At 33.7% G+C, this 133,606-nt stretch overlaps 5 protein-coding genes across 25 annotated transcripts in view; 1 reads left to right on the forward strand and 4 right to left on the reverse strand.

The window, feature by feature from the left end:
- Positions 1 to 760: 760 nt before the first annotated feature.
- Positions 761 to 20,053, reverse strand: LOC129804655 (terpene synthase). The gene is made up of 4 exons (XM_055852184.1): positions 19,775 to 20,053; positions 19,364 to 19,518; positions 9,454 to 9,962; positions 761 to 1,900 (listed from the first exon to the last, which is right to left on the reverse strand). Exons 1-4 carry the CDS (start codon positions 19,865 to 19,867, stop codon positions 1,704 to 1,706), a joined length of 954 nt encoding a protein of 317 aa, XP_055708159.1. The 5' UTR covers positions 19,868 to 20,053; the 3' UTR covers positions 761 to 1,703.
- A 3,969-nt stretch (positions 20,054 to 24,022) lies between these two features.
- LOC129804660 (signal recognition particle 19 kDa protein) lies at positions 24,023 to 24,826 on the forward strand. Its single transcript, XM_055852189.1, has 3 exons — positions 24,023 to 24,209; positions 24,308 to 24,485; positions 24,542 to 24,826. The coding sequence occupies exons 1-3, from the start codon at positions 24,145 to 24,147 to the stop codon at positions 24,758 to 24,760; spliced, it is 462 nt and encodes a 153-aa protein (XP_055708164.1). The 5' UTR covers positions 24,023 to 24,144; the 3' UTR covers positions 24,761 to 24,826.
- LOC129804657 (uncharacterized) lies at positions 24,822 to 28,265 on the reverse strand. Its single transcript, XM_055852187.1, has 2 exons — positions 28,128 to 28,265; positions 24,822 to 25,680 (listed from the first exon to the last, which is right to left on the reverse strand). Exons 1-2 carry the CDS (start codon positions 28,183 to 28,185, stop codon positions 24,893 to 24,895), a joined length of 846 nt encoding a protein of 281 aa, XP_055708162.1. The 5' UTR covers positions 28,186 to 28,265; the 3' UTR covers positions 24,822 to 24,892.
- A 407-nt stretch (positions 28,266 to 28,672) lies between these two features.
- On the reverse strand, positions 28,673 to 110,402 carry LOC129804646 (uncharacterized). Its single transcript, XM_055852145.1, has 7 exons — positions 109,768 to 110,402; positions 39,498 to 39,579; positions 32,014 to 32,694; positions 31,080 to 31,955; positions 30,055 to 31,025; positions 29,791 to 29,992; positions 28,673 to 29,715 (listed from the first exon to the last, which is right to left on the reverse strand). The coding sequence occupies exons 1-7, from the start codon at positions 109,768 to 109,770 to the stop codon at positions 29,504 to 29,506; spliced, it is 3,027 nt and encodes a 1,008-aa protein (XP_055708120.1). The 5' UTR covers positions 109,771 to 110,402; the 3' UTR covers positions 28,673 to 29,503.
- Positions 110,403 to 123,022: 12,620 nt separating this feature from the next.
- The window catches only part of LOC129804647 (prominin-like protein), an 89,656-nt gene continuing 79,072 nt past the window's right edge, over positions 123,023 to 133,606 (reverse strand). For 4 of the 21 annotated variants that reach the window (XM_055852149.1, XM_055852146.1, XM_055852151.1 and 1 more), the window contains 4 exons: positions 129,948 to 130,069; positions 129,804 to 129,854; positions 129,563 to 129,697; positions 129,210 to 129,421 (listed from right to left, as the gene is read on the reverse strand). In XM_055852149.1, coding sequence (XP_055708124.1) covers positions 129,229 to 129,421; positions 129,563 to 129,697; positions 129,804 to 129,854; positions 129,948 to 130,069 — 501 coding nt within the window. In that variant the 3' untranslated portion in view covers positions 129,210 to 129,228. Of the gene's footprint in view, positions 124,797 to 129,160; positions 129,422 to 129,562; positions 129,698 to 129,803; positions 129,855 to 129,947; positions 130,070 to 133,606 lie in introns of those variants that run through there. The other 17 variants (XM_055852163.1, XM_055852161.1, XM_055852165.1 and 14 more) reach the window with 11 other exon arrangements.

The raw sequence follows: 133,606 nt of genomic DNA on the forward strand, positions 1-133,606 counted from the left end.
GAATTTTCCGTCCGCCATTTTGAGCAAAAATTTTGCATGATTTTCCGCGAAGCAAGAAAACAATAACAAAATGTATTTTAATCTCTGTCGGACCATTTTTCCCAAGAAATTGAAGAAACAAAGTTACTAAAAATCCATTCCCGACAGCAATTCGGATAAAAGTTGCCCAGAAATAAATTATCTAAAATCACTCAATTTGCGTATGATGTATAATACCATGGTAAGGAATGGGTTAATAAGGGCCCCGATACACTCAGATGAGTGATAGAAGATTAGGTAACCAACCTCAGTGGGAACTCACGAAATTGAAGCTAACGAACAAGGAATCTGGTCCTTTGAGAGAGGACTGGACGAGGCTCTAACAACCCCTCCCCGTAAAAGCAAGATTGTTACGAAAACTCGCATGGAGCCTTCGATAAGACGGACTTTTCGAAAGCTACCTTATGCTACGTTTCTCAAGCGAGCTGACGGAGAGTCGCCAAAACTGGAGGAGATAGTGCGAGAGGTCCGGTCCCGTAAAGGGACGTTGCAGCCACCTAAGTAACTAAGTAAGTTGGGGAATCAAAAGGGTTGTAGTCATTGTCATTCGGGTCAAGGGGACGGGGGAAGGCCAATTTTCAACTAAATATTCAAGACTTACCCGAGGAGTGTGTCAGATAAAGTCAACTTCCGCTCCATTAATGACAATCTCTGCTGAATTTTCCTGAAAGAAACCATTTCATAGACCAAGAAATCGAAACTAAGAAGAAAATGCAACAGGTTAAATTTTTAAAGAATTTATTGTCATGTGTTTTCCTTCCAAATCTTCCATAGCCATAAATAGAATTGAAATAAATCATACTACCACAATTGAGACATTCATTTTGAAAATAAACAAAATATTTTTGTTTTTCACAAAAAAAATGATAAGGTACAAATTTTATTGTTAAAGACATTTCAACAACATTCTCAGCGCAAATAAATATAGGCCTAAAATTAATCCATAAAACAACTTTCACTCTTCGTTGAACGAAATTTAATCTAAAAGAACAACACTTAGAACATGATCTTTGTGAGTAAACACAAGAACACATGTTAAAGCGAAGAAACCCCAATTGGATAAAACATGCAAGAACATCTCCAAAGCAGCAACTCTTAATACTTTATTTGACTCCATTTCATTGACTTTCTCTTAAAACTACAGGAATTTACTTGAAATGTTCATTTGATATTGTCGATCACAAGGTTTTTTTTGTTATTTAATTATTGTTTATGATAAATTGGGAACCTCTTAGAGGAATTTTTCTTTTCTAGAGCTAGAGCTATCAAGACAAAATGTAATAAATAAAATTCCTCAATTAAATGCAATTTTAGAAGCTTATCTTTTCTTAGCAATTTTTCTAAGTTAGCTCTAATTGATTCACAAACTTTCATGCATGATTATTTACTCTCAATTGACTAGTAAATATTAAGAGAAGCTCTTGTTGTCGTGCACACAATTAAAAAAACCAACATCCGCAATAAAATTAACCCCTTATTAAATATACATCTAATCTTTTTTTTTATAAAATTAACAGACAAATTCTTCAGCAAAGTCTATAAAACTCATTTCATTAAAAAAAAATACATCTAATATTCGAGCTCTAAAAAAAGAAGGTAAAGAACATTCTTCTGGTTATTTTTCCTTTAACTTTTATCTTAATTCTCTTTTTTCTCGAAGGAACTTAATGCTTCCACGTCTGCAGTTCATTCAGGAGATTCTCCATTGTAGGATTGCTTCCGTGCTTCATGGTTTCGATGCGAGCCTCACTGTCCAAAGACTCAAGCACCCGTCTTGTGTAATTGAAACTGCCCAACTTCTCCATAACACTCACGCAATACCTCTTAACTTCCTTATTCTTCGTTCTCTGCCTCAGAATTTCTAATCTCCCGCGCATCCAAAATATCCCAAGAAAAATAAACAACTAATTAGGACGCGATAATTCAGGTGAATGTTGATGAAATGAAGGTCAAAATAACATAACTTCCTGTGCTTGAAAATTTGTTTACAAACTTTGAAAATTCCACTCAACATTGAAAATTTAAATTTGTTTACAAGTAAATCGTGGACCAAGAGTGAAATTAGAACAAACACACACGGCGAAGCCTGGAAAGTTTCACAGAGATTTTATGTGAGAAAATTGTAAAATTTATTTCACAATCTGCTCAAATTAATTAGGCAATGGCAATTGCTAAATTACTTTCCCATAGATAAGATAAAGTTACGTTGGGTGACTCAAAAATCGCGTTTATTCAATAGAAACCCATTGAAAAGCCTATTTTTTTTGTATTAAATCTATTCTTTGTAGTTGTATAAGTTTTCATATCATTTTAAGTTCCCGTATTGGCCGCTAAAAGCGCCACAATTGAATCCGGATGAAGCATAAGCTTCGATGCTCTAGCTCTAGACACATTTACGACTTAAGGCCTCTACACATTGGGAGTAATTTTCGTCAAAAACTGCATTTTTGACAAAATTTTGACGTTCTCACCTACAGCATTGCAGACGATTTCCATCAAAAATTCATTTTTTGACAAAAGAGATGGCAAAGCGTCCCAGCTTTACGGAATGCTCGAACTCACGAGACAGAGCTCACTGTGAATTAGCTTTTTGCATAATCTTTTGGAATCACTGATCTACTAGAGATTAAATTGATTCATAAATCAATCACAAAAGCATTTGAAAATCAAAAAATCGGTACTTAACCGATTCATTACCGATGAAAACCGATGCAGACGGATTCCAATTTGCAATACTTTTCTAAAAAATCAAATTTTATGCAAAAAGAAAAATGAGCCTTCCAAAGTAGTTGACCTTTGACCTTCAATAATTCAAAATGGCGAATTTTCCGGTCATAGGTATGTTTGGGCGAAATGTTCATCTGGGCTAGCTCTAAAACATATCCGAAAATCATTGAAAAAGCTTGGGCCAATTTTGAGAAAAATCGAAAAACATTTTTCTTAGGGAATATTACTAAAAAGGGGATGTAAAATTATTTTAAAATCGGTTATTAACCGGTTCATTACCGATGAAGACCGATGAAGACGGGTTCGAAATTACAATATCTTTCCAAAAAAACCAAATTTAACCAAATCGGTTATATAATCGGTTAACCAATGGGCCCTCCAAAGTAGTTGACCTTTGACCTTCAATAATTCAAAATGGCGAATTTTCCGGTCATAAGCATGTTTGGGCGAAATATTCACCTGGACTAGCTCTAAAACATATCCGAAAATTATTGAAAAAGCTTGGGCCAATTTTTTGCAAAATTGGAAAAACCTCATTTTTGACCTATTTTTGAGGAATAGGGAAAGTATGAAAGGGGAGGGGGGGGGGGAAATAAAGAGGTTGGGCACGAGATAATGTCATTTGAGGAAAGGTCACCGAAGACCGGAAGTCGATATCTCTTACCGTTTAAGCTCCAGAACTGTGCAAAGTTGAAAAAAAAGTCGATTATATAACTGCTCTCTCTTTGAGTTCGAGCAGTAAAATTGCTTCCAATGTGTAGAAGCCTTTAAGCCGAGGGACGGCTTAACGTGATTATAATCAAAATAATGATTTGACTATAAAAAGGACAGGTGAGCTAACTCGGAATGCATGCAAATTCGATTTAGAGCTGAAGTTGGGGGACGCCATTCAGTTATCTTGAATTAAATTCGTGAAATTATACAAATTTTGTATTTAAACCAAAATATCAAAGATTGGATGGAGTGACAGAAAAGTGATATATGGGTGAAATGTAGACCAAAATAATCTCTATAATTTTGCCGTAGAACTTGATCTCATCGATTAATCAGAAGCCGAGATAAGCGAGGTTTTTTGTTTCTCAACTCGTTTTTTCGACCAGAACGCCCCAAGTGTTCATTTGATGAACTTCAACTATATGAAAGAATTGTTGTATTTTGTGAGACTTTCCATTTAAAACCCTATTTTAAGTGTCTAGGTTGAGTAGAAGCAGTCAAATTGGCATCTAAGTGGTTTCAAAGCGTTATTATGGGAAAAGTCAATTTTTTCACACTTAAACGGCAAAATCGGACAGATAGCGTAGTCTGAGCCGAAAATGGTGAATGGATGAAATGTAGACACAAATGTCCTCTACAATTATGTCAAAGTACAGTAGACTCTCACTCAATCGGCTCTTTTTCAATCGGGTGTCAAATTTTGTTGATGATTTTCACGCTTAATTATGAAGCTAATTCGCTCAAATTCGCTGTAGTTCTTCCTATTTTATCGTGATTCTTTATAATTGAGCACTTTTTGTGGAATTTACAAAGGCTTTGACGCTCAACTCTATCGCTAAACCGGATGACATTTCGCCCCATATTGCCGATTGAGAGAGAGTCTACTGTAATCATCAAAATCGGTTCAGCGACAATCGAGATAATTGAGGTTATGTGATATTGAAATTGGTTTTTCGACTGTGGCGCCCCTGGTGTTGGTCATACGAAGTTCAAATGTTCTAGAAAGTTGTAGAATTTTGTGTGATCTTTTGTTTAAGCCCTCAATCGTCAAAATCTGTCACATAGAACCGGAGATATGATTTTTTGAATTTTGTGAACTTTGGCCCCTTATATCTTCAGTTATATAACGACAGCGAACCCATGCCACTCTTTGTAAACTTTATAGACTAATCTACAACAATCTAATATTTGAGACGCTCAGAGCAGAAGTGGACTATTTTGATAGGGAAATGCATACAAAAGAGACCACTTCTGCTCTGAACGTCTCATTTGATTAACTTGCATAAAGAAGTTTTTGAGAAAAATGAGTTTGAAATTTGATGAATTTTGACACTATCCCAGCGCCACCTGTGGTGACTTTTTGAACTTCCATCTGAAAGTGCTCATCTTTTACTTTCACAAATTACTTTAATAATAAATTACTTTAATAATAAACAAATTACTGAAAATTACTTTCACAAAGTTGTAGAGCGGTAAATTTCCTATAAAACTGCGCTAATTAGAAATTTTTGAAGTGCTCGAGTAGCTTGTAAAAAAATAAAATATCCGTTTTGTGACTTTTTGCCCCAGTCTCTCCTACTGTTGGAAGAACTGCTGATGAGGTGATGAGGAAGTTACGACAATTGCTGATCCAACTGACGTTATGGCTATTTTAAGAAATTTTTTTTGGACTCTTATAGCTCGGGTCAGGAAAGAATCTCACCTAATCCCATCAGGACATTCAAAAAGTACAGCACAACGTTTTTTAAGTTTTCACGTTTAGGGAATCTGTAAGGGTAGAAACCTTTGAAACAACAGTGTGGATCATCACCTAGTCCTCCAGAGGTGTCTCCAGAACACTCAGCGTCCCTCCTAATGATCTATTCCCTACGATGATCCAACATCCAACATGAACTAACTTTCACTACCCAGCGAGTACAATTAGCTGAAAACGAAAGCGTTTACAGCATATTTGTGTTGAAAAATATTCTGACCGGTCAGCAGTTTCCGAACAAAAAGTGCTAACCAAGAAAATTAAATTATTTTGAAAAGTAATGAAATATTCTTGCTAAAGGGATGAAGAAACCTTAAACTATCTTGAACGTTTTCGTTTAGGTTCAAAGTAATTTTTGATCACTTTTTAAAAATATTTATTCTTAATTTTTTATCTATAAAATTCAGTTTCTCTGCAACATTCATCAATAAAAGATGGTTTTTTTTTTAAGAAAATTAGGAAAATAAATGCTATTGATCAGAGATTTTTCATAAGGGGTAAGGAACAACAGATACGAATAATTAAAAAAATATGAATATTAATAGTAAAAATTGACTCAATAACTGAAAAAAAATCATCAGCAAAAACAGGAAGATACGATCAGTAAATTAAACCCCTTTCGATCAATCAAAAGTAAAATTAAATCGGTAATTTGTTTTTCACATTCTTTCAATTTCGTCAAGTTTATCGATTGTGATCGTAATTGATTTTTCGGTCGGAAAATTACAGTGCTGTCTCTCTATATGCACACTCTCTATATGCACAGCTTTTGTGTCGGTTGCATTCAAAATCAATTTATTTACATTTTGACAAAGTAATAAAGAAAATTATTTTCTTGGTAACTAATTTTTCTTGTTTTTAATTATCTCAATTTTATATTTTCTGTCTCATATTATAGTTAAAATAACACAAGAAATTCTAGAACAATAAAAAATATAATAATTTATTAAAAGAAAGAAAAAAACCGTTGGGAATTTCAAAAAAAGTTGTGCATATTCAGAGAGAGAACTGTCAAAAAAAGTACCCAAACTGTGCATATAGCGAGACAGCACTGTAAATCTGAAAAATTCTGCAAGTATCACATATGGCAACCCTAATGGCCTCTACACATTGGGAGAATTTTTGTCAAAAATAGCTTTTTTGAAGGAAATTCCCTGCAGCGGTGTAGAGGGAAACGTCAAATTTCTGTCAAAAACGCAATTTTTGACGAAAATTGCTCCCAATGTGTAGAGGCCTTAATCCATGAATTGTGTTTTGATGAAACAAAAACAAACTCAAATAATTGTAGAAGAAACAGAAACATATAAAAGCGAATTTCTACTCTGTCAGCCTGCTTTTAAATGAATCTTAAAGTTCTGAATGGATAAAGTTTGACAGGTTGAAATTAAAATTACACTAAATGAAAAACTGTATGAAAAGCATCAATATGAAATTTACCCAAGGTTCTGTAAACTACCAAAAATAATTATTATGAATTACTTTTTGAGGCTTTTGAAATTTCATGAAAACGCGAAAGAATCATAAATTAAATATCTGTTATTTTTTTCAATTTTGCTTATTTTCCTTCTCAGTCAGTTCAGTGATGAAGAGCATCCGTTTGAGGAATGATTAACAATAACTTTCAATTTTCACGAAATTGAGAGCTCCCAAGAATTTCATTAACAATAACTTTACTGTCATTTATTATACAAAAACAATGCTAAAAGTTTTTTTTAGATACAATTTTATTATTTCGTCTGGAATTTTTACTTTACTTGAAGTAAAAGTAAAAATGATGTCTTTTTTATGGATTTTTTTTATCATAAACTGCACAATAATTATATTAATATGGATTTTAATATTCTCTGTTAGCTGAGTTTTTTCCTGCTAAGTTCAGTTTTCTCATAAAATTACAAAAACCCAGTCTAAATTAATTTTATGTTTCCGAGAGATTATTTCAATGGAGTTGGAGGAATTCTATTGGACGGGAGCAACGGTATCCATAAATTATATTACAAGTATTCTCGTTTGACTTTCTCCAAAACGTTTCCAATTCCTAAAATAAAACTATTTCAAGTGTGAAACCAAGAGGGAAAGCCAAAGTCACTTTAGAAAAGATAAGAGTATACGTGACGATAAAGCTGCATTGATAAGATTCTATTGTTGATGATATTTTGGGTGTTTGAAGGTAGACTTTGAGTCACATTTTCTTATTTGAATGTTATTTCTTTGAGAAAAATTATTAATACATTATTAATATCATTGTGCGACAAAAGTTGGGTTTTTGTGGGCGTCTTTGACGAGAGGGCCAAAACTTGTTAAAGAGTCATTTAAGGGTCTCAAATCTGAAATCCGTTCGTCCGGGTCACGTCTAGATTTTTTCTGAAATATGCATTTTTAGTTTTTTGCTGTTTTCTAAAATTCAAAAATTTATATCTCCGGTTCTAGTTATCCGGTGGTAGTCACATAAAGCTAAAATGACACGTAATTTCATCCTCTATAACTCTTGTGAATATATCAAGAACCTACGATGAAAATAAAGTACATTTTTTAATGATTTTTTGAAAAAGAGCACCCAAAATTGTGCATTTTTGTGTTTTTTCCATCTTCTAATAATTTTCCCACTTAAATAAAACATTTTATATGCCAACTAATTATGGCTAAAAGTGACTACGTTTTATATTCTTTCATATTTTTTTAGTTTGGATTTTCAATCTTAATTCGTTTATTCAGAAAAATTTATTGAAAATAAAATTCATTAAAATCCATATAGGGGAAGGTTTTGCACCTTCGTAATTTTGCAGCTTCGTAAAAGTTGATTTTTTTCCAAGTTACTAAATGAATTTCATCCATGGATATATAATCTAAAAGCTAGTCCTACATCTCACATTTCCTGACAAACTTGGAAGCCTAGGCCTTTTTTCCTGGGTCGAAAAGGCAAAATTAAAAAATGGGCCTAAAATCGTAATTCTGATGTGTAATATTTTATGCATTTTTGCACACTGCAAGAATACAGAAAAAAATGTCAGAATGCAGGTAAAAATGGTTTTCCAAATGTGTCAAAAAACATGTGTTAGAAAAATAGCTTAAAATAGATTTTTAATGCGTGATACCTCCTGCAAATGGTGAAAACAAGTAGATGAAAGTTCCATATAAGTAGTGATGCCCAAATTTTTGTGTCCGGTGTAATGTTTTCGGGAAAAATAAGGCCTACAGAGGTGGGAAAATGTGGTACGAAGCTGAGTTAACCAGGGCACATTCGTAAAAAATGCCGCTACATTTTCATTTTCATGTAGACGAAAATCCAAGGACTTCCAGGAATTTTGTGAAGCAGAATTATGAACCCAATAAGTAAGAGATTTTTTTGATATAGTGATATAATTGATTCGGTGTGTGTGGCATTCAGTAAAAAATCTTAAATCTTGAACTCCTTTTTTAATACGAACCTTCAAAACCTTCCCCTATTTGCAGAAAAATACTGGTATCTCTGTCTAACTTACTGAGAAGCATTCTCTTTTTCAATCTCGCTTACACATTTCATATAAGAAAAGGAGAAATGAAAGAAAAAGAGGCGTATAGAGAAGGAAAGAGAGTGGTGACACTTCAAAATTCCAATGGGGAGTATTTCAGCCACCATGCGGATAAAATGAGAATTAAAAATGTCTTTTTTGGTTTTCGAAACCGATCTTAGAATTTATGAAACTCCAGCTGTGAATGAATCAAGAGAAGCTATGAATTGCCAAACGTATTGTTTGACTAAATTTTCGATAAAATTGATCAAAATGGCCTTTTCACCTTTTATTTTAGGAAATACTAATTTATCCCCCATTGATACTTAAGCAATCATAATACCTATTTTACTGATTCGAGCTTTGTCACCATAAGGCGAGAACGAAAGATCTTCTAATGGCCAACAACTCTTTATAACTAGTCCAATTTGTGAAACCAAAAACAGAGGCGCTGTAGGCAAATCTATATTCGAAAACAGAAAAAATGGCCTTTTCATTAACTTTCAACTCAAAACTGTGAAACTTTCGCACGCAACTGTGTATGCATAAAAAAGTCGATAACAAAAAACCATTGATAAAAAAGTATTTTACCAATAATTGGCCACAAATCATTTGAAGAATGTCTCTTTACTTTATCAATGAAAACAAATAAATTCCTAGAATCGTAATCGATTTTATAAGTAGAAACGTCGTTCGAAAAGGGTAAAAGAAATAATTAAAAAAGGTACTTACGAAAGACCTGCCGATCAGACCCTTCATTCTGGATGGCATGGATGATGGGAAAGCTATATTTGCCCTCCGTGAGATCTTCACAGTAACTTTTGTTGTCCGCATAGTCCTTCTCCATGAGATTGCAGTAATCATCGCGAATCTGAAAGTATAGCCCCAGAAGAGCCGTCAGCTTCGTGAAGTCCGTCTTGTTAACGCTGAACAATTGCATCAATCGAATGGCCAGCATGAACAAGCCTCCTGTCTTCCTGATCGTCATCTGCTTGTAGTCGCTCTCCGAGGGACAGTGGAAATTATCCCTCCAGTAGATCTCCATGCCTTGACCTCGATGCAGCTCTAGCAACTGCTCAGTGTACACTCTGGTGGCATCCGGATGGCCCAGAGCCTGGACCTTTTCCAGAGCCAAGAACAGGGCGTAGTTGGCTGAGTTTATTGTTGAAGCTGCACCGTAGATCGAATGTGCCACAGGAACGCCTCTGCGGAGGATCGAGTTGTCCTCAATGTCATCCAATCTGCGAGGTTCAGCGACAATCACAAGTGCAGAAGCGTGAGTTTGGCGACAAAGAACAAGCCAGTTAGTTTGTTAAAAACAACTTCATTTTGCGTTGAAGTATATCTTCTGGATTGCTTAGTTCACGGAGTTCCGTTCTGGTTTAAGGGTGGAATCATATTGATAATAAAATGCTCGCCGTAGCGTCACCGTATTTCGTTAATTTACGCATCTTCATTGCAATTCTTACGCAAATTTTCTATTACCGTATTACCTTATCTCATACTTGGTGGCACTAGGTGAAAATAACATAAGAAAATTGAAGAAATAAAACGGAAATTTGATAAACGGTAAGCAAAGAAAACTGTAAGAGAATGGTACAGTTTTTTTCACGCACCGTTTATCGCATTTTCGTTTAATTTCTTGATTTTTTTATATTATTTTCACCTAGTGCCACCGAGTTTGAGATAAGGTAATACGGTAATCGAGAATTTGCGTAAGAATTGCAATGAAGATGCGTAAATAAACGAAATACCGTAAGCATTTTACTGTCAATGTGATTTCTGCCCTAAGTGAAAACGGACTGAATGCATTTCATATAACTTGCCTACAATTTGGAACTAATTTATAAAAATCATTTTTGAAATTCTCCTAAGTATGCAAATCAGGGGCCTCTCAACATTTCATTTTTCCATACGTTTTTGCATAGAGGCACTGAAGACTATTTGCAAGTTTTTTCCTAAAGAGAATTGACTTATAAGTCTGATATATTTCGAAATCGTGCACTAAAAGCTATCTAAAAATACATATTTCTTAATGCTCGCCGAAATAATACAAGAACTACGAGCAAATTTGTTTAAGTCGCGGTGCAATAGCTGCAAAATTTTTGGAAGGAAAAGTGAAAAATATCTTCACTTTTTATTAGGCTTGATGGGCCCCTGATGCAAATATTAATCACGCGGTAAAATTGTAATGCACTTCTAATGGCCTCTACACACTAGAGAAATTTATGCCCATATTGAAGAGTTTTTCCTGCACAAGCGTAGGGAATTTGCTTCAATATGGACATAAATTTCTGTAGTGTGTAGAGGCCATAATGGACCGTTGGCACTAAAAATAGGCTGAAATATTGGCGCCAAAAATGTTTTGCATACATCGCGGCGTTTCCGTTATGTATTCCAAAGATATCTCCTGCAGGTGTGCAATTTTTCTGTATCATAGGAGTGAATTCCTAGGCTTTTCTTCGATCCCCAGAATATCTTTCAAAACGGGACTTCCTGTATATTCAACAGAACCAATACACTATGTCCCGGCATTATGCACATTTTCGGTACCGAAAAAGTCATCGGGAGATACAAAGGGCTCGTCAAGCCTAGGTATCACTATCTCGATTTACCATAATCTAATCTACAGTAGACTCACACAAATTCGGGCATATGGGACCGAAATGTCAGCCGAATTAGACAGAAATTCGGGCGACAAACTTTTTGTAATGCAACGATTTTTTATTCATGTGCATATAGATATTGAGTTTACACGCTCATATATAACGTAAATTGCATGAAAATCCCTCAATAATGCAAAATCACATCAAAACTAAGGCAAACCATGCCAAATTTGAGCATATTGACTTCATTTGATAATCAAATTCAAACTTGAAAAATGACAACAAACTTTTTTCAAATGTAACCGCTGCCCGAATTAAAAAGTAGCCCGATCTTAAAAGAGCCGAATTTGCGAGAGTCTACTGTAGATAAAAGTCATAGTTCATAACTTTTTTTAAAAAAAGAAATACTGGAGACTGCCATTCATAGTAATGTCTCGAAATTTTAAGGTTAAGTTTACAATAAAAAAACTTAGTATTTAATTAAAGTTTTTGGCTAAATAAAATAATGGTGTACAAAATTGATAATTGTCTGTAATTGATTTACAGTAGAGTCTCTCAAATCTGAATCTCTCAAATTCGAACGCCGTTTGGATTCAAAATGTCAATTGTGAGGTTATGTTAGAAGGTCCGTGTTCTAGGTGAATGAAAATCATATTTATGTGCTTCTTCCTGAATGTTTACATACATTATAGTCGTGTAAAATGAAAAGGAAGTATGTTACCACAAAAACTTGCGAGAAAGTACGAGAATTTGATTCAAAGTACAATTTAATCTCACACAAATTTTGCTAGTTTTGAAAAAATCGTTCGAATTTGGGAGGTGAGAAATGTCAAAAATACCCCCCGAGCGTTCGAATTTAGAAGACTCTACTGTATATGAGCTTTTGAGATTTATTCCACTTAAAGTTAGAGGTTATTTTCAATATAACCTCAAATTCTAATTCAAATAAAAAAGTGAAAAGTTCAAGGGCGGCAGTTATCGTTTTTTAACTTAAATTTGTATTTCTTTCTGATAAAATCCAAAGCTGTATGAACCTTTTAAAATATACAGAGGTATTATTATGGATTTCTGGAATAAAACAGTCAAAACTATAGAAATTGTTCAAAAGTTATCCTCTTATTGCTGTATAATTGTCAAGCTAATTTTTTAACAACGGGATTCTAACGATTTTTGTTAATTAAAATAAATAAATATGTAAATAATACTTGATCAAAAGTAAGCTTAGATTTCCCAGTTAAATCTCTTCATTAAAAGAAAGCCACTTTAACATGAGAGGTTATGTTAGACCTAACCTAAAAACCAAGAACTCTAAGACGTATTTTTGATATGATAAAACCGATAAAATGTCAGAAATTTTCTGTTTGGATAAATATGTTAGCATAAGTATATTTGAAAAACATTATTTTAAAAATAAATTAAGCCAGAGGTGTGCAAGAAACCGTTGAAACCGAATTAACGTCAAATGAAACATGTACGTCAATGGTCAAAACGCTACTATAACAAACTTATTTTGACGTTAATTCGGTTTCAACATGAAAATATTTTATTTTCTACTTTTTGTGAAAAGAAGCACAAGAATGTTCGTTGAATAAAACATTACTGACAGTAAGTTTGCGAAGTGCTCGCACTCGTCACTCAATCACAATACCTCAATACCATTTACCGTTTACCGAATCTAAACTGATTTATCAAACAGATTGCATCACTCAAAAGATCGCCTAAAATAGTTTTTAATGGCTCGGGCACACCTTTTACATCAGGAAAATTTCATGAAGTCGAATTTCAGATCCCTTTCTTCCTCACATGTTTTGCATATGTCTGTCTCATTCTCTCGCACTCTTCTTCTTCTTTTAGACATCACTCCAAATTCAATTTAGCTCAATCGAATTTGTCATGAGAAAGAATGAGATAGGCATATGCAAAACATGTGAGAAATAAAGGGTTTCGAATTTCGACTTCATGAAATTTTCCTGATTTAAAAGGTGTGCCGGAGCCATAAGAGTATTAATTGATTTTCAGATAAAAATTACTTATCGATTATGAATCGATTTTTTACCAGTTCAGAACCGATTAGAATCGCTTCAGGCTTGTAAGGAATTTCAAGACCTTTCCAACGAGCGCAAACATGATACCAATCGGTTGAAAAATATGCTCTCTAGAGGCTTTTCAATCTTTGACATTGAAAAACCGTTATCAGAAATGACTCAACGGTATTTTCATACAAGGACGAGATGTCCGCCTGCGATGTCTCTAAAATATATCCAAAATGAAAAACAAATCGGCAGACGGAAACGTTTCTCAGAAATCGTCTGTAATGCTAAAGTTTGTTGAGAAAAGTGGTTGACGGAGAGTGAAAAGTATAAATTTTGTGGCGTGAAAAAATCTATGGATTATTAATTATTACTGCTCTCCCTGTGGAGTTCGAGCAATAAAATTCTCTGGAAATTTTATTTTAAAAATGCCTAGATTCTCATATGGATTTTTGCACTCACGTTGTTCGTTAATATTAAAAAAATATTTGAAGTTTTAAGATGGCTAATAATAAAAGAACCTAAAGAAAATAAAAAGCAAAGCTTTAAAATTAAAGTACCAGAAGAATTAAAAATTATTTTAATACAAAAATTTAGGAAATTTTTCGTAAACACGAAATGTTTCTTCAATGTTTCACATCGTCGTTTGAATCAACCGTTATTGTAGCTCCGTCTACCAAGGAAAATTCAATAATTCTAATAAGAATGGATAAATAAACTGCCTTGAAAGAAAGTTTGTAATAATCCAATAGCAATAATCTCTCCTCAAAGCAAAATGAAAATCCGAAATTACAATTTTCGTAGAAGAATTTATTGAATTACTAATTCTTGTTAGCTAAAATTTCTAAAATCTGTGTAATCTGTGTTCTCTTTGAAGAAATTAGAGAAATCTTCAAGAGCTTTTGATAGATAGTCTGGGAAAAAGTCATCCTTCTCCAATAGAAATAATTACCTCCTTGAAGAAACGAAAAACCAAAAAACATCCTTTAATTTCTACACCATTCTTGAGATTTTTCTTCTGTAAGTTTTGAATTCATCTTGAAATTCATTCTCATATAATATTCCAATCAGAAATTCATTATTTGGTCATCCCATCAGGCCATAAAATCAATACGATTATTGGAAACCTTACGGTACCCAAGATGCAATAAATCCGCAGAAAGTATGCAAAGCAGATCGCTTTGCACGTTTCCCTCCAATTTTTTGCACTTTTATTGTGAATATTGAATTGAACAGTCGCATTTGTTCTTTAGCGAATTTTTCCCACTTTTCTTTTAATTTAGATTGCAGAAAATGTTTCTTGACCATATGCTGGAGAATGCGCTTTCTGGATATTTTATGGAAAAACGGCAAACATGGACATTCACAACAATTGCAATTCTTTCTGCAGAAAATGCCAAACACAGGAATTTTCTGAAGGATTATAGTTTTGTAAAATAAATAACTTACTAAGTATTTTCACTACTTTTTTTGGGCTTTACAATATAGTATTAATAATAGTGTAAAAGGAACACCTATTGACACTTTAAGAACTTGTGTCAGGATTTATTGACACCGTTCTTTTTTATATGGAGCTTTTTAAAGCCAATTCATAAATTAATCAGAAACTCAGCTTATACTTCTCAGGACAAGACCGCATTTAGACAGATATATAGTATATTTATCCCCCTTTACAAGGCTCAGAGTCTTGTACACAAGGCTCACCTCAATTTTGCCATATATCGTGTAACGGTCACGAGTGCAGAAAAAATCCCATACGCATTTGTATGTGAAAGTAAGAAATGGGCTTCAACTTTGAAGGCCACTCGCCGGGGACTAGATTGACACCCCTACTCAGTACCATTTGGAATACGTAATTCGAACACTTAGCCTTATGGAAAGACGCAGATTAATAAAAAAAACTATATTACTTAGATTTTATTGGATGCATTAAATAAATTTCAATATTTTGATAAAAGTGTCAGTAAGGGTTCCCTGTCAAATAGGTGTTCCTTTGACGCTATGTAGAATTGCAAGCAATTTTCTGTAAATGATAAATCATTGGTCTCATGTCTAATGGTCTCTACACACTAGTAGAAAGTTCTTTAAAAAATGACTTTTAACACTTTAAAACCCAAAGTGGCATTTTAGTCCAATTTTAAGTTTGGAGCTTCATAGTAGAAATTCTATTCAATATTATGCTAAAGTGATAACACTAATGTAGAGAATTTGATTAGCTATATAATGATTTTCGGCCAATGAAATAGTTTTTAAGAAGTGAAAATACAGGATTTTAACCTTTGATCTTCTCCTCCCTTATTCCTTGCCAACGTTTCGGAGCTTGATGGCTCCTTCTTCAGGTATGAAAAAAGAATGGTGAGAAAGGTATGTCAGGGAAACGGTTCACTACTACTTTTTCACAAATGGACGAAGTGGACATCACGATGGTCAGATTGGGAATTCCCAATCCATTTGTGAAAGAGTAGTAGTGAACCATTTCCCTGACGTCCCTTTCCCACCATTTCTTTTCCATACCTGAAGAAAGAGCCATCAAGCTCCGAAACGTTGGCAAGGAATAAAGGAGGAGAAGATCAAAGGTCAAAATCACGTGTTTTCACTTCTTAAGAATTTAATTAGCTTTCATTTAGTAGAAAAAAATAGTTGATAGCCTTTTTATTATTTAAAAAAATGGGGAAAAAAACCAAAAAAATGGGCGTAGAATACCAAATTGGCGTAAAATACTACCTTTTTTTATATGGAGTTGGCATCCGAAATGGACATTTGAATGGCTTATACTACATAACCTTTTGAGTTTTGCCACGATTCGAAAATACCGTAAAAAATACGTGAAAATGTTCAAATAATTATTAAAAATTAAGTAAATATAAGATCTAGAATTGTTGTAGAATGGTAATGTAAAAAAAAATAAGGTGAAAATTCACTTTTCGCTTTGTTTTTCTTTTTCGATTCTCAGTTGGAATTTCACATAAAATTTTCTTAAACAAAAGCATAAACTATACATGAAAATTTGAAAATTTTACAGAAAAATATATAGATATGAGTTCTAAGATTCTTGCCAAATTGCTAAGAAAAAGGAAATTCAATAGAAATTGCCTTTTTGCTACGAAAATCTGTAAAAAGTCACTTTGGCATTTTTTGTCAATTTTCACAAAATTTATATAAAAATGACAAGAAAATGGGAAAATATTTATTGAAAAAATAATTTATGAGTCCTAGAACTTCTGTAAAAGTCTAACGGAACGAAAAACTATTGAAAAATTGCTTTTTGTTGAGAATACCTGCACTGGCATTTTATGCCAGTTTTGTATTTTACGTGATTTTTTGGTTAGGGTTTTAAAGTGTTAAAGAAAATTTCCCCTATCATTGTAAGCAGAAATGTCAGATTTTTTTTTAAAAAAGGCAATTTTTGACGAAAATTGCTTCTAGTGTGTAGACACCATAAGATCAAAATCAAAATTTCAAGCTGTAAAATATTTCCAAGAAGATTTCATATTCTGACATGATACATTTTAGTTTCCCTTCAGTTCGAGACAGTGAGATCTTAAAATTTTCTCCTCCTCCTTTTCTTTTTTTTCTTCTCCGTTTAAACGTCACAACAAATTCAATTTAGTTCAACAGAATTTTAATCGCTCCGACACACCTTATAAAGCAAAAAAAGATCGTCAAATTCAAATTCACACCCTGTCCTCTATTAAACATTTCCCATATCATTTGCTCACTCCAAATTGAGATTGAACTAAATTGAATTTAGGTTGATGTTCAAAAGAACAAGAAGAGTGCGAAAGAGTAGGATAGACTTATGCAATGAATGAAGAAAGTGAAGGCCCATCAATGAACGGCACAGCCGTCGCCCCTCGCTACTAATTAATCTCAAAGGTCACCGGGCCAGTAACCGGAAAGTTCGGCCACCATTGCTGTGGCCGCATCATGCAGGGAGTTCTGACTTAAGAAAAAAACGAACTGTAAGAATTTGAGCTAATTTATAAAATCATTTTTGAAGTGCTCCTAAATGTATGAATTTTTTCACGCCGCAAATTCGAAATTCACTTCTTATGAACCGCTCGCGCTAAAACTATCTTGCATACATCACGGCGTTTCCGCAAGTTATTCCAAAGATATCTCCTGCAGGTATGTAATATTACTGTGTCACTGGAGTTAATTCGCGCGGGCTTTTTTCGGTCCCGAGAAATTCTTTCAAATCGGAACTCCCTGTATACATCTTAGATAATTTTTTAAGCATTAAAAGAAGTATGAAAATAATTTACAACTCTCATGATCATTCAAAGTTTGCAAGATTACCACAAGAGGCGTTTTTACAATCGATTCATAAAACAGATTATACATTTTTAAATTGTTCCATTTTCAAGAGCAAAACTTGCCAGTTTATAGTTAGAATTTCGTAACCAATTATTAATTAAAGACTTGTAGGAAACGGATATACTACAAAATTTTAAGTAGATACTAAAACCTGTAAAATCTTCATTAAATCGGTTTAGAGCAACAAAATAACGTCATTGACTGAAAAGTCATCTCGATAGTCCTAAAAATGCCGTTTAATATCCATAAAACCTCAAATTCTATCGAAGAAAAAGCGTTACAATGGTTACAATACTTCTAAAAAAAAAATTTACGCATGAATCTTCCAACTTTATACAAGTTTTTATGGAAATTTTATGAATCCTAATTAATATAGAAAGCTTTTGATTAATTTAATTAACAGTTTCATTACTACGAATTCCAACACACTTGTTCTTTTATCTCGCAAAATCCTTGTGCATGAAACATGAAAAAAGTTCGACAAAAGATGTTCTAAATTGCGTTTTTTATTTAATCATATACTTCATGTCAACAACACAAAAGTACAAAAATAATGAACCCAGGTTGAGAGCAATTTTCAATTAAAGATATAATTACAAAGTAAAAGGTTCCAAATATATAGAAGTAATTACTTTTTTTATTAATTTAGTCTTTTTATTTAAACGTTATACTTCACGCGCACAACACAAAAAAATTAAGATAGGGTAAAGTGATATAATTTGGAATTAGTGTTACAAGTTGGACAATTCGCCGGTACAAGTTGGACATGGCTTTTTTCTTGATAAATACAGTACAAAATTTGTTTTTAAGCACAAGGAATCAAATTATAAAACTAAAGCATTAAAAATATACAAATAAAAATGAAGTACTAAATTTATCAAGAAAAAAAACCCTGTCCAAATTGTACCATTGTCCAACTTGTACCACTTTGCCCTAAACAATTTTGCATAAAAATTCCTTTTTTTCTTGGAATTTCTTGGATTTCCCAAGAAAAACTTATTGAGCTAAATCCACTGGAGAAAATTAAGAAATTTCTGGAAAATTTTATAAGAAATAATCTGAGGTATTTTTAAAATAAGGTCTGATGGAGATTTTCATTTAATTATAAACTTCATGCATGTAACACAATGGACTTAAATTTCTGTTCTTAAAACGAGAAATTTTCATTTAAGCATATAATTCAAGCGCGCAGGATATAAATTTCTACTTTATTAAAAAAGAAATTAGAACGATTTTAGATTGTCAAAAATATAATTTTAAAATTAAAATAAATTATTTTCGTTGCTTCAATCATGCAAATTTTATTTATCCAAGCACTTTTTTTTAATAACTTCAGCACGTGTTAATTTATCCGCAATTTAAGCAAATTTTAAAATTTATATAATTGCAAAAGGAACAGTTTAATTTAAATCCAATCAAAATCTAACTGTTCTAGCGGTTCTAGCTCAACAAAGGATTTATTTTTTTGGTTCTAGTGAGGTCTTTAAAATCCAAAATTCTCCCTGAATCAAATGGCTCAATAAAAAGTATTTTTCAGAGCAATTTTCTGACTCTCTCGGCCGCACTTTTTTCAATTGGCCCTGTAAGTCATGTGCTTCTCACCCAGGGAGGTCAAGTGCGGCCTTTTTTGTGCGGTTTCGCCCAGAGATTTCCGACAAGATGATCAAAAGGGAAAGGGCTAGTACTTACAGAAGGCTACTGTTATGTAGCATCTGGACAATCTTCCCGATCTCGTTGAGTTTCTCCTGAGGAATGTTGAGCCATTGGTTGAAGGCCAGTGCCAATTTGCTTCGTATTTGCTTTCCGGGGATTTGGGAGATGTAATGGTATGGTTGCAGGAGTATCTAAAAATAGATCACAAAACACAGTTTACTATTGAAATTGCCGGCAACTCTCGAAACAATCCACATTTTTTGCATCCAACTCTCCAAATCCAAAACAATGGACAATTGGGAAGCTATTTTTAGATCAAACGGCTTCCAAATGGACAAAAGGATCAAACTCCAAAAATATCCCTCAATTGCACACAAGGAGATGTGTTTAAAGGTACTAAAGTCCAATTGATCTGGAGATTAAGGATTACCCTCAAGGAGGACTCACCTGATCTTGCTGTTCCTGGCACGACTTGTCCTGGCACTTCTGCAGGATTTTGTTGAACTCCTTCTCGTCAAACAGCCGCTTGTCCTTCGACATGATGAGTTAATTCACTTAGGCAATTGACCTGGAAACACACTCGCTGAATCTTCCTTGTCGAAGTGAATCTCTGCACAGCACAAATTGGACTGTGCCACGAGATTACTGCCGAATAATCTCTGCTGCAGAGAATTTACTCCTCCCCTCCAATACTGAATGACTTTTGGAAAAGAGCGCGCGCGCCCTAGCGGAGTCGCATTGAAGGCTATAGCTGAGACACCCATCGAATCAACAAATCGATTACGAACCCAGTGGGCATAGCGACAGGGGAACCTAATGCACTTCGTTAACCCTTCTACAAAGGTAATTTTTTTTTTAAATTTTTATTGAATTTATTAGAAAGGTTTGGGCAATTTTTTTCCAAATGCCTGAATTTGAAAGTCTACTGTATTTTAAGGAGTGACAAGACCAAGAGAACTGAGCTGGGCTCAGTAATAATCTAGGTGACCGGAGGGAATAGGTCAACGACGGCGTCAGATCACTTCCTTAAATCCTAACTAAAAATCCTAACTGAGCCTGATCACAAGTAGATTTTGATTCTCCAATAGTGTCTTGGATGAAAGGTAAATGGAACTCTATTTGCACAAAAAGTCGTTGAAGTTCGAAGAATTCAAATTCAATTTCGAATTTTCATAATAAATTTTCGAACAAGTTGGGGAAAATTTATCAAATATCACACTAAAAAGCTCGCAAAAGAGTTACTCAGTGATTATGGTGTGATTAAATACTGGGGCGAGAAGAGTAAACGTCGTTGTTCAGTTTTTTTCCTCAAAATAATGTGAAGACCGACACATTTTGACACTTGAGCACTTCGAAATTCAAACAGGATGTAACTTCCGCCACCTTGTGAAAGTATTAAGAAGTAAGAAAGTCTCTTTTTTGGATCTTCAAATAGATTTTCGAATTTTTCAAGATCTACTTCTGTACGGAAAGACTAATTCTAAAAATTCTAATTCGATATTCAAAATCGGTCAAATAGAACCGAAGGTATGATTTTTTTGAATTTTGTGAACTTTGACCGCTCTTATCTCCGGTTCTATTTTAACCACAGCGAACACACGCAACTTTTTGGAAACTTCATAGCTTAGACTACAACACTCTAAAATTTGATTAGGGTCGGAGGAACGTCTGTTCGACAGGGAACCCCTATTGACACTTTTGTCAAAATGTTGAAAATTATTTAATGTATCTAGTAAAATATAAGTGATATAACGTTTTTTCTGTAATATATCTTTTACTATAAACAGAGATGTTCAAATTTCGTACCCCAAATGGTACAAAATAGGGTGTCAAAAGGGACTGACAGGAGTTCTTAAAGTGTCAATAGACGTTCCTTTCACCCTAATTTGCACAATTCCGTTTTTGAGAAAAATAAGTTTGAAATTTGATGAAATTTGACGCTATCGCAGCGACACCTGTGGTGACCTTTTGAACGTTCATCTGAAAGTGCTTATGAAGACGAAACCAAAAACCCAAAATGTAGCTCAAAATGTTAGTTAGAACCGAAGATAGAGGCCGGTCAATTTTCGAACTTTGACCCCTTATAGCTCGGGTCAGGGGTTATCGATCGACTTAAGTATTTGTTTTTGTTTAATAGGTGTGCGGCTACAACATACTAAAATTTCAGCCAAATGCACATAGGAATTTTTGAGTTATTTAACTTAGAAAATTTAAAATTTGTCTTTTTAATAATAGCGCAACTAGCGGTGGTTTTATGAACTTGTAATGTTAGAAAGGGAAGTGGCATTTCATGAGAGCTTTCCAAAACGCCCTCATTTTTTAAATTCTGACAATTACAACCGGAGTTATGGCCATTCTAAGATTTTTTTTTTGACCCTTATAGCTCGGGTCAGGGGACCTTAAGTTTGGTACTGATCGACAGCTCTAAGGCCCAGATATAACATACTAAAATTTGAGCCCGATCTATGCCATATCGACTTATAGTGCATGTTGTTAAGATATGAAATAAAATAATGAATTTTTGAGAGGAAATTCTGTGGTTCCTAAGTCATTCAAATACGTAATTTCTGGATAACAGTATATTTTACGACCCTATGATATTCAGAAGACTATGTTTGTAAAGGATTCAAGTCGTCCCATGCATCCTTTTCATGGATTTGGAGGATATTTAGGGGTTTATGAAACAAATCTAAAAAATGAAGGGATAGGGATATGCGATGTTCCAGGAAAATTGTCCTTGAATCCTCCTCTACACATCCTTGAGTTATCCTTCGATACTAATATTCTAGGATGTACCGTTATTGATTATAAACAACTTTTTTCAAATATTTCAAAAAATTTCTTAAAGATCTTTTTCTTAAGATATCTCAGAAACTTGAGGTGATGGACCAAAAATTTCTTCGGGAGAAACGTTCAGGACATACCAAGGAACAAGAAACTACTCATTATTTTCCATCCCATTTTTGTCTGTTGCACAGTGTAATCATTCATTAAAAACTGTTCTTAATTTGTGAAGAATCTGAATTAAATTTCGAGTAAATTCAAGTGTTTTAATGGCGTCTTCATTCAAAATCACTTTATTTGCGTTTTATAAACTTGTATAAAAAATATTTAAATTTCGTAAGTTTGAAAGTTAGGGAATGGGTTCCAGCAATTGGCGTTTATATATTTCAATATTTGACCGAATTTAAGTAAGAGTGAGTAATAGCAATACCTTAGAAATAAAAACGTACAAAATGTCTTCAAAACAAAAATTGTATTAAATGGACTAAATGTAAATATTTCAAGCTTGCTTCAGCAACATACGTCACTTATAAAAGTTTTGTTCTGTAACATTAATTATTAAAATATGAAAAACTGTATAATAAATTTGTTTGAGGGCTTCTGTCTCAAAGCACAGAGAAGATAATAGTTCCATTAAAAGACCAGAAGTGAGATATGAGCTTTTCTGTTAAAACCTTTACTCCTCCAATTGCAATAGTAATTTTGATTTGAATTATAATATAGGATGAAAGAAACGTCTATTGACACTTTAAGAACTCGTGTCAGCACCTATTGACACCTTACTCTGTACCATTTGGGATACGAAACTTGAACATCTTTGTTTATAGTAAAAGGTATATTACAGAAAAAACGTTATATTACTTATATTTTACTAGATACATTATGTAATTTTTAACATTTTGACAAAAGTGTCAATAGGGGTTCCTTGTCGAACAGACGTTCCTCCGACCCTACCACATTTACTTCATAGGTGCAAAAAGAAAGAAACGAACTCATTTTATAACCACAGATAATCTCTGTATCTATGCAGGAATTTATTTCGGATTTCATTTACTGGCTTATTCTGTACCAGTCTCTCCTATTTAATAATTTTGTATTTATTGTATAGAAATCGAACTTGAATTTTGTAAGCCTTAAACCTTAAATGCTTTGAATTGTAGAAATCTTTTCACACAGAAAAATGGAATATTCTTAAACAGAAACACCAAGGAATTTAATTTCAAATCCCAATGAATGCCAATGCCCTAATTCTAAATCTTTGATCATTTAGTTTTAGTTGCAATTTGCAAAACTGTAGACATTTTTCATTTTCCAGCTAATGCTGACCTTAAACTCCCAATCTATTAGCGTCAAAGTGATAGGGATTCTAACCCATTTCTTTGGATCAGAGCTTCTAAACTTAAACGCCTCGGGGATTCACGTCCAATTTAAGTTCCCAGGATCTTATATATTCTTAAATTTCGAGTCAAAATTTTTCTGTGTGTTGGTTTTATAATTATTTCTTTTTAAGAAATTTTTCTGTTTTGTATTGTATTGTATTTATTCTTCATCTTGATTGTGACATTTCCAACCTTCCCTGCGGCCATCGCCGTCTTAGCGTCGGTGACCAACCTCAAGAGCCAAAACGATGGAAAAGCTCTATCACGGGTTGTATAAGCCAAAGTAACATTGTTTACAGATCTTTCAATGTAAAAATGTTTCAATGTAATTTTAGCATGTTCTATTTTATTTCACTAATCAATAAAAATTATTTTGTCATATTTTTGTCCTATTCACAAAATCCGAAATAAATGAAATTTCAAATAGGAAAAGTGCTGCTGTTCCTCCTATTACTACACACTACTATCGAATATTGTATACTATAGCAGTACCACTTATTCGTATTGTATATTCTTTCTCTTCGAATAATATGTAATACTTGGTTTACCGGGTTGTTGACCTTTTGACGTGTTCTGTTTTGAAAGATCCTACGTGGTGCTAACAATCACGTTTTTTGGCAATATTTCTTTATTTATTCAGTGCAAAAAGGTACGATGGCAGCTGCTGTTCCTCCCTTAACACCCTGGAGTCCAGATAAGAAGCATAGCGACCGAGAAAGGTAAGTTTCCCTGAACTTGTTCTCGAACCTAACCTCTAAGAATGTTTTGATTTCTTGTTTTTCGTAAATAATTGATGAATATTAATTTTTTTTTCTAGGTGGATCTGTATTTATCCTGCTTATATCAACTCTAAGAAGACACGGCAGGAGGGCCGGAAGCTGGCCAAGGAGCACTGCGTTGAGAATCCGACTTACCTGGAGATCAGAGACGTTCTTGCAGTGGCGAATCTAAGGGTCGGAGTAGAGAACAAGCTGTATTCCCGGGAGAAGAGCAAGGTAGGTAGAGGGATATGGGAGTGTTTGAGGAAGTCCCTGAGGGTTGGTTTTTGCAGGAATTGGCATATCGTGGAAGGATTCGAGTGCAATTGAAGAATGACGATGGAACGCCCTTCAGTCCAGACTTTCCCAACAGAGACAGTGTCCTGTTGCATCTGGGCAGGATGATTCCACAGTTAAAGAGTCGTCAGGGTGGAAAGGGTGGAGGAGAAGCCACAGCCAGTTCATCAACGTCCTCAGCACCTCACAAAAAGGGAAAGGGCAAGAGACGCTGATAGAGGGAGGAAAATCTATTTTTTGTTAATGATCTTTGAAAATAAATGCTTGGATTTCCTGGAAAACTTTCTTTCAATTATTTTGTACAAAATTTCGCACTGCCGGAAGATTTTTCTGTAGATTAACTGCTCCTACAGACCTTTTATTAAATTGACTAGTCGATCACGCCCACCTAGTTTCAGTGCTCCAAGCTTCATCTTCAGGAGAGTCTCACCAACGGTATCATCTGCAGTATCAGTCACAGCGTCTGTTATGATGTCCAATTTCTCCTTCAGGATGCTTTCCCTCCTTGGAAACAGAGACTTCAGTTTGACATCTGTTATATCGTCCAATTTCCTGGGAATGGCCCTAACTTCATCCCTGAGTTTCTCATACCCATCCCTAAGGTCGCTTTTCACATCGCCCAGGATTGTGTTCCTGCCCGGAAGTCCCGGAAGAGGACTCAGCAATTTCTGTTTGAGTCCCAGAAGGGCAGTATCCGTCTTGATTCTGCTCACTAGAGATCCCAGGTCTCCTCCTCCAAACCCCGGGGCTCCCAACAGACTATCCTCAAAAGCCACTGGTTCCTCCTTTCCGCTCTTCCAGGGATTTGGCGAGTGAATATTGTAGACGCTTCGTCCTCTTCTCTCATTTCTGTGATAGAATTCTTCCTGCTTTGGCGTCAGATCCCGCACTTCCCGGACGAATCTGCGGCCAGCGCTGCCTTGAATGAGGAGGTCGTAGGGCAGATTGAGGGCGTCTGAGCGAACCTTGAGCTTGGACAGGCAGTTGATGTCCTTGTCGGAGTCTGAGATGCATTCGCAGATGCATTCTTCGCCACAGAAATAGCCCAGGCAGCCGCATTCACTGCACAGGGATACGCACTGGGTCCTGTTGGCGATGTCATTGAAGGTGTTCTGTGGCAGGGCATGACTGTGAGCTGGAAGGAACAATTCTTGTAAATTCCAACAAAATATTTAGGAATCCACGTGGAAGAGTTGTTAATTTAAATTTGCGAAACAACCATGAAACATGAAACATTTTTGTGAAATATTTACAGGCAGCGAATAAATGGTCAGCACTTTAGTAAATTAATTAAATCTTACTCCTATTATTAATTTTTTACTCTGTGGAAAAAAATCTGTAATAATGAAATAATTAAAAAAAAAATAAATTAATTAAACATTTGATGATTGAAAAAAAGAGAAAAAAGCAATTGAGCAAATTTTTAACTCTACAAATTGTGAAATATCAAATTAAAATTAATTTTAACAAGAAAATTCATTAACTACATATAACTAAATATTTAATACAAAGATTCAGCCCATTGGGAAATGGAATGTGATATGATAACATATTTTACGAAAATAATTTGGATAATTTCTAAAGAGGGACTTAAACTGAAAACCTTTATATTTTGAAAGATAAGTTTTTTGTTCCGTGGTTAAAAGTTTTGTCAAACTGTTAAAATGATATTGGAAAAACTTGAACAGATCAATTTGTTCGTATAATAAGACATTTTTTTCAGAGTAGGGTAAATGTCCTAATTCAAAATCATTTCCAGACGCTTTAACTTTGACAGAAGATTCAAAACATATTAAGTTCAATTTTTTTCTGAAGAGAATTACATAAATTTGTTCCTTGACTCTACTAGATTCTTACTGTTTAGTGATTTTTTTTTAGATATAATTTGAAAACTTCTTAAATACAAGAAAAATACGCGAGCGTAAAATGCTTCTATTGGAAACATATTAATCGAAATAGAGACAAGGAAAAGTTTCCAATTGGAGACAAACAGTGTAAGTGAAACCGCGACGAAAGGCTTCCAAAACCTTGTTGAGTTGCTCCTGAGTGCAAGATTTATTCTTATTCCTGGTCTTTTCTCCTTTCCTATCTAAAACAATAAAAAAATCTGTCTAAAAAATCATATTTCCGGGGTTTCCTATTGAACCATTTGCAGACACTTCAGAAAAACCCTTTTTGTTCACGAAATAAGTAATTATTTCATTTGAAAACTTCACGTACCGTTACCAATAAAGATTATCACTTAATTTAGCTAAAATTAGCCAGAAATGTGACATAATTGTTAAACAAAACGAATAAATAACAGTCACCTTATTGTGTTTTTCGTTGGAAAACATGGTCGATCGATGAAAAATTCGATGGTGAAAAAGTACACTTTTAACTTTTCTGAGAAATTAACAAATTAAAATTTTTGAATATGAATAGATTTTCGCTTTATTTGGAGTAAAATTAGTTAAATAATGAAACCGTGGTATAGAAAATATATAAATATTATAATTTAGTACTGTATTTATCATGAAAACAATGACGTTTCCATTTGGAGTAGCGAAAAATTTTCATTTGGAGCAGGTTTTGAATTAGCTTAATTTACCCTAATAGCAAAATTACCCTAAAAGCAGAAATCCTTGACATTTGCCCGAGAAACACTTCGTGAAATCACAGAACCCCAAAAATTGCATCGAGAAACCCGAGGAATTATACTTCCTTGTCAGTAAAAACTTGAATGAATTACCCCTTGCTATGTTTATCCATTTAAAATACAATTTATAATATAGTGCACCCATCTAAGAAAAGAATTTGTCATCCAAAATTGAAATCACGAAAGAGGAAAAAGAAAAATATTATCAAAATCAACGCTATGTCAAGATTTTCATATGTCACACTTCAGGGCTTCAGGCAAAAATATTTCCTCGAAGTGAAAAAAATGTATCAAAATGCATTTCTACCTACATTCTTTATCATTTGAAAAGACTTTGAGTACTTTTGACGTAAAATCGTAAAATATGACTAAAGAAGGGGATAGCACACTACCTTCGGGCGACTCAAAGCTTTGAACAACTCAGTTTTTTCAATATGTTTTTATGAATTTCACTAATTACAATATTATATTTTTATAGATAGTCCAATGGTTCAAACTTTCTAATAAGAACCATTGGTAAAATCCATGAAGAACACAGAAAATAAATTGAGGTTTCCATTGCTTGAGTCGTCTGAAGGTAGCGCACTTGCCTTATTCCTTCCGAACCTTTAGGAATACATTTTTTCTTTGTGGCAAACATTAAGCAAGGCTGGTATCACTTTTAATTAAACTCGTAGAATTTTTGCAAGAAAACCAACTGTAGTTTACTCCTAAAGATGTTTCTTCAAAGTAAGGATCACAAGTAATTTATTATGCGAAAAGGTTTTGTGCAAAGCCTGTAACTCTCCCAATTACGTTTCAGGATTTGTAAATTTTAGAATTTTCTGTCACGGTTCCATGATCTTAATAAATTGTCACTTTTTAGTAGATTATTCTCCAAATTGATACCGAATTAATCCAATGTATTACACTTTTTGGTGTTTTAATTAAATTAAACCAATTACCACTTTTTAGAAGAACTAGCACTAAAAAACACTGCCATATTGTGGAGATGTAATCCATAATTTGTTGATCTGTGAATAATCCTCTGCACTAGTAAATAAAATTTTTAACACTGAATTCTTGGAGAATTTAACTCTTTGACTAGTAAAAGAACTTTGGTGGAATTTTGTGAAATAGAATTTTTATAAAGGCATTAATGTTTATCCAATTGCCCAATGTTTTTGCTCCCAAGTTGTTTTCAAACAACATTCTGTGTACAAAAATTTCGCTTCCGCTGTGTTTTTACTTTTTTTTTGCTGCCTTTTCCCGCGAATATGTCAACTTTTTTAGGTGACACAGATTCTTTTTTGGCAACGAAGAAAATTTTCTTTTGCACCGTGACATTGTGCATTTTGCAAAAAAAGCAAGACTCAAGAGCAATGAATGGAAGCAAATTTAAGTGAAAGTGCTGAAGTTAGCAGAGAAAGCAAAACAGTGAATGAATCGTTGGAGAAGAATTTCGGGAAGGTTCTTGAGGGAAGGTCAAATGGCGACAAAAGATCCCTTATCTTATTATATTAACATTTTATTTGTCAGATATAATAATTTGTAACGTTTTTTTTTATACATTATGTCTTCTTACACAACCTCGTAAAATACTTCAAATATACATTATTGGATTCTTTTCAAAAATTTCAAAAATGTACTTCCAATCCCTGCTTGATTATCCTTTTTTTCGTTTTTGGAACAATAGGGTTTGCATTTGAAGGATGCTTGAACGGATCTTTTGTAGGGGCAAAATCAAAGAAAAGATTCTTGAAAAAAAACTTCAGGATAGATAGAAAGATTTGAAATTATCACAGATTTTACATTAATTGAGCTTTCATTAGTCAAAAAGAGTTTAGAAATTTGAAAAATGTGCATAGGGTTAAGAGGGGCAAATTCCTTAATCTCTTTTAAGGTTATGTAGAATTTTTTTTATTCGTTCAAGGAGGAAGTACATGAATTTTCTCGTTTAGTCACTCTTTCATCTTAATCTGATTGTCTCATCTACAAACTAAAAAGGCGAGAGTTAATAAAAATAACTTAGAAATAAACGATAGAAAGATATAAAAAATTAAGAAAGCACATTTAGGCAGGTTCTGTTTTGTATAAAATAATAAATTACATCCGGGCAGTTTTTTTTGCAGGGAGGCATCAGCTGGATGAATCTCAATTTGTGATGTTAGATTTTTCTTTCTTTTTTTTTCTTTTGAGAAAACATTACAATAAAAACCATTGGAAAAAAATCCTTGTGATGATTGGTCGAAGGTGGAGGAGTTCTTAAACATTAAAGTATTGTAACTTTATTAAGATTAAGCTCGTGGGTGAGATTGGAACTCATGGGATCCTCAGTTGACTACTTTGCTGGAGGAGCCTGTGTATGCTCTTGGCATCCTTCGACATTTTCCGGCCAATCGCATACATTTTCCGACGGGTTGAACACCAAATTGGCTGGACATGGCATATGATGCTTACGTTCACCCTCACACATGTAGTAATGTGTGCAGTCGTTCTTGTCACGGTGGTAGCTAATGTGGCCATCTTCCTCGGCACAAGTCACTTCGTTGGCTGCAAAGTTAGGTTAAGAAACAGTTAGATTAGACATCTGTCAAAAACATCCACGAAATTTAACGAAGAACTCACGATCTTTCGTTGTATACGCTCCACGTGGTCCGTAAGACTCAAACGGACCATCGTACTCAAGGGCAACCTTGTAGTCTTTCAGTTCGCTGTTCAGAGCAGCCAGAAGTGGATACCTTCCACCACCGCATTTGCCCGAAAAGTCATCCATATCCACTGACCAAACCATAATTCCTCCGAAGCCTTGCTCCTTCAGCCATTGCATCTGTTTGACAAGAGAAATCAGTTACACTTAAGCTTGCTCGACTACCAAACTCTTTCCCTTACCTTCGTCTTCAGTGATCTCTCATCATCAAATCCGACCCATTGGTCCTTGCGGTAGGCAAATGGCACTTGCTGTTCAGAATCCCATACAAGGGTTGTATTACTGCCAGCCAGGAAGGCACAGATCTCGTAGTAACTCAGGAAGCCAGCTTCACTTGTGAACTTTCCAGGATTTCCACCTCCACTGGCAGGGGCTCCAATATCAAACTGCGTTGTATTGACAAGAGTAAAGGTGCGTCCGTAGGTTGGCATTCCGATCAACAGTTTCTCCTTGGGTGCTCCCTGTTTGACCCATTCCCTAGCACTAAAGTCCACTGTGAGTTTCTTCTGGTACCCAGTTGCTGAATCCAAAGGATATAGCGGAGAGTTGTGACCAACTTGGCGTTCCCATTGTCCATGGAAGTCATACGTCATGACATTGATAAAGTCCAAATACTTTGAGATCTCAGGAACATCGTATCCAGCAGCAATGGCTTCGAACGATGCTGGTACAGCAGCAGTCAAGAGTAACCTTGGTTGTCCAGATGTCTTAGCTTCTCCTTCAAAGGCTACTCGAAGTTCCTTCAGCAAATTCACGTAGGCTATCCTGTCATCAGCTCCTCGAGGATACTCCCAGTCTACATCGAGTCCGTTGAACTGATACTCCCGCAGGAACTCTATGGCTTCGTAGACAAACTGGTTCATGCGGAAGACATTTGATGTAAGCTCTTTAAAGGGTGTCGATCCAAAGGCCCATCCTCCAATGGCCAACAAAATCTGCAAATCTGGATTCTTCTCCCTCAACGCAATAACTTGGTCGTACATATCCGGATCATCATCACCGGCTTCGCTGAGTTTGTGATCTTTAAGGGTGGCGAATGCGTAAACTAGATGGGTACAGAGCTTAGCGTCTACATCCTTAGGTTCGAACTTTCCAGCACCCGGCCGTTTGGCTGACCAACTAGTCAAGTAGCAGAAGACTTGAGCAGGACGAGCTGGAAAACGGAACATTTAATCTACATTCAATTTCAAACGTGGACTAAACTTACAATGCTTGTCAATGGTAGCAAGACCATGCTTGATCTTGTTGATCTTTGATGGCTTCCTGACCTTCTCCAGAAGTTCAGACACAGGAATCTTGATTGGTAGCGGTTTCGCCTGTTCTACTGGCTCATCATCGAATGTAGCAGCAACCTTGCTCCAGTCGATATCTTTCTCATCTTTGGCACGCTTAACTCCTCTAAGTTCCTCACGCATAGCTGAGATCAGGGGATACTTAACGTTTCCACCGCAAACTCCACCGGAGAAGTCATCCATATCAACTGTCCAAACCATAGCTCCTCCGTAACCACCAGTCTTGATCCATGTCATCTTGTTGCGGATGGACCTCTCATCATCGAAGCCTACCCATTGATCTCCGTGAACGAGGTAGGGCACCTTCATCTCATCATCCCAAACATAAATGGCACCATTGAGGAGCATTTCGCATATCTCATAGTAAGCTAGGAAACCGGATTCCTTGGTGTAGTCACCAGCCTTGCCACCTCCACTGGCAGGAGAATTGACTCCATGCTTAGCGGTATTGGCCAGGGTGAAGGTACGCCCGTAGGTTGCCATTCCGATAACGAGTTTTTCCTTAGGAGCTCCTAATTTTACCCAAAGTCCTGCTGCATGGTCTACGGATAGCTGCTTCCTCCATTCAGAGTCGCTAGATGGGGCATACAGTGGAGCATTGTGACCGGTTTCTCGTTCCCACTTTCCATGGAAATCGTAGGCCATCAAATTGATAAAGTCCAAGTAACTGGCAACAGCAGGAACATCATAGCCACCGCGAACGTTGTCTGGACCAACGGGTACTGCAGCTGTGAGGAGGAGTCTAGGCTTACGAATTTCCTGGGCTTCAGCATCGAAGGCTTCCTTCAGTTCTGCAATTTGAATTTGGTTCATTAGAATATCACTGAGTCACTAAGGGAGAGGTCTTACCTTTCAACAGCAGAACAAAGTTCTTCTTGTCATCAGTTCCTTTGGGGTACTCCCAATCAATGTCCAAACCGTCGAAAGCCCTCTGCCTCAGGAAGGGTATGGCTGAATAAATAAAGGTTTGCCTAGCGTACCGTGAAGATGACATATCCTTGAACTTCTGTGTTCCGAAGGACCATCCACCGATAGCCAAGAGTATCTTAAGCTTGGGATTGGCCTTTTTAAGGTTGGTGATGCGTGAATAGAGGCCCGGAGTGCCATCTTTGGTCTCATCGTTGCTTTCGAAGGAGCTCAATTTGCCCTTCTTGAGCCACCCGAATGCAAAAATAATGTGAGTACAGAGATCGGATGGGATATCCTCGGGCAGGAACTTTCCGACCTTTGTGCGGTACTGCGACCAATTTGTGTAGTAGCACACAATTTTGTACCCATCTTTGTCAATACCAGCATCTTTGCTCGTCAGAATGGACGTTGATGCTGCTCCAGCAACTGCTGCACTCGCTGCCCCAACAGCGATCCTGTTCTTATTGCGAACGCGGAATCTGTTTACAGATGGCGCTGGAATCTGATCTGACCGATCCTGTGCTTTATCTGCCACAGCATTAACGCGCTTCGAACTGGACGTAACTGTGCGGACGATGGCGGGGCTTCCGGTTGGTCGTCGCAATCTCCGGCGTGCAGTCGCTATATGGCGAGAAGAAAAAAAAAAGAGAAATTTTAATTGCATTGATTGGACGTGTAATTTGCCAAGAGTCAATATCTAGATCAAACAACATGTGGCAATTTATGATCGCTTTCGATTATTTTGATCTTCATTTCTGCCATATCTCTCATTCCTTATTCACTCTCTCCCAGCATCTTCACACATGGTGCCTTCAAGTGAATTAGCGCGTGTTCATAATTGGTCACAGATCCTATTGATTTTCTTCATGCGTAATTGGTAGTTTTGTGAATGCTGGAGAAGCATTTGAGTTCACGGGATCAGCATTTCATCAAACACTATATTTAGCGAATCATTGAGATCTGGAGATTAGTGTTGGCCTTATACATTACACAAAGGCAAGATATTGGCAATTAAACATAAGATTTCATTTTATAAAACTAAGAAAGTTTTGATTTTATTTAAATCAAAATACAAAAAAAAAACATAATGGATGATTCGAAAATCATTACTGTTTTAAGTCTGTAGAAAATCCTTAACGACTTTGCATTAAAACGACTTAAATAACTAAGATTCAGATTTTAAAATTAGCAGAGACACAAACCATTAAAGTATATTTAAGCTCATTCGTAGGAACAATATTTATTGTTTTTTTGCATAATATAATCTCTAGTCTAGAGTAAACATAATAAAAAATTCATGGAAATTGGAGAAACATAGAAGTGGCTGAAATTGCAAACTGTCCGAAATTTGATGCACTTACCTTAACGGTTTAAAAAAAATATGTTTAATTTTTTTAACAAAGGCCAGAGAGTTCTATCAATGCAAATAAATATAGAATTTTTTTCAAGACAATGTTCTGTTTGAGAAAGAGTGCCTTTTGATAAACAATTTATTTTTAAATGTTAACATTGACGTCTTTGAAATTAATTTTAATTTTGTGTTTTAATTTGGTTTATTTGTTATTACTGATTAATATTCATACTTTAACCTTTGAAAATCATTGGCTGGAAATTTAGATTGAGTGGGATTCAAGCTAATTACCAAAATTGGTAATAACGACCAATTCCAGCCAAAACAACCCAAGGTGCATTTTCTTAAATTTTTACTCTAGATATGAATAATTTTATTATTATTTATGTAAAAATAAAGTGAAGTGTTTTTTATGGTCTTGTCATTTATTTTAGTCGTAATGACCTTTTATAAAATAAATAACACATTCACAATATGTTCAACTGCTCATAGTAGCATGTAACTCCACTGAGAAAAATCCGAAAATGTTTAAGTAACATTCCTCAAATGTTAATTTTACTCTGCAGTATTGATCCGAAATTGGTGTAAATATTACACTTAAAAGGCGTATTATGGGTTAAAGTTACACTTTTCATGTTAATTTTACTCTTAAAAAGGTGTAAAATTAACATTAAAAATGTTGATATATTTTTACACCTAAAAAGTGTTAAAGTTCCGAGGAAAAAAAGTTAATCGCACCCTCTTTTTTTCTCAGTGTCCATAATACTCGTTAATAAACTTCTTTTTAATCGACTAGGAGGGGAATGGGGCACCTTTGAATTGGGGCAGCTTTAAAATAGAGCTTCTTCTTTTATTTTCAAATAAAATTGGGCATTTCCATGATAAAATTTAGCTCCCTAAACCATTTGTGAAACTAAAATACATCATGATGAGGCTTTTCTATTTTAAAATGGGAAAAAAGAGTCCTCAAAGGTGTCCCAATTCAAAGGTGCCCCATTTCCCCCTAAAGATGATATTAAGTAAATAACTAAAGAAAATTAAATAAATAAATTAGTCATTTCTCTGACTTGCATATAACACCCCCCCCCCCTCCTTCTGTGACCAAATCAGGTCATCATCGTTATTTGTAGTACTACAGTTTGTCTAGAACCTTGGCTTCATTTGCAATCTGTCTCCACTTCGACCTGTCCTTCAATTTTCTCTATTCTATGTAACCCTAGCCAACTCGTCCTGTGTCGACCTTTGGCACTTTTTCATGTCGGTTACTCTTCAAATGCTCATTTTGCTTATGTACCCTTCTTCATTTTCACAACGTGTCTAGTCTATTGCATTTGTATGGCCCTAAACAGTAAAAGTAAACTTGTATCCCTGTACAAATCGTCATCCCTAAGAATTCGACAGGTAACCATGACGTAATATTTGATCCGCGTGACATAGGACTTGGGCAAATATTGGTCTGATTTTTAGTAATTTTTTGGTAACACAGCTTTCTTCGATATCCGGCTGTTTGGGGGACACTGGCATTCATTTTTTTTTAATCTGGTCATTTGTTTCGTGGATTTATTTTCTGTCTAAAGCTAAACAAGAGAGGCTGGTACAGAAATGAGTTCGGCATAAAGAGATCCGTCGATACAAATACACATTCACTGTATCTGATCCAACCAAGGCTAGTCTGCCGCAATATAGAAACGGCACTGTATGTGTACCACAGGCATACAGAAGCCGAGATATGGAGCTGGGCTGGAGGACCGCCTTGGGGGTTAAGATAGAATGGAGTAATGAGGATTGCATAATGGGCCCAAATAAGAGGCCTGGATGCAGCGCAACCGATAAAGGTTTAAGCCGACCCATAGACAAATCTTAAATCGCCGGAATTGCTCCAATTTGAGAAACTAGGGGAAAGCGCGCTAACTTCGGACAATTTATGCTTCGCACAAATAATTTTTTTAATGTGTTATAAATGATTTTGGCCCATTAAAATATTATATTATATTTTAATAGCTAGTCCAATGCCTCAAATTTTCAGAAAAGAGCAATGGGTGAAATCCATAAGGAACATAGAGAAAAAATTGAATTGTCTGAAGCTTGAGTCGTCCGAAGGTAGCGCGCTTTCCCCTATACTGTTTCCTCAATTATCTTGTCTTCTGGTTATCAGCAAGGCCATGTTTTTCAACAAAATTGTAGCAGACATTCTTGCCTAGGGGTAAGTGGAGCATCTTTAAATTGGGATACCTATGAAATTCAACTTGTGTATATAATTTTGATTGATTAATTGATTGATTGATTTTTTGCCATTTCTCTGGTCTTTCGTACCACCCTGCATGCGGCCATCGCCGTCTTAGCGTCGATTTCAACCACCAGGAAAGAAACGATGGAAAGTTATAGGTTACATTACATGGGAAGATGGATATGCTCACAGTGAGAGTTTGAGGAAATCCTAGCCATAAAGATTTCTTGGCTTCTTGGGTTTCTTGCATACGCCAAAGCTATTTTTTAAGGAATTGAGGGTTATTTTAATGTAATTTGCTTCGCAATTAGTTTACACAGCTAAATTATATCATGATGAGGTCCAGTTTCATTAAAGGAGAAATGTACCCCATTCTAAAGGTGGCCCGTATTCCTCTAAATTTTCCTCTGAAATTGGTTTGGGATAGTCCATTTGAATATTAGATAATATAGATTTCAGTTATTATTAAGAATCTCCTCTACAATAGGCTTCCCTAGGTTTATCATCAGTTTGTTAATAGGCTATCGAGAAATTTTTTTCGTCCTTAGTGATTGTCAGTCAGCTAGAGTTCTAGAGGTTGTAAAATCGATGGAAAATTAAATAATTTACATAAATGTCCTTATAAATAAATTGTATAACAGTAATTACAGTTATGAAAATAAATAAAACAATTTAAATTGTAAATGTAAAGGTCGAATTAAAGTGTTTAGAACACAATTTAAATGGAGCTATAAATTGGTGTATTTGTTGGAAATATTCGTCATTTGTGAACTGTGCAAGATGGTTGACATTGTTGAGTACATCGAGTGCTATCCTGAATACCAGAAATTTGAAGAGTTTCTCAAATGCCTTATAAGATTTCTAAACTTATCCTGCATACCTTGGAAAATTGTACGGGGATATGGAAAATATATTTTTCCGATTTCTCAAATATACAGTTTAATATCTTCAGTTTTTGCTTTGGTGTACTTTGAGAAGGATCTGATGGGAATTCTAATAAGTGTTACATTATCTACAGGATTTTTTCAAGTTTTCATTAAAACTTTATCAATTATCACACAGTCAAATCGATTGGAAATTCTGTTTAGGTTTATCCAAGAAGTGCACCAAGTTCATGAAAATGATTTGATTCCCGATTCTGCAAGAATTCATCTGAAACATCTAAAGAAGAGCCTAAACATAAATAAAACAAGTCTGAGGTGAGATTTACAAATCAAGAACAATGATTTAAATTCCTTAAGTAGAATATTATTTGCAGTAAGTTTTATGACTGCTCCTGGGGTACTTCTTTACTTCTTACACACTGATTTGCTGATAGTTGCTGTTCCTGGAGTATTTCCAAGTTCAAAGGCCAGCTTAATTTATCAGCATATCCATCAAGGTATTTGCATGGGAATAGCCACCATAGAACTTTTGATTCCTGACGTCATAACTATAAGTATTGGATTATATCTTATAGCTGTGTTAAATATTTTTCAAGACATCATACAGCATATCCATAAATTTGATTTTAGTAAAAAGGAAGATGTCTTGATCGAAATCCATAAGTTTCATAGCAATATTCTCGAGATATTTCGTATATTTAGTGAAATATTTTACTATACTATTGAAGTTCAAACTGCAACTAGTTTTGTCTTTGTCTTTTGTGAATTCTTTATAATTTTAAGTACTGATTTTATGGCATTTATCCCAATGGTTTTATATATATTCGTACAATTTATAGCAGTTTGTATATTTGGCGAGATGATGTATTCAAAAACCGAAAAACTTACTACCGATTTTTACCTCACAAATTGGTACGAACTTGATATACATGAGCAAAAAATACTATTAATGATGATGTATATGTCACATAAGATAATTGGACTTAAAGCAGCTGGAATGTACGATATTAACCTACAAATGTTTATTGAAACTATTAAGGCTGGTATATCTTTTCTTACAATCCTTTACACATTAACCTAATTGTGCAGAGATAGGACTTGGGAGAACAACTAGGATGACGGAGCGTTATTTCAGACATCTTGAAATATCGGATATTTTGAGGCAAATATCGGACACCAACTAATTTGATTAAAATAAGAGAATTAGCTTCTAGTATATAAGTCAAAGCGTACTACATTCGAACGACTCAAGTTTTTAACAACTCAATTTGATCCATTACAAAATTAAATTTTAATTGCTATAGTCCAATGCCTTAAATTTCCTGAAAAAAGCCATTGATCATATCCATTATGAATATAGAAAAAAAATTGAGTTGTCCGAAGTTTGAGTCATTCGAAGGTAGCGCGTTTACCTATAAGGAAATAAGAGAATTGTGTGAAATTTCGGAGATCTTGCAATATCGAACACTTTTTGTTTCTAGAAGCTCTACAATTCCAAGAAACAAGAAAACATCGCCACTGCAAACGATATACTATGAAAAAACATTAAAATTCTTCTCGGAAAGACAAGAAACTTCAAGAAACTTTGTGTCCGATATTGCATAATTTTTTAATTTTCTCTATTACAAGGTGTCCGATATAATATACAAAGCAATGTTAATATATTTATTCATTTTAAAAGTGAAAGAGGAATTATTTTAGAGAAATAGAGATAATAAACTTCTTATCAATGTTCTACACAGCACTCCTGAAAAGGAAAGTAAGAAAAATCAATTTGTTTGGAGTTTCAATATTCAGGAAATCAGTGTGATATCTGTTGAAAATATCGCACAGTCACCCTGTAGCTCCCCATTTACATGTAAATTTCAATTTGAATAATAACTAATAAAGAATTAATATTATTTTAATATCATAGTTCGGGACATTTTGCCTTACATAAATTATAGTTTTTCAAGTGGTGAAATTCTTAAGCGTAATTGATTATTAAATATTCAATAAATTTCATTCAATTTAATTTCAAATGTTCAATAAATGTTCGTAAATGTTTGTGAATTCCTACGAGGGACTTCCGAAATGTTCGCAAAGCGTATAACCCACTAAGAAGTTGATAAGAGTATGTACTCTTTGACAAACTTTGTTCGTAGCATCAATACTCGACGAGCATTTTTTGTTAATTTCCAAATATATATTTTTTTTAATTTATCGATAAAAAGCAAAATTCTAGTAATTTATGGATATAAAATTATTTATTTACTTAATGTGATATTTAGGTAAATATCTATTTTGATGTCGAATTTATTGTGTTTATAGACTGGTCATATATTGGTCAATATTTGGTCAGATTCTTCGATGTTACCTTAACATTATTTTGTTCGCTTTTACACCTCATTTTTAATATCAAGTCAATATATATCTGTCAAGTATGTATATGTCTATCAGATTTCAAATATCTTTTCATTTCGATTTTTTTGAGCTTTTGGTCAAGTTTTGCTTAATGGGTATGTTTCGTGTTGTCTTTAAAACTTTTAAAAATTTAATTTACTGCAATTTTGCTTCTTGGATATTATTTATTAAACCTTGAAATAATTCTAAAATAAATTTAAAAATTAGTTGTTTCTTGCTATGAGACTTCTAATTATACTAAATATTACTGTTGCAAACAAATCGTCTCTTGGATCAGCAACTGTGCTAACTACATTTAATATGTGTCTACATTACGTAGCTTGGATCAGCAATTGTCGTAACTTCCTTATCACCTATATCAGTAATTTTTTTTAATAATATAGAATTGCATCTAGACTACACAGGAATTGTTGATATAGGTGATGAAAAAATTACGACAATTGCTTATACAAACAACGAGATACAGAGTAAGTGCTGATAAGTGCAGTTAGCCCAGCTGATCTACGCAACGAAGTGTCTATTTTCCATGGAAAATTTAATAAAAATTCATCAAAATTACCTTGTGCACTGTCTGTTTGTGAGAAGAAAATGGCTACGAGGAGACATAGAACGAACACCAGCTTTATCAATCGTGGCGGCAGCTGAAAGAAAAGAAAATTTCATAATTAGATCAAAAGAAAAAAAAAGATATCTTGTGGTACTATTAAAGTGAGATGGTGGGATGAAAATGGTGGAAAATTGCCCAATAATTGTCATGATCGAGCGATATGCTAAAGCGACAATCTCACTTCTTGTGATCGACCCAATTTTCCCTGGCACTTGCATCAGTTTTTTCTCTTTTATTATAAATCATTTAAATGCAATTAGGATTTTTTTGCCGATTGGAAATTTCAATATTGAAATAAAATTTATAATCATTTGTGTGACAAATGTTGGTGGTATTTTTTTTTACAAAATCAACAAGTCTTTTGTCACAATTCCTCCCCAGCAAATGTGCAAGAGCAGCAATCTCGGAATCATCTCACGACACTGATCGTTTTCTTATGGCAAAATATGATCTCGATCGTGTATCTTGGATTAAGTAATATCCTCAGTGTATGGCTGAGTTGGTAGCTTTAATGAAAATTGTACCAATTGATTTATTACTCTTTTCTGTCATACCCATGTGGAGTTCTTTTCGGATCTATTTTGCATAATTATGATCATATTGTGATCGAATCTCTTGAGAGACTGTCAAATTGTAGGTCTCGAAGGTACTAGGTTGTTATTGAGCAACTGGATTACCCATCTATGAAATTTCAACGGAATCTTGCTCAACACTCAACCCTTCAATTCATTATTAAAATATTATATACTACATTTTTTTCCATTCAAACTCATCCTATTCAATTTAATGATCGCGATTCTTCGTTCTCTTACTTCTCTTCAAATTTACTCCATCGAAAGTGAATGCTTCCAATTGGGAACTGAACATTTTCAGTCTCTCTCTAAGAAAATCGAAGGGGAAATGTATATTGAAAAAATCCTCTACAATTTTCCAGTAAAATTCTCATAAAAATAAACATTAATATGATTCCTCGGAAAACTCTTTAGAGCTCCATAGTATTGAAGTGAAATAGGGAAGGAAATTCTTTTGAAATTATATGGGCATTATATAATAAAAGTGCTGCAATATGTGCAGAGTTATTTGTGAATTAAATCGGTGTTTTAGATTTCACGGCATTTTAGATACCGAGTGAACAACATTGAAAGTATGATCAGTCCCATAAATCACTCAGACACTTTAGAGCAGTTTTAAGATATTTGCGGCACAATTTGAATATATGTTTGAAGTTAATTAGTAAAAGAAATATTCGGAAAACTTGTCACTAGGATTAGAGCTCTTCAGAAATGAACATCTGAAATGGTCTTGGCTACGAGAATATCATAAAGGCCTAAATAGACTCAAGCTGATCCTCTAGAATATTTAGCCTGTAAAATTCAGCAGTAAAGATGATCTATCCCAAACTGTCATACACTGTGGTTTAGAATCATCAATTAGAACTCTTTTACCGGATCCTTCACTGCCATATTTTGTATGCTAAATATTCTTGAGGATCAGCCTAAGTCTATTTGGGCCCTAAGAGCGGTCTTTAGGATAATCAGTTTTAGTGGCTTTTCAAAATCAAACAGATCATTTGCTTTTAATATCTAATCTAAAGTTGAAATTTTTCAAAAGATTTTGTTTAATAAGAACTTAGAGAAGTTAAGCCACAAATTACTTAATTATAGGGACCTTTTTAAAGTCATGTATTAAGTACCTTTTATTCAGGTTGATTGGAGTCTAAATGGGGAGGGGGGAGATAATGCTATACATAACCTCTTCCCTCAATTTCTGTGAATACCTCCAAAGGGGATAAATACCTGGTAGGCCCCGGTTACTCAGGTAAGTGATGGAAGAAGGGATAATCAACTCCAGTGGAAAGTCACGAACCTGAGGCTAACGAACAAGGGATCCTATCCTCCTAGAGAGGATTGGACAAGGGGCTAATAACCCGTCCCTGTGAAAGCAAAATTGTAACGAAACCTCTCAAGGAGCCTCCAATAGGATGGACTTTACTACAGCGACCTACCCTCCATTTTTGGAGCGGCCTGACGGAGAGTCGCCAAGACTAGAGGAGGTTAGTGCACGAGACCTGATTCCTTAAAGGGACGTTGCAGGCACCTCAGTAAGTAAGTATGTAAGCCATAAGGCTAAAACTAAGATCTCGCAAAGTGTACGACATATTTAACATATTCGGCCTATTCGACATATGTCAACCCAGTCGACGATCGAGTCCTACTAGTCTACTACAACTACTGTTATATGGTCTCATGTTTCTCGTGGAAATTAACACCTTTCACGAGTAACCGTCAGTCGCCACGGACAGTTAATTCGGAAGTAGTGAAAAAGAGCTGACTCCCGCAGTTCTCCAATCTTTAGATTATGTAATTTTGTTTAGGTGAGCCCTATTAGACTCACAATCTAAAACCCATATAGTCGGTTTTCAGACTGGAGGTTTATTCTGTTTCACGAGTATCACTAATTCCTCAATAATAAGCAAAAACACTAAATTTTGAAAGTCAAATTCGCTTGTATTCAATTATTTTTAGACCACTGAGAGAAATCCGAAAAAGTTAAAATAACATTCCAGAAATGTTAATTTTACCCTGCAGTATTGATCCAAATCGGTGTAAATATTATGTTTTTTGGATTAAAGTTACCCTTTTTCATGTTAATTTTACCCTTAAAAAATGTGTTAAATTAACATTAAAAAATGTTGATATATTTTTACACCAAAAAAGTGTTAAAGTTATGAGGAAAAAAATGTTAATCGCACCATCTTTTTTCCTCAGTGACAAAATTTCCCAAAAAATTTAATCATTCAACTAAACCTCAAGTCATAAATGTATTCACTTTTAAGTAAGAAATTATGATGCATATTAATATAATTTGTCTTATTTCCATCCTATTAAACAATTCCCAATTTAAGAAAGAAAAACACTTAAACCTAAACAAAAAATTCTCATGCCGGGACAAATGAAGAAAAACACTTTCTTGATTCTCGAAAAGATTTTTAAATCTTAATTTTATTAACTTCTTATTTCTTCCTTATTTGTTTTAGAAACTTCGAAAGGTCCACATTTCTAAAATAATTTAAATGAACTTAAAATTTAGTTTTTGTAACATTGCGAAATTGTTACAAATGTTCTAGTTAGGGTAACGTGTGGTATTTCTGGACAAGGTGCTTTTCGGATCATAATATGGGTATTTTGGACACACCAAAAATCCTATAAATATTTGTTTTCTAATTATTTTTAAGTTCTGTATGAAATATTAAGCTCTTTACGTAACAGATAAACATAAAACTTATGAAGTTTTATTTAATTTAAAGTGTGAAATACGCGTAAATTGTGAGTGTCACATTTCACTTTTTACAAGACCTTCAGTGTGGTCAATTTTGCAGATGTCAACACAAACAGTGCTGAGTTTTTTTTCGATTTAAGTCACTTTAAAATTGAAATTTAAACAAATTTTTTATGAAAGAGTGAATTTTAGAACTTCTACTTAAAGGTAAATAATCAGGCTCGGTGAAATTTATTTGCATAATAACGACTTTTGTCTGTCCCGAAATATACCACTCTGACTTTTTATATTTTTTGCTATTTTGTATAAAAAATTATGCATTTTTCGATAAGAATCTTATTCTGGATACTATAACGAACATATATATCTGTATCAACAAAGAAAAAAATTATTTGAGAAGTCGTTAAGCTGTTTGAAACTTAAAAGTGCTAAAAAGTGTCCCGAAATACCACACGTTACCGTAGTGTTTTAAAATGTTGAAGATCAAGAAAACAAGACACTCATGTCGCTACAATGAATCAAATGAGAATTCCGATATTTCAAAAGCTTTTAAAAAATCACTTTTTTCCAAATTAATTAATAAACGGGTTAAAAAGAAAGTCAAACTTCAAATTCAGGATAATTCAAAATAATATAATTTGTGATCACGACCTAATACCTGTTAATACGATTTAGAATCACATTTAACTTTTTTAATTGCTTTTCTCTTTTAGAAAGTCTCCTACCTTTCTGTCCTGATCTTCGCATATGGTCTCAGTTTCTGTTTAATTTTTGCAATGGCATTTATTGCGGAAAAAAGAACGTGGAAAAGTGATATCAAAACACCAACGGAAGTGACATTTCTATTGTCTTTAAGCTTGAAACACTTCGGTTAAATGATAATTGAGCCCATTTTCACATCAAGAAATGTTGTGCACAACATTTTCCACCCAAAGAGCAGAATGGTTGATCTTTGAAAGGGAAATAAAATGCCATACTGGAGAAAGATTGAGGAAGAAGCAATTGGAAGTGTTAATTGGGAGAGAAAATCCCTTTTTGAACATGGTTGCGTGCAACTCATTGCGTGAAACATGAAACATTGACGCGGTTTTCTTTGGAAAATTTTATAGTTATTTTGCTGAAGAGATGATGCAGCAAATTGAGCAACTGTGCAGCATAAATGTGAATTAATTCATCTCGGAAGATAAAGTGAGGTTTGTTTTGAGTTTTTGCATTAATTATGGTGACGGTTGGCCGTAAGCAGCATAAGTTCAGTGGCGTTCTTGACCGCATTTCACACGAAAATTTATTCAGTGATTTTTATAAAGCACATTGTCTACCCAGGAGTGTCATTAATTGTCCAGAATTTTGTGTGTGTCTTACACGAAAAAAAAACAGAAAAAAATACTCGCAGGCTAAACAATTCGAAAAGAGGCGAAAAATTACTATTATCCATAACCAAAATGACTGGTTGACTGTGCAATTTTATTCAAGCAACATTTCACTCAATTTGAATACAATGTTATTTCTTGCACATCATATAATAAAAGAGAAGAAATCATATTTTTTCCATATACACAGTATTACTTTCAAAAAAGTTATTAATATAAAAGTGCATTGATTCATGTGTTTTTCCTCACCTTACACAGTTTCTCTATATATATAAAAGTGCATTTTATAGAAGAAAAAGATTGTGTGTGCGCAGTACATAATTATTATTTATGTTATGAAAAGGAGAAAAAGAGAGGCCAATTGCATTAATAAATTATTAACTCTGTCTCTCATGGGTTGGGCGCATACAATCCACCAAAGAGACATGGCATCATACATATATTATACTAAAATAATAAAATCACAGTCATACGAAATAATAATAAATTATTTACTGATATAGCAATTAAAGTAAATTCATCTGCCATATCAATTTTCAATGGAATAGTCAAAAGAGTCACGCAAGTTCTTCTGCTCATTGATGCAACTTTTAAAAATGTCAACTAATAAATAACCTTTAAGTTTGCCGTTGGATTTTATGAAAGAGATTTTTGGCAAAGCAGGAAGTTTTCCCGCTCAAAAGTTGTCCCATTTAAAATCACCTAATATGCGATTGATTTCGAGAGTAAGACACTTTACAACAGGTTTGGATTTCTTTATAGGCCAAATGATTCCACTCTAACACTGCAAAAAATTGGATTCTCTTACGGTTAATGGAAAGTTACCATCTAGTCAATTTTGTTCCTAATTCAAGTTATTCTGAAATGTGAGGTTAGGTATTGAACCTAACCTCAATTATATAGTGCAAGGAATGTGAAACAACCAAGAGATTAAACATCATCATCTTCATTTTCAACCCCTTATCCTTATTGGGGTCGCGAGTCCATGATATCAAGGTTAACAGCCCACGACTGTCAATCCTCCTCCACTTCAGGAAAATGTTCGGGTTCAATCCCAAGGCGCTCCAAAGCAAGATCCTGAATTTTATTCAGTCACCTTGTCCTAAGTCTGCCCCGATGTCGAGGTCTCCTGACAATGGTTTACATGGCTTTCTTTTGCGAGAAGAATACTGTGAAACAGGGTGCAAACCTGAGGTCACAGGTCTCTTTACCTAGGAAGCACGGGTTAATTTAACCTCAATTTGAATTAGGATTTTGAAATCCTTCTTTCCAAAGATTATAAAACCGTGTTTATTTTCGTATTTGGTAATGTATCTAATTAAAGTTTTGTTGCATATAACAGTGAATTTTTAAAATTTCTTTTTATAACATAGTAAAGTATAAGGGCCCAAAAATAGACTGAGGATGATCACAGAGAAGATTGATAAGATTTTGCCAGGGGTCAGTTCTCCATTTCGGATTTCCGATGCATCCAGGCCACCATTTGGGCCCCTTATGCTTCTCCACTCCTATTCTATCTTATCCCCCGACACGGGTAGCCGCTCCATATCACAGCTCTGTGGGCAATCAGTGCCGCTACTATATCACAGCATCCTTTCTCGGTGTGAGTTTGGGATCAGTGACAGTGAATATTAGTATAGACTGAAGTACCACTTTCAAGCCGAAACTCGTTCTCGTACCAGCCTCTATTGTTTAGGCGGTTCACTTTTTTTTGCCAATATGCACCATTGGCAATACTATTCATTTATTCACTGGACGAATACAAAGCCGATATGGCGTGAGGAATCTTTTTCTGCTGGTGCTCAGCTTTGAACCCAAGACCTCGTAATCATAGAGCCACTGTTCTATCTGCTGACCCACTCGAGGCTCATCATAGAGAATATTTAACCCGTAAAATTTGGAAGTAAATATTTGTCTCAAAATGTGATACAATAGAAGCTTAGAATAATCAATTAAAGGTCCTTTACATAAATTTCATTTACCTTATCATTTACTGACAAATTTTACGGACTAAATATTTTTAAGGATCAGTAGTCTCATACCCTAGACAGACTTACGACTTAAACCAAGATGCATCTTAGTGGGAAACTGATGGAAATATAGTTAAATCAGTATTTTGATTAGAATTACCTCAACCCTTTAAGGACGATTGGGTCACCGGTGACCCAAAAATGAATTTTTTCCTACAGCCTTCTAAAGCTATGTTTCGGTCTAAAAAGTTAGAAAAAATGATTTTTTCAGACACCCAATTTTTGACTCTCTCGTCCTTAAAGGGTTAAGCCGTCTATTGGCTTAAGCCGTAGGTGTGTCCAACACATATGTTTATTTAGAATTTCAATTGCAGGACAGACTTCCAGCTTAAGTTGCCTCTACGCAATTATAATCAAAATAATGTATAGATTACATTCCCATCACATTTCCACTAAACCGTCAATCAGCTTAAGCTGTAAGTCTATCAAGGGCATACGCCTAGAAGTAAAGCTAAAAGATGGACTCACTTATAATTTTGAATATTATTATTCTTTTTTTTTTTTTAAATATTTTTAAAAGATATTTAAATATGCATTTAAGAATGCTTCTCGTATTTAAATAATCTTATTTGAATAATTTTGAGGTTTCAAACAACATAACCTCAAATTGACGTTCATTTAATGAAAAGTAATATTATTTAAATATCATTTATCAGGAAATAGACGGAGACACTGAACCTTTCTTGATTTTCACAATTTTATTCTCTACGACGTTTCGAGGATGGATGTCCTCTTCATCAGGTATCGAATATGGCAGGGAAAATCACGTACAGGTGGGAGTTGTTACACTGCACTTGAACTTTGATCACAAATTGATCTGTGATGTTCACCATTCGACTGACCGACACAGAATTGTGAAAATCAAGAAAGATTCAGTGTCTCCGTCTATTTCCTGCTACATTCTGTCGAACCGAAATTCTTCTGAAATATCATTTATCTTTAAACAAATCATAGCAAGTTGGCTTTATTGTCTAATTTGTGAAAATATTAATATGAAAGTTTTGTTTGTGTTTAGGTCTAACCTAAAAAAAATTAAAAATGAAACTTAAACTACAAGATCCTCAAAAAATTTTGAATTATTGTCTACAGTGTCATTTTATCTCAAATATCCATTTTTCTGTACAAAAAATATTTATGAGGATCAACCGGATCAACAGCAGTTAACGTATTAAGTTTTTTGGGTATAATTTTTTTTCGGTTAGAATTTTCAAATTTCTCAGTTTGCACTGGTTTGCAGTTCAAATCAAGATAGACACTTAACTGATTTATTGAATTGATAAGTTAACGTTTGAAGTTTACTTAAAAATCTCTGTTATCCAAATATATCGGAACTTTTTGAGATTTAATACAACATAACCTCAAAATCTCAACAACAAAAAAAATTGTATAAAACTAGGGGAATGAGATCCGTGGATTTTATTCTCTAATTTCACTCACAGATTAAATTATTTTAAAATTCAGTTCTTTTATCATTACGATTAAATTAGAAACACTTACAAAATAAATAAAATAACCTCAAATATGTCCCACGCACAATAACTTTTGTTTAGTAAACATGTTTTTGACATTTCAATGGGAGTGAGTGAGATCTAAATCTAGTCATTTCGCTCATTCTAATGGGAAATTTTGAAAACGTGTTTACAAACAAAAATTATTGTGCACTTGTCATAATGATAATTTTTTCAATTGTTTATCCAATATGCAAAATTTCGTAAAATAATGTAAAAGTTTTTCAAAATGTTTGAAGGGTGCTTCATTCAAGTTTTGAGTAGTTTTTAAGGTTATGTTCAGGATAACCTCACATTACTTTGAAAGAAAATAAGAAAATAATAATCTTATTTTATTTTATGGAATAATTCCAAGTTAAATAGAGAAATAATTTGGTGTTGAATAATAGAGCATTTTCAGATACATATGTTGTTTCAAAACAGTGCTAATTGTAATAAAAACCCAAAGCGCAATGTATTAGGTTAGATTAAGACTGATTTATTACAGTCGATGTTTTAATTTACAATTTTAAATTACCATAATGGCAAAAACTATCCAGTTCTCACCAATTATTTACAGTAGAAATTTCCATTATTGTAAAATCTCCTTGTATGTATTATGGAAATGTCACCAATAATACTAAACTATGACTTATAAATTTTGTCAATGAATATAAGAAGAAACCAATCACCAAAAATTCAATTCATTCAAGGTGGTTTTCCGTATAAAAAATTAATTTATTAAAAATTCCCGAGAGATAGTAAAATGTTGTAGAAATATTTAATGAATGAATGTAAGCGATTTTTTCGGTGTAGTCCTGATCATATTTAAGTGTGTTTTAGTTCTGCGGAAGAGTGAAATAAAATCACTGAAAGCATATGCAAAAACTTCAATTAGTTCAAAGTTTGAATACGAAATATCGATTGAATCACCGGTTGTTGGTGATTATGTCGATGCCTCTGGGCGCATTTCTTTAGTTCTTTCTCCTCACACCAAACTCTGGCAATTTAGTGGAACAGATCGCACTTTTGCCGCATATTTTCAAACACTTAGTCAATAATTGCATATTTGCTGGTATTTTATTTGGTATTCCCGTATAGGGTAAAATTTGGAATGTGAGACAGTTTGGAAAGTGGGACCAAGCAGTGTGGAATGTGGGACACCTCCCTAAAAACATGATAATAAATCAATTAAATATTTTAATTCTCAATCAAAAGATTATTCATCCTAATTTTGTGATTATTGGAGAAGTTAAAAATGTAGAAGGCGTTACTTTACAATTTAAGAGTGACTTGCAAAATGAATTTGAAAAATGTATTGCATTCGTGACATTCATAACCTTAAAACGGGAGTTGTCATTTCCACTATTTCTTATGGAAGTTGATAAGTAAATATGAAACTTTTTGACTTGAGTTTTCGGTAAAACTTGTGAATTATTAATAAGTGAGTATTGGAAAACGAAGGAAATACATCCATTCATAAGGTGAATAAGAAATATTTGTAAAATATTCAGGGAAGAAAGGGAAAAAAGTGGTTTAATTTGATGTCTCATTCAAAGCACCTTCTATGCAATGTTGGACAAAGTATTTAAAATGTCTTTTCATGATTTCAGTGAGTGAATTGTTATTTCTTGTGATGTTAAATCATGGCCACAAAGAACAAAAAGATCCTTAATTATCCGGTGGAACAATTGCAACACGCAATAGAAGCTGTTGGGGAAGGTATGCCCTTGAGAAAGGCTGCCAAAGCTTTCGAAGTCCCGAAGTCCACTTTGTTTAATAGAGTGACTGGCAAGATTTCTGGAGAAAACCAGATAGGAGCACCTGCAGTACTCTCTAAGCAATTGGAAAAGGACCTGGCGGATTGGTTAGTGGAATGTGCTGAAAAGTGGCATCCGATTACTAAGGTACAATTGCTGGACAGCGTCGAGCTCCTGTGTAAGAGAATGAAATTGCAGAACCTTTTCCCGGAGGGACGTCCAGGGAATTCGTGGTACTTGGGATTTCTCAAGCGTCATCCGGAAATAAAGGAGAGGATGGCAGAAAGCATGACAATTCAACGTGCAAGTGTCACACAGGAGAAGCTCAACTACTGGTTTTCCAATGTCCAAAAATATTTGGCGGAGAAGAATTTGTTGCATATTCATCCCTCCAGAATTTACAATTGCGATGAATCTGGGTTTAAGATTTAATCTTGGAGACATAAGAAAAACTAAAATCTATTTTGATTAATAAAATTAAAAATTAAAACGTATAAAACATTGGTGCTCTTCATTTTGTCCATCTTTTTAAATGTTTTTGTCCCACTTTCCAAAATATTGTCCATCTTTTCAAAACGTGTTATTTTCTAATTTCCGTGAATTTTCCGATTATTCTGCTGAAATATTTAATAAAAACTGTTAAGATTCTGGTAAAATATTTGTCAAAGAATCTCATGATACAAACAAATGGAAAAAATTATTATTTGTTTAGTTTAAAAATGCATTTGAAATAGAATTTTTTCTTAAGTGTCCCACATTCCAATTTTCACCCTACTTTGAATTCACAGAGACGGAGAGAAATTCTCTGGTGATTGTCTAAAAGTGTGACATAAAAAGTCAGTGTACTTCAGTGTTTGTCAATTGCATAATGTTTCATTCACACTACGCTAAAATATGGTAAAAATCTTCCCAGAAGAAAGTCACCTCCGTGGTTTTTATTGTGTGGGATCGAGAGTTAGTGCATCGACAAGCAATGCAGACAGGTGATTTCAGAGATAGGGAAAAACCAGAACCAATTTACCTGTTGACTTGCCTAGTCATCGGCTAGAGAAGGAATTTTGCAAAAGAAATGCATTAAAATTCACATTGATTAATCTAAACATCAATCTCAAAATCAATCTACTTGGGCACTTTTGCTGCAAGTATGCACCATGGGAATGATTGAGGAAATGATCAGCAATTAATTAACATTCACCGCAAGCTCTTGGACACATTTGTATAATGAGATCACCAACAATGTCTCTATGTGACTCTTGTTGAAAAGAAGACATTTATCTCTTGCTTTTTTTTATGTTTTTTTGAATTACAAATTTACCAATAAAATCTTGCAGAAACTTCCGCACAAGTTACTGCTGAGTGGTCTGTGATTCAACACTCGTTGAAAGAATTATAGGTACGTATAAGTAATTATGGTCCGTACTTTAAAACAGAGTAATCTTCGTCCAAAGAGGGATCATAGCTTCTCAATATTATGAATCGAAATAGTAGCTTTGTAGCTCGTAAAAAAATAAAATATTCCTTTTATGACTTTTTGCCCCAGTCTACCCTAAAGTTTGTCTAGTGTTTTTATGTTTTATAAGTAGCACTAGGATGTTGGCTTTATGAAATCATGTTTTTCATAGCTTTAAAATCCTTGAATTTATTTTTAAAGAGGATAATGATTAAAGTAAGACAACTTCTACCTATGAGATTCTGAAATACTAATATAAATGCATGCTGTTTAGGAAACTGGGCTTAATCTCAAGCCTGAAGACTGCTTTAGATTTACCCTTGGATTGATTTACTTTAACGCCAGATAATAAACTCTTCCCCATGGGCCCATTGAGTCTAATAAAAAGTGGGGTTATTTTTCACTTTTCCTTGTAAAAAATTTGCACATATTGCACCGCGACTTAAAAAAATTTGCTTTTAGTTTTTGTATTATTTCGGCGAACGATATGAAATAGGGGAGAGCGGGGTACATATAGCCAGGGGTAGAATTAGTCACTGGATTTTTCTCGTTTTTCTTAAAATGTACATCGAGCAAAGTATTTTTTAATGAAAGTAGAAACACATCCCCATATTGCCAGAAATATTTATAACTCTGATCCTGTTATCCTACAATTTAGAAGCATTTTTATAAAATGGGTATAAAATTGTAATTTTGATGTTACAGTTTTTGGACCGGGATTTGGTTTTCTGAGTTTCTAGTCAGGATTTCATAGTTTTAATTCGTTTCTGGTTTAATAAACCTAATTAAAAAATATTTTTCACTTGGATAATAAATATCCAATTTTTTTATATAAGATGATAAACACTGAAACAGCCCGCGGGGCAGTTGTAGCCACTCTTCCGTGGCGGGTTAAAACTATCAATGCTTTTTCACTAATACATGGATAATTGTTAGACGAAAAAGTACTATTGATATTTCAAGCAATATTGCCATTTGGATAAGCAACTTGAGAAATAGATTTTTTCAGGAGGTTTGCATCAATTTTGCTGCAATTACAAAAATTTCATAAAAAAGTCGGCTAAAGCCTTTTTCATTAAACTTAAGTGACATATTTAGCATCAGTGGGCTTCAGTGTATCAAGTTAAACAATATTTGGTATCTCCAGTTTGAAATTTCGTCTGAAAAACTGGTGGCAATTAGTACCCCAAAAGTGGTTATATCTACCCAGGCTGGGATACGTGTAGCCAATGTGTCATACTTTTTTCATTATCCTCTCTAGAAAAAGTCAAGGATTTTAGAGCTTTGAACTACACTGTTTTATATAGCCAATAACCTAATAACATTAAACAAACCTTGGCATTTTTCACAAATCACGCGCGAAAAAAAGCTTCATTTGCTGGCTAATTCTACCCCAGTGTCCCCTATGTATTTTTTGATAGCTTTTAGTGCACGATTTCGAAATATATCGGACTGATAAGCCAATTCTCTCTAGGATTAAACTTGCCATTAGTTTTCAGTGGCTTTATGCAAAAACGTATGGAAAAATTAAATGTCGAGAGGCCCCTGCTCTTCTCATTGCCTCTCCAGTTTTTCTAATTTTCTTCAGTGTTTCTAGAATTATTTCTCCCACTGTATCTACTCAAAGAAGCCACCGTCGAAGACATGTTATAGTGGTAATCAAAGATGAGGAAAAGAGGCAAATAAATACACGAAATGACATTTCACGACATTGAAAATCATAAATTTCTTCCTACCAAGAGAGCCTCTCACTTTTGGCGCGAAAACGGCGCCCCATTATCAGGTGGACGCTAAGTCTTTGGTCAAAAAGGTGATTTGTTTGCGATGTTCAAACTTAAGAAGAGATAACATTCCACAGACTTAGATGCTTTCCATGTTATCTTGGCTAAAATAGAAAATTGGTGGAAAATCAACTTTCTATTGCGCAAAACGTCAATTTTGCCATTTTATACAATCAACACAACTCTCCCACGAGATTTAGCAGTTCAGGTGAAAAAAAAGGTGGCTCGAAGATGGTGAAAAAAAAATGCAAGAGCCAAAAGAGAAGAAATCCATATATTGCAACAGATGATTTTTCACGATAAATTCGTATTATGAGCACATCACAAGAGGGAAAAGTGCAATAGTTTGCAATATCTTTAAAGGCAAATGAGATATCATGGGAATTTCTTTAAAGAGATATTGTTTAAAGCTGCTTTTTTAAGTGTTGATTGGCTTGTGGTTTAACTTTGACCTATTGAACAGGTGTATTTAGTGAGTCAGGGAGATAGTGCACCAAGTAAAGTTTTTCAAGTGATAAATTTATAATGTTACACCACTTCTACTCCAATGCAGAGAATCTAAGAGGATTTATTCCTCAGATTCTGGTATATTGGTATATTGCTCTGCAATGTGCTTTTTCATTCAAATGCAATTTGGGTTATTTAATTTTGAAATTTAGGTAACCTGCAATCCAACAGAGTTATTTACACGAAAATTCATAAATGATTTTATATTTGAGAAAAAAAATAACACAACAATTTCTCTTTTTCATTGACTGTGAATGTTGAACCACTTTTCTGGTCATTATTTACGTCAGACTTATGATTTACTTTTTTTTCCGCAGATCTTGTATGGCTATCTTGTAGAATTGAGGAATTTGCAGCCAGAGAAAAATATTTCCTTGATATTTTACATTGGAAATTCACGAGGCATATTTCAAGAGAATGGCTCAATTTATTTTAAAAGGATAAGGTCTTTAAAAGTGATAAGTTTCTCAAGAGAGCCAACACCATATTGGTAAAGTATCCATAAAAGTCTAAAGTGATTTAATAAAATACTTTCTCCTGACTTCAAAATGCATTTGCTGCAACGAAAAGAATTGGCATAAATTTTGAGGAAATATTAGACGAGACAAATCATAACTATTTCTATTTTTAGATTGATTTATAGAGATATTAATATTGCGGTTATTGGAAAATGTGCTAATTAGTACATGTCTGTGCTAAATTGCTAAATGCATTTCTTATGAAAAAAAATCAGTGTAAATTTTCCTCACAGTTTTTGAAACTGATTTAGAACTGTTTTTAGGTAATACCGGCTTCGGACTGGAGGTTTAGCTCAGTTCCCGAAGGTCTCAAAAATCTTAATAACAAGCAATTTTATTGATTTTTCAAAATATAATAAATCATTTGCTCTTAATATTCAATCCTAAACAACAATTTCTTAAAAAATCATGCTTGATGAGGAATTAGAGGAGTTAAGCCAGATAGCTAAGCCTTAGGTCTGAAGCCCGTTTAACCGGGGGACCCTAAAGTTTTAGGGACCGTAAGGTAGGATACTCAACAAGTCTTTCTTAGAAAAGAGGGAAAAAATAAAATTTAAACACAGAAAAATATATTATAGTCAAGTGTGCTCATCCGGGCGCTTCGCTATCTGGATCGTTTATGACTAATCCACTTAAAATAATATTTTTATTTTTATTTCCGTAATATAGTCACTACAGTAACATAATATAACTATTCAAGTTTGAGAAAAAGCAAAAATAATATTTTTATCCATTAAATAAGTGATTGTAATCGACTTATTTCAATATTGTGCCAGTTGGGTTCTTTACTAAAAATTTTCTTGGCAGCGATATTTGCGCTAATAACAGCTGGTTGATTGAAAACATTTATTGTTTTTTTTCCTTGTGAAAAAGTATTTTAAATCCAAAGGTTTAATCAAAAGTGAATTAGCGAAAAGGTGACCCAGTTAGTGCATGCTGACTTATTTCAGTATTGTCATTATTTTATGAATTTTCTTTAATATTTTTGATAATTTTATTTTATATTATGTTTCGAATGAAACAGTGAATAATTCTATGGATTTAGAAGAAGTAAAAAATAATTTCATCTGTCCAAAAACAAACGTTTAAGTAGCACTCTTCGGAAAACGATCCAGTTACCCCACCTTACTATACAAATACATGCATATTTTATGAAATACATAAACTTTGATAGTGACATTGTATTGTTTAAATATGTGTTGATTTTCAAAATACTTAAACCGGTCAATCTGACCAATTCTTGGTTGATTCAGTGTTTTAAAATATTTTATTTTTCATAAAAATTTTATTTTATATATAAAATCAAACATTTTTTTCCAAATGAAAGTGAGTTTAAAAATTTAATAAATTTTCAATAAAAAAATATAAATTAGTAAACTAAAATTAATGATTTTTTCCTTAAGCGTTCTAAATTTCTCCCTTAAAAAGTTAACAGCTGACAAGATATACCACTATACTAAACAAATTGTTAGTGTCATAAAATAATAATAGTCGAAAAAGTAAAATAAACATTTTTAAAATTAATTTGACAATTAATATTAATTTAAATTTTTTTAAATAAAAATTTTTAATTTAAAATAATAATATTTTTAATAATTGTTTTTTTAATTATAATACTAAAAATTTTCATTTTTTAAATAATAATTTTTATTCTCAATGCAAAATAAAATAAAACAAGCCCCACTATTTTTGTTGGACATTAAATTTTATTCTGAACTTTAAAAATATCTTCTTGAAAATAGTTTAATTAAGTTGATTTCATTCAAAATTCAAGAAAATCAGATTCCATCCTTAAAGTGAAACGGTTTGAGATATCTACTAGAAGTCTTGTGCGACCTCCCTTATATTTAAACACTTATAGGCAAGATTTCAACTTTGGACTTAAAACAAATTATCTAAAACCTCAAGTTTAATACACAAAAATAAAAAAAAATTAAATTTAAATTCATGGCAGCCGTATTGAAAAAAAAAACATTTTCTTATTATGTTCATTTTCTTTCCTAAAATTCATTGTATAGGGGACAGCGGGATACTTTCGGACGACTCATGCTTCAGACAACTCAGTTTTTTCTATGTTCTTAATGGATTTGATCGATAGTTTTTTCAGGAAATTTTATACATTGAACTAGCTCTCAAATTAAATAAAAACATCTTAAAGAAAATGAATTGTTCGAAGCTTCAGTCGTTCGAAAGTAACGCACGTTCCGTTATTCCTCCTTCAAAGAGAAATAAAAAATATTTAACATCTTCAAGATTGGTTTTTATTAAATTTTAATATAACATTAAAATTATTAACATTTCAGTAACTGAGGTCACGAAAAAGGTTGACAACCAACTCGTAAACAATACCTTCCAACTATACCAACCGACTTTTGTGCTCTATTGCGATAAATTGCCATGTTTTCGATATAAATATTCATTCAAAACTGAATGTCATGGGGCGAAACAGAAATTTTGCTCGTAATTGAAGAATTATCATCGAGAAGATTAGCATTTTTGCTTCCCAATCGAAGGTCAAATAGTCAATTTTTCCATGGGGACACCATATCTTTAGTTCTTACACTAAAAAGTGGCACATTTAGGTATAAAAAAGATGTTGCAATGAGAAGGTGCTTCATTATAATTTCTACAGAGGTGTAAATTCCCTGACAAAATCACCTTTTCTAAATATTCAGACGGTTGGAATAGGTTGATAGTTTGCGAAACTTCTATCATTTTTGCAATAACATTGTGAATATGCGATGTGGAAAATACCAAAGAAATTTAAAATTGCTCAAAAAAAAATTTCACTCTGCAATTCTTTGAACAAGCTGAGATGGTCTGATTTGTGTGCCACTGAAGTTGCTTCTTGAAGAGTTATAGTAAGATATCTCGTGGGAGTTGCACAATTGGGAGGCATATTTTATATAGTTTTGAGAAGAAAAAGCCCCTGGACAGAGGTAGACAATGGAGATATGAATAATGTTTCTGCAGCAACGATTTAGTTTGTAAACCGAGGGGTTAGTAACTTGAACAAAGCTTTGAGTATTAAGTCTTCAAACTATTATAAACTTTATTTATTTAGTTTTAGAATTGAATATTCTAGGAAGGTATTAAAAACTAAGCATTTTTAATCAGAAAAAGAGGGAAATAATCCAAAATGATCAGTAAAATATTTAAACCGGAGTTAGCAAAAATTGCGAAAGCCAAATTCCGAACCCCAAAATCCCTAAAGGAGCAAAATTCCGAAATACGAAATCCCGAGAGCCAAAATTCCGAATGATTATAATCCTGAAAGGGATGAAATTATATGGAGGATAATGTGTAGAATAATTTACCAAGACACAGAAAATTTCCCTTTGGTTTTCGGTATTTCGGATTTCGGTATTTTGACCGGGGCCCATTTAAACCTGTTCAATAAAAAAACTAAAGAGACTACAAATCATATTTAGCCAAGGCTCTTTGTCAAGCTTACTTCAATATCAGTATTAAGATAATACAAATAAAATAATCGGGCCCGTAGGTCGTGTTAAAATTTACAAAACAAATTTTGTACAAAAAAATAGTTATTGATTCATAACCGATTTATAGCGTATTGAAACCGAATAAGACTTAGTTGAAATTCCAAGACCTGGTAAATAAATTTCATTTGATCGAATCGGTTTAGAAATACGATTCAAAAATGTTTTCACTATGACTTTCTAAATTCAATAAAAGGAATAATTCAAAGTCATAATTGATTATTGATAAAGTATCTACCTGAAGCACATCCAAAAAACTAAAACATGTATTACAATATTTTTTTAAATAAAAAAAGGACGAAAATTATTATTTGGGGAGGGGATGTAAAAAATGAGAAAACGAAAGAGCATTTGTAAAAACAAGAAAATGAAAGAAAATGTTGCAAAATAGATTTTGATGCCCTTTCAGCCACTGAAGAAGGTCCATATTGGGACCGAAAGCTCTGGGCAAGACCAAAAAACTGTTTTCTTCTTAGAGTGACCACTTTTCTTACTGGCGAACACCGGATACACTCCCTATCAAGAAAATCGCGCCAGTTCCCATTATTAGATTACGAAAGAGCATACTGATATTGCAAAGATCGACTTATGAACTGGCTCTCGCAAACTCCAAGTCTCTATCTTCAACCCTTGTTCATTTGGCTTTGTTATCAGGCTCACGTAGAAATACGCAACTTTTACAATGAATAATTTGTTTAAAGGATGGTAAAAGGTCCCAAGCTTTGCAAAGTGCGCGAACTCGTGACTAGATGCCATAAATCGAGGTGAACTGCAATAGTTTCAGGGATGATGTGGCTGGGTAGGCTGATTGAGCACAATCGCGTGCAGACAGCTACCGAGGTACTGGGATTGAATTGGGAGTGGCAGTACTTTCACATCATTTACTGTTTACCGGGTCTCAACCGATCTAAACTAATTCATAAATCACTCAAAAAATCCCCTAAAATAGTTTTAAGAGTAAGGGTATTGACTTTTAGACAAAAATTACTTATCGGTTCATAAGCAGATCATTACCCGTTCACAACCGATTTGTACCACAAGAAAGTTTAGCTTTTTTTTTACTTCAGCTTAACCAAATTTGAAAAAATTAACAAACTTTTTTTTCCAAATTTAACTGCCGCCCGAATTAAAAAGTAGGGTAGTGGCATTATTTGTGGCCTGTCTTTACCTATGGCCATGTCATGATTTTTGTCAGAAAATGATTCTGAAAATCAAACAAAATGTGATATGTTATGCCCAACGTACAATTACTTTTGTTTAGTAAACATGTTTTTGACATTTCAATGAGAGTGAGTGAGATCTAGATCTAGTCATATCGCTCATACTCATGGAAAATTTTGAAAACACGTTTACAAGCAAAAGTTATTGTGCGCGGTCATTATCATAACGCACAAAATATTTTTGATTTTGAGGTTTTTCGAATTCATTTCCCAATATTGTAAAGTTTTTTTTTACGGGGTGGCCATAATTAAAGACAGAGGCCACAAGTAATGCCGCCACCCTAGCTCGATCTTGAAAGAACCGAATTAGCGAGAGTCTACTGTAAAATTTTATAGCTTTGAGTATTTTCGCATTAACTTTCCATTTTGAAATTTGAGTGAAGAACCCCTCGGTGATGAATAATTCGTGCTTTTAAGCATCGGATTAATATCTCAATTTAAATCTTGAGAGCAGACTCCGTGTCCTTGACTCAGCCCCAAATATCAGAGGCCCCAACAATGGCTACAATTGAATAGAATGAGCTTGGGATGGCGAAGGGGCACTTCTCTGTTAAATAAACTCCAGCTTCCGGAAGCAAGATGCTTGATCTTGGGCATGGAGCCACAGTGCTGTGCCTAGAGAAAACCGATGCTAATTTTGCCATCTATGGGGGTCCACTTAAGGGGGAGATCAGTCAGACAATCAGTCGTCAAAGTGACTCAATTTCGAGGTGAATTGGCCGACAAGCGATCATTTTATGAATCGATCAGGCACTGATGGAGTGCTCGAGCCTTTCACTTTTCAACTCCCCACAACAACCATCAACTCCAACCGTATTCCATTGCAATTTTCCTCCCATTTGGTTCTCCGGCAACACACCTTCATTCACCTGGATTTGCATACAAAAAAAAATCTATCGCAAAATTGCATTCATGTCACAATTGGTTGACAAACGCCCAGACCCGCATAGAAATTGTCTGCGAATTCTTGTAATATTGGAAAGAAAGTAATGTATATTGTTAAGACAGAAAAAAAGTCTCTCACAATCAACTTTTTTTTTGTATTAAATTTCTTGAACATGTCACAAGGGACGGCACCTAGGCAAAAATGTGCAAACAATTGTGAAACTCTCCCTGTCTATGTGAGCAATTTTTCATTACAATAAATTGTGAAAGTGCCCAGAGACATTTCTCTCTTTCATTACTGCACTTAGATCACTAAGTTGCAACAATTACAAATTTCATTTCTATGAGGATAGAATAACCAAAGAAGTACCCTGAAGATCCATTGGACAGTTAAGCATAAATATTGATCACCTTTAGCAGGTAATATATTTCTCGAAAATGTTCTTTGATATGCATACAGTCGCTTATTTATTTCATTGAGGAAATTTTTGCTTGCGGTTTTGCTGTATATGGACTCCACCTCCAATTCAATCAGTTAATTAATTACACTCTCCAGAACATTGCATAAGGCAACTTTCAAATAGAAAAAAATACCATATATTGTTAATTAAAGTTCATTCGCTGAAATAACAAATTATCTTGTGCAGAAGGGATTCACACGTGAAATTACTGCTTATAATATTAAACAATAAAGAGTGACTGAATTTTTAACCATGGAATGAGGATGTAAATTTTTCGATGGAATATGTTTCAAGATCACGATTGAGGAAGAATAAAATTATACATTAAATTTTGGGCGCAGAATTTTGCATAAAAAATATCACGAAAACCATGAAAATCGGTATCACATCTTGAATAGGTAAAATTTTCTGATCTAAAATTTTTGCTATTGATTGGTGTATATATATATTTTTTTAAATAAGGCGTAATAATATTATTGCTTTTGTTTTCCCGTTTACATATTTACAATTTTGATACTGAAGTGATCTTTAAATTAAATTCGAGATCAAAATCTAATAGTTTGTCTGTTTTCATTAATATTGACTCTGAATATCGACATTCAATAAATGGAATAAGAAATAAATTACACGCGCAATTGCGATTTTCACTATCAATGAAAAAAGATTCAGAACTTCTAAAAAAAAAATATACAGGTATAATATCATTTTGTTTTTATGTTTTTATAAAAAAAATATATGAAATCAAATTTAAGAATAAAACTTCAAAATGCAGAGAAAAATTAAGATCGCGTTAATAATTTTAATGTCGATTAGTGACCTATGCGCTATCCTAAACCCTATGGACTATAGTTCTTGCTCTCCGTATGAGTTCAAACAATAAAAAGTAAGCACGAATTAATAGTTCAGTAAATTACTGGTAGTCATCACATTTGGGAAATGTAGGGCAGCAGTTAACAGTAAATTGTAAACACTGATTTTTTTAAAATTAGATATTAGACTTCAGAAGCCTAGACTTATTTGAATTCATAGATACTTTAGAGATCCTTGTTCACTGAAGAAATGGTCGACTTTAGTCTAGTTGACATAAATATCAGTGTTTCGTACTATCGTATGTTTACTACTGCTCAAGTCTCCCCTACTATGAAATTAATTTGGCTAATTTTAAATAACTAACTTTCGAGTTGAAAAAGGCTCTTATGAATTTTCTATGTTTTTTAATCTCAAATCAAATATATAGTGAAAAAAGTAAGGTTAATTCATGTGGTTTTGTCATGCTCAGAAACTTATCACCAGGTTCTAGCGATATTTTTCTTTAGTACTGCAAGACAATGAATTAATGCACTTAACTCTCTGACATCTGGATTATATTGATCCGGATAGTAAAAGTCAAATGCTCGACAAATTCAAAAAAAAATTCCAGTATCATTATTAGATATGATTCTTTCTTAGTCAAATCTATATTGATATCGTATATATGGTGATTTATTTTATTTCAATTTTGAAAATGTTAAAATAATTCATAGTCAATTACGATGTTTTTGTTTTCATTGTAAAGTCATTGAACGACTCGGATCATGACGACTCTGATTATTTTTAGCTAATCCGACTTCCAAGTACAATAATAAAACTCTTTTTCAAAAGTAATATAATTTGATAGTGTTTGTATTACTAAAAAAAACATAGAAAAATATCGAATTTTATTCTAAGTTTATAAATGAAGAATTGTTAGACAAACTATGCATTTCTGTTAGCTATTTACTTAATTTCTAAAAAATTAAATATAAAAGTATAAAATCCTCTGTTAAGGTCTGTCATAGGGGAGAATGCCCAAGCTTCGTACGATCCCCAGCTTCGTAATGACTAAATTTTTCCTATATTTCATGACAAAACGTATACCTAAAGAAATTACGCAATTTTTAAAATATATTATGTATTATATTTAAATATAAATTTATTTAAATATATTATATAAATATATAATATATTATATTATATTATATTATATATATTATATATATATATATATATATATATATATATATATTTAAATTTTTAAAATATTTAGTCATCATGAAACTTGGGATCGTACAAAGCATAGGCACTTTCCTCTACTGTATTTTAAATTTAGTTTTACTTTTCTGTGTACAACCCAAAGCACAAGTTTGTGAAATGTAATAAACAGACTTACAGCATAAGCCGAAAGACAGCTTAGTGTGAAACTGATAGAAATGGAGTTTATCGGCTTAAGTCGTAGGTGTATCTAGCACATAATTAATATAATCTTAATATTGATTAGTCTACACTTCCATGAGTTCCTCACTAAGCCGTCTCTCGGTTTAAGCCATAAGTCTGTCAACGGCATTACGACTTGAGCCAGGAGATATCTTAGTGGAAAACTGATGGGAATGTAGACTAATCATTATATTGATTAAAATTACATTAAGACGTCTCTCACTCAGATTAAGCCGTAGGTCTGTCTAGCACATAATTCAAAATAATAATAATACAAGTGAACGTGTTCACTAGGGCAAACGTACGTTACTTTGAGCCGACTGAAGCTTCGGATAACTATTTTTCTGCATTTTTAGTGCATTTGCCACACATGGCTATTTTCAGGAAATAAAATGGGTAAAGCTAATTAAAACCATATTGAAAAACTAAGTTGTTCGAAGCTTGAGTCGTCCGAAGGCACCATGCTTTCCCCTACCTAAATTCTTCCGCGAGGAATTTCTACTTGGGAATAGTAGTATTTGTGTTCTAGCCTCTACACATTATGAGCAATCTACATCAAAAATCGCTTTTTTGAAGGAAATAGCCTTCGCTGCCTTATGGCGTCTACACACTATGAGAAATTTCTTTAAAAAATGCATTTTTAAAGAAATTTTCCCCTATCCTTGTAGGCAGAAACGTCAGAATTTTTTTTAGAAAAAAAGGCAATTTTTGACGAAAATTGCTTCTAGTATGTAGAAACCATTAGGGAAAACCTCAAAATTCTGTCAAAAGCGCAATTTTTGACGAAAATTGCTCCCAATTCCTAATGTGTAGAGGTGTTTTTATCTTATGGCTTCTACACATTGGGAGCAATTTTTGTCAAAAATTGCTTTTTTGAAGGAAATTCCCTGCAGCATTGTAGGGGGAAACGTCAAATTTCTGTCAAAAACGCTATTTTTGACGAAAATTGCTCCCAATGTGTAGACACCTTTATGGCCTCTACATTCTAGGAGCAATTTCTTTAAAAAATGCCTTTTTAAGGAAAAACGTCAGAACGGCAGAAACGTCAGAACTTTTAAAAAAGGCAATTTTTGATGAAATTTGCTTCTAGTGTGTAGACACCATTAGAGAGATGTTACGATCTTGAAAAGAGAAGAAGGCACATTTTATGCCGTAGGGGTTTACAAAAATTTGCAAATTTGCTTTCACTAGAATACACTGCAAAGAAATTAGCTATAACATTTATAGCTATTACTTTTATGCTATCACTATAAAATCTATGTTTTACTTCCAATAAATTAAAATCTCTGCCCCGTACTTCCCTATATTTATTCATTAATCATAATGAGATTCTAATCTGACTCTTTGAGATATTGTAAGCTTTAAAATCCCTTGGTGAATCCGGAAGCTTCTCAGCTGTTGATCTTCAAAATTTGTCGGTTGATGCTGGTTTGTTTCATCCGCATTTTTCCCTGAACCACTCTAATCACCTTCTGTGCAATGCTGAGCTTATGTCAAGGTTTCCATTGTCGTCTTCCGCCGTTTTATTTAAAAAGAAAAAAACCTTTTTATCCTACTAATTGAATCTCTGTGGAATGCATTAAAGTTAAGAGAGAAAATGCAATTTCCCAGCGTGAAGAATTGATTTTGTGTGATAGATTCTTTTTTGCACTAAAAAATCTCTAATGTCTGAAACTGGAGCATGAATTTATGATCTTGTGGAGGTACCGGTATGTTTGTCTAATGGACGTTTTCATCTGTTGGGCAGAAACATTGGTGCAAAATTGAAAAAAAAAGATGAAAAAAAATTCCACAGGAGCGCAAACGTTTCGAGCTTAATTGCAGGTTTTACCGTGACTATGATTAGTGATCTTGCACTGTGAGTGAAATTATAAGGTGTGCCCAATAAGACTCCATGCTCGATCACTTTTGCCGTGGCGGTTCATTAAATTCCACAAATGAGATGTGAGTGACTTTGGGAAGGGATCCATTCACCTTCCAACGCTCATTTGCCCAATTAATGTGCCCGAAAAAAATATAAACGGCTGGGCTAATTAACACATCAGCCAGGGAAGATCAGTATGAAATCGTGCAATCGTGCTGAGGAAGACCTACGCTCTGCTGGAGATCTTTTTTCTCATCACGATCACGCGCGGATTTTTGGCTTTTTGGGCAGGAGTGGCGCCAAAATCGTGGGCGGAAGTTCCAAAATGCCATCAGGAATTTAATCTGCAAGAGCTTAAGGTTCAAGGTCGTTTTAAAGCACCCACCCATGATCGTAACACATAATCTTGATGGTGAAGATCGCGCACACACCAAGAGTTACTCAACAACCCAAAAGCAATCTCCATGAAATCAACAATTTGTCAATATAATTTTCAAGAAATTCCTGATAAACTGGACAGTATACCTCTTGAAAATCTCTGTGATACTTAAAATTGCAGTACATTCCCAGAATTCTTTAATTTTATATTATTACTGCCGCAGTAAAAAGTGAAACAGTCAATTAAAATCAGATTAACATTTGTATGTTAAGTTGAATGTTGAATTGTTAAACATATCAAGAGTTTTTTTTTTAATTTTTTCTCCTTCTCCATTCAAATTGCAATTATTCTAATTTGCGATAATTTCTCTAATTAGAGAAATTTCACTCTTGCCAACTTCCACATTGAAACAATAAATTCATTTGTTAGTATTGTTGGCTCGACGTAAGTCTCTCCATCAGATCAAAAATGTCCCAATTAGCTTTTCTCCCTCTCTGATCCAAATTCTATATGAAAAAGCATTTCCCACGGCCACTATATTTTTCTATACATATAGAATTCTATATATTTACATATTTACCAATTGTAAGTAAACATTATGAATGTATATTAATGGCCTTTTGTTTTATAGCACGAGCTTTTTGGCATCCAAAAATTAATATTCGTTGATCATGGACATCAAAAAGTAAGCCCAATCTGTCCATTCTGAGGTTGAAGCCATTGCCTATTTTAGCTAAAAGCTTAACATTTCAATTACTAATTTACCTCAATTGAGTTGATGCTTTCGAGAGTATGTGCACACAAGCTATTTTTTGGAAGTTTATAATTCAATTATTCTATTTTCGCAAAACTGAGTTATTTTAATTTCGAAATATTTCACTCAGAATAGGAATTTTTTCACACTTTGTTCAAATAAACTACAATAAGGCATAAATTAGTCGAACAATTGCTTAGAAATTCCACTGAAATGCCACAGTTGTACGATATTTTGCACCCACTTTACTAGGATATGTAAGTTTAGCATTAAATCCAAAAACAATTATGAAAGTAATTAAATTAAAACATATCACCAACCTCAAAAGGCAATAACAGACATTGACCGATATATTTTTAAGGAATATTTACACGCAAATATTTACAAATTAATTATTTTACTAATTGCTTAAACAAAATTTAATTATTTGAATTTTTGGAATTTCTCCCACAAAGTAATAAAAATTTGCATATTTGCAATTATAAAAGGAAAATTGTTTAAGTGGCTTAAGTACTAATAAAACTGGTTTTAAATCCAAAATTTGAACTAAAAATATTTTAAGTAATTAATTTAAAAAATATATATATATTCAACTGAACCACATTACTAATGGCACAGTCCAGCTGAGTAGTAAAAAAGTCAGAATTGAGCAGTAGTAAAAAACAGGAGCGTGAACTAATTAAGAAATTTTGACAAAGTGAAACTAATTAACTTTTAATTTTACCTGAAACAATTTTTGAAAATTTTATTGCACGTTTGTTTTCTGTAGCAAAGCGCATTTTCGACCTTTTTTCGGAATGTGTTCTCTTAGGGGAATGTTGGCATGGTTCGCACAGAATGAACCTTCAAACAACGCAAATTTTCTCCTTGTTTTCAAAGAGCTACTTCGTTATTTCTTAGCCATAAGATAGATAATTATTAAGGTCTTGAAACGAGATGAGAAATGGTAAGTCAGCTCTTTACAAACAAAGAGACAATTCGCATCGTTTGAAGGTTCACTCAGTGCGAACCATGCCTACATTCCCCTATGTATTTTTTCTACTGGTAAAGCTTAATACTTTAAGACAAAGCTTGTCCTTTTGACAATTTGATTATATGCACTTGTAGTCTACACAAAACCAATTTTGAATATATTTGGTATTCATAGAATCATAGGTCTAATTCTATTGAAGAGATTTAATTTTTCCATAGAAAAGGAAAGTTTGTAAAACCGACACTAGAGACACTGTGACGTTGCAGATATATCGTCGATTGCATCAACAATTATCGTATCCGAATTTCTAAAATCGTTAAAGCGTTATGAATCATCTTGTCATTTTAGATCGCTTTAAACTAATATAATCACGTTTTAATCTTAAATCCCTCCGGAACACCTTTTAGATCAAGAAAATATCATAATTATTGTCATTTTCAACCAACCACTTCAGGAAGATATTCCGGTTCGATATCATGGCGCTCCAGATCAAGATTCTGAATGTGATTCAACCACCTTGTCATAGATCTACCCCGATGTAGAGGTCTCCTCATAATGGCTTGCATAGTTTTTCTGGTGAATCTTTCTTCATTAATGTGCTGAACATGATCATACCATTGAGATCGAAGTTGTAATCTATAAGAAAATATCACGAAACCAAAATTCACATCCCTCACTTTTTCAAATGTCTTGCATGGCTATTTCATAGAACCAAATTGAATTTGTTGTGACGTTTAATAGAAACAGCAGACTGAGACAGAGTGGGATAGACATATGCAAAACGTTTGAGGAATATAGGGATATAAATTTTATGTATCATGAAATTTTTCCATGAATGCCGGATAAGGTGCATTAAGGTACACCAAATTCATTACTGACTAAATATTGAATTCCTTATGCCTCCAGGGTACCTTTTATATTGGTAAAATTAAATGAAATCAAAATTCACATCCGTTTCTTTCTCATAAGATTTGCATTAGCCAATTCCACTTTTTCGGGCTAACAATTGGACTGAGTTATATTTAATTTGGTGTGATGTTCAAAAGAAGAAGAAAAGTGCAAAAGCGTAGGATAGACACGCAAAACTTTTAAGAAAAAGAAATGGATATTAATTTTGCCTTTTTGAAGTTTTCATGATCTAAATTACTTTTCAAAATTGATTCTTTTGCGGATTATTTAGACTTATTTACTGGCCACTTTAATTTTCCCTCAATTTATTCACTGTTTAAATGTTTATTTTTTAATAACAGTTTTTTTTTTTTATAAGTTTTGAGCTTTAATTTTATGAACATTGTCGCATTTTAGCTAAGGTAAGCTTTAACAGAAAAAGACACATAAAAGATAGGCGTTTTCAAAAAAATACTGTTTATGCATTTCTAAAGAAAATTGCCCCTATCATTGTAGGCAGAAACGTCGGTTTTTTTTAATATGACGAAAAGTAATTATCTTCTACAAGCAATTTTTGACGAAAATTGCTTGTAGACGCCATAAGAGGTAAATCATTAAGCGTTAAATTTTAAATCTACTTTTAAATGGTAATTGGGGATCTCAGTGGTGCAATAGGCAAGAGAGCTGGTCTTGGGCGGACGAGATCTCTGACTCGACTCTCAAAGTTAAGAGTTCGAGTCCCGCCCGGTGCAATCAACCAAATGTCGAGAAAAAGACATTTTTCACTGTGGTAAAACGTAATAAAATGCACCGTCGCTGCCCACAAACCTTCAGGAGCACGGAAGAAGCATTCACTACGGGGAAGGCGCTCCTGGACGATCTACGATCAGCAGATTCTTCCAACACGAGGCACCTTGTAATGATTACATTGTAATACCAAATAAAGTGTCTCGATACGATTAATAATAATGGTAATTCATTACACAGATAAAGATCTTTAATTTTAAATTGTCAAATTTTCTATATGTCTTTAAAGCGGTCTTCAGTCAGACTAGAGGTTTAACGCATTCCCCGACGAACTCAAAATCCTAAACAGTAACCAATTTTATTGGTCTTTCAGAATGTAATAGGTCATTTGTCCTTAGTAATCCAATACTGAGTCAAATTATTCCAAAAAATCTTGAGTGTTGAAAAATTAGACCAGTTAAGCCATATGGCTAAGTCCCAGATCTGAAGCCCGCTTAAATGTAGCAAACAAAATCGTAATTTCGAACTGCTTAAAATTTTCTTTAATTTTAAAGGTAGTCGATTTAAGAACCGTAGATGTGGGTGACTTTGCATCTTTATTTTTCGTGAACTTTTATTTAATTCTAGCACTTAAGGATGGTCTTTAGGCTGTCCTAAAGAGCTCTTATACGGGTTTCATAACTAAGGCTTAGCAATATCGCTTAATTGTTATAATTTCTTATCTGTCAAGATTTCCTGGAAAAATTGAACTTAGGACTGATTTATTAATGGCAAATGATCTATTAGATCCTTAAAAGTCATAAAATTGATTTTTGAAACCTTAAGGAACTGGGCTAAACCTCTAGTCTGAAAACCACTTTATGGTCTTTACACCATCCTTATCTCCAAAAAGTAAACCTCGGAATATAGTCACACATATTTTCGGTACAGAGAATTTTCAGGCAGACCACTTCTACTGACAGAAATTAAGTTTCATCTAGTATATAGCGCCATCAGCGTCATTATTCTTTTAACTTATACGAACTTCAGATTTAAAGTTTAGCCATATGGCTTTAACATCCTAATTTACTACTAGGCAAGCTTTTTGTAACAATTTTGACCTAATTTTCAATTTTAAGGAAAAACGATGCATAGGTTCGTTCAAAATCGATAAACCTGTTTGTTATTTAAAACTATGGGAAATTTAGGAACTGAGATGAAAATCGTAGAAAAGCGTAGGGAGTCTTTGAAATATAGCTTTTTCCCCTATTTCAAAACGGAACTGAGCTTTATAAATATGTAATTTAGCCTCGCAATAGGTTTATCAAGCTAAATTACATCATGAGATTCAGTTTAATTTATAATATTAAAAAAAACCTTTTTCAAAGGTGCTCCAATTCAAAAGTGTCCCACTGCCCCCTACAATTTTTTTTGTCACAGGAAATGCTAATTTCAAACAATTCAGTAAAGTACTAAGAAAAAATAAATTCTTCCTATTAAAAGATTTCTTTCAAGACTTGTTTAGGGCTTTACATGACCAGAAGAACAAAACTCATAATCGATAGTGAAACTTCCATTGTTGTACAGTAGACTCTCACTCAATCGGCTCTTTTTCAATCGGGTGAAAAATTTTGTTGACCATTTTCACCTTTAATTATGAAGCTAATTTACTCAAATTCGCTGTAGTTCTTCCTATTTCATCGTGATTCTTTATAATTAAGCGCTTTTTGTGGAATTTACAAAGGCTTTGACGCCCAAATCTATCAATAAACCGGATGACATTTTGCCCCAAATGCCCAATTGAGAGAGAGTCTACTGTAATTGGTTGCAAAAGACTAATCAGAATCCTTCCACATTAGAAATCGATTAAACCAAAATGTAGACAATTCAAAAATAAAATAAATGCAAGTCAGCACCAAGTTGATTTGCTGAAAATATACAAGAAGTATATGTATACAATAAAAATTCCTTTTCAAGATCGAAGACCAATCAACATATATATGCATAAGATCGTGCACTGTAAAAAATGGTAGTTGTCCTTGATTGTGGGTGCGGTTAATGTATATTTGCAAATCAATCGAGCAATGTATAAAAATTGTATGTGTACAGAAGTGATTGCTCTTGTCAAATGTGCAAATTAGGTTAATAATATTGCTAATGTACCACCAATGACAAGAGCATGAGATGTTGTTTGGAAGAAAATGAAGCATAAAGAGCTCTAAAAGAAAACTTATGGTGAATGAACTCTATTGACATTGCGCACTTGCCATTTCTCTCTTTGCTTAGAGTTTGTAGATTTATTTATTTTTGTTTCTTTCTTTTTTATTTTTAACAATCGAAGAGGAAAGTGATCAAAATACAGTGGAAAAGCACTGACAGAAGAAATTTGGTATTTTTGCTATATGACTTTAGAAGCATTTGATTTTGAGAAAAGAAAGTGCGGTGTTGGAGTTTTGACTAAGACATTTTGAAGGCAGTTGATCGTGACATCGAGACATGGATGAAATACGATCTGTTTTGGATAAAATATTGCTTCTTTGACATTTTCAAATCAACTTTGGTGATCAATCTCATTTGATCACAACAATAAAACCACAATGATATTGCACTATTCGAGGTTACTGTGTCACACTTTCTTGCTGGAGCTTCTAGTTTAAAATATTTTATATATACAAATTTATTTGTAGCTCTTTCTCATTTGCAAATTTTATTATTTTCTTATGAGTCTTTCATGTCACTTCAACAATTGTTCACAAAAAAAATTTTTTGGGCAGTGCGTGAGGTAAATTTTAAATGAAGTGCGTGATTTCACTTAATGACTCGTCTTTTAGACACTCTCTCTCCCTTTCCCTATACCAACAAAAAAAAAAACAACCTTTTAGAAAAAGTAGAGTTTCTTCTGAACAATTGTTCAATGCATTGCAGCAGTTGTATCTTTTTACTAACAACATGCCAATCAATGAAATCCACTCGTCTGCTCATGAATGAATTGACAATAAATCAAGGAAAAACACTTTTGCTTTCTATCGTCAATTTTTTTGCTGCGTCCAACATCTCCCACATATAGGATTTATGTTTAAATGTGAAAATCACCACAGAAAGCGCTAATTTATTCAACACAAAAGCTCCAATGTAAAATAAATAACTAAGAAAAAAACGGAGTAAAAAGGCGAAAAACAGCGTGGAAAAAAGGAAAACCAGTTTCACATATTGGCTGATTGTTGCACATTCAACAGTCAACCATAAATTTGAATTAGTTTCACATAAGAAATCAATAAATGTTGGAGAAAAAAATGATCACCCTGGCTTAATATCAAAAGTGTCAGATTTGCATATCGATGGAAATGAACATCGATGACCAAACACCGGATATCACTTGAAAATTTTTGATGTAGTGTGAGGAATGCCTCTTCAATTATTCATCATCCAAAGTTGATGTTTCACACAACATGACCAAGAGAATATTTTCGTGGACATCAAAACTCTCACCTTTGCTGTCCATCGAACTACCTTCATGACGTTAACCGTTTTTTATTGATTTTGTAGTAAGTTAAAATTAAATAATTTCTGCGATTTTTGAAATATTTCACTAGGCATTTAAAAACAAATTTCAAACGTCTTTTTTGTATTTGAAATATAACAATCAACTGTGAGTATAATGATGCTATCCCAATGAAAAATTAAGAAGTTGTTTCAGCACTTTACTGTTCTCAAGATCATCTGCATTATCGACTTATCTTTTTGTTGATTCCTGTCTCGATTGTGTGGTGGATTTAGAATATTGGTGGACTGGTGAAAAGAGTCGAGGCAGGAACCATTACAAAAAGAAGTCGATAATGCAGAAGCATTTGAGAACAGTAAAGAGTTATAAAATATGTTCATTTTTTAATGAAATAGCACCATATCCGAGGTGTAGAAATATAAACCTTTAAATTTAAATTCCTTAAGTTTTTAAGACTTAAGGCATATGAACTATGTGATATTCATATCAAAACTTTAGCGATATGGATAACCTACTCTAATTTCTTATAAGGCAAGGTCTTTGAAAAAATTTTAATTTAGGTTTGACTATTTTTGCTTCTGCTTTATCGACGTTTCTTTGTATCGGTTCCTGTCACGACTGTTTTGTAGTCTGCAATACGACGAAGACTAATGGAAACAGTTGAGGAGGAACACAAACAAAAATCGATAATGCAGAAGGCTTTCAGAACAGTAAATTGCTACAAGATGTTTAAGAGAAAGATTTTCCAGTTTCATTTTTCATTTGAATAGCACCATAAGAGAATTTGTGTTTAGATACCGAGAATTTTCTTTTGTTTTTTTCTAAGAGACTTACACATTTCTGTTAAATTTTAGTTAGTTAATAATAATAATAATAATAATAATATTTATTGTTTCATGCCCATAGTACACATAAGATACATCTAGGACTATACATAAAACAGTTTAGTTTAAATACATAAAACAGTTAGTTTATCATCAATTATTGATACTTACAAGATAATTATGTATAAATCACTTACATAGGATAAAATATTTTGTAAAAATGTTCGTAAATGTTTGTGAATTCCTATGGGGGAGTTACAAAATGTTCGTAAATCGTATAACCCACAAAAAGGTTCGTAAAAGTTTGTGCTTTTTTCACAAACATTGTTCGTAACATCATTATTAGACGAACATTTTTTGTACTTTTACAAACATTTGTTCGTAAATGTTTCGTAAACACACAAAAAATGTTCGTAAAATTTTGTCATTTGTTTGTAAATGTTCGTAAAATGTTCGAGAGGAAAAAAATATCTACGAACAAATGACAAAATTTTACGAACATTTTTTGTGTATTTACGAACATTTACGAACAATGTTTGTGAAAAAGTACAGACTTTTACGAATATGTTTGTGGGTTATACGATTCACGAGTATTTCGTAACTCCCCCATAGGAATTCACAAACATTTACGAACATTTTTACAAAATATTTTTTTCTGTGTAGGAAAATAAAAGAAAATTCACATTATTCGAAGGCATGAACGTTCGTAGGGAGAGTACTTTCCCCTAGTATCAAAAGGTTAGTTTCCGTAGGTTCTCCATCATATCTTTAAATTAATGAATACAAATTTGATTTAAGCTAATCAAAATAAAAGTATTAATTCTATATTTTCAATTTTCTTATCTGTTATATTATAGAAGATAAAAAATGAACACCATTTTTAAAATAATAGAAAATGAAATGTGTCTCGGATAAAAGCAAGACTTATGTTTCTCAAGATTTTAATAAAATTTCAAGCCTTAACTCTATGATAAATTGTGCTGACAGCTCATGAGCTCGAAAAATGAACTGAAAGGAGGACCTTGCATTCAAAAGTATCCCTCAGAGCGATTGCAATCAGAACGATCTTGCTCATTTTGTCGACGATCACTGACTCCCTCTCAAAACAATAGTCAACATATCATTTCGCGATGGCGCGAAAGCCACTTAACACGACACCACGATGGATTTCACAACCCATCGCTATTTGCCGTTGAAACGGGCATTTGCACAATTGAATTGTTTGTCCAGAGACTATTTAGTACTCACAAATATTCATCGCGTTTCTTTTTCTTTTCGACCAATTTTGGCCGGTTGAAATACAAATGCCTCGAAGGCGAGCATTTGGACACTCTGGAGGCCACTTTAGGTGCTCTCTCTAAATTGCTTTCTGACAGTGTAAATTCTGTTCTGTGTGACACCATGTGGCCAATTTGTGGTCAAGAGAGACACTCTCAAGACAACGAAATCGAAAGTGATCAACGGTGATCGCGACGGTTTTTATTTTTCGTCATCTCCCGCCTCTTTTACTTACTGAAACCATCTGGCCAATATGTTGAAAATTTTGCAAACTGCCAGAGCACTCTCAATATTTGTAATTATTTATTATTTTTCCCAACATTACAAATTGCCATTCTATATTTTACGCACTACATCTCATTATATAATCCTTTTGTAATTTCGCAGACTGGAGCACTAAATCGGAGCCGCCAGTCGTGTAAAAAAGAAATGTTGATAGTGGAGCAAAAAAATCAGTTCATTTCTTTATCGGTCATACCATTGCATCATTTAATGCGGCGGAGTTGAGTAATAATTTAATTTATGGGTTGACATATTGAATAACCATTCTTTACAATTTAAAGAGTAAAGAAAAAAAAACAAACTGAAAAACCGCGAAAATACGTGTGGATGTGATTTGAATTGGAGCCGCACTTTTTTACATCAATCTCAACTTTTAACCTTTAAACCAAATAAAATTCTTAGAAACGTATTTGAATCAGGTTTCGATCAAATTTATAGCCTCATTAATAGCTTCCAACCGGAATTTCCTCCTTTATTGACACAATGAACGCAAGAAGCTGCTCAGACGACGTATTTTGAAAATCTCTTTCTGGCTTTTCGGGAATATTCCATTTCTAAATCAAAACTTTTATTTGATGGAAAGCCTGTGAAATTCTAAGCACGAGCCGCTTTTAAATGACGTACTTTCGGACGTTACAAAATTTTATTGTCAAAATATGCAACTCAATCGGCAAGAGATCTTAATTTTTGGGTTTCTCAATTTTGAAATGATGGAAGAGTCTTCATGGACTTGCAGTTTATGATTAATTTATAAATTGAAAAAAAAAGAAACATAACATTGTAAGATGCTTTGTTCAAAGTCAAGATTGGAAAGACACACTCGTTCTCATATTGAATTTTTGAAGCCTAATAATGTACAATATGCAATAAATTAGTTAAGAGCTAACGTCTACCACATCGTCCAAAGTTAACAGCTTTTTGTGAATTTTTCGTAATTTTGTTAATAAATAAAAAGAATATAAAATTTTTAAAACATAATTTTCAAAATTGAAAGAAAAATATTTTTGTTTCCCTCCAGTCATTTGTAATAACTTCTGAAAATTTCGCATTAATCTATTCATTAGAAAAGTCAGAAAAAAATTATATAAACAATCGTTAATTTTTGGGTATTCTGGTAAATGATAAATCATAACTAACATATCGGTAGAAAAACTATTTGCATGATATTTATAAATTTTTGATAATTTTTATTCTTTAAAAAGTAAAAATGCAAATTTACGTTCCTAAAAAAAATCATTTATTTAAAACAAAGCTAAAGGATTCAAGTAAATAGGAGAGACTGGGGCAAAAAGTCACAAAACAGATATTTTATTTTTTTACAATCTACCCGAGTACCTCCGAAATTTCAAATTAGCACAGTTTTATAGGAAATTTACCGCTCTACAACTCTGTGAAAATCACTTTGTTCTATTTTGTAAGGAAATACGTTTATCGAGCCATTTTCTGAAAGGTAATTTTGTGACCATTCTCAAAAATTCTGGAGCAAATTAGTACCAGGCATGAGATACTATCACATTTTAATTTGCTTTATTACGGGATTCCGTAAATTTAAATAAAATACCTAGATTACATATTTTCACAGGAAATTTATTCCTCTACATATTTGTAAAATACCGTTTTCTCTATCTGAGCGAGAAAAGCGCTTTTCAAGCTATTTTACAAAAAAACACACAAAAGATTGCAAATAGTTTGACCAATGCAAACAACAAGCAGCGACACATGACATTGACGTTTCATTTCGCCGTGAGACCTCAGAAATAGCATAGGTTTTTCTTAGTTTTTGCTCCATAGCTTTTGTTACTTTTTACCCCAAGTGGTCGTTTTTAATAAAAGGATTTCTGGAGAACAGAATCTTTGTAAAATTCTAAAATAGATAGCGGATTCGTATTCAAAAAATGTCCAGATAATTTAGGAAATATTCACCAGCGCATCAAATTTAAAATAAGTAGATAATTTGATATCTTCTGCATGGAAAATGTTTCAAAAATAGGGCTAAAAATTTCGATATTTTTTATTTTCTAAATTCCTTGTTAGAATTATAAGAAACTTAGTACATTGAAAAAAGCCTATGAAGGCTATCTATGGAAAAAAATTTAAGACGCTATCTTATTTATCTCGGAAGATATTGAATTTTGAAATTTTCGATTTGTGACTTTTTGCCCCAGTCTCCCCTATGCTCTTCAAGGTTTAAAGGTTTTCTTGATACTTACATTTTCGATTTAAAGATTTAGAACTTTAATTTTTTTGGATATTAAGAATTTAGTAGACAATTAATTAATTAATTAATCTTAACTATACCAAAAGCTTATCTGGATTTATCACTGGTCATTTTCTATGTTAAATAGTTTGAGTACAGAAGGCAAGCAAAAGAAAGGAAAGTTCATTAAAATCGGTTAATGAACATTAGAGATAGAGTTCGGTTCATTTGGATATAGTAAGGATCTGAGTACAATGGGTTGGAGTAGGGACAGATGAGATCTACCGGATCCACCATTGGAAAGGTCTCGATCTCAGATAAATTATACTAAAAATTCATCAAACACCGAAAATGCAGTCGTGTCAAGACTTTTTTTTTATTATAGCCCAGGTCATGGATCATTGAGGGAGGAGAGCGACCCACCGTTGGAAAGACCTCGACCTTCGCTACAACATAATAAAATATAAAGAAAAAACATCGCCTAGTTTTCGTAATATTCGAAATCGAATTTTCGAAAATTGAATTTTCGGTTAAATCGGATGAAATTGGGGTGTCAAAAAAGTTGTAGTATTCCTAGCGGCCCATAGATATTTAACCTTTACCGAAAACCTGTTGTGAATATCTCTGTCCGTCTTCTCTCCAGAAGTGCTTATACGACAGACGAAACAAGACGTCCACAAAAATTGATTTTTGGCGCATATGATATTAGTGATCTATGAGTATTAACCCTTTAAGGACGATTGGAACACCGGTGTTCCATAAAGAAAATAATTTTTCCTGACTACCTAAAGTTATTTTTTTCTTATGTTTGTACAGAATTGTAAAGTAGAAGGTTGAAGGAATCTAGAATATTTTTTGCAAGTCTCTAGCTACTTGCTATGTAGTAAATATTTAAGCTCAAAAATAGCGAATTTTTAAATTTTCAAATTCATAATTGATTTTATTTATTTTTTATACATTCATTTTTTTAAGCAAAATCCTTTTGGCAATAAAAACTACAATACTCATCACGTAATATTTTTCATTAAAGCGAAAAATATTATTCCTTGGTATTGTCAGAAAAATTACTTAAATTTTTGGGCTGCTTTTACCCCTTTCGTTCATAGAAGCATAAAATACACCGAATCAGAATCTGTTGGGCTTTTCAAAGTTAGATGTAACACTTATCATTGATTATGTTTCTCAGTTTAATTTTTATTGTTGATTTTAAGTCCGTAAAAAGTATCTCGTCATTAAAGGGTTAAAACGTGTAAATCTAAAATTTGAGCCCTATCAGACGAGGTCGGATTTCACTTCGAACCAAAAATTTGGGATTGTAAAGAATCTTAGCTAATTTATTTGAGAGATTAAATTAACTATTATTTTTTTTATATTTAAAAAAAATTAAAGAAAATATGCTGTTTTTTAGTCTTCGTTCTTTTGTCTTGTTCTTTAGTCTTCCTTAAAATAATTTTTAACTAAATTTTGTCTTTTTTCCGACCAATATGATGACCGTAAAATTGCAGTTCGATATTAAGTGGCAACAAGTGGAGCTAAATTTCTACAAGATCCCTTTTTAGATTGTTGCATCGCGTAGTATCGCAACATCTAAAATTCCTATTAAATATTTGGAAGCGGCAATTTATTTCGTGATTTGTGAATAGTGTTAAAGATTCATTGACTCCTGCATACAAGTACATACTACTGTATAATACCTGTATAAATTGAGTGACTTAATTAAGCAGAAAAAAGCTGAATTGCGTTTTGTGAATGCATTGAAGAGGATCGTGCTTGCGCCCACCTTTTTGCAAAATAATACAATCTCTGGTTTGTTTCTCAATGCAATCACGAAGAGATCATCACATTTTGCATTCACTTGCTAGTATTTTTTTTTAATTTTGCGAAAAAAGACTCTTAAGTATTAATGCCAAAACGGTGCGTTTTGTGCGATTAATTTGCAAGACGTGAAATTTCTAAGAGTGATTGATTCCGTATTGTATTGAGTAACTTTTGATTCATTGGAGCTTGTGTGTAGGTCAATCAACTTGGTGTTTCTTTTTACTGCTGGTGAGGTACATTACGTTTATATATATTTTTACAATGGTGTTCACTTAGCAAAAAAAAAGCGATCAAAGTACTTGCGTTAAGTGCCCATTCTTAGAGAGTAACTTTAACTACTTTAAAGGTGTATGAGAAATGCAAGTGGTTGTGTATTTAGTGAAATTGATTAAATATCGAGGCTCTTTTCTCCTCGCCAGATTTTTATTTTTCACATTTTAAGCCACTTAACCAGTGAAGTTGAGCGAATGAGCGACTTCTTGCACACCCATTTCGCGCATTGCAATCGGCGACGCAACCTACTTCCTGCATTCTGTGATGCCTTGAAAATCTTTTTTTTTTTCTTAATAAAATAACATATCACAGTCATACGTAGAATAAATTACAATTATTCTCTCATTTGTGCCTCAATCACTTAGCTTTCTATGCGTCCAAAGTCATAATTGTTTCAATGGAAAAAAAAATCCGCAGTTTTACCTCACAAAATTCTGCACAAGTAACATCAAAGAGATTTTCTCCAATTCAGTTCACAAGAAAACAATTATCTCATTCATATTTACCCTAAAATAGTCAATTGAGTACACTGAGTACCATTTTGGTGAAATACAAATTTTCTAAAATGTCTCAAATCCACTGTTAAATTGATATTTGGGACTTGTAGCGCCAAGTTTTCACTCACGTCCAACACTTACAAGCACAATTATGAATAAAAAGAATGTATGGCAATATGAAAATATATTTGAAATTGACTTGGGAGGACGTTGAAACACGAGAGTTTCCCTTTCCATTTGCCTTATTGGAGTTTGTGATCGTGCACAATGCCAAAAGCATTTTGTGGAAATCCATACTTCATGTTTTTGCACGCAGACATTTTCCTCAATTGCTGTATCCATGGCTAAATGCAGGTATTTTTTTCCCACATGAACTACAAGCACTGCAAATAATTGCTAATGTTGCGAATTTTCTGCTCAGTTTTTGCAGAACGAGAAGTTTGTCCAAAACAGGGGTTAAACTTAACCTTGCCGTTGTTGAAATTACACTTTAGATTAAATTCCAGGACGATAAGTTCAGGAGTGAGTATAATTTTGAAATAGTTTCTATATTTCTGCTTGATATCGTTAATTGCATCAGCAATTGTGCTAACAGCATTTGCTTTGTTACTGCATTCATTTGAAAAGACTTAGTTACTGATCTAACTGCGATGAGCTAGAATCCAGAATGGGACAAAATTCCGAAAAGCCAAAATATTGGATCAAAATCTCGAATAGGTCAAAATCCCGTAAAGCATAAATTCCGAATTGTTGGAAGTGTCATAGTTACTTCCTGCATTCTACCCCCGCTTTCTGAAGACCAAGAAAAATTTAATATGTTTTGGAAAATTATTCTACATATTATCCTCTGTAAAATTTCGCCTCTTTGAGAAATTCGACCGTTAGGATTTTTTTTTGTCATTTTGACTCTTCGGGATTTTAACCTATTCTGGATTTTTACTTTTTGGTATTTCGACTTTTCAGAATTTTGGTTTTCGAAATTTGAATTTTCAGAATTTTGCCCCAGCACCAGGTTAAACTTAACCTTCTGGTTGTTAAAATAACACCTGAAAATTATTTTAAAATTGATAGATCCATAAGAAGTATAATTTTGAAATAGTTGCGATTTTTTTATCCGGTTTTTGGAGAAAAGAAAACCAGTTATATAAAAAGAGTTTACCTTAGCCTTAAGCCGACTTCAGACTAGAGGTTTAGCCCAGTTCCCGAATGTCTCAAAATCTTAAATTAAGAGCAATTTTATTGCTTTTTGAGAGCCTAATAGGTCATTTGTCCTTAATAATCCAATCCTCCTAAGTTAATTTTTTCCGAAAAATTGTAATTGATAAAAAATTGAGTAGTTAAGCCATATAGCTAAACCTTAGGTCTGAAGGCCGTAATACAGTCACTGATAAAATAAATTTCAATACCGTTATCTACGAAATAAAAGTAGTTTCGAAATTTTTCAGTGGAGGTTCGTTTGTACTAGGGTAAGACCGTTAAGGCTTGATGATGTAGGTGTTGAAATAAGACCCAAGCTTAAATATTTAAAGATTGCTATCTCAAGAACCAAAACAGTTTAAGAATACTTGAAGAAGAAATTTATACAGAAACATAAATTTATCTAAGAACATTTATTTGATTGCGCATTTATTAACATCACACAAAAAATTAAGATTGAAATTTTTAGCTCTTGCACAAGTATAATTTCTAAATCAGTCAGATTTTTTCAAGGATTTTTCTACTGTTTTGAGCGTTTTGGCAGAAAGAGAGGTTTACCAAAAATAGGTATTAAATTTAGCCTTACAGCTGATAAGGTAACACATAAGACGCAGTTCAAGGACATAAATTCAGGAGCAAATTCTGTTTCGGGTTTTCTGCTATTTTTCTATTATATTTTTGCATTGATACTAAACCAAAAAAGAAAGTAAAACTTAGCCCTTAGCTATTCGTAGCTGTTGAACTTAGTGTTGAAATAACACATAAAACATGCTCTGTGAACTACAGGAGTTATAACAGTTTTGAAATAATTATAGCGTAATTCGATCGCCTAAACATCTTTGGGCACTCAATGGGTCAAGTGGTAGAGTACTCGCTCTATGATGCAAGTGTCCCGGGTTCGAATCCCCTTTAGGTCACCAGGAATTTTTCTGGCGTTAAGTGTTCGGATTGCATCCAGTAAGCTTCACTGCACTTGATTCCATGGGTATGGGACTGACAACCTCATCCCGTACAAGAAAAAATAATAATGCATGTCTAGAAATCCCCTTGCGGGAAGGTCTAGTTCCTTCATGGAATGTTGTGGCAGCATTATTATTATTATTATCTTTTGATCATTTTAATTTAAATTTTATTGCTTATTTAGTACACTGAGAGAAATCCGAAAAAGTTAAAATAACATTCCGGAAATGTCAATCTTACCCTGCAGTATTGATCCAAAATCGATGTAAATATTACCCTTTTTTATGTGTATTGGGGGTTAAATTTATCCTTTTTCATGGTAATTCTACACTCAAAAAGGTGTAAAATTAACATTCAAAAATGTTGATATATTTTTCCACCTGAAAAGTGTTAGTCATGAGGAAAAAAGTTAATCGCACCCTTTTTTTTCTCAGTGTATGTAAGCCTAGATGGGGCTTACCTAAATAGAAATAAAAAATTGTCGAGGGAAATTGGAGAACAGAAGGTGCCTCCCATTTTTCACTTCATGAGAGTGACTCGGCCACGGCGGCTGATGCCACTTACTAAAGACTGAGAACAATTTCCTGACAGTAAAGACCCCAAAGTAACCTTTCAGCACCCATAAGGATGGTAGGTGTTGCGCGTGTTAAAGGAATAAAGGATTAGGATCGGGGGTTACAGCCGTCGACTGGGTTGACATGTGTCGAATAGGCCGTACTCTCTACAAGTATTGTAAGAGGCTTATATCAATGTTCACCAGTTTTAACATAATTATATTAGTGTCTTACTTTAGAAAATTTCATTATTAGAGCATTTCCACTGTTTGTCTCTGTATGTTGGTCAACAACGCTATAATACGGCAGTGGACGCAAGAATTGCTTTCTGACACATTTTTATATTGCTATATATATATTAAAATATTTGAAATGAAATTGAAATTTGTAAACAGACTCGTAAATCAATTAATTTTAAAGATAAGACGACAATGGACGTGTATAATATAATAATTAAAATATTGCAGATAACGTAAGCAGTGCCGAAGTCATATAGATCCCATGCACCATGCAAATATTACATGTCAATGTATTTCTAGAATCAAGTCATTAGCTGAGATTCTTTTTTATTATCTGAACATGTCATGTAGCAAAAGTAAAATGACAAATCTTAACCATTCTTTAGCGTGGGTCTCTCTCTGGTTTTGTCTTGGTGAGAAAGAAATATTATGAATACCCTCCGGGAGGCAAAGATTTACCTTGAATTCGTTCACGAATTGGCCGGAACTTGTGATTATTATTTTTCCTATAACGACAAAATGCCACCGCAATAATTGAAACCAGTTTCCATGAGTCGATGAGTAACCACCCTCTTTCTCTTAAGTCTCTTTTTTTTTTACGTATCCAATCCAAGGACTTCCTGGTTTCTCAACCACACGCCGGCCAAGCAATCTAATGGCATGTTTTTCTTCCACATCGGAGAACTAGAACACCGTCTCAATCACCAATTGAGTGGCTGGTTGGCGACTTTTTTTTTCTATAATGATCCAACAGTGACTTAATTAGTAGTGGCAAATTGTCTCTGGACGGATAATTTGTTGGATTGCAAGAAATTCTTACACAACCCGCTGTGCCTATGAAAAATAACCATCTAATTGATATCCAAAATTACTAAATCCTAGAAGGGGGATAAATACTTTTCCAGTGATAATTTTCTTGCATTTGCTTGGTAACACTTCAAAGCACATGCGTCAATTGCTCAATTGGATCATTATGGTTCGGTAAGTTAACTGCCGAACAAATTCAAATAATTTGAACTAAATCATCCGACAATTTGCATATTTGACTAAGTTTATATGCAATACATAATCCTAAAGTCTTTTCGGATTAAATATTAATATGATGAATTTATACTGGGTTAGAATTAACTTTATCTGTGCCATCTGATATCGTATTTAGTAGTAAAAAATATTATGAAATAGTTGGTGGTGGGGCTACATTGAAAACGCAATTTTTTCTCATATTTCTAGAACAAAATATTTCGTAAAATTTCTTGTAAATGTTTGTGAATTTCTACTGAGGACTTACAAAATGCTTATAAAATCGTATAACCCACTAAAAGTTCGCAAAAGTTTCTATTTTTTCACAAACGTTGTTTGTAATTTTACCGCTTGACGAACATTTTTTGTTCCTTTACAAACATTTGTTCGGACATTGTTATTTGCCTGACAAAACTTTACGAACAAATTACAAAATTTCACGAAGATCTTTTGTATGAACAAATGTTTTCGAACTAATGTTTGAAAAAGAAAAAAAAAAATTGTGCATCAAGTAATCATGATACGAAGAATGTTTCTGAAAGGGTACAAACTTTTACAAAGTTTTTTGTGGGTTATACGATTTACGAGCATTTCGTAAGTTTGCAAGAGTAATTCACAAACCTTCACAAACAATTATACAAAATAATCTTTTTGTATTGAATTTAGAATGTTAAAGCCCGAATCTCCATTCTGGCTTAAACGTTCTCAAATGATTTGATATTTTAAAATAAACTCGGGTTATTCGCAAACGTATACACTAGCCTTAGACAAAGTCTCCATATTCCATAAAAATTGGGCAGAAACGCTTATAAGAGTGACCTCCAAGTGGCTGACATAAAATATTTATCAGTTATTCATTTTGACTTCTCGCGGGCAATTGAATACAGATTTAACATGTGAAATATCTTTATAGTGTTGGCTCTGACAAAATGCCACCTGCTCGTTAATAAACCATCTGAGAGTCTTCCAAGTTGAGCCTCCATCGAAGGTCTCAACTGTGCAACTGAATGTAAATGGCACAATCTTGTGGATACAAAATATCTCAGAAAAAGAGCTTCAATAAAATGGCAAAACTATTCGTCACCCGAGGGGCTAAATCAGATAACTAATTATACCATGTCAGTGTACGGGAATGGATTAATTAATGCTTCAAAATGTGGTCCAAGAAATATCTATTCCTCCTGGAGGAATTTCAATTTATATGGAGAAGAAACAGATTTGTCCCCATTTTGTGGTACAACTGTAAATGTTAATGTTGCACTTTGATGTTGGATTGACTCAGTGGCACAGAGAAGTTTCTTGATGAGCCACAACGTAGAAACTATCCCAAGAAATCATCACAAAACTACTTAATTGCTCAATCAACACCCAAAATTAATTAACCGTTAAAGCCGTTAAAAGATGGTATTTGGATTGTTTCTATAATGTTGATTTTATTAATTGAAGAGTTTGTTTTTGTTTAACGCGTTTAACATTTATTAATTTAAGTATCACGAAGGGTACGTGTGTAATTTTGACACAGTTTAAGGCTTGAAGGAATCTAAAACGAGAGTGAGATAAACAATTCTTAGAATAAGGATCCAATGATCCATTCGACGATAATACGGCGGTGGCCGCAAGCGGGCTGCCATATTCGACTACTTCCTTTATTGGAATCAAGAAATTTGTGCCATTTCTCTTAAAAGATTCCACTCCATAAATTTGCACCTTAAAGTCACCTTCCGATTAAATTTTAATTAATATACTGATATAATTTTTATTGAAGTAATTTTCAGCATCGTCATCTTTGGAATTTCATTAATATGGAGCATTTACCATGGATGCCAAAGCATGTAGGGTGGTCAGTTCTTTTATCTTTAATTTTCTGTTTTTTTAAAACTTTATTTAAAATGTTTTATTAATCCGAAGACAATAAAAAAAACATAATTAAATAATTGAGGTAACACGTTTTCACACGCGATATAGTGTTGCCAGATGTAACTTTGTTTACTTACCTACACCGATTTAAACCCACTCTAGCGGAAAATCTCCAAGATATCAGAAAAATAAAGTTAAAAAGATTGTAATATTTAAAATAAAGTAATTGTCTACTCAAATTTTGCACTAAATTACATTAAATGTCAATATGTTTAACTGACAGCTGTCATTAAGTCAGGCTCCATATCTATTAGCATTTTAATTTAAAAAAGAAATGTATAAGCTGTTAGTTTAAATTTAATAAATTATCCTCTTTACAAAGCATTGCAGCATTGCTTCTGTTTTTAAAACAGAATTAATAATAATAATAATGCTGGCGGCACAACATTTTATAAAGGAATGAAACCTTCCCGCAATGAGATTTCTAGACATGCATTATTATTTTTTCTTGTACGGGATGAGATTGTCAGTCCCATGCCCGTGGAATCAAGTGCAGTGAAGCTCACTGTATGCAATCCAAACACATTTAACGCCAGAAAATTTCCTAGTGACCTAAAGGGGATTCGAACCCGGAACACTTGCATCATAGAGCGAGTACTCTACCACTTGACCCATTGAGTGCCCAAAATAGTTTTAAGAGTAATAAAATTCATTTTTGAACGAAAATTGCTTATCAGTTCAAAACTGGTTCATTACCGGTTCATAAACTGATTTGAACCGATTTATTATTTACTCAAAACATTGCCCAAAATACACCTCTGGAGCAATACGATTGAATTTCGGAAAAAATCAGTTACCTGTTATGAACCAGTTCATTACCGGTTCATAAGTGATTGGAATAGGTTCAGGCTTGTCAGAAATTCTAAGACCTTTCCAACGAGCCCAAACCTCATACCATTCGGTTAATAAATGCGCTTTCTAGAGCTTCTTTAACATTTGAACTTAAAAAAAACTTTATTAGGAATGATTCAATAGTATTTTTATATATGGACGAATGTCCGCTGCTCTACCATTTGACCCATTGAGAGCCCTTAAAACAGAATTGCCATCCATTAAAAATATTTGAAATTAACGGATGTCAAGTTGACAGCTGTCACTCAATTAGAGCATAAAGTGCCAAATATTGACAAAATTTTCGCAAAGTGTGTACGCACCATTAGGAAACAACCACTTAAAAAAATAATTGGAAAATCATAGAAATTATAAGAAGCATGGAACTTAAGTTAAACCGCTTAAAAGGTTTTAACTTAAACCCCAATATAACTTCTATTTCTCACAATTTCTGCACGTGCCTTTCTGAATGAATTACTTGTAACACATTTGTGTGTTCTTGTGTAAGAATTCCGGCTAAAAAATGCCCCTATCATTTTGTAAATTATACAATTTCTCACTTAATCACCAAGCATGATCAGAAAGTGTTAAAACTTTTGGCATGCGCAAGAAATGGCAAGAAATTCTTTTACAAGACTTTCGTGATCTCTTTTCCTCTGCATCTTAATGACTTTGACTCTCTGGGTGTTCCAACCAAGAAAAGAGCCACAACACTGGACCTCAGAAGTGGGAGATTGACATCAAGCAGAGCATTTCAGATTCCCGAAAATCTTTTTACCCAGAAATACCCAAAAGAAAACATTAAAGCGGAAGTTGTGTCATTTCTTGCACTTTGCATACCTTCTACTTCAATTTTAAACACAAGGGAGCTTGGAGTCTTTTTCGTTAATTGCATTTTGCAAAAGTCTTCGCGAGAAAAAAAGCGCGTATTGGAATAAATTTTCTAAAAATGGGCGAGTTCGCGAGTCGTTCACTATACTAACTGGTGTGATTTGAAAGTTTTTTACCTGCTTACGCCACCAAGCGAAACGCCAATAAATACTTCTTTATGCCCACCAAACCTCTCTTTGGCACTCATGCCAATGCATTTTATTGCTTGTGCTCCCAAAGAGCCAGAGATCAAAATATAATCCTTCGATTTTGAGATACATCATACCACATTTTGGCTTGCAATCTTTAGGCGAATTTGAAGTTTCCAAATAAATGATCTTAAAGCCCAAAAAGAGATTCAAGCCGCTCCTCAAAAGTATTAAGATCATAAAAATTTGTGGTAAAGGAATCAGGTAAAAGAAATTTATGTATAAGGAATTTTTGTTTGAACTGATCATTTATGGCTAAATTATACGAACTAAATACCCTCGAGGATGAGGCAGACTCTATTTGGGGCTTCATTGTATATCCGACCTAAAGATTAAACGGTTAGGGATATTGTTTGTTCAGTTATCCTTTGACCCCGTATCCCAACAAGATGTCCTTACCGGTCCGACACAACGTAACGTTCACTAAAACTTAAAGAAGTACCAATCCACACTTAAGTATCTTTCAAATGGAATAGTTTTAAAATTTGAAAGTATGTATACGAGGGTGTAATTGAACATATTTCGGTTTAAGTAAAGTTCAGTTAGATTAGACTAGATTACACGATCTTCAAGCTACAGGCTTATATGCCGGACAGACCTACGGATAGCACTGGTAAAAATGAAAGGATCAAATTAGATTATACTCCATCCTTTTCAAAAGGAAGGATCATATTTGAACCTTTGAAAGGATCACTAGTGTCTCTTGAAATTTTGTATGCAAATTTATCACGTGGATTATGTTTTATCACGAACATATTACTGATATCATATTTCTCTCATCTGAGCGAACATCAAAGATTACTTTATCACTGTTTTTGTTCGCTTATTCTGGAGGTAAATAAGTGTCAAAACAGGGACACTTTCAGGGGATCCTCGGTGATCCTTTCATTTTTACCAATCGAATCAATTTGACCCTTTTATTTTTACCAAGTGAAAGCCGAGAGACAGCTTAACGTAATTATAATCAAAATAATGATTGAACCACATCCCCATCAGTTTTCCATTAAGCCGTCTCCCGGATTAAACCGTAATGTCCTAGACACACTTACGACTGGTCGATATAACTTCTGGTTCATTCAGGAATATAGTTCATTGCTGGTTGAACTACTGCAGCTTAATGACACAGCAATTGTGAAGTATGCCAAATCCTCTTAAGTCCAAGTCCTAGACTTAAGTCAAGAAACGGCTTAACGAAGTTACAATCAAAATAATGATTTGACTAAATTCGCATCAGTTTTCCACTAACTAAACCGTTTCTAGACTTAAGTGTAGAAACGGATTAGTCAAAAACTGATAAAAATGTAATCCAATCACTATTCTGATTATAATTACATTAATCCGTCTCTCGGCTGAAGTCGTAAGTGTGTCTAGGGCCTAAGTCTGTCTAGGGCATTAACCCTATTTCTTAAGGTCAAGCTAAAGGTTTTAAATAAAACAATATAAAAGCTTGGTAAAATTATTTATTTATCAGAGAAAGGGTTCCATGATGCAATTGGTAAGAGCGTTCGTCTCTTGGGCGGTGTAGCCCCCACAATTGTGAGCTCAAGTCCCGCCCGGCGCAAATGAATCAAAAGTCTGAAGGGACGTTTTTTACGAAACATTGTCAACTAAACAATGTACAAAATGACAACAAGAGCCCGGTACATCGAAATCAATAATAAATAATAATAATATTTATTAGAGAAGTTAAGCCATATGGCTTAGCCTTGTCTGAAATCCGTATTACACTAGGTCAAACGTTCAACAGTTAACTTTTCGAATGTCGAAAAATTGAGTTGCTATTTCAAATGATTCAAAAGATTGATTTCAAAATATTCCCGATGAGTTGAGTTTAACAAATCACATTAGGTTTAATTGACTTAAAAATCGATATTTACCGGACTATCCATTTGGACACTATCCAATTATATTTCTTTCAATATTCTTTTTATTCTAATTCTGGTTCTAAATACGTTTTAATGAGTTTTTGATGCCATTAAGCAAGGTAATAAAAAGGCTTGTAAGGAATTCATTTATTTAATTGTGAATATTTTGCCAGATAAAGATGTTTATCTATTTGATCCTACTGATAACAGTTCACAATGCGTTTGTAATTTCTATAACGCATCTTAATCGTGAATTTGATTGCAATAGTATTACTTTTAATAAAGCTAAATATTCAGCAAAATGGTACCCAGTATTCTTCTCTAGACCGTTTGTTACTCCAGTCGGACGATACCTCTTAAATCCTGAAACAACTGAAACTTCAGCTTGCTGGACTGTGTCCAGTACTAAAGGTTCCACTGATGTAGATATCTTCGCAGATGAACGAGATACAATTTGTGGAACGAAATTAGAGAAATGTGAGACAAATGCTGGAACCTATCCCCACCAGTATTTTTCTCCGCATGTAGCTAACATGAAGACAACTATCCTGCTGGAAAACGAGGACTTTATTGCAATTGGATTTTGTGATACTTTTATTTTTAATTATTTAAATGAAACTAATATTGGTGTATTTGTAGGCAGTCGTCAAGATCCAACTGGAATTTTAACTAAAAATATTTCCGCTGCAAGATTTTTGCAAAATTTACAGACATTTATGGAACCTGTGAATACGTACGCAAAATCAACAGGCCTTCAAGATGATTTTTATGTTTTCAACATTTCAGCAAGTAATTGCAAAAATAAGTGTTATTCGTACATTTGCAAATTATCACAAGACCAACAACAACTGAAAGAAAGTCCAGAATTTTTCCCGGAAATATCGATTGGTTCAGTCATTTTTATTGTTTCGGTCGTTTTGGTTTTGAGATGTCTTTACAGAAATAAAAATAAAAACAAAGTTCAAGTTACCCAGGATAATACATAATAAAATTCTTTCTAGATTAATCTTCTTTTTTCATCTTTCATGTACAGCATATGCATTTAATATGATTCTGATTAATGCGTTCCTGGTTTCTTCTTTTGAATAACAAAAGAAACCAAGAATATTCTAGAAACCATTGTTACACTCTGTAGGTATATTTTTAATATGTACTTTTTGGTCTTGAAATGTTTATATTATTTTTATATTTTTAGAAAAAAAAACAATAAGAGAAAAAAATAATTAAAATTATTGTGTATTATTTAAAAGAGTTAGTAATATAAGCAAAATAAAAAGAAAAAAGCAGTATTTGCACCCAAAAATCTTGTTTTTTTTAAATTTTTTTCCACAAATATAATATGTTTTAGGAGCTTAATGTTTATTATTTAATATTTAATGTTCAACACGTTTAAAAGAGTTGTGTCCTTTTACTTCAAAGCTCAGGAAGCTAGGTCATAAAATCTAAGGTAAAGTTCGATGAATTTCCCTGAAAACTGATCACAATTCTGTCCACTATGCCAAGAAAAACGCATAGTAGGGCCAAAAGTTTGAGCAAAGAATTTGGGTTTTCCCATTAAATTTTTAGTTGCTCTGTGACCGATAATGTCCAGAAGTTCATATCCAAAGTTTACTGTAGTTCACTAAGAAGTTACTCATTGCGAAAACACGAAACTGTCTGTCCGAAGATACACGATAAATGCTTGGGAACTCGTTTGTAACATAAGAAAAATGCATAAGAAACGTTTGATACTCCGGAGAATCAAAATATCCCTCTGGTATGGTGCACATATTTCTAGTCCGAATGTACATATACATTCACTACAATTTTTTTCTCATGGATAGGGAATCGTGCCAAAGACAATATGGTTGAGCCTATAGTTCCCGAAAGTCGCAAAAATCTATATAACGGACAATTTTTTTAATCCAAACTTAAACGACAATTTCCTAAAAAATCTTGCCTAGCAAGAATATGGAGGAGTTTCAGTAGTTAGTCATATGGCTAAGTCTTAGGTCTGAAGACTGTATAAGTGTGATTTTAAGAGGTCCCGGTCAAAATCCCGAAAGCCAAAATCCCGAACGCCAAAGTCCCGAACGCCAAAATCCCGAAAGGGCCAAAATCCCGAAAGCCAAAATCCCGAATTCTTAAAAGTGTTATAGCTACTCCTACGATTGTACCCGCGCTTGCTAGAGGCAAAGGGAAATCTTCTGTGTCTTGGGAAATTATTCTAAACATTTTCCTCCATATAATTTCATTCCTATCAAGATTTTGAACATTCGGGATTTTGGCTTTCGGGATTTTGGCCTTTTCGGGATTTTGGCCTTTTCGGGATTTTGGCGTTCGGGATTTTGGTTTTCGGGATTTTGGCTGCCACCGATTTTAAGGTCTTCAACTTTAGATCTTAATTTTCAGGTCCAACTTTTAACCTTAATTTTGTGGGGTTCAACTTCAAAGTTTGATTTATAAGCTCTAACTCCAATGTTTGATTTTGAAGATCCCAGTTTGAATTACTATTTTGAAGGCCTCATAGATTTTGATGGCCTAACTGCAGAGTCTGAATTTCAAGTTCCCATTCTTAAGCTTCATCTTAAAAGGGTTCAACTTCAAAACTGGATTTTGAAAGTTCTACTACTAAATTTGATTCCGAGAAGCTCACTTATGTGATGAAATCGTTGAGTCAAATGAATTATTTGAAGTTATTCGGATTATCGTTTTTCGATCCTATTTTAATTGAAAGTAGTCTCATCTCCCTGGTCTGATTCTATGAATATCTTAATGAGTTTCTGATGTCTCTAAGCGAGGTAATATAAAAGCTTGTAATTCATGTAATCATTTATTTAATTGTGAGTATTTCATTAGCCAAAGATGTCTATCTATTTGATCCTTCTGGTATCAGTTCATAGTGCGTTGGGAATTTCCATGACGAAATTCCGTACGTTTGATTGTAAAAATATGGCTTTTCAAAATGCCAAATATTGAGCAAAATGGTACCCAGTATTCTTCTCTACACCAGGCTTTACTGCATTCCCAAGAGATCTTTTAAGATATGCCTCGACTGAAACTGCGGCTTGCTGGACTGTGTCCAGTCAGGAAGGTTCACATGATATAAATATCAACGCAGAAGAACGAGCTAAAATTTGTGGACGAGAATTAAAAGAATGTGAAATAACTCCTGACATCAATTCCATTATGTCCTATCCCCCATACAAACAAAGCTTACATCAAGACAAATATCCTGCAGGAAAATGAGAATTTTATCGCCATTGGATTTTGCGACACTTTTATTTATAACAAGAAGATCGAAACTGTTATTGGTATATTTGTGGGAAGTCGTCAAGATCCAACTAGAATTTTAACTTTTTTTAGAATTTTAACATTTCATCAGAAAAATTTTCGGACAACTTAGCGAAATTTATGGTACCTGTGGATATGTACTCAAGATCAATAGGCCTTCAAGATAATTTTTATATTTTCATCATTTCAGCAAATAATTGCAAAAATAAGTGTTATTCCTACATTTGTAAATTTCCACAGGACCCCAAAAGAAATTTAAAATTTTTAATTGGAATATTGATTATTTTAATAATTTTCATTGCCTCGGTCATCATATGTTTATATGGAAATAAAAATAGAGTACAAGTTACTCCAGGTAATTAGTAGTTACGCCTTTGATAAGTTTTGGGAAGAAGAAAACAACAACCTGGAATTCATTTTACAAATAGGATAACTTGCTTGAAAGATGTTTAGAGGACACTTAGTTTTGAAGTGCACAAAAATGATGCCCACAGGGAATGAATAAGTGTGGTTAGCAAGCGAACCATGAATGACAGTTATCGTCAGTTGGATCAGAATTTGTCGTAACTTCCTTATCATCTCATCAACACTTCGTCTAACAACATGGAAATACACACACTATACAAGAACTGCTGATGAGGTGATGAGGAACTTACGACAATTGCAGATTCAACAGACGATATGCTGATCGGTGCGTTACAGGCCTGTTTACCCCCTAAACACGAATTTCATAAATATTTGAACTTTGGATGTACTAAATAGAATTCTGCTACACTTGGATCAGTCATTGCACTATCTGCATTTCGTCCGCTCGGAATAAGAAACGAATAACTCGCAGTAGGGGAATTTTACAGGAGAACGTTTTGAAGCTGAAATTTCACATACACAGTATAGGATTTCTGAAATTTAAAATCTCTTTAACTTAGAAAGTAATTATCTTTCAAATATAATATTCACAGGGAAGGTAGGGAGTATAAAGAATTATCTAAAAAGCGAATAAAACGATTTTTGTAAAAATCGAGTTGTTCGACTTATATTTTGAGTGGTCGATTTGCTTTGCATCTATATGCAAACGACGCATGGATGTGAATTCGTTTACAACAAATGGAGATACCGGAGATACTAATGGAAGTAACCTAATTGCTGATCCAACCAACGATGTCCTAAACAATGAAAGGGGACTTGAAACAAAGAAAAATGTTGCTAGATTTATCTTCTTTCGACATCCTTTTCCTTTTACTTTAAAAGCATGTTACCTAACTATAATGACGTCTTAATGTGTTCCTGATATCCTGATCCCTCCTAGCAAAGTTATAAAAGAGTCATGTAAGGAAAATATTCCTCTAATCGTGAGAGATTCTTCAACACAAAATGTTTGTCACTTTAGTCTTTGTGATAACAATTCATAGTGCTCCAGGAAGTGTGATAGAATCTCGCAAATTTTATTGCAGTGATATAACGCATCAAAATGCTAAATATTCAGCAGAATGGTATCCTGTATATTTCTCTAAACCAGCTTATACTCCAGCAATCCCAAGAGACCTTTTGAGTTACGCCTCAATTGACACTGCGGCTTGCTGGACGTTGTCCAGTGCTGAGGGTACCAGAGATGTGAAAATCAACCCAGATGAACGTGATAAAATTTGTGGAAGTAAATTAAAAGATTGTACTACAAGTTCCGAGATCAGTCGTGCGATCTACTATCCTCCACACGCAGGGCCGGATTTAGAAATGTGGAGGCCCAATGCCCATTTGTGGGGGCCCCAAAACTTTTACGTTTTTCAACAGAGCCATTGCTTTTAAAATTTTATACAATATAATGCTTTCCATTCTACAGGTAAATTTAACCCTCTAATGTCCAATTTTTAAAAATGCAAAAAAAAACAGTAGTATCATAATTTTTTCCAGGCTCATTAGGGTCCAATAAACTCAAAAAATACCATCCGTTTTTTATTATATCTTTTAGTTTAGGCGCTAGCTGCGAAAATATTTAAAAAGAAAAATCGAAACCCTTTTTGCTTTTCAAACTTACATTTAATTTTTTTATTGTTTTTTAAATTAAAATTTATAAAGTAGAACGACATATCTTTGAGTAAAAAATAAATTTATTTTAGTCCGATTACTTTAAAGCGGTATTTTTCTTCAAATTATAAATGGAATTTTTTACACAAAAAAATTTCCTACTTTTTCTTTGACCTGTCACACAAAACTAGGGATAACAACTAAACAAAGAGTCAAAATAAATTTGAACTTTCAGTAAGACTATTACCAAGGATAGGGGAGACGGGGCAAAAAGTCACAAATCGAAAAAAAATCAAAATTCAATATCTTCCAAGATAAAAAAGATAGCGGATTAAAATGTTTTCTATAAATAGCCCCCGTAGACCTTCTGCAATGTCATAAGTTTCTTATGAATTCGAACAAGGAATTTAGAAAATAAAAAAAAAAATATTGAAATTTTTAGGCCTGTTTTTGAAATATTTTCCTCATAAGAGATATCAATTATTACCTACTTATTTACCAAAATTGATGCACTTGGGATTTTTTCCTAAATGATTTGGATTCCCTCAGTACGAATCCACTATCCGTTTTAGCATTTTCCAAATATTCTTCTCTCCAGAAATCCTTTTATTAAAAATGGCCAATTGGGGTAAAAAGTAACAAAAGGTATAGAGCTAAAAGTAACAAGAAGTGAAGCAATTTCAGATGTCTCACGGCGAAAAGAAATGTCATTACCATGTCTCGCTGTTTGTTGTTTGCATTGGTCAAACGATTTGTAATCTTTTGTGTATTTTTTCTAAAATAGCTTGAAAAACGGTTTTCTCGTTCAGAAAGAGAAAACGGTGTTTTACAGAGGTGTAGATGAATAATTTTTTTATGAAAATATGTTCTTTAGGTATTTTTTCAAATTTACGGAAACCCATAATGAAGCGAATCAAAATATGATAATACCCAATGTCTGATACTATTTGCCCCTAACATTTTTGAGAATGGTCACAAAATTACCTTTTAGAAATCGGCACAATAAACGTATTTTCTTACAAAATAGAGCAAAAATTACTTTCACAAAGTTGTAGAGCGGTAAATTTCTTATAAAACTGCGCTAATTAGAAATTTCTAAGGCGATCGAGTAGCTTGCAAAAAAATAAAATATAAGTTTTGTGACTTTTTGCCCCAGTCTCCCCTACTATAACACTTTTAAATAAATAAAACCTTTATTGTCGCTGTATATATTATTTTTGTGATGCTACCCTGGAGTGACTCTTAGGGCCCATTTTATAGCTATGTAAAACACCGGTGTAATACCGAGAAAACAGTATAATTAATCATTTTTTTGCCTATCAATTAGACAAGTTCAGTGAAATTATATCATTGAAATTTTGAGTGATTCGAACTCTGGTTCAATTCATTTAAATAAATTTAACAGGTGGATACAAAAAAACGCAAAACAAGAAATTTTACTAAATTCTCAGATTCGAAAGCACAATACTTTTTCCATAAGTTAGACCAATAAAGAACTTTCAAAATTTGGGTAAATTATGCGAAGCTACTTTTTGGACTGAGCACATTGTTTTATTTTATTTTTTCTTGTTGTTAGTCAATTTTTTACGATTCTTAATAAAATTGAACTTGTCCATAATACCTACGCAGCTCAACTCTCTCAAAATATCTGTTTCTGAACTAAAAATTATCCGCTAATTCTTGGGAGGGAATTTATTGTGGCTGAAATGAGTTTTTTTCTTGTTGATTGTTGATTGATTATTCATTCTTAAACTCGTCTAAATTATTTCGCGCCTAATATTTGAATGTTAACGAATTCATCATGTGCCCAGATACATTTGTGGAGGCCTCAATAGGAAAAAGGAAACAAAATGTTGCAAAAGGAATATTTTAAATAAATAAATGACTCTGTGAGGACTCAGTAGGAGGACAGAAAACGCAAAGTAGTAGAAAAATGCTTAATAAATAAAATAAATAATTTTGAGTGGAGGCCTCAGCACAAAAAAAAAGGAAACATTTTCCAAAGTGCAAGCCACTTCAACCTTTTTCATATTGTTGGACATTAAATGCTCTTATAAGCTAATAGCAATTTAATTTGCAATTTTTTTCGTAGTAATTTTCATTTTGAGACCATTGTGACCATAGTAAGCTTTTTAAATGTGGAGGCCCCTAAAATGTGGAGGCCCGGTTCCTTGGCCTCAGGGAACCCACCTAAATCCGGCACTGTCCACACGAAGCTGCCATGAAAGCGAGTATTCTGAAAGAAACTGACAAGTTCATTGCTTTTGGATTGTGTGACACTCACTTCTACGGAAGTAGAAATGAAACTAGTTTTGGTACAGTTATAGGAAGTCGTCAGAACCCACTTGAAATTTTCAATGAAAGTATTTTAGAAGAAAAATTTTCAGAAGATCTAGAGAAATTTATGTCTCCTTTAGACATTTACGTAAAACCTTCACGCTCACAATTCATCTTTTACGTTTACAATATTTCAGGAACTAAATGCAAAAACAGGTGTTATTCTTACTTGTGTAAAAATAGGTCATCACCATCAGTAACCATAGAAGCGACAGTTATGCTTACGATACTGTTAGTCCTCATTCTTTTGGTCTTTTCACGTTTATATTGCACATTTTTTAGAAAGAAGAAAAAAGAGGTCACACAAAATAATTAAAATTATAATTGTTTAGATGCTTTTGTAATCTTAGTAAAGTTAAAGAAAAAAACATTATTTGCACTCTTAATATTATTACATGTCTTTCTTCACAAAAGAATGTCAAATAAATTGTGGAAACAGCCTAATATCCCTGAGTTTTTTGATCATCGGATCTTGTTTACGTTCTCCTACGTGAACTAGCCTTCGCTCGCGATATCAATAGGAAAATTTAGACAACTTTTTAGAAATTTGTTCAGAATTCTGACCACTGCATAAGACACATCACAGCGTAAAAAAAATTGTAAAGAATTCTGTGTTGTTTTGTTCCTGTTCTGAGAGAGTTATGGTAAGTTCTCTGATGCGTCGGAGTGTATCTTCCTTAATTTTCTTGATTTACTGCTGTTGGTATATACCATCTTCTAGTAATCCTCAAATAAGCATATGAAAAAAAAAACAACACCTGTGGTACATTGTCCATGAGGGAATCCCAAACTGTGCACTGAAATTGCTAATTGAAGTAATTTATTGGAGGAAACCGTACCAATCTCTCCGGAAGCTACACGTACAATGCTTGGGATCCAGAAAAAATTAACAAGGAACGTTCGATAGTTCGGAGAACTGTAATGTATGATGATAATAAATCCGAAGATACAAAGAATTTGATAGAGCCAAAATCAGTAGCGAGGTCCATTAGGACTGAAGCAATGTGATCAATATGCGGTCCATTACGACTGAAATTAAATAAAATTAAATAAAATAGCTAACTACTAATATTGTTATTACTCGGATACCAAAAAAAACAAAATATTCCTTAAGGAACAGGAGAATCGAAGAAATTTGATAACATATCGATGGCTCAGAATATAAAACAAATAAGTCGCGAATGGCCAACTTTACAAGAGAGCGATTTCAAGCTGAGATTTCAAGCATGATGAGTATAGGATACTGGTACTTGACTGACGGACTGGTAAAATTCCGTTCGCTGTGTAAAAAAGAAAAAAAGAAAATTAGCTCCTAACCAAAATTCAAAACTGATACATAAGAAAGTAGAGGAATTAGTGACAGGAATCCTAAAGAAAAGACCAACCAAGAACCACTGAGGAAGACATGATAAGTGTCAAAAGCTCTGGTGAAATTGTGTGTTTAATTCATAGGATTGGATCAACAAATTCCGACGCTCACCGAAAGGACAGATTGTCCTGAAAAACCTAGCTCAGTTACACCACCGTCGGCTATCCCTTTATACAACGTAGCCGTTAGGGGTCTCCTGACCTTAATATACACATGATCCACTAGAGTTAATAGAGTCAAACTGCCTTATAGGCTTGATTCTAAGCATATCATATTGAACAGCCCAGACTTCCGAGCAATCTTGGGATTACAAAACATATAACTAGAGAGGAGCCTTTTCGTCGTTTCCGTCCCGGAGTAGGTTTAAAGCAGCGTTAAGACAGCAATGCTCGCAAGGGAAGAGAAAAGCAGAAAGCATTAATCTGATGAATAAATAAACCTTGAATGGAATTGAATTGGTTTATTTTCAAAGATTAGGATACATTAACCAAACATTTGGTCCTTCGAGGCGGATGAGTTCTTGAACTTTTCTACTAAAACCACTGCTATGAACTAGTAGCGCTGTAGTCAATATTGATTAAAGTAGTAAGTGGATGTTGGGAAATCCAACGAAATGAAGGTGAGTTATCAGGCCAATGCCTCTGATTAAAAAATCAATATTTCCCAGATAATTAATGTTAGTATGAAAAAGGAAAATTCCTTCTAGACCAATTTTTTCCAACACCTTTCTTATCCTACCTGGAAGGCGCTTTACCTAATTATAATGGTACTTTAATATGTTCCTAATGTTCTCAAGCGATACAATAAAAAAAGCTCGTCAGGAATTTATTGCTTCAATTGCGAAGTATTCTCTGAGGAAAAATGTTTATCTGGTTGATCCTTGTGATAACAAGTGATAGTGCTTTGGGAAATTCTATAACGGAATCCCCTCGGTTAGATTGCAGTAATATGACGCATCAATATGCTAAATATACAGCAGAATGGTATCCAATTTTCATCTCCAGACCACTTATAGTTCCTAATGTCCAAAGATATATCTTAAGTCGTCCCTTAATTGAAACTGCAGCTTGTTGGAAGTTGTCCAGTCAAGAAGGTTTCATGGAAGTGCAAATCAACGCAGAAGAACGAAATGAAATTTGTGGTGAGAATTCACAAAATTGTGAAATAAGTACCGATGTCAAACCAATCAACATCCATCATCCATTCGATTTTAAAATTAAGACAAGTATTCTTCAGGAAAATGAAAATTTTATTGCAATTGGATTTTGTGATACTCTTTTTAAAAGTTATGTTAAAAGAATTAGTTATGGTTTAATTGTGGGTAGCCGTCAAAATCCGTTAGAATTTTTCAATAAAAATATTTCGGCGGAAGCATTTTTAGAAAATTTTGAAAATTTTACAGCATCTATTGATGGTTACGGAAAAGGTGTACAGTCTTTGCATTACGTCTACAATGCATCATTAGATGAATGCAAAAATAAGTGCTATTCGTACCATTGTAAATTGGCACAATTTACAATGGTAAATGGTACAAAGGCAAATGAAGAGTTTCCAAGTCTAAAGTTTCTTTTGCTTAAAATACCGCTTATTGTAATCCTTTTTACGTTTTTGTTTCTTAGATATTTATATAGGAACAGAAGAAGAGGACAGATAACTCCAAATTTTTAAAAATTATACTGTAGACTAGGGAAAAGCTTTCAGGCTTCATACCGTAGATGCGCTTGACTTTGTCTTACTTCGCGGGTAACTTTGTCCCCCTAGTGATCGCAAACTTTTCTTTAATTTTAATATTAAAGAAGGGTTCTCACTAATCAGACATGGTAGATCGGATCGGTAAAGACCATCCTTGAGTTCTAGAAGTAAAGAAAAGTTTACGAACAGGAGGGGGCAAGGTCACCCGTTGAGGATCAGTCACCTGCATCCACACGGTACACACTCATACTTCGAACATTTCATATTTTTCCCTTATTCTATTAATGAATCTGACTTATTTTTTAAGGAAATGTGTGACTTCAGACTGACTTAAGCCTGAAAGCTTTCCCTATTTGATTTTAACGAATGGTAGGCATAGTTCACTGAGGAAAAAAAGGGGGTGCAATTAACTTTTTTTTCCTCATAACCTTAACACTTTTTAGGTGTAAAAATATATCAACATTTTTTAATGGTAATTTTACACCTTTTTAAGAGTAAAATTAACATGAAAAGGGTAACTTTAACCCCTAATACACCTGAAAAGCATAATATTTACACGGATTTCGGATCAATAGTGCAGGGTAAAATAAACATTTCCAGAATGTTATTTTAACTTTTTCGGATTTCTCTCACTCAGTGTTCACACACAGTGAACCGATGTGAATTTTCCTTCTGTTTGCAAAGAGCTGATTTACTATTTCTCATACCGTCCCATAAGGTTCTATTTTAGGGCTGAGAAATAATAAACTGACTCCTTGCAACGTTTGAAGGTTTAGTGCAGAGGTGTGCAAGAAACCGTTGAAACCGAATTAACGTCAAAATAAGTTTGTTATAGTAGCGTTTTGACCATATTGACGTACATGTTTCATTTGACGTTAATTTGGTTTCAACGGTTTCTTGCACACCTCTGTTTAGTGTATGCAAACGCAAACCATGCGAACCATGCCTACATTTCCTTATACCGTTGTATTACACTTTAGAACAATTTATTAGCCGTATTTTGCAGCACTTTCAGGAGCACTCTTCCACGATTGATAGAGATTATTTAGTCATTAGAAAAGATGCATTGAAATCTAAGAAGATCACTTAAAGGAATAAAATGTTTTCTGGAATTATGCTTCGTTTTATTCAAGTTCAATCAGCATACTTCCCATTTCAGCCGGTATTTCCCAATCCATTAGTATTCGAAATAAAGAAAATTCTTTCTAGATTAGTCTTCTTTCAACATCCTTCATTTCCTACTTGAAAATGCCTGTTACCCAATTTTAATTACGTCTTAATGTGTTCTTAATGTCTTCTAGAGTACTAATAAAAACAGCGTAGTAAAATAAAACTTATTCACTCAATTGCTAAGATTTCGAGAAAAATATTTTTAATCAGTAAATTAGCCGATTGGTTATTTAAAAACAATCAGAAAGAAAAATGTTTATCTATTTAGTCCTCGTTATAACAGTTCATAGTGCTTTGGGAGAACTTCCCATGATAAAAAGTCTGCAACTTGATTGCAGTAAAGTGACTCATCAAAATTCTAGCTACTCAACAAAATGGTACCCTATATTCTTCTCTGTACCTCTTATTAAAACTCCACTCCCAAGGTACCTTTTTAGTTTTGCCTCAACTGAGACTGTAGCCTGCTGGACGTTGCGCACTTACGAAGGTTCTGTAGAAGTGAACATTGATACAGAAGAACGAGCTAAAATATGTGGAGCAGAATTACATAGATGTGAAATAAGTCCTGAGTCAAACCCCTCCTCCGTCTATCCACCAATCAAAGGTACAATTAAAACAAATATCCTGCAGGAAAATGAAAATTTTATCGCCATTTCCTTTTGTGACACGTTGATTTACAGTAGAAAAAATGATACTAGGTTTGGTGTAATTGTAGGAAGTCGTCAAGATCCTATAGGATTCCTAACCAAAAATTTTTCAACAGACGAATTTACAGATAATTTAGAGAAATTTATGGAACCGATCATAGTTCTCATGTTATCGCAAACCTTTCAGTTCAACTATTTTCTACACAACTCCACTAAAACTATATGTAAAAATAAGTGTTCATCATACCTTTGTAAACTACCACAAGAAAAACCAAGACAAAATAATGAATATTTACTTTTAATTCCAATTATTATTTTTATAATATTTATTTGTTTTCTCATTCATTTTTTATACAAAAAGAAAAATTCGGTACAAATTATGTTAAATCAATAATATTACACTTATTTTAAAGATTTTAAAATAAAAAAAAAACAATTTTACTGAACGCAATTTTTTTTTCTTTATTTACCAAATTATCTTTGATATAACAAACGTAACTAGGAGATATATTTCAGGCTTTGCATTATGTCAATAGATTTTATTAGATATAATGAAAAATATATTATGTAAAATTATTCGTAAATATTTGTGAATTTTTATTGGGGACATATGAAATACTTGTAAATCGAATAACCCTAATTCGTAAAAGTTTGTACTTTTCACAAACATTGGCCTCAATTCTGAGAACAAGATCAAGATCAAGAAAATTTCAAAATTTTGGTGTTCTGAAATCAAAAAATTAAAATCAAGATGTCAAATCTGTCAAATGTCTTAAAATCTTGAAATCCAAGACACAAACCAACACAAACCGTGTGGATAACAAGATTTGCAATTCTGGAAACAATATTTTCCAGATTTCAAGATGTCAAATTTCTTGTTTTCTTGAAATAATTTGAAGAATCTCTCGGCGGAGGTGCTTCGAATTTTCAAGATACTAACAATTTGAAGAGTTTCATGCGAAAATCTTTTTTGATGAAGAATGCTTCTACAAGAGATGATACAAAAAGAGAATGACTATGAAAAATACTATGTTTGATATTGTAATTTAATCGTAATGGCTCAAAGCGTTCTTGATGTACATTTTAAAGTACAACACCCTGAGAATACCTGTAAAAGAATGACATCTTTCATAAACATTTTAGAGTTTATCACACGTCACAAGTTTTGTGTGCACTTCTTTTATTCCCGATTCCTGTCATATATTATTTAATACAACCTATAATTATTTTTTTCTAATTTATATGGCGAAATTTCAATAAATTCGGCAAAGAAATGAATATATTTGTCAGAAATTACGTTTCGTTAAGTGTGGAAAATCTTGAAATCTTGGTTATTAGCTAAGACATTTTAAGTTCCGTAAATGCTTCGCGTCAGAATATGAAATCTTGATCTTGGAAATATTTGACAGCTTGAAATTTTGATCTTGATCTCAGAATTGAGGCTATTGTTCGTAAACTGATCACTTGACAAGCATTTTTTTGTTCTTTTTTGCACATTTGTTCATTTCTGCTCGATTGGAGAAATTTACGAACAAATTACAAAATTGTACGAACCTTTTTTATGTGTTTACGAACATTTACGAATAAGTGTTTGTAAAAGTACAAAAAATGCACGTCAAATGATTATATTACAAACAATACTTGTGGAAAAAGTACAAACTTTTACAAACTTGTTTGTGGATTTTGCATTTTGAAAGTCCAAAATAGGAATTTACAAACATTTACAAACAATTTTACGAAAAACATATTTTTTCTCTGTGTAAAATTAACCTTTAGGTGTGTGATAGGTGTGTAAGATTTGTTTAATTCAGGGGGAGAACAAGCATGATCAGCCAGTGAACCATTAGTGACAGATTGGCATATCAGCGCCGATCAGTCTCCATAATCGGCTAATCAACAGCCTTATTGAACCGGGAGTGGCAGACCCGTTTACCGCCCTGGATTAATTTTTATTTGTATTGGAAGAAATCTTAATAAATGGTGTGTCATATCAACGTTGTTAGTGTGTGATTTTCTTAAGATGCATATAAAAATTATTGCCTTGATGAAAAATAAGAAAATTTTTACAATATTTCAATTATTTGAAATGTAATAAAAATTCCCTAAAAGTTAAGATAATAAGATTTTGCAAATAAATTGGTTGCAATTGCATTAATTCATAAATGGTCTTTATCGTATTTAAACTTAATTCCAGGGGGGTGACATTAGGTCTGAAAAATGCGACCAGTTTTAGTGTAAATTTTTTCCCGTTTTTTGTGCACACTTCACTAGATATTTCCAAAACCACGTAGGTTGCGAATTTAGGGTTTTTGGTTCCCTTTTCTTTTTTAAATTGGATTTTATTTTGTATTAGTATTTTTTGGTAATTCATTCTACAATTGCAGAAAACAGCTAATAAAGTTAAAAGCTTTTTCGGCGCGCTTGAAACATATGGGAAACATAGGAAATGTCATGCCCTAGCTTAATTCAATTGACTAAAAAGGAAATTGGATTTAGAAGATCTCCAATTTTACATGGAGAAGGGATCAATGGCACAAATCTTGGAAACCCCATTTGTTGAACGAAAAGCTGTTGAAAGAACACTGTTCTTACAAAATCCTTTTAGTCCAAGTTGGAAGGTGTATTACGTCTTACGTAACTCTAATGAAGTCTTAATGTGGTCCTAATGTCTCCAAGAGAACTGATATAACAGGTTCGTAAGTAACTTTTTCATTTAATTGGAAAAAGTTCTCTGATATAAAATGTTTATCTATTTGGTTCTTGTGATAACAATTCATTGTGCGTTTGGGTTGGAAAAAATTCCTTTTACATTTAAATCAACTGAACCTGATTGCAGTAAAGTGACTCATCAAAATGCCAAATACACAGCAGAATGGTACCCAATATACTTCTCTAGGCCTGACTTTGATCCAGCACATCCGAGATATCTCTTAAGTTTTGCCTTGATTGACACAGTAGCCTGCTGGACGTTGTCCAGTACAGAAGGTACTATGGAAGTCAAAATTAACACAGAAGAACGTTTTGACACTTGCGGAAAGGAATCAAAAGAATGTCCAACAAGATCCGAGATTAATACCATAGCCTGCCACTATCCTCCAATCAAATCTACCATCAAAACGACGATTTTCCAGGAAAATGAGAATTTTATCGCCATTGCATTTTGTGATACATATATATACAGAGATAGAAATGAAACTTCTATTGGTATAATTGTAGGAAGTCGACAAGATCCAACTGGAATTTTGACAAAAAATATTTCAGCTGAAGAATTTTCTGATAATTTAGAGAATTTTATGATGCCCGTCGATAATTACGTAAAACAAAACAAAATACAAATGAGCTTTTTCGTTCACAACATTTCAGCAACTCAATGCAAAAATATATGCCAGTCGTACATTTGTAAATTTCCACGAAAGACTTCTACAAAATTAGGAGCCTTTGTTGGACTTTCACTAACGATTCTAACCATTATTGTATTGCTCATCGGGTTTTCGTATTACAAGAAAAAGTGTAATACAGCTAACTTCAAGTAAGATCGAAAGAACATCTGTTGGATTCGATTAAAAAGCTTCTGATATTATATTAGCTTATTTGCATCGGACAGTACTACTTCTAAGGCCCTTGACAGACCTAAGGATTAGCCGAGAAACGGCTTAGCGTAATTATATTAAAAATAATGGTTAAACTACATTCCCATAATTTTCCACTAAGTAGTCTCTCGGCTTAAGTCGTAAGGTCGTAAGTGTGTCTAGGGTATAGTAACTTCATCATGTTGCGCTAGCAAAATAGATTTCAAATAACAGAGTATGTCATTTAATGTAAAACGTAAAGAATAAATATTGCTTTTATGTCATTGAAAGTAACTGTGTTTTATGCCACAAAATACCTTTAACCGGACACTATTTATGCTCTTCTGTTATAACTAACAATAGAAAACTGAACCTTATCGTTTATTTAAAGAAATCTATGGCAAATTGGCTTAATCCTTTAAGGACCAGTGGGACACCGGTATCTTAAAACCAAAAACCATATTCTCTGGCGATTTAGAGGACAAAAAAAACTATCTATAGTTAAAAAATTTCCTTTAATTTTCAGACACCGGTCCTTAAAAGGTTGAACTGTGTTGAACCAATAAGAAATGATTGATTTCGAGTCAGAGGACAGAAAGACTAATACAATTGAATAGAAACGCCGATCTGAAAAGCTTCGGAAAATAATGTGCTCAATATTTAAGAATGCTATCAATGATAGTTCACCATAAGACAAAGCCTTTTCGTTTCTATCCACTATACTCTATATGATTTTTCTTCACTATAATTCGCTTTGTCAGGCTTGGGAATGAACACAACTTTGGCCTCTTGCCATAGACTAGGGATGTAGCCTAAAGCAAGACAAGCTGTACATAAATATCTCTTAACAGCTCCAAGAAAAGCATTTTACTATGCGTAATTCTTTGAAATAAAGCAGGAAATATGCCATCTATTCCCGCTGATTTAAACGGTTTGAAACTTTTAAAAGCCCAAACTATTCTATCTTCAGGAACGATATCTTTCGCAATTTGTTAATTATGATCAGCAGCACTATATTCCTTCACCACATGCTCAGATTTAATTGAAAATATGCTATCAATTAGCAAATTAATTGATTCTGAGTTATTTTTGTAAAAGTTCCCATCAGGTTTTCTAAAGGCCTCGACAGACTTGAGGATTAGCCGAGAGATGGCTTAGCGTAATTATATTCGAAATAATGATAAAAATACATTTCCATAATTTTCCACTAAGTCGTCTCTCGGCTTAAGTCGTAAGTGTGCCTAGGCCATAAGAGTACGATCTATCTCAACCATGGGATTTAGCTGCAAAGATCTTTTTGATCCTGGCCGTCTCCGTGGTAGATTCAATACTCTCAGAAAAAGTCGCTTTGCAGTACGTTTTGATTTTCTTATTTGCTTTTTATAAATCTGTCTTGCAGAATGCACTATATGAAATCCTTCTTCTGTGTTAATTTTCTTAATAGTATTATATTAATAATTTTTTTTAATAAAAATGTTTTCGGAATTACAGAAGTAGTGATTAATATCTAAACTTTATCGTTCTTTTAATGTCTTTGTCCTTGTTCTTCATTTTCTTCTTATTCTAAGTGAAATCGTTTTGAATAAACCTTATTGCAGTATTCTTTTTTTCACTTAAGAATTCCCTTACCTAATCCTAATGAAGTCTTAATGGTTTCTTGATGACTTCTAGCCTACTAAAGGAAAACAGCTTTAAAAAAATCAGGCATTCAAGTAAAGATTTTCTCTAGAGCAAAATGTTTATCTATTTGATTCTTGTGATAACAGTTCACTGTGTGAGAAGTGTGGTCTTGGTTGGTCCTCAGATGGAACAACTTCCTTTTGTTTGTATTAATAGAACGTTTAAAAATGCACAAAAATCAGAAAAATGGTACCCAATGGACTTCTATAGAAGTAATAATCCAGCATTCTCAAGATTCTTCTTAAATAACGCTGCAGTTGAAACTCTAGCGTGCTGGACGTTTTCCAGTACCAAAGGTTCCCCGGATATTCATATCGATACAGAAGAACGTGATAGAATTTGTGGCAAAAACTTAGAAGAATGTGAAGTAACTCCTGAGATCGACCCCATCAACCCCTACTATCCTCCATTAGAAGCTACCATAGAGACATTTATTCTGGAGGAAGATAATAATTTTATTGCCATTGCAATGTGTGACTCTTATTTTTACGGAAACAAGAATCTAATAAATTTGGGTATAATTGTAGGAAGTCGCCAAGATCCAAGTGAATTTCCGACGAACGATATTTTAGTAAATGAGGTATCAGAAAATCATACAACATTTATGAAACCAGTAAAAGTCTATGAAAGGGCAACAGGTATTCAAATACGTGCTTCTCTTAATAATTTAGCAACTGAATGCATAAACACGTGCTATTCCTTAAGATGTAAAGAAATATTACATGTCAAAATACGAAAAAATCAAAATTTTGGATTTTTTATCGTAATTCCGATTATTTTCGTAATTCCTCTGATATTATTGCTCATTAAACGCTTTTATTTCAACAAAAATATAGTACATACTATGCCAAATAATTAATAATTACCCTTATTACAAATATTTATTATAATATCTTTGTTCACAAATTATGATTAACAGGGGGTGAGTCAGTATTCTCAGAGAATGTGCCGTGAGTGACAAATCGGCAGATCAGGGCCGATCAATATCCATAAATCTAAGAACATCTGAAATAAGAATAATTTTTGTAAAACTCATGTGTTAAATAAAGTTCTATTGAGTGTTAAAAATTGTTTGTTTTCTTAACTCTTCTTACTATGTTCTTTGATTTTGTTTGTAGGGGAATTGTTAACATTTTATAAATCATTTAGTAGAAAAAGAATCAACACTGTGAGAAATCCGAAAAAGTTAAAATAATATTCCGGAAATGTTTATATTACCCTGCAGTATTGATTCGAAATTGGTGTAAATATTATGCTATTTAGGTGTATAAGGGGTTAAAGTTACACTTTTTCATGTTAATTTTACTTTAAAAAGGTGTAAAAATAACATAAAAATGTTGATATATTTTTACACTTTAACAGTGTTAAAGTTATAAGGAAAAAAAGTTAATCGCACCCCCGTTTTTTTCTCAGTAAATGTATGACTTAAAAGGGGTGACAAATGCCTTGCAATGTGCTCGAACTAGAAAGAGTTCTGTTTAAATATTCATTTCTGAAATTTTTTGAGTTTCATCTAATATCATCATAAAACCATCTCAAAATTGAAAATTATTCAAGATGAGAGAATTTTCGGAAACATTAACAGTTAATAGGAAATACTATTAATACATGTATGTCTTAAAATAATTTTAGAGAATTGTACCTACACTTTATACCGAATTGGTCAAGCTTCTGCAGTTATGAGGGAGCTTGGCAGAAGCGTGCTAAGGAAGGTCGAGCTTAGTCGATCGGCTACATTATCGGTTTTCAAAGCTATGTTCATTCCTATTCTCACCTATAGTCATGATATTTGGGTAATGACCGAAAGGGTAAGATCGCGAGTGCAAGCTTCCGAGATGAGATACCTCCGGGCGGTTAAGGGAATCACTAGGAAGAGAAGGACTAACTTAGATCTCAGGCACTTATAATATTTAACTCACAAACATCTAAGGCAATAATAGCACTAACACTTTTAAAGGGTTTTATATACATTTTTATCGTTTACCACTAAACCTACCAAGACTGATCAAACTGACCGGTTTAAAAACCACCAAAGACAATCGGTAGATTTAGTTATTTTTTTGTTTCCCCCCTTACATAACCCCCCATACCAAGGTCTTAGGCCTTTAGGCCTATTTTGACCAGTATCCTATGTTGAAAATCCTTTAAAAAACTAAAAACATCCATAGAAATAGATACCAAAATCATCAATCTATAAAATTACTATCTGACAAATATAGGGGAGACTGGGGCAAAACTTGTGAAAACGCATATTTAATTCTTTCACGAGCTCTGAGAAAACTTAAACGTTTTATAATGAGCATAGGGGAATCAGTGGCGCAATAGGCAAGACCGTTGGCTCTTGGGCGGATCGATTTCCCGGCTCGACTTACTGTTGTGAGTTCGAGTCCCGCCCGGTGCAAAGATCTGAATGTCTAATTTAGGCAATTTTCATATGTTAATGACGTAATATAATGCACCGCCTATGCCCAACAACTCCGGGAGCATGGAAGAAGCATCCACAATGCGGGGAAGGCGCTCCTGGGCGAGTCTACAAACGGACTAGTAGATTCTTCTAACACGGGATATGGATATTGTAAAAATAATTACCTTTGTAATGAATATATCTCGATACGATTAATAATAATAATGAGCATATTCTTATAGAAAATTGACTGCTCTACATTTCAGAAGACTATTTTCCTCTATCTCGAAAGAAATGTGATTTTCCAATCATTTTCTAGAAATCGATTTTGTGGAGATTCTCAAAATTGCTGGGGCAAATTTTGTCAGTCTTCGGATAATTTGTGACGTTTTACTTTCGCAAACGTTAAAAATATCATAGACATATTTTTATAGGAAATTTATTCCTCTACAACTTTGTCGAAAATAATTTTTCTCTATAATAACGAGAAATGTGCTCAAATTGAGCTAATCAGTATTGATATTTTTTGTAAGCCAAATATTCCAAAAATAGGGATCAAAATTTCATTATTTTTTGTTTTACATAATCCTTCCTCGAATCCCTTGAAACATTGTAAGTTTGAGAAGGTTCATGAAGACTATCTATAATAAAAATTTCAAGCCTCAGTTTTTTTTATTTTAGAAAATAGTGAATATTAAAATTTTCGTTTTGACAAATTTTGCCCCAGTCTCCCCTACTGAGGAAAAACAATAAATTACAAAGACACATTAATAGCCGTACTGGGTAGATTTAGTGTAAATCAACATTTTTTCAATAATTCATCCTGTTATGAAAAAATCACGTTGGTCAGCAGAAAACTTCAAAAGGATTTACAAAATTCAAATTTAAACCACACTCTTGAGATGATGAACTATATTTAGATTTTATTTTTTAATATTTGCAATTTCAGAAGAATTTCACTGCTTTTAAAATTCAAAATTTATGCATTGATTTTAATTTTCACTGGATAAAAATTTACGAATGTACTTACTGAACATAATTTCGCAGCCCTGAAGGACACATTGGGAGCAGTTTTCGTGAAAAATTGCATTTTTGACAGAACTTTGACATTTCCTTCAAGAAAAACAATTTTTTGACGAAAATTGTTTCTAATTGTTTCCAATGTGTACAGACCTCAACTAAAATATCTTCTCAAACTATAAAATATTTAAAACAATTTTTGAACCCTAACCCCTTCAGCTGCAATTAATGCAATTTTTCTACAGTTGTTAGCCCCTTGAGATATTTTTTTCACTTAACTCTGTGCTCTATTGAGCATTAGATTGTCCCTCTGGGGCGGCTAAATTTTCTCAATGTGTCTTTCTCATTCGTAGAATTTCTGTTTTAGCAATTGTTTGGTGACTGTTTCACCTCCCAGAGGCACAAATACCTATCCCCCTTCGACCCCTCTGGGTTGGTGATTGAGAAAAAAATTTCCACTATTCATGTTGGATAGTTTCTTTCAATGAGAAACGCGCGCACGTTCGCACCTTTTGCCGTCATTATTTTTCTCGTTGGCTTTTCCATTTGAAAAGTGGAGCGAGGACACTTTCGAGCACCCAAGAAAGGCACCTTTTGCAAACATAGTGTACAGAAAAAAGAATTCTAGGGGAAAGGACTCACCATTTTTGTCTGCGGAGAAATTCCTTTTGATGGGCTTTATATAGTTATCCACCTGATGCAACAAACTCTCACTGCAGTAAAATTCCACTCGAATATTTTATTAAAAAAATTTCTATGATGTTGATTTTATGAAGAAATACAAGAGAAGACACTCTTGCAGAGGCAGAAAATTGGCGACCTTAATGCTGCGTCGCGTTTGCGAGTTGAGTTTCACTTGTTCAAACCACTTAAATTTCACTAAATCGCCTGTTCACAACTACTTTTTTTTCTTCCATCAATGCCCAACAATGCTCGGGTAAAAATTCATTGGACAAAAGTTGACGGTTTAATTCACAAAACGAAAGATCAACCGAAAAATCTCTCTTTTTTCCACTAAAATTATTTTTCTCAACTGTTTAATAGCCTTCTGATTTAATCCTGATTTCTCTGGTTCCTCTCAGAACTCCTATCCCATTCCGATGAAGGGATATAAATTCACACGCTTTGTAGGAGCAACTCCTCCTTGGGTGGTATGAGCTTAGAGCCAAGGAAAAGGTACAAATGATCAGCAATATTTGCAATGCCACTGAAAGTATGCTGAGCGATAGAAATTCCGCGCGATCTGAACAAGAGTCACTGAGAGTCTAACGGCCGCTGCTGGAAAGCTCCAAGAAGCAGGGGAGCCCAGAGCAGTTCCAACTGTGGCCCCACTAACAACTCTTAGCTGCAGCCGCGGCGGCGACTCTTGTGGTGGGGCAAGGCAGGTCTTGGAGAGACCAGCAGCTGCATTGTCTTTCGCTGACGCCTTAAGACGTCATCGATCCACTCCCTCTCTTGTGCCTTCTTTTGGGCATCGTGGCCACAAAAAAAACTTCCATTGTCCTCGTGAAAGAATCCAACAGGAAGTCAGTTGAAATCCGCAGAGAAATTGCTATTTTTGGACCTAACATGAATAGGACGTTCCATTTGAGGACAAAAAACCTACCTTTTCATAGTAAATTACCATGAAGATGGGCTTTCTAATTAGGTTTACTTAAATATCAATTGAGCTGGAGAGTGTTATATACACAGAGACATCCAATTGAAGTGCAATAATGGGATTTTATTTAAAGATTAAACTCCATGAAACGTAATATCTGAAGAGGAAATAATACACCCTGCATACCTGAAGTTTAACTCTTTAAGGCCAAGGTGGTCATCCGTGATCCAAGTAAAGAAAATATTTTTTCTAGTTATTTTTATGGCAGGTATAGGGTAAGTGTGCCAAATTTCGGCATAGTTGCATGCAAGCGCCAAAGTCTCAAGTTTGAAATGTAATATCTTTAATAGAAATTGATTTTTTTATTACTTATTTTTAAGGAGTGTTGCTTAGAACCTTGTAGACAATTTATCGTCTTTATTTACTCTAAAATTATTCTTAATACATTTTTAAATGAATAAAAATGTAAACATAGCTTTGGTGCCCTATTTCGGCCACCTTCATTCTCATAGTTCCTCGCCCTTCAGGAATTCTTTCAATGCCTTTTTCACGTCATCTCGTTTGTCGATGCGACAGTTTTTGTTATTCTTTTGCATTGTATAATCTCTAGAGTATGTAAAAACTAAAAATTCATGGAAATTCAGGAACAAAAATGTGGCCGGAATTGCAAGCTGACCGGAATTTGGCACACTTACCCTACTACGTGGCTTAATTATTCACTGGTTAAAATAAAAGGGTCAAATTGACCCTTTTCAACAAAAATGGATCATATTTGACCCTTTGAAAGGTTCACTTGAATCTTTTGAAATGTTGTATGCACATTTATCACGATAGATTACATTTTATCGTAAATTTATAACTCCTATCATATTTCTCTCATCTGAGCGAACACCAAAGATGACTTTTTCATTGTTTTTGCTCGTTTATTCCAGAGTTAAATAGGTGTCAAAACAGTGACCCTTTCAAAGGATCATCGGTGACCCTTTTCATTTCATTTCATTCTATTAAGGGGTTTTCGCCATTATTGGCGATTCCCCTAGAAAAATTTGCGGCCGTCGCCGTCTTAGCGTTGGTGACCAGTCTCAGGGGGTGAAAACGACGGAAAACCCCCGTCATAAACTGTATAGTGAGTGTTTTTCTCACATTTTTTGTGATTATAATTACGTTAAACCGTATCTCAGCCTGAGCCGTAAGTGTGTTTCTAGGGCTGTAGAAATTAAAATAAAAAAGGCTTAATTATAAAGCCTAACTTTACTTTTGTAAATGTATATATTTAACTAATGCCCTATACAGACTTACGGCTTAAGCTGAGATACTTTTTAAAGTAATTATAATCAAAATAATGATTTGACTAAATTCCCATCAGTTTCCCATTGACTAAGCCGTTTCTTCCCTCATGTCAAGAGACTGCTTGGTCAGAAACTAGTGGAAATGTAATCTGATCATTATTTCGAATATAATCACGTTAAGTCGTCTCTCGACTTAAGTCTTAAGTGTGTCTAGGGCATAAACCTGAAAGAAAAGAGATGGCAAAGCGTCCCAGCTTTGCGGAATGCTCCAAATCACGAGATAGAGCTCACCGTGAGTTAGCTTTTTTGCATAAACTTTTGGAATCACTGATCTACTAGAGATCAAATTGATTCATATATCACAAAAGCATTTGAAAATCAAAAAATCGGTACTTAACCGATTCATTACCGATGAAGACCGATGTAGCCGGGTTCTAATTTGCAATACTTTTCTAAAAAATCCATATTTAACCAAAAAGAAAAATGAGCCTTTCAAAGTATTTGACCTTTGACCTTCAATAATTCAAAATGGCGAATTTTCCGGTCATAGGTACGTTTGGGCGAAATGTTCACCAGAACCAGCTTTAAAACATATCCAAAAATTATTGAAAAAGCTTGGGCCAATTTTTTGTAAAATTGAAAAAAAAAACATTATCTTTAGGGAATATTAATTATTGGGGATGTAAAATTATTCAAAAATCGGTACTTAACCGGTTCATTACGGATGAACACCGATGCAGCCGGGTTTGAAATTGCAATACTTTTCCAAAAATCCAAATTTAACCAAATCGGTTGAAAAATGAACCTTCCGCAGTGGTTGACTTTCGACCTTCAATAATTCAAAATGGCGAATTTTCCGGTCATAGATATGTTTGGGCGAAATGTTCACCAGGACTAGCTCTAAAACATATCCAAAAATCATTGAAAAAGCTTGGGCCATTTTTTTGTAAAATTGGCAAAACCTCATTTTTGACCTATTTTTGAAGGATAGGGAACGTACGAAAGGGAAGGGGGCGAAAGTAAAGAGGTTGGGTACGAGATAATGTCATTTGTGGAGGGGTCATCGAAGACCGGAAGTCGATATTTCGACTTTTTTTCAACTTCTCACTGTTCTGGAACTTAAACGGTAAAATTTAAGTTCCAGAACAGTGAGAAGTTGAAAAAAAGTCGATTATATAAACTGCTCTCTCTTTGAGTTCGAGCAGTAAAAATCACTGGGGTAAATTCTCATAAACTGCAGGTGATTCGGCAGTATTTTGGTAATATTGATTAGTACATAAAATAAATCAGAATTATTTATTATATTGGAATCATCTTGTTGTAACTTATAATCACTTTTTAGTTTTTTTCTAAGGACAAAAATGGAATTTTTAGTGGAAAATGTTTATCCTAATAACAAAATTCAAAAAAAAGAACAGTACAATAGCCTCTCTCTGTATATTTCCAGAGCAATTCAACAGCTCTATTAGCATCTAGTTGACTAATAAGTTGATCAGAGAAGATCTCAAAAAGTGTCATTTTCCTCTCCACTTGGCAGTTCGCTGGGAAAGCTCCACAAGAAGCCTACCTAATTGCCAAACGACATGGAAAACTCTCTATGTGCATTTTGTTACTTTTGCAAGCAAATTGAGGAAGTTCCCACGTCGCAGTATCTAGGTGCAGGTTCATGTTTTCTTGCTGGCGGAAGTCTCTTGGCAAACTCTTGATGATCCATGAGTTGATGGTATTTTCTCATTTTGTACCAAACCTCTTGGATTCTTCTTCAAAACACTTGGTGCGCTTTTTTTCTCGCACTCACGCAAGTTTCCAGCCATTTTCACTGCATCTATTGTGCAATACCTCAATCATTTCTATATTTGTATACGAAAAGAGTGTTATGCAAAAGAATTTCAGCAAGATGTTACGAACACCTTGCCTTAAGATAGTACAGATTGCAATACTTTGGTATACTTTATGTTCCTGAAGAGCCTGAAAATGATTTCCTTTTGGCGGAATTTTGAACTTTGCATGTTCTGCAGAAGAATACGTTTATTTTCGTAAGCTCCAAAATTAAAAAAAAGTAATGATTGTCTCTATAATTTATTTTTTAAGCACGTAAAAACCCAAAAGCCAAAGATCTTATCTAATTTTAAAAGGTAATCCATTGCGTTTGCAAAATTAATATTTTATCCATATGACCAAATGCTTCATTAACAAACTAATTACAGATCAATTTTATTGCAAATTGGCGTGTTTTGTCGATAAATCCCATCGTTACATTTGTTGCTTTCGATGCAACAATTGCATCTAATTTACCGGTCAATCTCCGTACATTGTGATATTAGTTATAGCTTCCAACTTTCAATCCCACCTCAAAATACCAACCCCCATCAATTTCCCAATGAATACTGTTTTCTCACTTCTTTTCCAATCGATTGTTATTGTTTTTTTTTTGCTCCCTCTTCTTTGTTAATTCATTCTAATAAAAGTGAAATTAAATAATTTAAAAAATTCCACGTCAGGCCAGTTGAAGAAAAGTTTCACTAACACCTGAGAAATAAAATGTGTACAATTTCTTGACTTGAAGCATGCACTTTAAGAGTTGAGATTGGAGTTAAATCAATTAGGAATTATTCAATGACCGAGTACAGTGACTCTGGGTGAGATGCAAATGCACTTTGCTGCAATCTCTGTGTCACGAAGTGCCTTCAGCTTGAACTTTTCCCCTTCGCAAAAAAAGAAATGCAACATCTGCAATCAAAGCCAAATTGAGTGGGAGACTTTCTCAGATGATTTTTACTTGGACACTTAAATAGAAATGTGCGCAAAGAGATAGTTTACAATGTGAAAATTAGTTCATTGTATTGAAATTGCTCAGACTTTTTAACTGTATCACTCTTTAAATCAAACACTAAAACTTACTTTTCTATTTGTGTTGATGAATTAGTGAAAATTAAAATTTAGTTCCTCCAGTTCACACATTTACTTGACTCAGATAAATTCTGAATGGAATATCGTTCACAAAGTGATCATAGATGAGACTATCTAGAAGAGTTTTGCCCCAGAATCTCCTTTAAAAACGAATATATAATCAAGCAAGGATTTCGATCTGCTTAAAAATGAAGCATCAAGATCGGGACTTTAAATTGTAATATTTTTAAAACTAAATTGAAACTTTGTTTTGCTTCTTTATTTTGTCGAGTGGTCTTTGTACCTTCCGAATAATCATTTTCTAAAGGGTGTCCACGATAAGATCGTTCCCAAGAACAATGCTTTAAAAATGAAGTCTATAATAATAATTAATAAAAGAAAAATATTTTTTGAAACTTTAATTTAAAGTTAGATATATTAAGTTTTTCCATTCAAGTATTTGATTGGCGAAATCTCGAATCTTCTTCTTGAGTCCTCCCATCAAGGTCTCTGCACAAGATCATCACCGCGGTTCTTGGTTGTTTCATTCCCTTTTTGCTTGAAGTCCTCGATGTTCTCGACGCGTATAATCCGTTTAGCCTTCTTCTTCAAATCGTATTTGATAATAGCCCAATATTTTTCAACTGGACGGAGATTTGGAGTGTTTGGCGGATTCATCTTCTTGGGTACATAACGAACGTCGTTCTCCTCGTACCATTTTTTGGTTGCTTTTGAGTAATGGCACGACGCCAAATCTGACCAGAAGATCGGGGGTATGTCATGGCATCTGTACAAATGCAACAGGCGTTTTTGGAGGCACTCCGTGATGTAAATTGACGACTTCATGTTGCCCTGCATGAAGAACGCCTTGCTTTGACGTCCGCATGAGCAGATCGCCATGTATTTTCTTGGAAACTTTTTATAACTTTATTACCTGTACTTTTTCTTACATCCTGTGCGAGACTTTGCGGTGTAATATTGTTGTCCTGGTAATTGTTTGAAGTCTCCTTTTACGTATAATTATGATTTCCGAGCGGGGAAATCAGAATGTTGAGAAATAAAGAAGACTTCTTGCTTCTCTCGATGTCCACTTTATTCTATCCAAAATTGTGTTTTTACATCTTATATAACTTTTGAGCCACTGCTCAAGATCTTTGTGATTCAATAGTAAAAATAATGAGATCACCATTTCCTTGTGATTCATTAATGGGTTCTCTGAATTTCTCCCTTTTAACTTGTCCAAGTGCAGAAGGCAATAAAAGTGTCAACTTCTTTTAATTTATTCTCAACTCTAAATGAGTCTTCAAGATTTTAAATACGAAATGGAATTATTAGGGTGTACAAAAAATAAGAATTCAGTGGTGATCATACAAACATGATTGAACATGATATGACTTGACTTAACTGTATGTTTCATCATCCATCAAGATTCACCCACTAAAGCCACACAGCATCTTATCGTGCAGCCTTCGAGTTTGTGTTTTAGCTAAGTGACTTTGTACATCCGTGCGATGAGGAGCTGTTTGGTCCTTAAAAGTCTTCAGCCCATTCCTCTGTTTGATTTTGTGCACAAGACTGGGAGAACATTTAAATTTTTTAGCCATATCCCTAACAGATGTCGAAGGATTGTTTTTGTAGCACATGATCACCTTTTTCTCTAAATCTCGATCTCCAATTACCCCGATTTTTTCCACATCCAGGTTTCTGGGTAGTGGTTTTACTGTCGAGAAATCGAAGAATCACCCTCCGGACGGTCTAGCGTATTTGTGAGTCTTCCAAGGTCCGCGTAATTGATTCCAGGATTTTTTAGATACGTGTACACGAACAGTTCCCTTCTCTTTTCCATAATTATTTCATATCTCAGTGAAAAATTAACAGAATTTGATGAAAGTTTCAGCAAAAGAAAGGTAAAAATAAGTGTTACAATGTTTACATACAACAAAAATGCGGAGCTAGTGGCATTTGTCGTAAAAATATCAAATAATTTGGAACAATTTTATCGTGGACAAGCTTTAGAAGTTTGTACACTGAGAGAAATCCGAAAAAGTTAAAATAACATTCCGGAAATGTTTATTTTACCCAGCAGTATTGATCCGTAATCGGTGTAAATATTATGCTTTTTAGGTGTATTAGGGGTTAAAGTTACCCTTTTTCATGTCAATTTTACCCTTGAAAAGGTGTACAATTAACATTAAAAAATGTTGATATATTTTTACACCTAAAAAGGAGGAAAAAAAGTTAATCGTCCCCCGTTTTTTTCTCAGTGTAGGAATCTAGGATATTTTTTGTAAATCTATATCTATTTAGTATTAGTATTTAATCTCAAAAGGCTTGAAATGTTGTTGCAGATCATCCGATAGGGGGAAGTGGGACACCTTTGAATGTAAAGCAGCTTTGAAATTGAGATCTTTTTACTATTTTTAAATAAAATTGAGCCTTATCGTGATATAATTTTGCTCCACAAATGGTGTAGTGTAGACCTTCTTCAATTTGTCAATTAAAGTTTCCAATTTAAAATTTCGTATTTCATCTGTCAGTGTTATGTGTGAAATGGATGTTGCATTCCCGTCAAATAATTTCGTCAGATCTTTAAGATTTCCGCAGAAAATATCTGCACCTCTGCCGAAAATCTGCCGAGAAATCTGTAGATATTCCTACGAATTTTGTTTGGGCTTGGGATAAAATTCTTCAGAATTTTTTCCAGATTTTCTGACGAATCTTGTTGAATATTCTGACGAATTTCTGTAGATATTTTGCCGATTTTCTGTAGAGTTTTTTCTACATTCCAGACTTTCCAGACAGCCGTGTCTAAAAAGATGGAATATTTTTCACTGAAGTTTGGAAAATTCAATAGAGTTATTCTTAGTGATATCAGTGTTTATATAAAATAAAGAATTGTGCGACGCCGTGTTGTAAGTAGAGAATAGTGAAGTGAAAACTTTAATCAGAGTGTCGACCTAAATTTCGTGTTTTTGTATCATTCAATGGGCGATTTTTAAGAAATTAGTATTTTTGCTCGCATTTTTTATACATATCTAAAATGTTCACTCGGTAATGCTTGTTAAGCAGAACATCCCATTTTCTTTATAACTACTACAGTTTCTTCATAAATCAAAAATATTTTTGTGAAGTAATGGAGACTGCAGATTTTCTATGGAGAAATTCTGCCGAAAATCTGCAGATTTTCTCTGCATCTACTGGAATATACCGTTGCAATTCAAAAAACGTCCGAGTAAAATTGGCAGGTAGAGCAATGATTTGACGGGTTCGTTTTTGTCGGTTTCACTTTAATTGTTAAATCTAGGTCAGTAACAACATTGTCGTCCTTAAAGAGTTAAATTGGAAAGGTGCAAATCTAAATAAATTTAACCATCACTCAATTTCTTTATTTGCTCTATAATAATGTGGTTTCTTCCTATATCTAAAGAAGAAGCTGTTGTAGTTCTTTGAATCTTCTTATTGTTTAAATTGTCTTAATTTTTAAGTGATCAATTTATTATTTTTATTATAAAATAATAAAAATCAACGGGTTGTATTTTCTCTCCTACTTCTCATAATTCCAATGGGATTAACCCAAATTCACCAATTTCCCATCCAAGAGACTTAATCCAAAGTAATTCGTTGATAATCTTGTTGACTGAACAAACACCACCGGATTGTGCAATCCGGAAGAGCGGCTCGCAACAATTGAGCAGTAAGCAAATCTTTGTCTAAGTCTAAATACTCAGGAGGTGCGGTAGAAAATAAATCAAATAATTTCACAGTCAAATTCATTGCGCACAAGAGGACTTTTTGTCGGAAAGATGATCTGCAGGGGCCCGCAGGGCGAAGTGCCTAATGCCCAAAACGTGATTTCGCGACGGTTTTTTTTCCTTTTTTGCGCTCTCTCAAAAAGGGAACTTTCCACGTGAATCTCTTGTTCTCACGTCCATCGCAACACTTTCACATTTTTCACACATCAGCACCAACAGATTAATCTCGCGCGCGTCTTCGCGAGCGCTCAGCGAGTGCTTTGGGCTGGGAATGGGCACACTTTGGGCCATAAGACTCTCTTGGAGTTTATCGGTGCTGGCGGAGTGTTGATCTCGCCAGTGCAATCGTTTGTTTTAACCATTAATGTTCAACTCCAATGGCTCTCTTTCAGCCCATCAACCATCTCTCCATCAGCACGCCAAAATCCACTTCGCCAGCAGCATTTACTCAACCACAAGCGTTAAACATTGTAATAATTTTAACGAAGATACCGCGGGCTTTTTTTAATGATTCTCCAGTGAACCAAAGGAGATTGCAACATTTTCCGAAAATTTCTTTTCATTTTGATTTAGAGCTGTTAAAAACATTTTTAATATTAGCTATTTTTGGAGTTTTGCTTCGCACTCTTGTAAATTCCCTCTATTATTAAGAAATTTTTATTATCAAGCAGAGCAGAGACAACTCATGAGACTGATTCGACTTTTAATACCAAATAATAACCTAATTTAATTTAAAATATAACTTAAAATGCTTCTTCAGAAAGTTTAAACAGCTTTATATATCTCTAAAAAGATTTTTATATTAATGAAAAATGCAATCCTTAAAAGAAAAGCTTTAAAATCAGCAGATATTTTTTTATAATAATTTTTCAAAATATTGTAGTGTAGTGTATCAAATTTCGGCCAGCTTGCAATTCCGGCGAATTTTTTTTTGTTCCTCGAATTTACATGATTTTTTAGTTTTTGCATCTAGAGCTTATAGAATGCAACAAAAATAACAAAAAAAATGTTGCTTCGACGTATGAGATGATGTGAAAAAGACTTTGGAAGACTTCTGGAAGGGCAAAGAACTATGAGAATTAAAATGGCCGAAATATGCCACCAAAGCTGTTTACATTTTTATTCATTTTAAAATGTATTAGGAATGATTTTAGAGAAAATAAAGATGATTAACTGTCTACAAAGTTCCAATCAACACTCCTTAAGAAGAAGTAATAAAAAAAAATTCAATTTGTATTAAAAAAAATTACGTTTCAAACTTAAGGGTTTGGCGTGTACATGCTACTATGCCGAAATTTAGCACACTTATCCTATGTCTGAAACTTTGGAATTTTCTTCAAATTTTTGAGAATTCTGAATTTTAAATTGTAATATAATGTTCCCTTCTTCTAGTTGTTGGCTAGTACATTTTATATGAAAGAATGTACGACTTTTTTTGGGACAGAGGGAGTATTAAATATAATAGGTACAATGCCTCTTAATATCTTATACATTGTTATAGGGGAGACCAGGGAGGTTTGGGACACTTTTTCATGTTTTGACTTTGAAACAGTATTCCAAAAAATCACGATAGTGTATTACAATTTAATGCGGTCTATAGGATACTACGCATGGGTATTGACTTTATAAAAAGTATCTCGATAGAACTTGGAAAACTGCTGAGTTTTCTTGGAGAAGATAAAACATTTTACTTGACGCTTTGTCCCAAACCTCCCCGATGTGGGGCAGTATGGGATGCAAAAGGAGATGTTTGAGACGCATTTTTTCTCGAATAATTTGCATTATTAGAGCATGTTAATTAATTTAAAGTACTAGATTAAAAATATTTCTAATGGAAATAAAAATAGAAAATTGTACACGGTGATGACCTTTGTTCTTTCTTCTCCTTTATTCTCTCATACGACGATTCGGAGGCAGATTTTCGGAGGCAGGAGGAAATCTGCCTCCGAAACGTCGTATGAGAGAATAAAGGAGAAGAAAGAACAAAGGTCATCACCGTGTACAATTTTCTTGAAACAATTTCCTTGACCGAAAACACACTTAAAAGAAATAAAAATATTATTTCTTTTTTTTTCATACTTAGAAATTAATATCAATTTTATTTGTACAGTAGAGTCATTTATTGTCAATCAATTATTTAAAGTATTTTCTTTCTATTTTCCATCTACCTTTCTTTGTAGATAAAAAAGTAATGAGATAAAAAAGTTTTGATTATATAAAGCTGATATAAAATATAAAGAGCAAAACTGAGAAATCAAAAAATACAATTTTTTAACAATTTTTAAGAAAGTGCTCATAGAATTAAAACAATAAAACAGAGGATATCTATTCTTTTAGTCAAGTCAAGATACATCTTAATGTTGCCCACGAGGAAGTAGTGGATAAATCCCATTTATTTCATAAATTATTGAAAAAATCGCCTTGTTCCACACTATCCCTGTCCCAAACCTCCCCAGTCTCCCCTACTATTCTCTCCGTGGAGTTTGAGCAGTAAAAAATTAAGAAAATTATGTTGTTCATGCTGGTTTTCCTCAAAGAATTTAAAGTAATATTAAAATGGAACACACATTCAAAGATTCAGTTAATGTATCAAATGATGATAAGGATGATAATGATGATTTTTAAATCTTCTGCTTAACTTTTTTTTCTTAAAGAGCGTGACCAAAATTTAGGCTTGCAAAAGACCTTACTCAATAAAGCGAAAAGGGAAAATATATAATTTGTTTCTATTTTTTTTGATGAAAATTTGAACTTTAATATAAAAAAATATAGAGAATATAAAAAAAAACATTAAAAGTAATATTTGATAAAAGAAAATCAATGTTGAATATACACATCGTTCATTCTCACGAGTGTAGTCGGGGATCATCTTGGGGATCATGAGGTTGGCGGACAAAGCGGGAACTTCTGTGGAAAAACTCAAGGTTTAACTAAAACCTTGTATTAAGATGAATGATTATGAATATGATTCTTATGATCGTTATGATCATATTCTAGAGTGACTTTTCTAATGAGAGTCACTTTAAGTTTTGATACGAAAGCGTTCGTCGGCCTTACATTTAAGGCTATAGGTGACAAAAATGTAGTTATTCAATGTTGAAGGTCTATGAGAGTTAGTTTAACGTATGGCTTACAGGATGGTCCTTTTTAAGGCATACCTAGAGCATTTTTTGCCTTCTGGGATGCTTTCCATGAATGTATTTCTTATGGTTTACATGTATTTATTACTACAGTTTTACAGAATTTGCTTACAAATACTATACATGTGTATTTATGTAAGGCATCCTTAAGAGCTATAAATATGCATCGATAGCTTTCCTATACCTAACAAGTAAGGCTTAAGAAAATATGGCTTAGAAAAGTTTCAAAAAAGTAATATTAAAACGTTTTATTTCTTGTAAAAACGGTTTAATCAAGTAGATTAAAGTTCCTTTTAAACGATGATGTGTAACTTTTGGTGTCCGGTGCAAAATTTACGGTAAAAATGGGGTGTTCTTCTTAAACTTGATTTATACATCGCCCAAAACGCCAATAAATTTTCATTTTCCTCTAGAAGAAAATCTAAGGATTTCCTGGGATTTTGTGAGGTGGGATTATGAACCTTGTAAGTAAGAGATATTTTTGGCATAGCTGGAGAATCGATACGGTTTGCATGGTAGTCAGAAAAAATCACTGAAAATGAACATTATTTTTGTGTGCGAAACATCAAAGCTTTCCCCTACTGATTTTTTAAGAACTTCTTTTCTTTAAACTTCAGTTTACTTATCTGAAGATTCCACCTTTGGCTTACGATAAGCAATTTTTTTCCCTGTATTGCTTCTAAAGAGTTAGTAGCACAAAGACGGCGGCAGACGCAAAAATGCTATTTAAAAGTATTGAACATTTTTGCATCAATTATTTAATTTATATATTGCCATTTATTTTTTAAGAGCACAGTCTCTCTAAAAATTTTAATGGATGTTTCCGATCTTGATCTTTGTGGAATTGAAGTCAATCAGGGGCCCATCCAGCCTAATAAAAAGTGAAGATATTTTTCACTTTTCCTTGTAAAAATTTTGCAGCTATTGCACCGCGACTTAACAAATGTGCTCGTAATTCTTGTATTATTTCGGCGAACATTATGAAATATGTATTTTTAGATAGCTTTTAATGCACGATTTCGAAATATGTCAGACTTATAAGTCAATTCTCTTTAGGAAAAAACTTGCCAAGAATCTTCAGTGCCTTTATGCAAACACGTATGGAAAAATGAAATGTCGAGAGGCCACTGAGTCAATGTCCGAGAACCCCCAAAAAGCAGCTAAAGGTTTGTGTCCAATCTAACCAAAAGAGTGTCTTGACTATTTTTACCCAAAAAAAAACCACAATTTCTCCATCTCTTTCAACTTTTATTACATTTAATGTCTCTCCTGAATAATCATGAAATAGATTATTTTTCTTGCAATTATATGTAATGTATTTGATATTATTCTAGAGAATGACTACACTTTTTTTTCTTTAATGTTTTCTTCTCAGAAACTTAAAAATAAAAAAAAAATCTTAGTGATGCGAAGTAAATAAAAAAATGAATATAATTTTTAATTAACGAGAAAATCACATTTAAATATTTTACATTTAGTATAAAAATGCTTCATTAGAATTCTTTTCTTTTTTTTTATATCTTCACCATTGCTAAATCATGGTAAAATTGTGACTCTTGTTCACATCATTTGCACATTTTCTTCTTCTTTTTTCTGTTTTTAGCTTTAATGCTTGTAGACAAAAATACCCTCTCAATTTTTTTTTTTGAAATTTTCTTTTTAAGATCTAAAATGCAGAAAGTTTTCTTTGTTTTTATTTACTGAATCTCGAAGGTATTAATAGAATTGTTCTTGGTTGTTTTTCTTCTTGAGAAATATTACTAAGTTGATTTTTTTTTGTCAATAAGATATACGATTATGAGATGCACTTCAATAGAGTGACATATTGGCTAAAATGGTTGTTCATTAAATTTAATTATTCATTAAATATAATTACTACATGATTTTTCTTTTGCTTCATCTTTTTAAATATAAACCTTTTATTTTCATAAAGGAGTAAATCAGCCTTTTTCATCTTCTAAAATCCTTGATTCATGAATTTTTTCACTTGAATTAATCCTTTCACAAAACCAACACTTCAAAAATTTAAAAGAATCTTACCTTCCTGTTTTTTTTATTTAAATTTTTTTCTGTGACATTTAAGAAATTGTTTTTTTTATTTATTACACCAATCCGAAGGAAAAAATATCATCTGAAATATTGAATATTTACATAAGAAAAATATTTATTATTCCATTTATCAAATTCCAATAAATTGAGTGATGCTTTGGGAAATTCTTTTGTTTCTATTTTCTTTAATAATTATTATAAATAGTTTTTTTTAATCTCATTGGTGTTGCAATGTCTTGCACATTTTCATCTCTTTCTACCGCATTTTTTTTATCTATTACTTACCCAGTAAATTTGATAAAATAGAAACCTAATGAATGAGGAAGAAAGATAACAGAAAAAAGTCGTTGGAATTCAAATTCACTTACAAAAAAAAATTGGTCTCTCAAGTGTGAGAAATATTTTTTCTTATCATTTAATAAATGGCAGTTTTAATGGGTATATCTCCGTTTTTTTTATACCTCTCAATTTCCTCTACTTTCACTCCAATTTTTTTCTTCTTTTCTTTTTGTTTTACCTAAGCACAGGAATAGAAAATGTCTCATTTAATTCCTAAATTCAATTTTTTGCTAATTAAAATAAAATGACCAAAATGGAAAAAGAAAAAAGTAAACAATTTCTTAATTAAATTCTTCTTACTTAAAAAAAAAATCAAGAATCCTAATCTTTTCATTTTAGTCTGAAAGAAAAAAAAACACAAAAACGATAAATCACGAGCAAGATCATTTCCATCTCAATCTTTCCTCTTTTCTCCTTAATCTCTCTGTCTCTTTCTTAGCCAAAATTGAATGTTGCCCATTTGCAGAAAGAACTTCCTGGGGATGGAATGGGGAAAAGTTAATCGTGTTCACTTGGAGCACCTGGGAAATAGTATGGCGGTGGACGTTCGTATTCGGAAGCAGGTGGGGCCATGGGTGGATTTTGGTATCTTGGCGGTCCTCCTTCCCAATGCCTGCAAAACAAACCATTTTACCCAAGAATTAGTCTCACATGCAAATAATTCTCCTTTCTTCATGATTCCATTGATACGAAGGTGAGAAAATGGAAAAATCTGATTTTAGAAGTCCTCCCAAATAGCACTTTCTTCTCCAACAATTAAATAAATTCATCCCGTTTTTCTATACAGGCTACCAAAATGTTACTTTGTCAAAAAGACTTCAAAATTACCTCTAATGACCAGAGAAAAAATATAGAAAAGGTACCAGGACAATGTTGGTTATCATTACCACAATGTGACTTCATTCTGACTTCCTGAAGTGAATTTAATTTCAAGTCTAATGGAGTTTTAACTTAAATTTCTTGCTATAAAGAATTATAAAAAATAAAGGGAACATAGAAAAAGCGCCCTTAAATTGTCACTCATGAACAACTCATTAACCCATTCCTTACCATGGTATTATACATCATACGCAAATTGAGTGAATTTAGATGATTTATTCCTAGGCAATTTTTATCCGAATTGCTGTCGGAAATGGATTTTTAGTAACTTTAGTTCTTCAATTACATGGGAAAAATAGTCTGACAGAGATGAAAACACATTTTGTTATTGTTTTCTTGCTTCGCGGAAGGTCATGCAACATTTTTGCTCAAAATGGCGAACGGGAAATTCGACATCCCGTCGAATTTGTTAAAATTGACCTTCAACCTCTTTCCTGATTTGAATTCTAATTGCCAATTTTTTTTCTTTAAATTCAGTGACCGTTAAGACGTGTGTTTGACATGGGCTCCCCGCACCCCAATAATAGATTTTAAAAAATTATTTTCAAAAAAATCATCTATTAGTCTGTAGGAAACTAATCCCAAAATATGAACATTGTATCTCAAGTATTTCTGGTACATTGACTAAATGGGTTAATGGTCTGGCTAATTTTTAATGAAATATGTAAGTTATGAATCTTTTGACAAGATCGACAATAATTATAGAAAGGCAGTTCAAGAAAAATGACTTAAAATTAATCTCAAAAGGCTCAAACACGCATTAAAAATTTTCTAGTTAAATTTTGGGATTTACAACCAAATTTTGACTTTGAGGTATCCCGTCTGACACAGGGTAAGGGGAACCCAGCGTTTAGTCATTAATTAGCATCCAGCTTTAGGCACTATTTTAGCCCTCATAGGCAAGATCCCAGTGGTAGGCACAAATTAAGGACTGGATTTTGTCACGGATATCAATGGCGGGGGAATGAAACTGTCAATTACACATCCTGATTTCACCTTCGAATTTTATACAAATGATAGAAGCTACAAAGATAGTGATATGTTTTATTTAACCAGGATGAATGATTTAACACTTTAGAAAAGTAAAAACTATTGTGAAAAAAATTGTCTCCTAAAAAAATACCCCCGAAAGGAAATAAAAACACGTATTTCAACATTGGAAATCTGTTTATAGTTACCACGACACTTTTCTCTACACGAAACGCACCCACGCACATTTATTATTATTTAAAAAACCACTAAAATCACTGAGAATCTTTGCGAAAATTTTAAGAACAATTAAAATGTTTTGGAAAATATTCCATATTGTCACTGACAGCCGAGCAACAAGGCCGGCAACATAATTTTCGTAGTTCCGCTGCTCACCACCATGAACGCGAAACAGTGTCCTTCACATATATTTAGTAAGAGGTATTTTGTATGGGAGCTTCTTAAAAGTAAGGTATGAAAGATAGGGGTTAATTGAGGCTATAATCCACGCTTATCTGGTCAGACGGGATGTTCATGAAGTGAGTTTAATTTCAAATTTAACGGAATTTAAACTCAAATTGCTCACCGTAAAAGTTAACAGGTTATTTCGTCAAAATGGAAAAGTATAAAATCAATTAAAATATACACACAGTCCTGGGATTATGCACATTTTCGGGACCGAAGAAACGCGCAAAATGGCTTTAAACATCGAGAAAATTTGCATACATGCAGGCGATTTGTTTTAAATGAATCGGCCGTAGAAAGAATTTCGCGCGCAGTAAAAGTGGTTATAACAATAAGATTCAAATGTTCAAAAAATAAATTCATCAAAAAACAGTACTTTTTGGAGAGAATTATTCAATAAATTGTTAGAATATTTAAAATTTTTATCTTAATAATAGAAATTAAAGTTTTAATCTGAAAAATAAGCATAGTGGCTTCAAATTTCCCGCGCCAAAAAATAGTATACATACAGGCGTATTTCAAAAATGATTTCATAAATTGACTCCCAACCCAAAAGTAGGCAAACTTGCATAATTGTATGTGCATAATCTCGTTATGTGCATAATCTCGTTATGTGCATAATCCCGAAGTACATAATACCGGGACTGAGTGTAATGCCCTAGACACACTTACGACTAAAGTCCAGAGACGATTAAGCTAGTTCAGAGCCAAGTCAGTTCCTGACACACTACAAACGATGCTTAGCATTCACTGGTATCCACAAAACATAACTTTCGTCGGTTTTTATGCAGATATTTCTACTTAAATGCACTAATACTCCCTTGAAAATGAAACTATTTGTAATACCATGTCTCAGTACATGTGCAATAATTATTGTCAATTACAATTATTTGTGAGGTGGAAGCTAACTCGCGACTTAAGCCAATTTTGGCGATTCTAGTGAATATTTCTTGTTGTTTTACGTCAATTGTGAAGTAAATTTAGAAGTAGTTTCATTTTCAAAGGACAACTAGTGCATTTCAATAGAAATATCTGAATAAAAACACACGAAAGTTATGTTTTGTGAGTACCAAAAAATGTTAAGCCTCGTTTGTAGTGTGTCAGGAACTGACTTGGCTGTAAACGAGCTTAGTCGTCTCTGGACTTTAGCCGTAAGTATGTCCAGGACATAAGGGTTCCCGCCATAACCAACATTGAGGAAATTTCACCTACAATTTGGATACAATATCTTTGAACTTGTCACCGTCTTGGAGCTTAAACGGTAAAAGATATCAATTTCCGGTCTTCTCTAACCCTCAATATAAAAACAGTATTTCCGGACGTTTTTTCTATCCCCCCCACCCCTTTCCCTCCCCACCAAAATCATGTTTTTCGTTTTTTTTTTTTTTTCAAAATTAGCCCAATGATTTTTCAATGATTTTCGGATATGTTTTTGGGGTACCCTAGGCGAACATTTTGTCCAAACATACCTATAAGTCGTAAAATTCCCCATTTTGAAATATTGAAAGTTATAGGTCAACCACTTTAGAGGGCCCATTTTTAATCGACTTGGTTAAATTTAGAATTTTTGGAAATATATTGAAATTTCAATATCTTTGAAGTGCAGAGTTCCTGATTCGCATTCTTCTGATTTCGATCGGTAGTGAAAAAATTGAACAAATGAATGGTGTTTTCAATTACTTTGATCACTTTTCAAACGCGATATGGAGTTATCAAATGCAAAGCTCTACACTCCATCTACGTAACTAGCTATAAGTTGTCACCAAAGAAAATTGGGGACACTGGGGATATCACTGGTGTAACAGACAAGACCGTTGGCTCTTGGACGGATCGATCAAAAACCCCGGGAACATGGAAAAAGCATCTATACTATGAGCAAGGCGTGTCTGGGCGATCTACGATCAGCAGATTCTTCCAACACGAGCACGTTGTAAAGATTACATTGTAATAGATGATAGATAGCGTCTCGATAGGATTAATAATAATAAACCAAATAAAACAATAAATTTCGGTCAAATAAACAATTTAACCAAATCTGATTAATTAGATTCAGCTCCGTATACTTCTACACATTTGAAGCAATTTTCATCAAAAATAGATTTTTTGAAGGAAATTGCTTGCAGTTCAAATGTTGCAGACAAATGCAGACAAATGTTAAAACTGCACAGAAAATTCACTAGTCATAAAAAGGTTGTACACAGGTAATAGTGACTCAAAATTGCCTGGATTTTGTTTAACAATAAATCGATATAAATTGTAGAATTTTCAAGCAGTTAATCTGTTTTTTTTTTTAGAGGAACGTTTCTACTCGAAGTACCATCGAAACATTCCTAAAATCGCAAGAGTATTTTTTTATGTCATTCCGATGGTCAGAAAGTGCTACTTGGGATCATAAAAAACCTTTCAAATATTCCTCAGAAATATTTTTCCATTTTCCACTTCAAATTTTCAATTTCAAAAATGAAAAATAAAACATAAAATGTACAAGAGAAAAATCAACGCAAAACCCTTCACCATAATTTAGGATTAAAAATATATATAATTTAATAAACATCACCAACATCACTGACGTCACAAAAATTTGAAATTCTCAGATAAGAGAAATTCATCTGATTAATTTAGTAAGGAAAACAAGGTGAAGATGACACTGAGAACTGTGATAAATTTTATGTTAAACGATTTTGTTTATATTGTTCTTACTAATGGTATTCAATTGTTTGGCTTTTTATTGGTTAGAAAAATTGTGATCTGTTCTGCTTTCTCATGGATTTAGGCGTGTGTTTCCGATCGAATGGACCAGCGGAGGATCTTGGGGGCTTTTCGGGGGGACCCATTGGTGATTGACCCGCTGTTATGTAGAAAACATTCGACGGACCGGAATTTGGTGGTGAAAAAGCATTGTTATTTCCATCTGAACGATAGAAACTGAACCAAAATGGCAAAATTTGTTTATTTATTTTTTAAATAAAATATCTCCTTAGTCATTTTCTGACTAATAGAAATTATATTATTTGGAAAATAAATAAGGAAAAAATGAGAAAAAAATTAAGACGAATGAAAACTTACTTGGGAGCCATATCATTGTATCGATTGTCCCTGGAACCGCCAGGAGAATTGGAGTCTTCATAGTAATCCCGTGGATCACGTGAATTCCTCCTTCGTTCGTACTTCTTGTTGCGCCTTTTGTGTTTCGGTCCACTGCTGAGTTGAAAAAAAAAGACAAGAAATTCATCATTAGGCAATAAATGGTGAAAATGCAGAGAAACGCAGAGAAATGCCAAAGAAAAACATTTAAACATAAACGTACTTTGCCAATGGAATGTTGTCCCTCTCACTGTAAGCATCGTACAAATATTCACTGGACAGACAGGCAGAGGAGAGAAATGGGTAACATTAACAAATGCAATGGCCAGAAGGTGAATGGTTTTCATTTGTGACTATTTCTACTTACGATTCAACTAGAGGACCCGGATAGGGATCGGATTTCTGGTAGAGACCAGACAGCTTCACGCACAAAATGACCGTTGGGATGAAAATCAAGACGCACCATCCCACTCCAGCCCAGAAACCATTCTGCAAGAGAAAAATTTAATAAGGATCCTATGGTCAATAAAATGTAATTTTTACGTTATTAAAATTACTTTGAGATCTTTGAGACCAGCTGATTATCTGACGTTAATCTTAATAATAATAATACTAATAATAATAATAATAATAATAACAATGCTCAACGTACAATAATTTTTGTTTGTAAACATGCTTTCAAAATTTCATATGAGAGAAAGCGAGATGACTAGATTTATATCTCACTCACTCTTACTGAAATATCAAAAACTTGTTTACGAAACAAAAGTCATTGTGCATTGGACATAATAATAATAATAATAATAACAATAAATGCTGGCACAACATTCCAAGAAGGAACAAGGCCTTCCCGCAAGGGGATCTATAGACACACATTATTATTTTTCTTGTACAGGATGAAGTTGTCAGTCCCATACCCATGGAATCAAGTACAGTGAAGCTCACTAGATACAATCCGAACACCTTTAACGTCAGAAAAATTCCTGGTGACCTAAAGGGGATTCGAACCCGGGACACTTGCATCATAGAGCAAGTACTCTATCACTTGGCCTATTGAGTGCCCTGATTATCTGACGTTCATTTTACCCTATTTAAAAGTTAATGTATTACATCAAAATTAATTTCACTCAATATTAAAACCAGTGATAAGCCCAGATAAGCTTATGGTAGCTAAGATTCTTTACAGGTGACCTCGAAATGCGTGCAACTTGGGGTGCTTGCAACTCGGAATGCGTGAAAATTCGATTGTGAGTTGAATTTTGGGGGTAGAGAATCGCGTCGAGTAAACAGTTTCTGTCGGTCGAAATGAATAAAATTGGCTCGACGCGATTATTTACCCCCAAAAATTCAACTCTCAATCGAATTTTCACGCATTCCGAGTTGCAAGCACCCCGAGTTGCACGCATTTCGAGGTCACCTGTAAAGAATCTCAGCTACCATAAGCTTATCTGGGCTTATCACTGGTTTTTTAGAATTACTTTGGTGACACAGAATTGGTTAAAAAATGTGATTTGATAGTAAAAATAGGCTAAATATGGCTCGCCCAGAGACTTTTGCAACATTTCATAATTCGTGGAAAATTATGAAAATTAAGGGGAACTGGGGCAGTAGTAATCTGGGGTAGTTGTAAACACTGTGATTTTTTTCATTAATTTTAAGACTCCAGAGGATAAAACCCATAAGCATTCATAGATACCATGGGGATGTATGTCCACAGATAAATTGGTCAATAAAATCCTAATATACTTTAAAAATAAAAATCATTTTCCTGAAAATGTTGATATTTCGATTATTTTGATCATTTATATTTCCACCTGGAAGCAGGAAATAGACGGAGACACTGAACCTTTCTTGATTTTCACAATTTTATTCTCTACGACGTTTCGAGGATGGATGTCCTCTTCATCAGGTCTACAATTCAATTGAACAATTTTTAGAAAATCACTTCTATCAAAAATATTATGAATTTTCTTTTCCTTACATCGAATATGGCAGGGAAAATCACGTACAGGTGGGAGTTGTTACACTGCACTTGAACTTTGATCACAATTTGATCTGTGATGTTCACCATTCGACTGACCGACACAGAATGAGCTCTCCTTTGAGATCAATTTTCATCACAGCTGTGAAATCCATCTTCCCTTGTTGCATTAGTATGTTGTTGTCTCATTTTTACTCGTTGTAAGAGCGAGGTGTAGATGGTGTTGATCCCTTCCGTATCAGCTTTTCTGTTGATCGTGTGTTGTTTGTGTATGTGAATGTAGAGCATCTCTAAATACTCAAGCCTTCTGTTGTGCTCACACTTGTCCAGAATTTCAGCTGAATCAAACTGAAACCGGTGCTGCATTTCTCTGGCATGAGTCACCAGGGCTGTGGCGTCACTTCTTTCTTCTTGATTTGGGTTGATCTGAGTGATGCTCCTCTTGTGTTGGTAAAGCCGGTCTTTTAATCTCTGCGTTGTTTTTCCAACATACACCTTATCACACTCACATGGGATGGAGTAAACAACTCCACTTTCCATTAATGGGTCAATCTTGTTTTTGAGATCAGTGTGCATTGCCGAATTTGTGTTGTTGCATTTAAATGCTATTTGGAGATTTTGTGTTTCGGTGCACAATATTCTCTTAATCGCATCACTTAATCTGGGGATATAAGTGATCGATTTGTAGATGATCTCCGTGTTGGTATCCACATTTTGGGTCGTATTGTGAGCTGTTTGTTGTCCAATGTGTCTATTCCATAGAATGTTGATGAGTTTTGGCGGGAATCCATTCACTCTGAGCTTCGAGAAGACGATGTCTTTCACATGTTCCTTGTTGGTAGTTGTGAGTTTGTCGACTCTTTTTATGAGGCCAATAGCGGTACCTACTTTCTGTCTCAGAGGATGTTGTGAATGGAAATTCAACATTCTGTCTGAGGCGATGGGCTTTTTGTACCACATTGTCACGAGATTTGTGGGTTTTCTGATGACGAACGTATCCAGATAGGGAAGTCCCCCTTCCTTTTCCATTTCCACAGTGAATTGGAGCTTTGGATGGAATCCATTGAATGTTGAGAGAATGTCTGTAACTTTGTCACGCGGCACTAAGCAAAAAATGTCGTCGACATATTTTGTTAGACATATCACTCTATTGCACGAGAGAAGTACTTCCTCAACTTGGAGACCGTCACCAGAAGATTCATCCGAGAACACAGTGAAATCATCATCGTATCGTCCGACAAAGGCAACAAAACCGTAGTCATGTGGAGGGACGAATATGAAGAAAAGATGACCAACATTGTATCGGATGAAACCACCTACAAAAAGACCACAGCAAACCAACTCAATATTGCAGAGCGAAAAAACAACACTTTAGTAAAAAGACTTTACGAAGGTGGTCACATTGACTTCATTACGAAAAGAGAATTGACGACACACAATTCAAGAACCCCTAGAATATATGGACTGCCTAAAATACACAAGACAAATACTCCACTTAGGCCCATTGTGTCTTGCATAAAATCACCAACTTATGCATTGTCGAAATTTCTCAATCAACTACTGAAGCCAATCTCAAATGTAGGTGGATACAACGTGAAGGATTCCTTCGAGTTCGTGGAAAGGGTGACAAGCTGCGAAGTTCCAGAAGGACACATCATGATCAGCCTGGATGTGGTGTCTCTATTCCCAAATATACCACGTGATTTGGCTCTGCAGATTGTGGAAGAATGCTGGGATGCAGGAAGGATCACCACAACCATTGATAAAAAACTATTTCTCGAGATCCTGAAATTTTGCCTGGAGACCAGTTTTTTCACGTTCGGTGACCAGCATTATTCACAGATGGATGGGATGCCGATGGGAGGACCGCTGTCTCCAATTATCGCGGATATAGTGATGGATTACGCGATAAGCAAAATATTGGAAAACATCCCCAATAGAGTGATATGTCTAACAAAATATGTCGACGACATTTTTTGCTTAGTGCCGCGTGACAAAGTTACAGACATTCTCTCAACATTCAATGGATTCCATCCAAAGCTCCA

This window comes from Phlebotomus papatasi, chromosome 2, assembly GCF_024763615.1.
Source record: "Phlebotomus papatasi isolate M1 chromosome 2, Ppap_2.1, whole genome shotgun sequence".
Lineage (NCBI taxonomy): Eukaryota > Metazoa > Arthropoda > Insecta > Diptera > Psychodidae > Phlebotomus > Phlebotomus papatasi.

Coding starts and splice junctions, on each gene's coding strand:
- LOC129804657 (XM_055852187.1), bottom strand. CDS start 28,185: ATGGATTACATCTCCACAATATGGCAGTGTTTTTTAGTGCTAGTTCTT. Junction 25,681..28,127: donor GCTAGTTCTTCTAAAAAGTG/GTAATTGGTTTA, acceptor TGTTCCTTCCAG/CTCACAGTCATGCCCTGCCA.
- LOC129804646 (XM_055852145.1), bottom strand. Junction 32,695..39,497: donor ACAAACAGACAGTGCACAAG/GTAATTTTGATG, acceptor CTCGCCATATAG/CGACTGCACGCCGGAGATTG. Junction 29,993..30,054: donor AGAGATCACTGAAGACGAAG/GTAAGGGAAAGA, acceptor CTTGTCAAACAG/ATGCAATGGCTGAAGGAGCA.
- LOC129804655 (XM_055852184.1), bottom strand. CDS start 19,867: ATGTCGAAGGACAAGCGGCTGTTTGACGAGAAGGAGTTCAACAAAATC. Junction 19,519..19,774: donor GCCAGGAACAGCAAGATCAG/GTGAGTCCTCCT, acceptor ATCTATTTTTAG/ATACTCCTGCAACCATACCA. Junction 1,901..9,453: donor GTCTGATCGGCAGGTCTTTC/GTAAGTACCTTT, acceptor GCGGGAGATTAG/AAATTCTGAGGCAGAGAACG.
- LOC129804660 (XM_055852189.1), top strand. CDS start 24,145: ATGGCAGCTGCTGTTCCTCCCTTAACACCCTGGAGTCCAGATAAGAAG. Junction 24,210..24,307: donor AAGCATAGCGACCGAGAAAG/GTAAGTTTCCCT, acceptor TTTTTTTTCTAG/GTGGATCTGTATTTATCCTG. Junction 24,486..24,541: donor ATTCCCGGGAGAAGAGCAAG/GTAGGTAGAGGG, acceptor TGGTTTTTGCAG/GAATTGGCATATCGTGGAAG.